We start from the raw sequence: 109,964 nt of genomic DNA on the forward strand, positions 1-109,964 counted from the left end.
TGTAAATTTTTAGAAAATATTTTCCACTGTAATTACTGGGCCAAGTTCATTATAGATAAAGATAATTGTAGCAACAAGAATGTTCAGTAAAGTAAGATCTACAAACACATCACCATCACCAAAACACAATTATATCATGAATTTATCTGTGTCCATTGTTTAATATGCACATAGACCAAGGTGAGCGACACAGGCTCTTGAGAGCCTCTAGTTTAATTTTACAGGTAAAATAAAAGGTAAAAAATATGACTATAATTCAGAAATAAACTATAATTGTTAAAACAACAATTCCCTCTATGTTTACATATACATGTAATTAAAAGTGGGCAAACCAGGATGACACCCATGTCATAAATCAATATAGTGGTCAGTGACCGGAAATTTAATTACACGTGTATTGTCAGATTAACTATTCAATCCATTTAAATCCCGGAGGTCATGTTTTGACATATGTGTATTAGTTCGAGATAAAAAATGAATTTTGAATGCTTTTGTTAACCTTGGGACCGTAAATTTAGTTCGACTCAACCGAAATTTCGACTCATCAGGAGTCGAATTACATACTTTTGTATGGAATAAAGTTCGGGACCACGTGAAAACTTCGACTCATCCGAAATTTCGAGTCAACCGAGTTCGTAACAACGAGAGTTAACTGTATTCGGCTATATAAAATTTTATATGATAAATGAGTAATGGATTCAGTAGAGTTAGAACCCTTTACGCACCAGGCTGGTGGTTGCAGTAGTATGATGAGGCTTGATGAAACAACTATATGTAAAACTCTCAATTCACGGGAACAACATTTTTATCTTAATATGCCACGAGATCTTAAAGAATTTACACCTGAATATAAAGGTAATGACTTTTGAAAAATTTAAATATATCGTCTAATAGTTCTTTATTTTTAATAAAGCAAGAATCTTGTAATTTGATTTACTAGGGTGAGAATAACACCACCTATTATTATATCCGGAAATAACTTTTGCCAAAATTTCCCAAAAATTTAAAATGCCAAAAGTCCATAAAATGCAAAACCACAAAATCTTTGGAAAAAGTTGTAAAAAAATGTATATAAAAAAAAGGAAAAAATAATAAGCTTAAACTCTAAAAAGTTCCAAATTTGTTAAATCCCCTCCCTCACCCCTCATTTTGTAAAAGCTAAGAAAAATAAAAAATCTTTCAAATCACCCCTAAAAAAAATTGTTTTTGTTTTTTGTGTTTTTTTTTTTAGTAATAGAAAGCTTCTAGCCTAACAAAGGTGTTCGAAAACTGTGAATTGGAGATTTTTCATTATACTTTTTCTTTGAATATATTGACCCCTGTGTTAGAACAAGTAAAAGAACGTTTCATAAGAAAGTAATTCGTTCCCTTGATGTTATCAAAAATGGATATAATACCGGTGTTGTGATTTCCAGAGTTCATGATTTTACTTTTCACACGTTTTTGATAAAGCCAGACTTTTCCACACAATCTTATTAAAAAAAGTTCTGTTATTTCATTAAAATTTTAATAGTCCCTTAGAAATATGATTGCAGATCTGTTTGCTGCAATTCATATAAAATAAAGAAAAGGAAAATATGCTTGGAATATTTACTGTTTATGTGCTGAGTAGATTCAAACTGTAAATCCTTTCCTTACAAATATCTATTTACGTTTCGACCCTAAAACTTGTGAATAGGTTGTAGGCATTCCTATGGGCACCAATTGCACCCCTTTAATTACTTATTCATGTGTTGTTATGAATCACAGTGTATGACAAAATCAGTAATTATCCGTAAAAACACTTGATGTTATGTAAGAGCTTTAATATCCCGTATAGCGGGTTTATTTTCGTGTTTTTTTGGAGGATAAATGAACTCGCAAAAATAAATTCCGCACAAATTACTGAAATGGGAACACAATGATTAGATAGCGCACATTTCTGAAGGTAATGATGTACGCTTTAATGACACACGTTTTGAACAAATGTATTATCAGGGCTTCAAATAAAAAAAAACACACTGATGAATTTTGTATTGGCTTCAATAAACAGTGATGTTCTGGATGATAAAATGTTCGTATACAGGGCCATTCATACACTGCTTAACCCTTCTTATTGACAGGTGTTATAGAAGTGAATTTACAGAAGGATAGTAATGGCTACATTTCATGTATTGGTTACCCCATGTATATTTTGGATCACCAGGAATCCCAAGTATCTAGTTTTCGGTCATCTCCAAAATCAAGTAATAAAGACCAGGACATTCCTGTTTTACAGAGTGATGAGAGAAAGGTAGATAGTGACCAAGATAGAAAGTAAGTTTCATTACATTATGTTTAAAAGTAACATTAGGTAGCTATTACTTTTTCTGGACATCAAAGCGATTTAACAATTAGGGTTGTCAATTTTTTATTTCTTAGGATACCTTTCAACTTTTATCTTGTCTTAATTATTTTAAACTGATTTCATGATAAAATTTCATTGAGCAATTACAAAACAAAAATATACTTTTGTTCAGTCTTTTTCTTACTTGCAAGATATTTGACAGTTGGAAGTTTTTTTAGTCATATAAATTATTTGTAGATCTTACTTTGCTGAAGATTTTTGTTGTTTACAGATTACCTCTTTCTTTAATAACATTCAAGATCATAACCATTAAGTGCAAAATGTTCTTAAAAGTAACAGTTTGGTGACAGTGATTCATCTGTTCATTCGAAAATTTCAGGATTGATAGAACTTGCCCTCATGAACATTTTTACAACTACCTCTATCTGCTTTAATCTTATATATTATATTATATATAGATATAAGCCAAAAACTGCATCTTACCCCGGTGATTTATTTTTAACCATGGCGGCCATATTTGCCATATAAACTTGAGTCTAGATACCCCAAGGATCATTCAGCTTGAGTTTGGTTGTGATAAGTTTCGGACAATATGTTTTAAATAGTTTACACCGGACGGGCGACGACGACGGATGCCAAGTGATGACAAAAGATCACATTTCCTAGCTAAAAACGAAAGACAATTACACTAACGGGATGTAAAAGTACCGAGCCACGTCAAAATAAAATATCCTATAGCACGTTTATAAGATGAAAAACAATGTCAGTAACTGAAACCTGTTTTATAACAAATTGTATTATTTGTGAAATTGGTACGGAATATTTATCAACAAGGTCTTGGTAATTTCAAATGAACCTTTTTTTAGAAAAAGAACGATACGTTCTTTGACAAAACCCTAGTTCATCAACTTTCTGCTCAAAACACTGGTCTGTGTAGCAGCTGCAAGCTCTTGAATACTGAATGACTTTGGGAAAGTATAACCTATATGCAGATGAAGTTGATATATTGCTAATTAGGTGGGAAAATTCTAGTTCTGAAGGATATATTAAAAAAGAACAAAATAGTGACTGTACTTAGACATCCCGTTATTGTGTTATTGTGCTATGGTACGTTGTTTTATTCTTGTCTTTCATTTTTGCTAATGTTCTTGGAATTGGTTTGTTTTTGTAGTGATTAAGATTATAACACAATATTGACTGCTGTACGCCTATTTTGTACATTTTTACCCATTTTGGGGTTTTGTTCACAAATCGTTGTCAATATAATGGAATGTGATGCAGCTGTCATACAAATGAGAGGTTTGGTCAGCTATAAACCAGGTTCAATCCACCGTTTTCTATAAAAGCAAATGTCTGTACCATGTAAGGAATATGACAGTTGTTATCCATTTGTTTAAGCTTTTGATTTTTCCATTTGATAAGGGACTTTCCGTTTTGAAATCTTCTTGGAGTTCATTTGTTTTGTGATTTTATTTCTATTAGCGGAACCCAATCCGAAAGGTTTGGATTGTTAATGGAAAGAACACCATAAATATATCTGATGATCTGGCTTCTTTGATGATTTTGTGTAACAATTGTCTGAAGGAACTCTGACCTATATGAAATTAAGAAGAGGTCGACAAGGAAAGGCGCACTGTTTGTGGGATGTTAACAATTTGTTGAATAAGTCTCCCTCTAAATTCAAGAAATATGTTGTCAATAAGAACCTCCATGGAGCCTACTAATCCCTATTCCTCTATGTAGCACGTTTTACATTTTGTTCACAAATAGCAAATAATAAATTCAACATTTGTAACTTTGAGATTCTTTATTCGCGATTTTGGTGATTAATTTAATCTAGCTTTCGCATACTATCTTTTTTTTTTCATTCTGCAATCGTAATATTGGTTGGATATTGTGTTATGTTTTATCGTTTGTGGTTTGAATTCTGTATTTTCGGTACATTTCCCGTATTTCGTATTTGTAAGTAATACTGTATCGATGTTGGACTGGTGTGATGATAATAATAATATGAATAAGTAAATAGAAGATGTTCGTTGTTATTCTACGATTTACATGTTGTAACGACTAGTATTTTATTCAATTGTGCGTTATCTGTACTGAGTCTTCTTGTGATTGTTTGTGCTGTATATAGTGTTGTCTTTTAGTAACAGTTTGTAAAGGTACAACTTACCATTTGTGTAAACTACATCTGGCAAAATATTTCTTAAAACAAATATTAAATTACCTTGGCAATTACATGTCCATTTAAAGTTTCATGGTTCTTTTAACATTGGTCGTTAGATGAAATTGTTTGAACTTTTCCGATATAATACTATTTTGTAATATTTTTTCCCCACTGCTCCATTGTATGACGTTTACTAATCTGTCAATTAAAAGGGAGCGCTTACACTATGACCAATTAGAGAAAACAATTTGTAATTATGTGTAAATCAGCGAGCCAGCAGTATATGCTTCTGATGAAATCAAGTCGAATGACTAGCATTGTTCAGTTAGTGGACCATAGTTAAACAAATATCCTATTATCATAGCTCAAACTGATATTCAAAAATAAATATTAAAGAGTAACTACATGATAAACTATCGTAACTATTTTATTTAAACAAAATATTAATACTTAATACGTTTTGGAATGCTGGTCAGTAGTTACTTGGGTGCACTTGCATGTCTAAGTTTTTAACCAATCAGCAATGGGGTTTCCCAGTCGCTGCCGCATATTTTATGTCGGTTAAAAGCTCATTAGAGCTTACGTTTGTCTATGTTTGTATACCTTGCCGACTCTAAATAAAGCTTATTTATTATTTATCTGCTTCTCGTTTACTAATTGTTTTTCTAGACCATACTAATTAATCAATGAGATTAATAGCTAATTTTGAATTAACCTATCAGCGCTTGATTAGTAGGGCTTTTGTTTTATGCACACAGGCTCAACTTCTGACTATTCCTGAAGCAACGCTTGCTTGCAGCAGCCATTATTATTTTTCTAGGAAAATATTTCCCCCCCCCAACTCCCTTAAGGACAATTACATTTATTTGCTTAAAGATCTATATGCATGTATACGCATAATACATATGTTTATTGATAAGAAGCATCAAATTCACGTATCTGTTTGTATTGGTTAATTTAGTAGAGTAGTATTTTTTCAAAGAACTCACAGGTATTATGTACTTTTTGTTAGGAGTACCACAGTTTTTCAACTTGATTTTGCTTTCTTTGTAAATATGTTTATTGCTATATTGATATGCAAAGAAAATTTTAAACTGTGATTCTTTCTCCCAAACCTGTGTCTGTTTTTATTAGCTATGGTCCGCATCCCCGAATCTTCAGCAGAATTGTTCCTGCTACAGTGATATTTACTTATTAATCCATAACACTATACCACCCAGATCCTCCCTTATGCTGTATATATGTCAGTTGTACCAATAACCAGTATGCTATATCGTTGATTCTGCACGGTAACTCTTCAGCATTCAGTCAGGGCATCAACGATATAGCATACTGGTTATTGGTACAACTGACATATATACAGCATAAGGGAGGATCTGTGTGGTATAGTGTTATGGATTAATAAGTAAATATCACAGTAGCAGGAACAATTCTGCTGAAGATTCGGGGATGCGGACAACAGCTAATTCTAGTTTGTAAACTGATGTGAACGGAAACGACTGATGCCAAATATGATGCGCTATAATATATCTAAGTAAATGAAAACCAAAAACTGAAAACAATATATAATTTAATCAACAAAGTACAACTTTTATCATGTAGAGCCAAAGGTGAATAGAAATGGAGCATTCAGTGACTTCAAATTACCCGTACTAAGGAGGCATGTAGCTAATGCACTAACCTAAACGATGGTTGGGAAGCTTGGCTTTCCTTGGTTGGACTGAAAGTCAGTCCTCAGAGGATTCAACATAATAATCTAAAACCATATATATAAAATATATAAGTTTCTCGCAGAAGGTAATCAAAGGTTTTGAGACGATGCAAATATTCAACTTTAGAATATGAATAAATATCTTTAACCTATGAATTCAAATACAAAAAGCTATGCAATTTAACAAATATGTACTGAATAAGATTCATGTAAATCATTAAATAAAGAAATATGAAATTTATAGTTTTAAACAAGGGTAATAACAATGCCGTAATAATCCTAACTGCCACATTCCTCCCCGCTTAGACAAACAATAAATTTCATAAATAAAGTCTGCACACTGAAATGCCTATCAAATTGATGTATCTGCCGCACTAAAAACGCAAATTCAAAAGTCATGTAATCATTAAATCAAATATATATCAGTCCAATTTAAATAACGAGACAGTTTAATCTGTTAAATGGAGACCACGTCACCAATCTGCTACCCTCCTCCTCCCTTCGAAAACAAATGTATATGGAATAACATTTGATAACTAACTTTGTCAGATTAAATGTCTTTCATACGCATGTAATAATATCCCTTTTAAATAAATGTCACTGTTTAACGCATATACACAAACACACATAGGAATCAAGTTCAAAGGATAACGGACGCGACTTGAGGTCTTCTTGGTAAGTAGGCATCAGAATCAGTGGTACGGCACATATAGGGTAACGGCACAGCTAACGGTTGAAATCCAACATGAAAAGTTATACCAGGCAATGTCCACCAATGTTGATCTCACAGTGGCACATTTGACGTGTACCACCGGGTTCTTTAAGGGCATACGATACAGTTACAGGGAAGGTAATGACGTTGCTAACGTAAAATGTTATTTTCGCGACGTCAAACTATGACATATCTGGAAAAGATGCATTTTTCGACTGATTTTTATCTTTCAAACTGATTTTATTTGAAAACGAGTGCATGGACCCCTATTTTTTAAAACAGCAATTTGTTTCATTTTGCAAGGAGATTATGTGACCCAAATTTTATAAAACTGTAAATAGCGCAATTTTTTTTTAAATTTTGATAAAGATGCAGCAAAAAATGACGTTTTTTCCTCTATTCATGAACATTTGATAAATATAGAATTATTTCGGAATAAAAATTGCATAATTTTTAATGATACTTATAAAATACAGAAATTACCGATTATTTAACAAAAAACAATTTGTGTTTATCTTTTAAAACAAAAAAGTTATGTCTTTCTTTCGAAAAAAAAATACAGACACAAATCTGAATTTTGAGCAAATATACAAAATTTCGACCTCATTTTACTCAAAAAGTAGCACATGAAGGTATATTTTTTATTACATATTTGATTTAATCAGGTAAAAAATAGCCTATATGCAAATTTTCAGCAACTTGTAAATACAGGTTCAAAACTGTATCGTATGCCCTTAACTGCACGCACTCCAACGTTGTTGATAACGGTAGCACAAATGGTGTACCACCGGAGACGGATCCGGTCCATCTATATGCAAGGTTCTCAAAATAAAGTTGGGCGATGCCCAAATTGTGTGCAAGGTACTAAATAATGGATCGGATCCATCTGTATGAGCTAGAAGTGTTCCCAACTTCAAGCTTAACGTTCACTCTATTGGTTTCTGCCATGACAAAAGTCAAGAATACTCCCTAAATACTAAATATTTAGCTAAAGATTACAATCCAGACAAACGAGCAACAACTCATAAAACAAACCAATTCCTACTAATACCAGCTAACAGTCTACACTTCAAACAACACAGAAGATCAGCCATAATTCAAGTCAATAATGAAAATGAAGAATAAAACAAGTTGGGATGTGCAACATCCCTCCCTTTGAAAAAGACAAACCAAACAGTCAAACTGAGACGCATGACACCTATGAGTAAATTGAAATAAACTAATGTATACATCTGTATATATTCACACAACACAATGTAAAAACAAACATTAAACAAAGGTAACACAATCTGAACTACAGTGATCATTCCTCAACATTCCGCATATTTCTGAGAGCTTTACTTGACTATCTGCAGACCTTTCAACTATAGCATGAACTTTGATAGACATATTTGGACACTTGGATCTGACATGACCTGACTGATGACATTTAAAACATCTCTTAAATTTATGTTTCCTTCGTGACCTCAATCGCCTCCTCAGTATACAAATTAAAGTTTCAAAACTCTTATGAACAGTATTACAACAAACTGAACTTTCTGACTCATCAGTAGTCTCAGGATCACCAGAAAAATGAACAGCTTCATATTCAATAGCTAGTGATAAAGCCTCATTTAAACTATGAGGGTGCATAAAAGTGACAAATTTAGCCATCTCAATATTCAAACATGATGAAAATAAGTCAGTAAAATACGAATCCAAATCTGAAAAATTATCAGGATAAGCCTTATGAGCTAGTATCTTAAAACGCTGACCAAACTCAGAAATCGTTTCATTTTTCTTCAAACTGCAAACTCGCAGTTGAATTTTAAAATATGCCACCCTCTCCTTAGGATTAAACCTCTGAATGAGAGCATTTTTCAAGCAGTCATAATCATACAACTGTGACCGTTTTAAGAAACGTAAAATAGTTTGAGCATCGCCTCTCAAGTTCATTACCAACTGACATGCCATCTCAAATTCATTCCACTGATTCCAAAGAGAAACTGTCTCAAAATGAACAAAATAATCTGTAATATCAATGCTGATACCATCAAACAAACAAGGTTTTTCTTCAAACCTAATCATGACTAAATATACATTTACAAAACGAACTATGAAAATAAAATAAAATACCCCAGGCACAACTAATCAAACTGGTCTGAGTAAGGACTGACATATCCAGTAGCACCAATAACTGACTCAAATGTCTGCTCCATTTCTTATAAATTTTGTTCAGTTACAAACCAGAAAAAGTTGCTTTATAACTCCGCACCCCACCCGCACTACCAAATGTAGCAGGAACAATTCTGCTGAAGATTCGGGGATGCGGACCACAGCTAATTCTAGTTTGTAAACTGATGTGAACGGAAACGACTGATGCCAAATGTGATGCGCTATAATATATCTAAGTAAATGAAAACCAAAAACTGAAAACAATATATAATTTAATCAACAAAGTACAACTTTTATCATGTAGAGCCAAAGGTGAATAGAAATGGAGCATTCAGTGACTTCAAATTATCCGTACTAAGGAGGCATGTAGCTAATGCACTAACCTAAACGATGGTTGGGAAGCTTGGCTTTCCTTGGTTGGACTGAAAGTCAGTCCTCAGAGGATTCAACATAATAATCTAAAACCATATATATAAAATATATAAGTTTCTCGCAGAAGGTAATCAAAGGTTTTGAGACGATGCAAATATTCAACTTTAGAATATGAATAAATATCTTTAACCTATGAATTCAAATACAAAAAGCTATGCAATTTAACAAATATGTACTGAATAAGATTCATGTAAATCATTAAATAAAGAAATATGAAATTTATAGTTTTAAACAAGGGAAATAACAATGCCGTAATAATCCTAACTGCCACATTTCATTCTTTGTTTGACCATAACTCTCGTGAGGGTCGGTTTCAGTTTCTGATGGGATGAACACAAATGCATTTTTTTATTTGGTTAGAATGCAGAGTTAACTTTGTGTGACATATTTTAATTTGTGTTAACATCGTCAGAAAAATAAATTTCCTAAGTGAGAACTCACGTTTGTCCACCAGCTGGTCCTCTTTATAATTCATCTATTGGTAAATATAGGCAACAGTAGTTAACCGATGTTCAAATCTAATAAATCGATAACAAGAATAAAACAAAAACACACAAAACTACATATTGGATAGACTTAAAATGTATAGACTGACAGAAAGTAAGAATTTACAACGAACACTTTTGTTCCAGTGCAAGCATGCACAAATTCAGAAAAAGATGAGCTTCCGATAACTCTTACATTTTTAGCGGTCCATTGAATCTTGAGCCATCGAAGTTTGACTGTAGTATATTTTTTTTTATTTCTGTGGTTGTTTATCATGTCTATATGTTAGCAAGTATTTATCTATCATGTAGCAAAAGTGAAGAAGTTTGTACACAGACACATAATCCATGGAGTGGCAAATGCCTGGAACGACTTATCTCTAAGATGAAGAACGAAGAAAACAATAGAACAACATGCAGTATCCTTTTTCTGTACTGTAAACACATTTTATGTGTTTATGCTTCCTTCATAAAAGGTGGTCGATCAATAATAATAGTATGATTATTTTAGATGATCATTTATCTATCTTTAGAATATAACTGATACTTATTTTCCAAAATGTTTCCAAAATCAAAATAATCATAAATCGACACATTGAGGTAAAGTTAAAACTTGTATCTTTTGGTTAATGGTTCATCAATTTGGTGTAACATGTTTAACCTGTGGCTGGTGTGTACTGTGGATTCATCAATATTCGTTGGATACCATTTTTGTTTGTGGATTTCGTGGGTACAGTAGAATCACGAATTTATATGTTCAACAATTTGCAAATTGTCTTAAGGAATGTATGCAGACTTTGCCAAAACAACAAATTTAGATATCTACGAATATGCAAGTTTTCCTAAAAACACGCAAATTGATACAAACGAAAATAAATGACTGCACAGTAAGTCAAATTGATTTCTTCAAAGCTGCTAGTTTAACAGGTTGAAATGATTTCTACAGGATTTAATATAATATATAATATGTCTTGTGGGTTAATACCTATTTATAAGTTGGCCTAAAAGTAACACATATATTTGTTTTGGATTGTTAATAAGATCGTCTCACTCTTCAAACTGCTTTTCAATGTGTAAGCTTGGCAGTTATATGAATGTCTTTTTAAAAAAACGGATACTGGAAGCATATATGTTTCTACGTTTATACTTTTTTAATTCATGCATTTTCCGGGTACAACTGTTAACTTTAAGCGGTTGTTGGAATAAGGAGCAAGCGTGATCATGTTAAAGTTTACATTAAGTTGCCTGTCTGCTTATCCCAGCAAATAATTACCTTGGTATCTAAAATTTCCTACTAAACAAGAATTTGAAAGTTTCGACCTCTATTAGTTTATGGAATTGTACTATTATTTGTCCTGTACAATATTCAGAATTTATATTGTTGGAAAATGTGGTGGCAAAATTTAAAAAGCCATGTGTATTAGACATCAAGATGGGAACTCGACAACATGGTGACCATACAAAAGAGGAAATAAAACAAAGGTACATCCAAAAATGTCGGACATCAACTTCAAGCACAATTGGAATTAGGCTTGGTGGGCTACAGGTACCTTTTAATGTAACATCTTAATACTGAAAACATGTACTTTGACATCTATTTACAATCAAGAATCATGGTTATTGAATTTATTAACTGTGCTCAACATTTTAGCTTATTAAAAACTTATGTCTTTTGTCAATTTGGTCTTTAGCTGTCTTCATATTCATACCTGAAATTAAATCTATTTATGAACGCTGATTGTTATGGGCAAGCTGAATAGATAGCTAATTGGACTTTTCACCTCACTTTAAAGACAATCTTGAAAAAAAAAACACTTTTGTGTTTTTCAATGCTAAAGTAAAACCAAAACAAGAGGCTGTCACAACGACAGCAAACCGGATTTATTAATATTTATTTGTGTCCTAGCAATATCACAAGAACCATTACTGATGAATGGTGAAAGTGAAAATCGTCAATATCAAATTTGACCTCCATTTTGTCATCAGTATCAACATATTAAAATTTGAAAAGTTTAGTTTGAATGGTTCATGAGTAAATGCAACAACGTGAATGGAAACGCCATTTTACAATCTTTCAAGAACCATAACTCCTGAACGGTAAAAGTCAAAATCGTCATTATTGAACTTGACCTCTATTTTGCCATCAGTAACAACATATAAAAATTTCAAAAGCTTTGGTTGAATGGTTCATGAGAAAATGCACGGACACGACTGGAAACACCATTTTTCAATCTTTCAAGAACCATAACTCCTGAACGGTAAAAGTCAAAATCGTCTTTATTGAACTTGACCTCTATTTTGTCATCAGTAACAACATATTACAATTTGGAAAGCTTTGGTAGAACAGTTCATGCGTAAATGCACGGACACTACTGGAAACTCCATTTTTCAATCTTTCAAGAACCATAACTCCTGAACGGTAAAAGTCAAAATCGTCATTATTAAACTTGACCTCCATTTTGTCATCAGTAACAACATATAAAAATTTCAAAAGCTTTGGTTGAATGGGTCATGAGAAAATGCATGGACACGACTGGAAACACCATTTTTCAATCTTTCAAGAACCATAACTCCTGAACGGTAAAAGTCAAAATCGTCTTTATTGAACTTGACCTATATTTTGTCATCAGTAACAACATATTAAAATTTGGGAAGCTTTAGTAGAACAGTTCATGCGTAAATGCACGGACACGACTGGAAACTCCATTTTTCAATCTTTCAAAAACCATTACTCCTGAACGGTAAAAGTCAAAATCGTCATTATTGAACTTGACCTCTATTTTGTCATCAGTAACAACATATTAAAATTTGGGAAGCTTTAGTAGAACAGTTCATGCGTAAATGCACGGACACGACTGGAAACTTCAGTTTTCAATCTTTCAAGAACCATAACTCCTGAACGGTAAAAGTCAAAATCGCCATTATTGAACTTGACCTTCATTTAGTTGTCAGTAACAACATATTAAAATTTTAAAAGCTTTGATTGAACGGTTCATGAGTTAATGCACGGACAACATTTGATTGCCGCCCGGCCGCCCGCCGTACATCCCCAAATCAATAACCGACATTTTTGTCACAAAAATCCGGTTAAAAATTGTTCTTCAATTTAGACCAACTACACTTTGTTCTAAAAATAATATATATCGTTCAAATTGATTAGATTGCTTAACATATTTATAAAGATGTGGTTTTGAAGTGTATTGCTTTTGAAAATTCTACAAATAGATATCTACAGCTGGTATTCCTATCTTCTATACAATGGTATGAAAGAGAAAAATTTATAAGATCATACTTTTATGTTATCATCAAGTTCCCTCTTTTTTACTATCGGATTAAATTCATTTTGGAAAAAAAATGCTCACAATCTTTTAGTTTGACAATAGGCTTAGTGTTTTAATGTATACCTCTATTGTAGGTTTATCAAGCCAACACAGGGAAATATATTTGCCATAACAAGTATTATGGGAGGTCTTTATCATTAGAGGGATTTAAAGAAGCGCTACACCAGTATCTACATAATGGTCATGAACTTCGTACAGATCTTGTAGATCCCATTATTACGCAACTCCAAAAATGTGCTCATTTTCTAAGAAAGAAAGATACATTCCGATTTTATGGAAGTTCCTTACTGTTTATTTATGAAGGTGGTGTATCTGATAAGCAATGTCATATGTCAAACAACTGTCAAATAGATATAAGAATGATTGACTTTGCTCGCAGTACACATATAGGCATACATGAAGACAAAACTATAGTACATAACGGTCCTGATTCAGGATATCTGTTTGGACTTGGGCATCTTATTGACTTGTTTACTGAGATAAAATAGAAATATTATCTTTTACATTATGGAAGTCAACAACTCAATTGGTACATTTGATAACTATTGTGTAATCCTCCTTTCATGGGGATGCAAATTAGCCAGTCACAGAAAAGGGATTCTGGGACAAGTAGGCTTTAAAATCAAATGTATTTTCACAATCTCATTTGCAGAATCATTTGTTCAATCTTTTTAGTAAATCATGAATTGTAATGATTGTTTAAATTATACTCCTATTATGGGAAATAAAGCTTTGGAATGACAGAAATGTAATAGAAATTTGACAAAGTAAAGCAAAATTGAGATTATTTAGACTGGAATAGGCTAGAAATACCATAGAGCACAACCCCAACCCAAACAATTATGCAGCCCAATTTTTCTGTAATAAGCTTTTTTTGGGTAAATATCTGAATAATCTCTTTCACAAATGCATTGCCCAATACTGTGTAATTAAAGATTCTTCTTGAAAAATAAAAAAGAGAGGCAAAAAGTAAAATCACAAAAATACTGAACTCAAAGGAAAATTCTATCGTAAAGTCTCTAATCAAATGGCAAAATCAAATGACAAAACACATCAAACGAATGGTCAACTGTCACATTCCTGACTTGGTACAGGCATTTTCAAATGTAGAAAATGGTGGATTGAACCTGATTTTATAGCGCTAAACTTCTCACTTGTACGACAGTCGCAAAGATACCGGAGGGACATTCAAAATCATAAGATGAAAACAAACTGACCGATTGCCATGGTCAAAAAAGAGATACACAAACAGACAAACATAGTACACAAAACACAACATGGAAAACTAAAGACTAAGAAATACGAACCCAACTAAAAACAGATCTTGCTCCATATGTGGTACATGTGGTGTTGCTCAAGTTAGTACATTATGAGTAATAAGTCTAATTCAGTAGGTCACATTCAGGAAAAGGAGACAGGGTTGTAGTTACTTGTAGTTATGACATTAGGAACATATCCGCTGCTATCTTCTGTGAAACAGATATTCCATAACGGTCAACCAACTTGAGGTGGCGTCAGTAAAACTTACGAAGGGATGATTTCAACTGCACCAATTGGAACCCTTGGTTTTATAGCATTTTAGTGAGCAGCACCCTCTATCAAAGAAATAATGGTTGGTAATCCTAGAATATTGTATAGACTGGAGGAGCTATACTCTGTATGCAGCAGCTGCTGGAATGCTGTTACATAGAAATTGAAGGTTCATAATTGGTAGTGTTAAATCAGCTATTTTGTTGTTTTCAACAACCCTCTTTGTTAATTTCTTGATGCAAATCAAAATATGAGGAAGCCTTAACTGTATCTTTTGTAAATACATAGGCCTGAATAACATATTCTAATATACATGTACATAGAATACCCGGTAAAATAACTCAGACTGATACAGCAGGAATACACATTTTATCATGTATGAATGGCTTTAACATTAAGTAAGACAGAGAACTTTAGTTTTTTCCAATTGAAGAGTATTCTGAAAACTAAATTGGTTAAGGATTGATGAAGCATCACAAAATGGATTAAATATCACACAGTAGACAAACCAAGGGCTAAATTTTCAAATTGCACTCAAGGTGTCAGACCACCAATTCAAGATCCCTTTCTGTTCAACCAAATCTGCAATTTTCACAGCTTACTCAACATTTTACCTCAAGTTTAACTTCATAGAACCCAGGTATATCCTGAATTGTACATGCATCACCTTTCGACATGCCAGTTTTCAACTCGTTTTAAGTCTTCTAAGAAAAAATTGCCATAAGAAAAATAACTTCTACAAAAAAAAACCCTGGTTTTCCAGAAATCTTAAATTAGTATACTATGGAGCCAATATTCCTCAATTTTTAATGCAAACTCATAGACAAGTAAATTTTGGCTCAAAATGGTCTAGATATATTTCTCTTTCACCAAAAATTTAATTTCTGCAAATTTGTTGGTTAGTTTAAGAAAACAATGACACCAAGGGCTCTGTTTTGTGTCAGAGCAGGGCTACTTTTACAAATTGGTGGTCTGACACCTCAAGGAACAGTATTGTTCTTTCATATTTCGTATCATGCCAGGAAATACAGCAGCTTGACATCATATTCCAAAATTTGACATCATTAGATATATGACGTCACACCCTGACATTATATTTGAGACCTATTAAGTAAAAAGATTACACTATATTTTTCCATTATACACAGGGAAGCAGGGTATAGAAAACAAATGTTTGTGAACAATTTATTGCACATTAGTATTCATATAAAATTATTACATTAAAGTTGTCATCTAAATAGAAAATATGAAACAGTAATTTTGACAATTTATAGATTTCAAAGCAAATTTGTCTTCAGTTATTTAAAACTAGAGGCTCTAAAGAGCCTATGTTGCTTACCTTGGTCTATGTGTATATTAAACAAAGGACACAGATGGATTCATGGTTTTTGGTGATGTGATGTGTTTGTAGATCTGACTTTACTGAACATTCTTGCTTCTTACAATTCTCTATCTATATAGACTTGGCCCTTTAGATACAGAAGAAAATATTTTGTAAAAATTTACAAAATTTACCAAATTAATGAAAATTGTTTAAAATTGACTATCAAGGGCAATAACTCCTTAAGGGGTCGACTGACAATTGTGGTCATGTTGACTTATTATTAGATCTTACTTTGCTGAACATTATTGCTGTTTACAGTTTATCTCTATCTTTAACAGTATTCAAGATAATAACCAAAAACCGCAAAATTTCTTTAAATATTATAAATTGGGGGCAGCAACCCAACAACCAGTTGTCCGATTTATCTGAAGAGTTCAGGGCAGATAGATACTAACTTTATAAACAAATTAACCCTTGTTAGATTTGCTCTAAATGCTTTGGTTTCAGAGTTATAAGCCAAAATCTACGTTTTACCCCTATGTTCTATTTTTAGCCATGGTGGCCCTCTTGATTGGTTGGCTGGGTCAATGCACACATTTTTTAAACTAGATACCCTAATAACGATTGTGGCTAAGTTTGGTTAAATTTGACCCAGTAATTTCAGAGGAGAAGATTTTTTAAAAGATTACAAAAAGGAGTAGGTCCAGTAAGGGCTGATTTTGGCCTCAAATTTCAAGTTCATCTGGCAAAAGATTGGACACTTTTTAAACACTTAAGTGTCTATTTCAGCTGATTCAATAAGTTTATGTGAAACATTTTAACTGATTTAGTCATTTAACACACTCTGATTCAAGCTCAAATATGAAAATTTTCAGATGGTTTTTGTCAAAAATGAAAGTGGCCGCATCCGTGTTCATCCTCAACCTTTATATATGTTATGAGTTATTATCAAATACAACTTACATTTCAATATTAAGAATGAACACAAATGCGGCCACTTCATTTAACATGGAAACCGTCTAAAAGTTAACTAAAATGCTAAAATTGTGAAGATTTCAGTAATTTAGCATAACTTAATGATGCTAGTACGCGATATATGTGCATTGTATTGTCAAAAACAGCCCATATGTATGTAGCAAATGCATTCTACTTTCCAATAAATAACTTAAAGTTTAAATTTGAACAATTTTGTAAAACTGCCATATTTTGGGGCAAAAAAGGGTTCTTACCAGACCTAATGGCCAGGTGAGCTAAAAAAAATTAATCTATTAACAAATTAGGTTTTCATATGATTATCTTATTTATGTTGAACATTGACACAAAAAGCTGAAAGATAAGATTTTCATATGAAAAATGTTCTAATGGAAATAGTGAACTTGAGTTATCCCCCTTAATTGATGAAGAGGATTTTTCTTGTCCTGACAATAAAGTATTCGGACATTCACCTGTTCCATATGACTGAATAGAGAGGGTAAAAGGGGGTGGGGTATCTGCACAGAAGAAAGGGAAATAAAATTGCCATTTCATAATGAACAAACAATTAAATATTTTTTTGCACTTGATCTTTTTACGGATTTCACGAAACACGGTTAATAACCAACCTTTTTCACAGCTGCACGTGAAATAAAAATGGCAAAACAGGTTGCATGAAAATAACCCTCTAACACCCTCTGAATACTTTGATACACAAGACCTTGTGAGACCTTATGTGTTAAAATTAACTTTCAGCAATATAAACCTGGTAAAATTTCTTGATAATAACAGGCTATGTGTCAATAATGGAGGTAATATATTGTCATTGAATATCCATGAAAATCTAAAAACTTCTATCTATAGAGTTTTAAATGATTCATTTTTTGGCTATTTATCTATATTGATTGTTTTAAATTGAGTTGCATTAATAATTTAAGTGCAAATGAATAAACATATAATTATATTTGATATCACAAAATCTACATAATAACACATTACATGAAGATACAATTAATTTTGCTTAATATCAATTACATGTAAACATTTTGTTTCTTTCCACGTGAGCTGGAAAGTGTATATCTTCACTTTTGTGTATGCCACAATACATAGTTTGATATGAGTAAATAATCCACATAAGAAAAACATGAAATTAACAGTATAACAGATCACAGACTTGTTTGATTATCACGAACTCAATCCTGTATTCACTCCATATGTAAATTGCTGTTCTCATTGCCTCCCATGTCCTGGTTCTCAAATCCTTGCATAGAGTGATATCTCTGTACAACCATCGGCCAGTCAACAACATCTTCTATTCTCTGGGGACCATGGTGACCAGTTACACGTAAAAACCCATCTGTAATAGCAATATTTAAATTCTGAGACAAGTTTTTATCACACCAAGTTACTTAATTATGACGTTAAAATATTTGTATCATACTTCCATAAAAATAGCAAATAAGTAAAAACTGCTCATTTTATCTTAGAAATGTCTTCCTTTACTTATACATTATGCAAAATAACCATTTCATAGCTCCTGGCTCATAAGTTTTTATTAACAGTGTGATTCAAAGCTTTACATAAAGGCACTTGTCTTTCTTTGAGAACATTACCTAGACGTCCATTTTTAAATAATTTGTATTTTTTGCTGAATCATTTAAAGTGTCCTGACATCTCTCTTAGTCATTCTGTCAGAATATCACCTTTTTTTTATGTCTGGTAAAAATGTGTTTCTGCATTCTATTTCTGTAACTACGATTTGGGGTTCCCAAGTATAACCTTTAGCATGTTATTAATAATTTGTCTTTTACTGTCAAAATGTAACTCAATGGACGGACCTTAAAAAAATGATCACAGTTCAAACTATGTTGGACAGATGTCTTTCAATAAATGATACTATAGACCAAATGCAAGTAATCTACTATTTACATAAATTAAAAAACATATAAACTTAATATATGAAAAGCCATTATTATCTTTTTCAGGATTATTATATTTCAGTTTCACACAGAAACCAGTCTTGTTTGCTATGCCCAAGGCTGTAGTGAACATAAACTCTGTATAATAAAAATCCCATTGCATATTGTTTCTTACCTTCAGGGGCTACCTGTGTGTTCCGTCTGACAACATTTCTCAACCAACCAACAGAATTTTGTGCCAGAAGGTCAACAGATCGTGAATCAGACAAGGCGTCATTGTCATCTTCATCGTTTACATAGTCCTTAGCTTGTGCAGAACACAACTTCCCTGAAAAAACAAATAAAAAAATGAGATAGTGTTACACCAAAAGTATAGTTGATACAAGTATAAAGCTGTAAAATTATAAGAAAAAAATATCTCTTTTTTTGTTTGTAAATGTTTCCTTGATATGTTCTGTAACAGAATCCAACATGTTGTGTGCTGTAATCCTTTGAATACACTAGATTTTTTATTGTTCCCAGCTGAAACTAAAGAATTTTGTTATAGTTTATTGCACCAAATGTTGTTGTGTATCAGATGTATCTTCTGAATGTCTTATGTGCAATTTGCTGTTACAGAATCTAATGCATTATGGGTAATATTTTCTGAAGTTTACAACAAAACGTTGTGATTGGTTATAAAACGTCCTAACCAATGGGAATTCAACCAATAATGTGAGGTTACTTTCATTTTGGTGTACGGAAAATGAAATTACCCATAGTCCTTTAGATTATAAAACAGCTAACTCTGTTGGAGAGGATGACAAATTATCTGGCAGAAAACAGAACAATCTGGTGAATTGAGATTCATATAGTAAACAGCACTCACACTTTCTTGTATGTTTTAAAGATGTAAAATAAAAATAGGTTCACAAACTTCGTTTTCAAAGTATACTTCATTCAAAGCAATGTTCTAGATGATAAAATATCACATAACATTCAAATAAGCGTAAATTCATACCGTTGTAAGCCATAAAAAGTTTCCCTCGATCAAACAGGTGGCAAATTTGTCAATACAACAAAAATGAAGTGGTTGACAAAAGTTGTATGTAACATAGACCATTTACTTTTTTTTTTTTTTTTACCTTAAAATTGGAATTAATAAGGAGTTAAATTGACAATTTCATTCATATTGACTTAATTGTAAACTTTGTGAGGCTAATCTTTTTGGCTGTTTAAAGTTTCAGTCTATCTATTATAGCTTTTAAAATTGAAGGTAAAAACACTTAATTTGGTCAAAAATCATCATAAAAAGGTAATAACTCCTGTAGTTAACTATTTTGGTCTTTTGAAATTATTATTAAATTTTATTTGCAAATCAGTTTTGCAACAGTTATTCTATCTATCTGCTATATTTTTCACTTAAAATGCAAAACATGGGTTAAACTTATAATTCAAGGAAAGATTTTACAGTTTAAAGTTTCTTTTTATTCATTACACTTGTCAAGACTACAATCCCAAAACACACAAAAAATGGGGAAAATGACATAAGGATAGTTTTTACCTTTGTATTTACATGCCATTCGGCAATATGCAAATATCTTTGTAAACAAATTTAATGGAGCTGGTGTTGCTGATGTCTTGTTCATGTTTCTTATTAGTTTGGCTCGTCCAAACTTCCATTCTGTATCTGACTGTTGCTGTATTCTCTGATATGTATCGGACATCATAGCAATTAACAAGTTTATAAGAACAATAAGTGTCACCATCATGTAGGTTCCAAACACAATTTTGGCCAGTGTGATTACCCATGCTGGATTACGATAAACTGTTGGCAATGCATCTGGATCCACTAATCCAAATAATGAGAAAAATAACAGTTCAAATGTATCGATTGGCGTCATGTAAGTTACTGGTTCTCCATTACCTAACCCGTTACCCAGGGATGGATCTGGATCTTTAGGAGCATACACTGGTTGATATATGGCTGACAAATGTAATGTGAATCCTAACATAAATATCAGTAATATGACAAGAAATCGTGTTAAGTCTTTCAGCAAGTCTCTGATAATAATGGCCCACGGTCCAAATAAATGATGAAATGATAAGAAGTCCAGTAACTGTACAAAACTCATTAATAATGCCCAAGCTAAGATTTGATTTCTTATGTATAGTAATATTAGCCTGTCGTCATATGAAAATGCAAAAGCAATTACATGAATGAATATTCCAATTGCACTGACGGCTATGGATATGACCTTAAGCCATCCAAGTCCTCCTCTATCACCGGGATTTGTTAGTTCTGACACTAGCAAACCTGATAACCATGCTAATAGTAACCACTCATACCAGTGTGGTATCAACGAGGCTGATTGATATATTGGCGTTAATGGATACACTACTGTCAGCGAAAACAAAAACATTAAATACAAATGTGATACTAGGTACGCCATGAATTTGATTATAGGAATTTTGTTGTATCTTTGTCTTAAAGGTAATGATACTATTAACCACACTAAAGGTATAAATAGAAATACTAAAAATAACATCACAATTTTCCATGTCGTCCATTTCAAATTACCCATCCAAACATCTGATAAATATTTCTGAACTGAGGGATGGGAAACTACTTCTTTCTGCTCATGTTCAATCAACACATCTAAAAATGAAGTTCCATTATTATCAACTGATTTGAGAATTTGTCCTGCACTGTTAGAACTAGCAGCTATTGCAGTCAACTCAGTAGCCATGTATTCACAGTAGTCCCCAGCAACCAGCAGGTCACGTGACCTCTCCTTTTCTTTACTAGCCAGCAGACGAAAGCTACTTGACATTTTGGCGGCAGTATCTACTGGAGCAGGTGAAAGCAATATGAACTCTTTCAGACATTTGTTCTTTGTCAACTTCCCACAAACCATTAGGTCAAATACAAACTAAAATAGAAATCATTGCTTCATGCATAAATTAAGTATTCAAGAAAAGTCTGTCTGGTAAGAAGATTTCAAGGCAAATATCATGGAAGCTTTATGTTAGCATATCCCCTTTATAAAAGACCACTGGATAGATTGATACAGTAGTTTTATATTTGATTTTAAAAGGCTTAAAACACACAAATTTGTTGGGCATAATGCATCTATGATTCTATGGCTTTCTTTTTCACTCTTTTATTGTTTTTTCCTCATTTCAGATACCTATTGTCTGAAAGGGAAATTATTCCAAATAATTCAAAAAATTCAAATGAATATATGGATAATAAAAACCATTTTTTTTATATATATTCTTTGGTCATCATTTTGTGTGTTTTCTGTCCTGTGTATTTATGAGTTTTGATAACCCACCTTTGTATCATCCATTAGATGTTTAAAAGTGTTGTGATCCTTTCTTTGTTTGTTTTCTGTACCATGTATTTTTGAGTTTCTATAAACCCACCTTCTTATTATTGTGAAGATGTTGAGCGTTGTGATATTTTCCTTGTGTGTTTTCTGTCCCGTGTATTTATGAGTATTAATATAACCCACCTTTTTATCATCCATAAGATGTTAGGTGTTGTGATCTTTTCTTTGTGTGTTTTCTGACCTGTGAATTTATGAGTTTCTGTAACCAACCTTTTTATCATCCATTAGATGTTGAGTGTTGTGATCTTTTCTTTGTGTGTTTTCTGTCCCATGTATTTATGAGTTTCTATAACCAACCTTTTTATCATCCATAAGATGTTAGGTGTTGTGATATTTTCTTTGTGTGTTTTCTGTCCTGTTCATTTATGAGTTTTAATAACCTACCTTTTTATCATCCATAAGATGTTGAGTGTTGTGATCTTTTCTTTGTGTGTTTTCTGTCCTGTGTATTTATGAGTTTCTATAACCCACCTTTTTATCATCCATAAGATGTTAGGTGTTGTGATCTTTTCTTTGTGTGTTATCTGTCCTGTGTATTTATGAGTTTCTATAACCCACCTTTTTATCATCCATAAGATGTTAGGTGTTGTGATCTTTTCTTTGTGTGTTTTCTGTCCCATGTATTTATGAGTTTTAATAACCTACCTTTTTATCATCCATTAGATGTTGAGTGTTGTGATCTTTTCTTTGTGTGTTTTCTGTCCTGTGTATTTTTGAGTTTCTATAACCCACCTTTTTATCATCCATAACATGTTAGGTGTTGTGATCTTTTCTTTGTGTGTTTTCTGTCCTGTGTATTTATGAGTTTTAATAACCTACCTTTTTATCATCCATTAAATGTTGAGTGTTGTGATATTTTCTTTGTGTGTTTTCTGTCCCGTGTATTTATGAGTTTTAATAACCAACCTTTTTATCATCCATTAGATGTTGAGTGTTGTGATCTTTTCTTAACAGATAACTCAACACCTCAGAGTGGTTCATAGCTGCAGCATAACATATTGGAACTTTCCCATCTTTTGTTTCAAACTTTGCTGAAGCTCCACTTTCAACAAGCAGTTTAACGACATTCAAAAATCCAGCTTTGGCAGAGAAATGCAGCGAAGTCCAACCATTCTTATCACAAGCATTTATATCTGCTCCTTGACCAAGAAGCAAAGCTACCATGTCCAGATGTCCATTGGCAGCGGCCAAATGTAAGGCAGTTCTTCCCCTCTTGTCTTTCAGTTGTAACTGGCTAGTGGACTTACTTAGTAACAAACTGACCACTGATGTATGGCCTCCTTGTGCTGCCAAGTGTAATGGAATAGCTCCCTGAAATAAAAGAGTTTGAATCAGATTATTAAGATGATATACAGTGTGCTCTTCCATACCAGTACCCTCTTGTCATTTGTATGCCGAAAGGCAAATAAGGCAAGGAACTCTTCCATACCAGTACCCTCCTATCTTGTCATTTGTATGCCTAAAGGCAAATAGGGCAAGGTGCTCTTCCATTACAGTACCCTCCTATCTTGTCATTTGTATGCCTAAAGGCAAACAGGGCAAGGTGCTCTTCCATACCAGTACCCTACTATCTTCCCATTTGTATGCCTAAAGGCAAATAGGGCAAGGGGCTCTTCCATACCAGTACCCTCCTATTTTGTCATTTGTATGCCTAAAGGCAAATAGGGCAAGGGGCTCTTTCGATAGCAAGGTTATAGATTTTGTTCTTGGTTTGGTAAACTCTGACATCAATGATTCAAAGTCAATAAGTATTTTGGTTATGTCATGCCATTTCCTTTTGTGTGTTAGATGTTTAGAAATACAGGAAAAGAAAAATATTTCAGTAAATCATGTTAACTCACATATGATAACTTAACATTTTCAACCTGGTGATGATTTGTTCCTCAAATAGTCCATATACTCTTATTTATCATAGAATGGAATACAAAAGTTATAATACATTATTTTATTTTGATTTTTTTTTTATTTAAACCAAAGAATGTACATGCTGAAATGTCTTGCCTGCTTTACTGATCATTATTGAAATTTAGGTTGAAAGTCATAAAGATCAAGGTTTTATTACATGTATAACACTAACTCTACATCATCAAATATTTGGGGAAATGATGTCAAGATCAAATGCACCTGATAGACATAAATCATTCTATATACCAAATATAGTTGACCCATAACTTTAAATATATGAAAAACTTACCTTTACCGAGTAAACTCAATGTTGACAAAAAACTATAAACATGAAAGTGAGGTCATGGTCAAATGAATCTTGCTAGACAGAAATGTACACCTTACAATCATTCAATACATCAAATTCCGTGTACCAATTCTTTGTCTGTGGATTCATTTATTTTCATGGGTATCAATTTTTGTGAATTGCTGAAAACTTGCATATTCGTGGATATTTGATTTCATGGTTTTGCCAATTTCTGTATACAAAGCCTATTGAAAATATGCTATTTGTTGAACATTATAATTCATTGTTCACCTGTACCAATGGAACCCACGAAAATTGGTATACAACAAATAATAATGAATCCACAGTATCTTAGAAACTCACCTAACCACAAAAATTTATTAATGATCAATTAATCAAAAAATGAGGTCAAGGTCAAATAAACCCTGTCATACAAACATGCACACCTACCAATCCTATTTCTTGTTAACCTGAGCATTGGTTAAAACATCAGCTTGTACTCCTGGTGAGTTGAGTAACAATCTAACTTTACCTGAGTATTGGTTGAAACATCAGTTTGTACTCCTAGTGAGTTGAGTAACAATCTAACTTTTTACCTAAGCATTGCTTGAAACATCAGTTTGTACTCCTGATGAGTTGAGTAACAATCTAACTTTACCTGAGCATTGATTGAAACATCAGTTTGTACTCCTGGTGAGTTGAGTAACAATCTAACTTTACCTGAGCATTGGTTAGAACATCAGTTTGTACTCCTGGTGAGTTGAGTAACAATCTAACTTTACCTGAGCATTGGTTGAAACATCAGTTTGTACTCCTGGTGAGTTGAGTAACAATCTAACTTTACCTGAGCATTGGTTGAAACATCAGTTTGTACTCCTAGTGAGTTGAGTAACAATCTAACTTTTTACCTAAGCATTGCTTGAAACATCAGTTTGTACTCCTGGTGAGTTGAGTAACAATCTAACTTTACCTGAGCATTGGTTGAAACATCAGTTTGTACTCCTAGTGAGTTGAGTAACAATCTAACTTTACCTGAGCATTGCTTGAAACATCAGTTTGTACTCCTGGTGAGTTGAGTAACAATCTAACTTTACCTGAGCATTGGTTGAAACGTCAGCTTGTACTCCTGGTGAGTTGAGTAACAATCTAACTTTACCTGAGCATTGGTTGAAACATCAGTTTGTACTCCTGGTGAGTTGAGTAACAATCTATCTTTACCTGAGTATTGATTGAAACATCAGTTTGTACTCCTGGTGAGTAACAATCTAACTTTACCTGAGCATTGGTTGAAACATCAGCTTGTACTCCTAGTGAGTTGAGTAACAATCTAACTTTTTACCTAAGCATTGGTTGAAACATCAGTTTGTACTCCTGGTGAGTTGAGTAACAATCTAACTTTACCAAGCATTGGTTAAAACATCAGCTTGTATTCCTTGTGAGTTGAGTAACAATCTAACTTTACCTGAGCATTGATTGAAACATCAGTTTGTACTCCTGGTGAGTTGAGTAACAATCTAACTTTACCTAAGCATTGCTTGAAACATCAGTTTGTACTCCTGGTGAGTTGAGTAACAATCTAACTTTACCTGAGCATTGGTTGAAACATCAGTTTGTACTCCTGGTGAGTTGAGTAACAATCTATCTTTACCTGAGTATTGATTGAAACATCAGTTTGTACTCCTGGTGAGTAACAATCTAACTTTACCTGAGCATTGGTTGAAACATCAGCTTGTACTCCTAGTGAGTTGAGTAACAATCTAACTTTACCTGAGCATTGGTTGAAACATCAGCTTGTACTCCTGGTGAGTTGAGTAACAATCTAACCAATCCTTCATGTCCAGACTGGGCGGCTAAATGCAATGGTGTCAAACCAGACTGAAAAATCAAATGTATGTTTATTATTTTTATATTCAAATATCTCATAAATAACTTCCAAGTTTTGATTACTATTAATACAAATATTTCTCCTATCTTTTAATTATACATTAGTTGCAATGTAATAATGTGAATTTCCATTAATTTTGAAAAGACCCTATTATTTGACTGACTTAATAAAACAATGGGTTCTGTCAATGACATTGCATCAAACTATATTGAGTATGCATACTAAAAGGTATATAGTGCCTTGCATTTTCTTCTATGTTCCATTAAAAACTCCAAAACCAAGAAATAAAAAAAAAATATCAAATGTGTGCCCAACAACACTGGTAATCTAGTCATGCACTTTGTACATTAGTGAATTGATGTGTTGGTTGGACAATTTTCTATATTTGGATTGCTATTGTAAAAGTTATTGTTAAGAATGACATTTTTTTTTTAAATTGCAGCTTTGGAAGCTTCATATAAATTTAATGGCAGACAGAAATATAAACAAAACTAAATGAAAATTGAAATCAAGATGTTTGCGTTACAAGGCAAAAGTTTGTGTTAATGTTACATTGCACAGGTTTGCGTTTCAATAACGCAAAGATAGGAAAAACAATATTTAAAAAACTGTTGACAAAAAAATATATACATTATAAGTTTGGATTGGAACATTATAATTTCCATACACAGAATTATACAAATATATAACACTATAGTCATAAAAGTGATATATTAGTGTTCTACAGCATTTTATCCTTCTATACAGGTTTTTTCATCAATGCGAATTAAAATCTCTTTTTTTTTATCTCTTTTTTGTATCTTCACAATGATACTTGCAGAATTTTTCCTAATGAGATATGAGATAAAGGGTATGTGAGTTAGTAAAAGTATCTGATGCAGGATTAAGTTCAGCAGAAGCATCTTCGCTAGCCAAGAGTTACGATCCACTCCCCTCCTCTCCACCATTGGCAGATTGGGCCATCATTTGTGATAACAATGATGCATCATCTATCGGTAGATTAAAGTCACGCCCATTCCAAATACATTATTCTTGACCAATGGAAGTACTTGAACTCTTCAATTTGGAGGTAAAAACACTGTAGCGTCTAGATTCTACACATTTGGTAAATTAGGTTAAGAAAATATATGTTGACATTCATGCATTTGTGCAAGAAACATACACAGAAAACATTCAAATTGTCACTGAATATAGTCGTATGTTTAGGGATGTAAAGACTTATTGCACAATAAGCATATGGCAATTATTTACAAACACTTTCTAAATTTACATGTGATCATGTTATAGGCGCTTTTTGATAAGGTGCAGCAAGTTTCAACTGCAACCAATGAAAATCATTACCTTGTGTCTCCGAAATTCTATCTAAATCCGCCAAAGGTGGAGAGGAGGGGAATGTATCAAGACTTCAATCAATCAAATTACTGGATTAAGTGGTCTGAGCACAAATTTTGTTCTGTAAAGTTTTATGACAAGAGAGCCCAGGTATATGGTATAAGTCGCAATGTCGCATATGTAACAGATACTCATTATATTAGTTTCGTAGTAAGGCAAGATAATATTCTGCTTTGAACAATGTTTACCTCTTTAAGTGTAACTTTTACATAGAGATTTTTTTTTTTAATATCAAGTAAAGCATTATTCAAATATTATAAGGATATATGTTTACCTAAAACGTGCATATATATGATGCTGTATTTAAGCCTATTAGACATAGAACTACAAACACAAAAAAGCGGTGAACAAATGAAATGCTTAACTATCCACAACATTTTGTAAACATTTACATTAACAAATATGAGAAGCAAATTACTGTCTACCGTGTTATTCTATGTAAGGTAAATAATCAGGTATTATTTATAAGTTTTTAAATGTTGTGAAATTAAAAAAACATGTGACCTACACCTTACCTGTATACTATTTAACCATCTTAAAGCATACTTTTTCTGAAACAGATTACTACGCAGGTAAAAGTACTATTTAACCATCTTAAAGCATACTTTTTCTGAAAAAGATTACTACGCAGGAAAAAGTAGTCAGACAGAATAGAAATGCTAGACTAACTGTATGCTTCTAGAATTACTAAGGTAGTTAAGTCAAGTAGAAAAATGAAGCAATTTCAAAGGCATTGATTTATCAATTTTATTTTCTAATTTACACATATTTGAACATAATCTAGACAAACAACAAAATTAAGGGGACATAAAACAATTTTTACCTGCCCATAGAGCTGCAAATCATATTTTACAAGAAAGTATTACAAGAATATCAAGTCTGAATAAAAATAAACCAATATTCTACTAAATGATACACATGTTAAAAATGATCTACCAATTATTCTGAACTATTTTTAACCAATCCCAACTAAAAATAAACCAACCAGTTTAAACGAATTATCTCCTCTTGCACTAAAACAATTCTAAATCAGAAAGCAAGTTAACAACTTAGTTTACCCTCAAACAAGATATTTTCTAAATGAGCTATTTTACATTATAATATGCAACACTTTAAACTATTACAACAATACAGAAAGATGTATGTGCTAGTTCCTGAGGTATCTGTGTTCTGAAAAATCTATTTCCAGCTGCAAAATGTCTGGATTTCTCATAGGAAATGTATGGAAAAGGAATAATGTAAGAAATCTAAGTGGAACATTATGAACTACAAAATATTTTGCCAAATGCATATTTCAAAACAAACTTTTAAAACAGTGAATAGAAATGTAGGTACTGTTTGGCAAAATATTTTAATCTGTTACTAAAGGAAATTCCTGGATTATGAATTATTGGTGAAAAAGTTGAGAATGTGAACAGCAAACATCATATCAAACCAGTCTACAGAATCAACAACAACACAGTATCAATATTAGTACAGAGAAAGATTAATAGTTACAAAAGTATTTGAAAATTAGCATTAAATAAATCTTACTTTCATACAGTTATAAATTTGCATTTGATATAATTTACTTTCATATATTTTTCTCTTATTTCAAAACTCACAGAAAGTTTTGAAGAAATTTTGACCAAAGCTTCTAATGGTTCTTGACATTAATTTCTTGGAAGTTATACTTTGCAAATAATTTTGATTAAAATTTTCAATATGACAATACATTTACAAACAGAAAGAGGATTGACATAATTTGCAAATACTTTTTCACTAATCATAACACATCTATGATTTCTATATAAATACACACTTTAACTTGGTAACAATATCACAATATCATAATACATTCAAAACAAGGATAATACAAGTACATGATCTAGCATACCTCAGAACCAAAGTCTTTAAATCCTGAATCTCCGCCAACTGGAGGCTCACTTTTAACAGTTGCAGGAACTTTGGTCAACATTTCCCTGACAAAATCTACCTGTCCAAAGTGGGCAGCTACATGTAGTCCTGACAATCCAGTCTGGAAACAAACAATACTTTGTATCAGAACAGCCATCCATTATAGTTAAAAGGTGACAAAATTAAGGTTACTGATAAAGTTAAGAAAAATAAAGTTGGGTAAAACTTTATAAAAACAAGAATATTCATGTTGTAGTGCTATAAAGAATAGCTGAAATTCAAATTCAAAATTGGAAAACAGAGAAAGTTTGTGTTTGACGGATCTGAAAGTTCCTCACACTTTATAACACTGTTGAGCAGCTGGCCAAATCAAACTCTTTCTGTTGATTAGTTTCTGATAAAAATGTAGTAAGAAAATCATTCTTTTTAGGAACACTGATGAGCTAGGTGACTGCAATAAGGGGTTAGCCCTCATTTATAGAATGACGTATAAATTAACAATACAGGTAAAGTTACTTTAGGACAATATAGGTAGAGTAACTTTTGCAACTTTTTGTCTTAAACAAATATTTTCTTTCAATTCCTACATAAACCTTGCAGTAACATTGAATTATCTTTATGTATGATATAAATTTCTACTATAAACAGATTTAAATAAAAAGGTATAATGTTGTTAACCTTTTTACTAGTTATCCTCCATGATACATGTCCTTTCAAAGCTTCCAGTATATTAACGTGACCATACTTAGCTGATAAATGGATTGCTGTCATTCCATCCTTCAAATAAAAAGTCAAATTATCTGTCATCTCAGTCATAATAACCACAAAGTTAGAAATAATCAAATAATAATGACAATTATATTCAATTGTGAGTTTATAAGATACAATATATCATTTCTCCTATTCTAATAAAATATAAACAGCAAATTCATGATCTGTTAAGTGAAAGTATGTCAGCGAAGGTAATACACATCGCTTCTTCATATCATCTCACTATAAAATCTTAACATTGAAAACTGTAAAATCAGTGAAGCCTTACAATGAAGTTAGTTAAGGTGGTATGGGTGTCTTTCGCCATCTTGGATTGTACAAAACAGAGAACCTAAGGTCCAGACTTTCTATTAAGTTAGCAAAATTTGATGTACGAATGCAGATATATAATGTAAATGTTCATTTTAAAGAACCAGCTTATAGGAATATAACTTATAAATATTGATAGTTTTACAAGAGTAGATTATTTTTGGTTGTTTTAAATGTTTTTAAATTGGCATTTAAAGGGGAACTCTAAAACAGTGCATTTTCTGAGGGAATCTACCTGGAATTTTCATATTTAGTATTTTACCTGGAAAAAACGTACGGTGACCCTAACTTTTCTTTTGATACTCTCAAAGCATTGTCTGAAAACTATCTTTTTATAATTTATTATACAATTCTATCATTAAGTTTAGTTTCTAATCACAGAATGGTGTTTTTTCCTGTATAATCTATACTAAATGTGCCATTTTGTCACAACCTGTAGTTTGAGAAAATGCACATTGACCTAATTTTTATTATATTTTTTAACATATATCAATACACCTAATCGCTATTTATTCCATTCCGGATAAGTTCTAAAATTACTCAACTTTTTCATCCAGTTGAAACTATCTGGGACCTTGTTTAAACAATGCACCATGCAAGATACTTTTTAATGAGACCTGTTTAAACTACCGTAAATACTTCCTACAAAATATTTTTTTTACTTCAATTTTAATTTCGGAAAAAGTGGATCATACTCTATCAAAGTTTTTTAATGGTTGCTTTCTAAAGTTTTTCCTCCCTCAGCTCACTACTGATGACCTCTCTTTTTCGGCGGCATGACCCAAACAGGAAGTTGTGTAAATGACTGTTTTTCCCGGATTGGACTAAATAGCGATAAGGTGTATAGATACTATGTTTTGCAAAGTATGAACAAATTTATCATTTTTATTTTAGACTCCCATACCACCTTAAATTGAAATATTGAGAAGTTAATGCCAGAAAAAAAAATCAATGAGACACAGATAGTTGAAACATACTGTTTTGTCCAAAAAGACAAAGGGATTAGACACAAGTTTTTCAACTTTATAGTAATGTCTTCTCTGAAATAGGACACACATGACCCCCACCGTCCCCTTATAAGAAAATACCCATCAGTTCAAAACAATTTTTAATTAGAAAACATAACACTTGAACAATGTAAATAAGTTGCAGTCATGAAGTCACATGTCTGTACAAGAAATAATCTACTCACAGCATTTTCATCAATAGCGGAAGCCCCTGCCTCAAGAAGCACCAGTACAACCTCTTTATGACCTCCAGCAGCTGCTAGGTGCAAGGCTGTAGAATCATTGGTCTGAAAAAATATTTGTATCATTCTAATATAACAAAACTATTGTAATAAAAACAAGAAATTATACACAATATCTTGCAAAGTTCACAAACCCCAAATTGTTTTTAGATGAACAAATAATTGCTTAGTTGGTATATATAACTAATGGCAATTGAAAGAACATATGGTAAAAAGATGATGTCACTGCGAGAAAGATCTGAAAATCCCAAATATGGTGCAACTTATCAGTTTAATATTCAAGATCAAATATCAATTCATTCCACAATACAAAAGCTAAGTACATGAAATGAAACATTCCATGATTACAGCATATCATTCTAGATATTATCAAATAAGAATTGTCGGGCCTTGCTGATCTGAAAATTGATTTCAATGAACATAGTTATCTTAATTTTGCTGTAGTAAAACCTCTTTTTAACTGAACCATATCCAAGATCATTAATACACTTACCCTATTTCTAGCTGTAGTAACAACTCCTTTATTGAATCTCATAAGCTCCTTGACAACAGCAACACTTCCTTTAGAAGCAGCAATGTGGGCACAGGTCATACCATTCTATAAATACAATAAAAAAAATTTGTAAGGGTTCCACGGAACCCGGTGTCTTGCCTACTTTTTCTGTTAATCGCAGACTCAACAAAAATGAGGAAAAACATCAATAAAAATTTCCCTCGCGATACTGTCTTTTGATTGAAAGAAGCTTCCAAGTTTGGTAAAAAAATCCAGGATAGTTTATGAATCTAATAAATGTTTTATAAACTTTAACTGCAGACTGTATGTAATGTTAACTGGAAGAAAAACTAAGTTCATCTATAAGTAAAATACGGAAAAAGTGAATATTTTTTTTTACAAAATTTACTTCTGAATAATATCTTATGATCAGAAATAAGCTTTTGTCTAAGTTTGGTAGAAATCCAGGATAGTTTAAGAACATTATAAAAATTTTAAAAACTTAAACCACAGAGTGAATGTTTTGTTTCTGGCAAAAAAACTAAGTCCATTTATAAGTAAAATACGGAAAAGTGGAAATTTATTTTTACAAAATTTTCTTCTTGATACTATCTTATGATCATAAACAAGCTTCTGTCCAAGTTTGGTACAAATCAAGGATAGTTTATGAAAGTTATTAAAATTTTAAAAACTTTAACCACAGAGTGAATGTAATGTTTCCTCGCAGAAAAACTAAGTCCATTTTTAAGTAAAATACGGAAAAAATGGAATTTTATTTTTACAAAATTTACTTCTGCATACTTTCTTATGATCATAAACAAGCTTCTGTCCAAGTTTGGTAGAAATTCAGTATAGTTTAAGAAAGTTATTAAAATTTCAAAAACTTTAACCACAGAGTGAATATTTGTGGACGCCGCCGCCGACGACGACGGAATATAGGATCGCTTAGTCTCGCTTTTTCGACTAAAGTCGAAGGCTCGACAAAAATGATGATACAGTGGTTTTTTGTGTCATGTAATGTGAAGAAAAAAAATCATCAATCATAAAAAATGATCTGTAAAGCATGATTATGAAAAGTGATAAAAGTTGTGGGTCAATTAGACAGAATATTTATTTAAATAGACAGTTATGTTTATTGCTGTTAACCACAATTTTTTCATGGAAATGAAATGTTGAAGAACACCAATAAACCACTGTGTCATGAACTAAGGGTCAACAGTTGTCAGCCCTTCACCAGTATCCTTTTTTCCTTCAGGCATTCTTAGTTTACCAATCTAGGCATCATGTGGTTAATTGAAATATAAAAGATGTGCCTATTTTGTTTTTAATTCTTAAGCAAAATTACTAATCTATTGACAATTTTAAAAATGATCAACAGCAAACTTGACTAATCGTTTCTAAGAGTAAAAATAGTCATTGTTTATGAACAGTAGTCCATAAATCTACAATGTCAGGTGTTGTGGAAAAAATAAACAAGAATGTGTCCTCAGTACACAGATGCCCCATCTGCACTATCATTTTATATGTGTAATGGATTGTGAAAATTGGGGAAAATCTCTAATTTGGCATCAAAATTAGAAAGATCATATCATAGGGAACATGTATACTGAGTTTAAAATTGATTCGACTTCAACTTCATCAAAAACACATCGACCAAAAACTTTAACCTGAAGCAGGAGGAACGGACGGACAGACGGACGAACAGACGCAGACCAAAAAACATAATGCCCATAAATGGGTCATAAAAATTACTCTGTTTAAGTGATAGTAAAATAAATTATAAAAACTGAAGGGTCCTCACTTCTCATAAGATTGGGAGATAACTTGATGAGATTAAGTTCAATTGGACTTTGATTTATTGTGCAAAGATTAATTGTAGGCTCACAGAATATAAAAGTTCATCAAACATAAAAATACATTTGCATATTGAATGTAATATGACAAAAGGTTAATGTGTTTTTAAATTAAAAGGCACCTTGCATAACATTTGATTTCCATTCTTTATAGGACTGCTATTTTATAGTCCCACATAATAAATAGATCACAAAGACACTTGATAGCAGCTTTTTTAATGGCTGTTAAATATTTGTTTTATGTTATAATCAATACCTATGCATAATCAAACATTGAAAAAAGTATTAAACTTTTATTGCACTCGATCTTGATAAATAGAACATTAATCAAAGTATTCTGGGATAAGTTAATTCTTTTACTTTGTCCATAGCATCTTTTTAAGGAAATGATAAATCATATCATAGGAAAGACATAATTTTATATAAACCAATCATTTTTGTATTATTCTCAGACATGGAGGAGGAGGAAAATACACATATGAAAGGTCCAAGGATGACAACTGGATAGGGTTAAGTGGTCACATGCATTATACAACATTCAATTTGGATGTCAATGGTTTACATAATTATTTTCAGGAAATCCCAAAATTTAAACACTAGATGCAATTATCATCTCTTTTTCTGAATTTTATATAAATTCCCCCAAAGAATTCCTTGCATTTCGAGTATACAAGTTTCTTTTGTGCAACTTAAAATATCTTTTACCAAAAACATGCAGAAAAATTCAATAATTAAAGAAATTAATACAGTACAAGGTAAACTGGAAATATTAAAACATCAATTTGTGTGGTAAATACTTACTTCATCCTAGAATAAAAATAAAATATTTAATATATCAAAAGTCAACTTTACTTAACAATCAAAGAGCAGATTGCTCTGAGGGATACGATTGCCATTGTTTTCATTGACACATGTATACATGTAGCTGGATAATAATATTTTCAAAACTAATTCAACTGCACATGTAAAATGTAAAATATACGTTATCTAAATAAGTTACAAAATAGCCAATCCCGGATAAAAGTATGTGAACAATATACTTAGGCTTATTGTGTTTTAGTTTTTTAACTATCAATTCTAAGTTTACTTTCCTCAGAAGAGAAGGTCAGAGTGAGAGAAGGTTATTTCACTTCATATCTTACATGTATCACCTATTTTCCTACGTTAATTCTAGGAGGAACCCCATTCCTAACTCTTTAAATATTTAATTTCCTTTGGGTCAGTGATCATGACTAATTTCCGTACACATTCCTTGGTTTAAATTGCGATCGGTTTTAATACAATACAATGTTTATCGACAGAACAAGTTTACTTTTTCTCAATGTATTGTTTTGATTCAGAATTCACGGAAGTTACTTCCGGAAGGGAGACAACTGGAAACGATAATATGGAAGACTCAATTTCGCCTGAAGGGGTTACTTTTACGATGTAGACTACATTTATTTTAATTTAAATGATGCATATGATTTAAAATTATGCAACAACAATAACCATCAATAGCAGACATACATAGAAAGGATCCCATGAGTTATTAATTAATTAATTGAGTGGGGAATCCGGAGCAACCATTCAATCTAATACCCCTTGAAGTCAAGACAAGAGTGCACACGCTGAAATGTCTCGCCTTCTATACTAATCATTGATATTATGTTGATAGTCCTAAGTATAAAGCTAAGCTTTATTACAACTGTCACATAAACTTAACATTAACCAAGATAACTAAACAAAGACCAATGAACCTTGAAAATGAGGTCAAGGTCAGATGAACCATGCCAGGAAGACATGTACAGCTAACAATGCTTCTATACAACATATATAGTTGACCCATTACTTATAGTTTAAGAAAAATAGACCAAAACACAAAAACTTAACACTGTGCAATGAACCGTGAAAATGAGGTCACAGTCAAATAAAACCTCCACGAAAGATCATAAAATATTTCCATACACCAAATATCGTTGACCTATGGCATATAGTATTATATAAAAAGACCAAAACTCAAAAACTTAATTTTGACCACTGAACCATGAAAATGAGGTCAAGGTCACATGACATCTGCCCGCTAGACAGGTACACCTTACAATCATTCCATACAACAAATATAGTAGACCTATTGCATATAGTATGAGAAAAACAGACCAAAACGCAAAAATTTAACTATAACCACTGAACCATGAAAATGAGGTCAAGGTCAGATGACACCTGCCAGTTGGACATGTACACCTTACAGTCCTTCCATACACCGAATATACTAGCCCTACTGATTATAGTATCTGAGATATGGACTTGACCACCAAAACTTAACCTTGTTCACTGATCCATGAAATGAGGTCGAGATCAAGTGAAAACTGTCTGACAGACATGAGGACCTTGCAAGGTATGCACATATCAAATATAGTTATCCTATTACTTTTAATAAGAGAGAATTCAACATTACAAAAAATTTGAACTTTTTTTTCAAGTGGTCACTGAAACATGAAAATGAGGTCAAGGGCATTGGACATGTGACTGACAGAAACTTCGTAACATGAAGCATCTATATACAAAGTATGAAGCATCCAGGTCTTCCACTTTCTATAATATAAAGCTTTTAAGAAGTGAGCTAACGCCGCTGCCGCTGTAGCCGCTGCCGCCGGATCACTATCCCTATGTCGAGCTTTCTGCAACAAAAGTTGCAGGCTCGACAATAACTATACACATGCGCATAATTACCTAAACAAACCCTGAGTAAGAACGTACATTAATTAAACGACCTAGATGGTTCTCTATTTCTTTATGGAAGTACATTATCAAATATCAGTTTCATAACAGTAACATATAAGAAAAACTCCACTTCAGTTCTTATATGACAGAAATAGATTTATCGGAATTCAGAGAACTCTCGCATTTTTATCACAACTGGGAATTCCCTCTGACGTGTTTCTAAATTTATAAAAACACTAAATATAAATATTGCCTAATTCTGATTTTCCCTGTTGTTAAAAACACGCATATAAGTCAAGGGAAGTATCAAACATGAAGATTATGAAAAGAACATTATAGGAAAGTTGTTTTAAGTTCAATCCATTTGTTTGTTTTTACCTTTTAAACCAAGACAATTATAAGAATCTGAGATGTTCCTTAATGTTTAGAATAAAACGGTTGACATGAGGGCATCACACCCTGAGCCAATCGTATAAGTCTACAGATTGCTTGAAAGTATCCCAAAAATGAATCTTAATATAAATAGCAAAATGTCATGAAAGCATTTTAGTGACCATAAAAAATAATCAGTTTGATATATAATGTCACAACATATATAAAGTTGGTGATATAAATCATTAGTACACTAATTAAAGTAACTTTCAAAGACTAAATTGATCTTACACGTCTCCATTATGTTTAATTTCGTAACAAAAATTGATTGAACTGCAAAGTTAATCTTACACTTCATTAACATTGACTTTTATTGCTACATGCTTCAATGGTATACTACTGGGATGAGCAAATATTGCTTCCATGTTTAGGAATAGTAGATTACTTTTTCTGTTCAAAATTGTAATAAACATTTTACCAATTTCTCTCTTCAAGGCAATTTGAAAAAAACATTTTTGTTGAAAATCGTAATGAACCTATTTTTCATTTTTATCTACGCATTACATCCAAATTACAAAAAATATTCTAAATATAGAACTTACTGTGTTCGCCATTGTTACTAATTCTGGTCTGTACTTTAGGAACAATTTTACTACATCAGAATGATCATTCTCAGCAGCTAAATGTAGAGGGGTCTGACCATGCTTAAATTAGATATCACAAAATTGGATATATTGAGCACGATCAAGAACAATAAAAATATTTACATGGAAAATGTTGTTCATGTAGACAAACATTGTGGTAAATTATATAGTTTGAACTTGCACGTACTCTATATCTGCTAGTCTAAATCTGTCTGGATATTGACTAAAAGCTATCGTATTATTTACGAAATATGTAGATTTTTCCATTACTTCAAAATTAATTCATTGATGGAAAACTACCTATTTTTATTTTTTAATTACCTCAACAGACATTAACAAAATTAATCAAAAGATAAAATTTTAATCAAATATTAGGCCCAATTAACGCCCTTATCACAAAATATGAATCAAATCTTTTAAAATCAAATAGTTGCAAATAGCATGTATATGTTTCCAACAATATATTGTTGCTAGGTATCTTTCTCCAAAAATGTATATATTTGATCGGTGAATTTCCAAATGATAACTCTTCCCAATAAACATGAAAATAGCTATTTTTTTTTAAAGTAAAATGTGTCAACATTCAAAAGAAGCAGATTATAGGCCATTTATTAATAATGTCATTTGCAACATCTGATTATAGATTATAGATCTTACCACATCCGTAGCATTGGCATCAGCTTTCATATTCAGTAATGTACTACATACTTCCATCTGACCACTCTGGGCTGCCATGTGTAATGGAGTTCTTTTGGCCTACAATCGATGTAGAAAGATATATATTAAAGATTTGCCAAAAAAGCATTGCATTAATATAACCCTTTGATGTATATAGTAGTTGAATGTTGCTCTATTGTAATGATAAAAGCCGAAGCAGGACTCTAGGTGCAGGATTTTCCCACTGTATTGAAGACCCATTGGTGGTCTTGGGATTTTTTCTGCTCTTTAGTGGGGTTGTTGTTTCTTTGACACTTTCCCAATATCCATTCTCAATTTTATTTTATTATCAACAAGTGAAACTGCGAGCTACTGCTCACTGATGATACCCCCGCCGCAAGTGGATAATATTAATAGTGTAAAAATATGCAAGTGTTCGGTAAACAGGAAGTTGTCAAGTGATGAATCTGAAAACGCATCACACGGTATAGCTGACTTATATAAATCCTGAAACCAAATTTCAGAAATCCTTGTATTGTAGTTCCTGAGAAAAATGTGACGAAAATTTTCAACTTGGCTATCATGTGTAAAATCAGACAAGTGTTCGGTAAACAGGAAGTTGTCAAGTGATGAATCTGAAAACGCATCACACGGTATGGCTGACATATATAAATGTTGATACCAAATTACAGAAAGGGTGGATGTGTAGTTCCTGAGAAAAATGTGACGAAAGTTTCATGGGACGGACTGACTGACGGACGGACTGACGGACGGACTGATGGACGGACTGACGGACGGACGGACTGACAGACAGAGGTAAAACAGTATACCCCCCCTTTTTTAAAGCGGGGGTATAATGATAACACACAAATAGTAGTCCAAAGAGTTGTCAACAGCAGCTCATGTGAGTCCAAATTTATGTGGGGTACACACCAATGAAACAGCGTTCCTGAATAGTTAAGATTTAACAAACAAAAAAAGGCATCTGTAAAAGTTTCATGTATTTCTATCAACAGTTAAGAATTACAAAGATATTAGTATCAATATAATACCAATGTGTTACCAGCAGAAAATGCAAAAACCTTAATTTGACAATACCTTTATAATGGTAGCCAAATGTGTCTCAATAGGAGTAATGACTTACCAAGGACAAGGCATCAATAGTTGCCCCATGTGTCTCTATCAAGGAGTAATGACTTACCAAGGACAAGGCATCAATAGTTGCCCCATGTGTCTCTATCAAGGAGTAATGACTTACCAAGGACAAGGCATCAATAGTTGTCCCATGTGTCTCTATCAAGGAGTAATGACTTACCAAGGACAAGGCATCAATAGTTGCCCCATGTGTCTCTATCAAGGAGTAATGACTTACCAAGGACAAGGCATCAATAGTTGCCCCATGTGTCTCTATCAAGGAGTAATGACTTACCAAGGACAAGGCATCAATAGTTGCCCCATGTGTCTCTATCAGTAGTTTAACTAGTTTGTTGTAACCATTCTGAGCAGCCAAATGGAGGGGTGTTACTCCCTGTTTTGACTTGGCATTGACAAAAGCTTTATGCCACAGCAGAACATCAGCCACTTGGTCATGGCCACTTTCCGCTGCTAAATGTAAGGCAGCTTTACCATGATTCTAAAAAACAGTAATATTGTTCTTTTTTAATAGAAATTTTAACAGACATTTGTCAAAGGATAAACAAATTCAGACCTTTAATAAACAACTTTACATGATGATATGTATAGAATATATATGATACATTCATACACATGAAAGTTTAATTAGATCAGGTAATTCATTATTTCATTTTTCTTTACTAATGCTACATGTCTTTGTTGACATTCTAATAGGTGTCTCATTCAACATATCATTTTAATATATAACCAAAAGCCAATTTATACATATATAATCTACCTCATCAAAAACATCAACTCTGGCATGGTGCTGTAGAAGAATCTTTACTATACTGATATGACCCTGCTCACTCGCTACTAACAATGGAGACCAACCATTCTGAAACATAAAGTGTAAACTAATTAATAATCTCAAGTAAACATAAACTTGTTATTCAAAACTTGAAATATTCATGTCAAATTTATTTTTGCTATTTTCTAAGTGATATATAACTTTAGAGTGCTTTTGCACAAAATATGGGATAACATACTTAATAAACAGCCTAAACAGAGACCTTATGATTTTATGATAAACTATATACTTTTTTTTCCAATTCAGGACTTAGAATGATTAATGAACCAAAGAATATTATACTTAACCATATGCCACATGCCCATATTAATGTCAACTTTTCTTGGGTAGTTAAACCTTTTAAGCATCAAATTAAAAGTAACTATTTGATTTATTTTTTAATATATTTTCAAACTTTGTTTTAACCCTTAAACTAAGCCAAACTCACAATGATTCAGCAGGATTCCACATATTAAGGTATAATATTATCTAAGTGTTACATCACTCAACATCAATATTACTTTAATTTTTATTAGGTTATGTTAAGGACTATTGGATAAACAGATTCTAAGCATGTAGAGTTATATCATAAAAGATGTATGAAATTTTTATTTGTTTTACTGTTTTGGCCTGTTTGAAGCCTAAAATATAGAAAGTAACATCTATAATATGTTTACTAACCTTTGACTGTTTATTGACAGCTTTCTGTACGCCTAAAGCACCAATATGTTTGACAATCTCTAGCAGAATGTCACCATTACCAGCCCTGGCACAATAATGTAAGGGAGTTTCAAATGTCTAAAAAGGTCAAGAAATTTAAATAAACAAACATGTAAATCATTGCTTTAATTTCATCAAACCTCTGATATTGACATTATCTTTAATGATAGAATAGTAAACAGTAAATAGTCATATGTTGTCGTTGGTTGATGTGGTTTATAAGTGTATTTTATATAGATTAGACCCTTGGTATTCCTGTTTGAATTCTTTTACACTTGCCATACTGGGGCCCTTTATAGCTTGCTGTTCTGTGTGGGCCAAGGCTCCGTGTTGAAGGCCATACTTTGACCTGTAATAATGTTTACTTTTTACACATTATGATTTGGATGGAGAGCTGTCTCATTGGCACTCATTCAACATTTTCTTTTTGCTAAAATCAGGTTCTCTAAGATTGACATATTTTGAAATCAGTCAATTTTTATATAACTTCTGCTTCTCTTGGCAGAACTATTCCATACTGCTACAATACACCTGCTTCTACAGGAAATAAACATTACCATGACTTACATATTTTGGGAAATAACCAATATATTAATGTAACAGTGCCACTTGTTGGTCTTTATCTGAACAGTAGTTAGATTGTCCAAACTGTTTAATGTAGCAAGGACTTAAATAGCATTTTTTATTAAAAAGAAATGAAGGTATATTGTAGCCAACAACTTTTTCTCAGTTCAGGTAACAACAGCACTCATGTCTCATTTAGTAAGTTTATAATTTTATGACTTCTTTGACTTTGAGTGTAGAAAAAAGGAATAGTTGCTTCAGCTGATGTCTTATATTCATGATTGTGAGGAAAGATAAAGGGACAAAATACAATTTCATTGGGGAATATACCATATTTAAGAAATATAAATACCAGTTTGGTGTGTAAGTTTGTATCTCCGTCATACTCCAGTAATAATTTGATCATATCTGTATCTTCCAAATCCTCATGTGCCAAATTCTTTGTCAACTCTGCTGCATAATGTACTGTAGTTTCTCCTTCCTTGAATAGAAAATCAGTAAGCTTCAATGATTTTGATGCACAATGTCTTGGGGTTTCTGCTTCTTAAACTAAAAAATGGGTAAGCTTTAATAACTTTGCTTCATAATACAGTGAGGTTTCTCCTACCAAAATTGGAAAAAAGGTAGTCTTTAAAAACTTGCTGCAAAGTGTACTAGGGTTTCAAAAACATTGAACATGGGTTAGCTTGGATATCTCTTTTGCATTTTCTTAATATCTGTTTTCAATGGATTTTAATTCAAAGCTGAGGTGAAAAGTTGATGTTATTTATACAGGTAGATGTAAAACACAGGTACAAATATATCTTACCCAGTTCTGTTGATTAACCAGCATGACAGCATCAATTCTTGACCTAGATCTACTAACAATGGTTAAAAGTTCTCTGGCCACATCTAAATGGCAGTGTCGTACAGCAACATGCAATGGTGTCTCTCCTATCTTAAATATATAATGATGTCCATATAAATATTGCACAATGGACTTTCCATTTGATCTAACAGAGTAAAAACAAAGACAGAAAAAATACATACTTAAACCTCTGATTCAAAAAGAATTCTGTAATTAATGCAATACTAATACAGTTTATACATCATGTCATTTTAAACATTGGCTTTAAACTTGTGATTTGTATGATCATACTCTTCTACTCATGCCAAGATAAAACAATTCAAAATATTTGCATATTGCTTACATTATCTTTTATTCGATTTCATATAGAACCTGAGGTTGAACCCCAATCCTTATAATAAGAAATAAATTACACTTTAGGGATATAGGTTTCATCTATCAATAATTATCTCCCCTTACGATGTCAACAAATATATTTTGTCGTCTCTCAACTTTTTGTTTAAAAAATAATGTTTTATCTTATTTCATTAAAGAGTAAGTAAATAAATTTAGTTAGCAGAAAGTGTTGATGAACTTGGTAATTCCTTTGCAATGGACTATATTTGCTATATATTACTTAGTCATAGGGATATGTCCTGTCATCATAACTATATAGAATTATGAGACATCAATTTTGAATATCCATGGTCACCTATAACTTAGTTAAGCTATAACCAGGTGCTCCGCAGGGCGCAGCTTTATACGACCGCAGAGGTCGAACCCTGAACAGTTGGGGCAAGTACGGACAAAACATTCAAGCGTGATACAGCTCTGAATTTGGATTGTGATCAAATTTTTGACATTACATGGGTTTTTTTACACAAAACAAATGTCAAGATTTTACAAATCAATTAAAGATTTCTTCTTATTTAAATCTAAAATTAAATAGTTGACACAGCATAGGTTTCTGACACAGAATGAATGTGGTCTAATGAACTTAAAAGTTTTTTTTTGCCTTTGAGCAATTCACTATGCTGTTGAATATTAATCCTCTCAAAAAAATGTTTGAAGAAATTTTCTTTTTATTTATGAAATCTGAAATGAGAAAAATTTAACCCCCCCCCCCTTTTTTTTCACATCCCCGTTTCCCTTTTTCCAAAACTGATATCAATTCAAATTTCTAATGGAGTTTGCAACAATAACTACTCTTTTAAATACATCATAAAATATTAAAATGTAAAATAAAGTGCTTGTTATCACTGAATGGTAAAGATTGGTTGGTAGTAAAAGTGAATATACATTGTTTATTGTATAAAACACTAAAAAAAACTTCATCAGCAACATTTTATATTGGCAAATTTCCAATGAAGTTATTTACATAAAGTTATTGGCAAATAAAAATAGAAAATGACATCATAGTCATGTCTGGCAAATTTCCAACATACATTATCTAAAACATTTTAGATAAGATAAGGAAAAAAAGCTTCATCAGCAACATTTTATATTGGCAAATTTCCAATGAAGTTATTTACATAAAGTTATTGGCAAATAAAAGTAGAAAATTACATCATAGTCATGTCTGGCAAATTTCCAACATATATTATCAACTACTATTCTATACAAAGAAAGATAACTCCAATTGAAAATTAATTGCTATTGCACAATATTGTGCAATTAGATATTTCTTGCTATTGTGCAATACTGTGCAATTGAAAATTTCTTGCTATTGCACAATACTTGATATGGAATCCTGATTTGGACCAACTTGAAAACTGGGCCCATAATCAAAAATCAAAGTACATATTTAGATAAAGCATATCAAATAAGCCCAAGAATTTAATTTTTGTTAAAATCAAACTTAGTTTAATTTTGGACCCTTTGGACCTTAATGTAGACCAATTTGAAAACTGGACCAAAAATTAAGAATCTACATACACAGTTAGATTTGGCATATCAAAGAACCCATTTATTCAATTTTTGATGAAATCAAACAAAGTTTAATTTTGGACCCCCATTTGGACCAACTTGAAAACTAGGCCAATAATTAAAAATCTAAGTACATTTTTAAATTCAGCATATCAAAGAACCCCAAGGATTCGATTTTTGTTAAAATCAAACTAAGTTTAATTTTGGACCCTTTGGACCTTAATGTAGACCAATTTGAAAACGGGACCAAAAATTAAGAATCTACATACATAGTTAGATTTGGCATATCAAAGAACCCCAATTATTCAATTTTTGATGAAATCACACAAAGTTCAATTTTGGACCCTTTGGGCCCCTTATTCCTAAACTGTTAGGACCAAAACTCCCAAAATCAAACCCAACCTTCCTTTTATGGTCATAAACCTTGTGTTTAAATTTCATAGATTTCTATTTACTTATACTAAAGTTATGGTGCAAAAACCAAAAATAATGCTTATTTGGGCCCCTTTTTGGCCCCTAATTCATAAACTGTTGTGACCTCAACTCCAAAAATCAATCCCAACCTTCCTTTTGTGGTCATAAACCTTGTGCTAAAATTTCATTGATTTCTATTAACTTATACTAAAGTTATTGTTCGAAAACCAAGAATAATGCTTATTTGGGCCCTTTTTTGGCCCTTAATTCCTAAACTGTTGGAACCAAAACCCCCAAAATCAATCCCAACTTTCTTTTGTGGTCATAAACCTTGTGTCAAAATTTCATAGATTTCTATTCACTTAAACTAAAGTTATAGTGCGAAAACCAAGAAAATGCTTATTTGGGCCCTTTTTGGCCCCTAATTCCTAAAATGTTGGGACCAAAACTCCCAGTATCAATACCAACCTTCCTTTTGTGGTCATAAACCTTGTGTTAAAATTTCATAGATTTCCTTTCACTTTTACTAAAGTTAGAGTGCGAAAACTAAAAGTATTCGGACAACAACGACGACGACGACGACGACGACGACGACGACGACGACGACGACGACCCCGACGCCAACGTGATAGCAATATACGACGAAAAATTTTTCAAATTTTGCGGTCGTATAAAAAGGGGGCATAGCAATTTCATTAGAGAGGTCCATCTTGGTACAAGTGAAGGAGATGTGTAATAGTAGTGTGCAGTAAGAAAGTCTTATCAACAGACAAACATTAATAGTTCAGACAACATCTATTAAAAGAAATTCTAGCTGGTACCTAGTGGCTCTAATGTGATTCAATTTTTTTATAAAAATAAGAAAAATTAAATGATAAGACTTTTATGTCAGCCATCTCTTGGGTCTCTCTTTAAGTGAGATTAACGTCTTTGTACCTTTGATTGTTGTGTTGGATCGCCTCCTTCCTCTAAACAAGCTATCACCATCTGTATTTGACCATGTCTAGCTGCTATGTGCATTGCTGTTTCACCATTCTGGAAAATAATTAAAATATTTCCTTTAGTGACACTATTTATATTTTTGCTTTCAATCAGTTAAAATTAATATGCCTTAGTCATGATGCTATACAATATGTTGAAATACTTTAATTAATCTGTTCATGAACTATCTGTTAGACTAGTATGTATTTGTTGTGCCAGGCTTACCTCCCTTGTAGCATTAACATCTGCACCACTTTTTAACAACATTTCAGCACATTTTTCTCCTTCTCTTGTCCTTGCAGCTATGTGTAGTGGTGTCTCTTGTGCCTATAATATATCATTAACATGAAGTAAAGACAAAATTAAAATACTGAGGCAAACCTGTAAGTTATATAACTTGTGTAACTATGTGTACCAAGATAATTATACACAATAGACACAAAAATATCATGTTTTTACAGATACAATTGATCATCTAAAAAATAGAGTAAGCAATCATTGTTGTAAAATCTGCAGAATTATTTCAAGATAAGTATATTTTGATGTAAAAAAAACCATATTCATTCTACTTTTGTACCATTGAGAATAACAAAATCGTTGATGCAATTTCAAGAATAGGGCAAATTGAATAGCATTTGAAACATATTTGAAATATGTACTGAAAGTAAGAAAGATTTTTAACATTTTACCACTGACAGATTTTATCTCAATCTATTCATTTACAAATTTTCATAAATGTTTGAATATAAACTATTCACCTTTCCCCCTTTAAGTTCTACTTGTGCTCCATATCCCAGTAGAGTTTGTACAACTTGTGGTTTACAACATTCTACTGCTAGATGTAATGCTGTAGATCCATCCTAAAAATATAATTTTAGTCTATTGTCAAAATTATCAGAAAAGCAAAATTTAATACACATGTAACATGTGTTATTATAAAGATGGGAAAAGAGAAAATAATAAGCATGTAATAAAATTTGAGATAATGACCTACTGTTGATCTCAACACTGAGGCTACTTCATTTTGAATGTTCTCTTTATCTGAATTAAAGAAAATTTTATTAAACTACAACTTGAGTCTTTAATAGGATAATAAAACTAGAGGTTCTTAAGAGCCTGTGTCGCTCACCTTGGTCTATGTGCATATTAAACAAAAGACACAGATGGATTAATGACAAAATTGGGTTTTGGTGATGGTGATGTGTTTGTAGATCTTACTTTACTGAACATTGTTGCTACTTAGAATTATCTCTATCTATAATGAACTTGGCCCATTACAGAGTTAATAACCAAAAACAGCAAAATTTCCTTAAAATTGTCAATTCAGGGGCAGCAACCCCACAACTGGTTGTTTGAATCGTCTGAAAATTTCAGGGCAGATAGATCTTGACTTGATAAACAATTTTACACTGTGTCAGATTTGCTCTAAATGCTTCGTTTCAGAGTTATAAGCCAAAATCTACATTTTACCCCTATGTTCTATTTTTAGCCATGGCGGCCATCATGGTTGGTTGGCCAGGTCACCAGACACATTTTTCAAACTAGATACCCTAATGATGATTGTGGCCAAGTTTGGTTAAATTTGGCCCAGTAGTTTCAGGAGAAGATTTTTGTAAAAGTTAACAGAGACGGACGACAGACGATGAAGACGGACGCAAAGTGATGAGAAAAGCTCACTTGACCTTTTAGGCCAGGTGAGCTAAAAAGAAACTATTATGATGATTTAGATATTTAAAACCTATAATCGATTGATTCAAAACAAGCAACCACGGAAAACTGCATTGTCAACTATTTACATAATTTATTGAAAAAAGCTTTATCACGTTCTGATTATTTTTTCAATTTCCTGAATCTGTATTATATAATTCCTTTGCTTTGTGTTTTACCTTAGTTTTGGAATCAGGGGCTGCACCTTTTTGTAATAAAGCTCGAACAACATTTGTATGTCCTTTCATGGCTGCAGCATGTAAACATATGGCGCCAGACTGTAAAATAATAACCATGTTGAGTTTAGTTTAAAATTAGTTGTATACAAAACTAAACATATACACTGTTTTCCCACAATCTAAGTTACAAAGAACAGTAACAAAAATTACCCATTTTGCCAAAAAAAAAAACATGTTTTGAAGAACAATGCGCTGTGATACATTTTACATTGAATTTCAGACTTTCCAAAAAATGTGATTAATGGCAAAGTTAAATTAAATTCCAAAGCAAGTTAACCCTTATAATAATTCTGATTAAAATATCATATGGGAGCTGTACAACTAGATCTGGTTCTTGATAAATGTATCAAGCTTTGTTCGATTCCTTTTTCAAATGTAGATTTTGCATATTCAATTTTTCCAACATGTAAATGTGACAAAAAGATCTGAATATGTATAGATTACAAGACATATGTACAGGAACTGCCTTCAGAATATTTATGCTTTGTAACTTTATTTAATTAGACATTTGTAAAGAGAACCCATTCATTAGGAAATATAAGATACTATAATCATTCCTTATAAAGGCATGTGTACAGAAACTCCCTATTCAGTCTGTGTAACTACTCTACCTTATTTGGCATCTGAAGGGGAACTCCCTTTCTAAGAAACGTTAAGGCAGTGTCAGGATGACCATAGGTAGAAGCTATATGCATTAGAGTGCTACCATCTTTAGTCCGAGCAGAAATAGATGCTTTACATTTGTCAACAAGAAGATCCACTATAGTTGTGTGCCCTCTTTCTGCTGCCAAGTGTACTGGTACTCTGTCCATCTGTAATTGAAACCAGATTAATACTTCTTCAATGACAATTTATTTATATTAAGGGACAAAACGAATAATCAAAGAGCTGAAGAGCTCTGAGGGCAAAGACGGCCATTGTTTCAATTTTTAAGGGGTATCTTTTGATAGTCTACATACAAAGAATGAGCAAAAGAACAGCTAGAACATATAGAAAGACTGACAATAATGAAACTAATTGCTGTTTATTGTTATTTCATTTCCTTAGTCAAGAATTCATCATAGAGACAATTTGGACCAATGAGATCTGCACCTTCTAAATCAAAACATTTGATTAAAGTTGGGAGTTAATTATCTAAAATTCAATTGAATTTAACAACTACTACAATATATTTTAGAATTTTGATTATGTACAACTGAACGGCAGGCTAAAACCATTCTCATTTTTTTGTGACAGTATTCTCAAGAATGTGAGGACTGAAAAATCTATTCAGTTTTAATTTTCCATTGATAAAGTTCCCAGTTACAACTCTCATCACAGGGATACATGTACTTATAAAATCAAATATGATTGATATAAGCTGTGTGAAGTTTGTTTCCAGATCCCACATTTTGATATATCTGTAAAATTCATGAATAAATAAATAGCTTTAAACTACAAAAAGCAATATTTAAAAAAAAAATGAAAAAAAAAAATGACCACTACAATAATTATGTTGGTACGCAAAATTATTTTTTAATTGATGACTACTTATCATATATATACTTAATGTGACATTTTTAGTGTTCAGATACATTAGCTTTCATTTTAGTGGGTAATTACTCACCAATTGAGGTGTCCTTAATTGGAGAAAGATTCTAAAAACATAACTTTACAGAAAGAATAAAAACTGCAGATGCTCTCCCCAATCTCAATCGGTGTAAAGTACAAAAAGCAACATTTTAATTTTTTTAATTTATTAAACCATTTCAATAATTATGTTGGTACACAAAATTTTTATGTAGAAGACTACTTATCATATACTAAATGTCACATTTTAAGTGTTCAGAAACATTTACTTTGATTTTAGTGTATAATTACTCAAAAATTGAGGTGCTCCTGAATTGGAGGAAGATTCTAAAAACAGAACTTTACAGAAACAATGAAAACTACCGTTTCTCTCCCCAATCTCATGTATCCCCTTTGACATTGTTTACCGCGAAAGTTGACTTACAAATTATCTGATTATAGCCTCAGATTAAATCATTGCATGTTGGTGTGTGAATCATCTACACTACAGCAAACATCATTAGGTTTACATTTAACAAATACGGATTTTGAATTAGTATACAAATACTGTGAATGATTTTTATAATGAATAAAGGATATCCCTGTGTAGAGTGTGGCATTCCAACAATGACGTCACTAGGTTAGATATATTTAGAATATTTCGTAATACTGATTTTTCCGGACTGTAAAAGAAACGTATATAGTGTAAGTGAAAGCTCAATATACGATAATTTCACGAGAAACAGAAGGGAAATGTGTAAAAAATGTATTTAAAGTCAATCTGTTCTCCTTGTCATCAATTTCAGTATGACATTTTGAGGGGGTTTCCAAACTATCAAAACAAAATGATTGACGTGAGGGAATGATACTCTGGCCAATCCCATTAGGGAATTGACGGCTTGAAGCCGTCTTTCCCCAAAAATAGAAATTTATTACACTTATGAAAAACATTCCAATCTTATTAAAAGACTTTTTTTTTCAGATTTAATTTTTCTGCTAGCTTTCTTTTTAAACATGACATGTCTGTTTCTGTTGAATGACTGATTTTTTTTAAAACAACATCTCTGATTTTTGCACAGTAAAATATTTCACTTTCAATAAGTGACTTCTGTTTTTTTGTCCGAATATCATATATTTTTCAACTACATAATCATCTATGATTTGTTTCTCTAAATAACATGTCTTTTAATACAGTCTTGTCTACATGGTAATGTATGAATGATTCTAGAGAACAATTTTAACAAGTGTTTCAATAAACCTACCCTGTCAGACAGATTTGGATTAGCCTTCATCTGGTACAGATATTTAACCAGCATCTCATCTCCTTCCCATGATGCAATGTGTAGAGCTGTATGGCCATCATACTGAAATATACAGATATACTTAAAATTTCCAATTTAATCTGATACCATACAAGTTTAAGGATTTTTTCCAGCATACTATTTAACTTTTTCTGAGTATGAATCAAATATTCAAAGGGAAAAAAAATTGCATATGAGGCTGTACCATAGGTCAAACAGTGCAGTTTTTAAAGTTGTATTTACAGTAATACAATAATTTATTAAAATATGAAATCTATCTCATTTGATGGGTTGGTGAACAAAAGTAAAAAAAAAAAACATTGTCCATTCCATCAAAACTTAACAAATATAATTCCTTTTTTGCACAGCTCAATGTTTTTAACTTACATTAGTGGCATCAACTAATATTCCATTTTCAAGTAACATTTTGACAAGGTCAAGGTCTCTTCTTCTACATGCTATATGTAACACATTGTCTCCATTATCCTGATGATATACAATATTACAAGTGAGTCAACATGACAAATTTGTTGAAATATGTCTACAATGTTCTCTCTAATGCTAATTTGTAAGTTTCATTATCCCTTCCAAAAATCTACTTGTTAGTTCATAGGTTGTCGTTGGTTCATGCATGTCTTTCAGATTTGTTTTTCGTTAATTGTTTTGTAATAAATTAGGCTTTTAGTTTTCTCAATAGAATTATTTGAATTATTTTTATATCTTTCATGTCATGGCCTTTTATAGAAGACTATAGGGTGAGGGTTTTTCTGATTGTTGTATGGCTGCATGTAACTGCCTGCATCCACTACGTTTGAACTTTGGTGGGTAGTTATTTCATCTGCAAACATACCACATCTCCTTATTTTCATAATGATTAAAAATGAAATCTGGGACCAATATTAAAATAATAAATCTGAACCATAATTACCAACATATTTCAAAAAAAATGAGAGTAAAGTTTCTACCTAATATATCTGGGAATCAATGGTATCTTGTACAGCCCAGTATTTGAGTTGAAGGAGATGTGGTTAGATGTCAATGAGATATCAATATTGACACAAAACAAAAAGATATCTAAATACACATTCTTACAAAAATAATTTACTTTAAGAATATATCTAATGTAAACATGCGATAGTTGTTAATTATTTCTTTGTCATTTGGTCTCTTGTGGATATTTGTCTCATTGGCAATCATACCACATCTCCTTCTTTATATGCACATTTTTGTTTACTACATACAAGAATATTTTAATACAGAGAGTTAAATCATTCCCCTAGGCAACAATAGTCATCTGAATAATTCAGAAAAAAATAGAATCACCGTTTATATGTCTGAATATGATAACTTTTTATTGGCTGGTGAAAGAAAATAAATGAACCTGCTTCTTGTATATTAAATAGTGCTTGCTATAACAAAGCATTTTGATTTAGATATATAAGCTGCACATATTTAATCAACAATTCATTGACATGATTATTTTCCTGTAGACATCTGACTTAAACAATATCAAGGTACCGGTAATAGATTAAAGGAAATCATTATTCTTTTCTATGCTTTCTACAGAGCAAAAATCAAATGCCATTAATTACAGCATACAAACAATGCATCAATGTCGCCAACAACATATAACAATGTGAGAAAGCAGATAAAATATCGACAGAATTAACATATACAGCTCGTCAGTTCTCTTTGTGGGGCGTAATTATAGACAATCTATTTACCAGATTAACAACTTATTAATTTCCACTAGTCTAAATTTATATCAAAATGACTTGGGTAAAGAGAATCAGGAGAACTTCCACCCTCTATTTCAACAATATAATTACATAACAATTAATTAAATAGATCCTCGACTGAGTAAATAAGAATCTCCTTCAGTGTACTTCTCTATACCTTTCTCAATCCATCTATATTTGTACTATCACAAATTTGTGACGTCAAATGTATGACCTTAAACAGCTTCGTGTGACCCAACAAAATTCTAAACAAGGAAAATGTTTGATTTATTAGAAACTAATTAAATTAAATATGTGTTTATAGTTTGCTCTCATTGACAGACACCCTATATATCCACATTTTATGGTAGATAAAAAAAATTCACTTTTCAAGGAGATTATGATTAAATAAAAAGGAATAAAGGAAATAAGTTAAATTGCTTTCCATTCTTTTCTTTTTTCTTATTTATATTTCACAAATCATCTGAACAACTGTTTGATTGTAATTATCTCCCTTGAATTGAATAGACAAACTCTACAAATTCTCTTCCTTGGCCAAATCATAATCTTTGATTCCAGTTTTTTTTTAAAGATTTTAGGAGATAAATCAAGCATATTTCAATAATATGAAATTGAAAAGTTGTCTTAATTCGATGTTTGGATACTAGAGTGTAGTGAAGAAATACTAAGTGTTATTGCCAATATATCAAGGAAAAGGGTTTTTATAGCTTATTATTAACTGTCAAAGCTCCTTGTTTTGAAACAAAAACATGCTTTCTGTCACGTCCACTCTTATAGTTGTACTAAATAATGTACCTTGACACAAAACATGTACCATATTTAGGTTAGAGAATTCGGAAGTTGATGAATCTGTTGATCAATAAACTTGTATGTTTAAAGTTTATTCAAAATACAAAATTTAGAATAATTCAAACCATGGGATTAAATTGAAAAGTAGAAGAAGAAAAAAGTTCTAAACCAACTTAATTAAATATAGATCCAGTGTACACGCTCCCAAATCCTCTTCAGCTTATTTATCAATATTAAACCAATATTACTTTGTCAATTAAAAAAAGGTCCACTGGATATTTTATCACATTTTAATCTTTGATACTTATACCTTTGATAACTATTTATTCAGAAGTTTAGCTGTTTAAGTTGCATGTACTTTAACACAAACAGGATTTTCTAATTTCCAGGATGACATTAGGTATAATTATATTCTATTTTCAATAATTACGTTTACCTGAAGATATTTCTGAATGATTTTGGAACCTTGACCATTTTTTTCCAAAGAAACTCATCTCATAATTCCCATCAATGTCTTAAATTTAATTGAATAATTATTGTAGTTTCTCATTTGTGTCAAAAGATAAAAAATGGAATATAGATTTCTCATTAATCTTGGATCCCTATCTTACTTTTCAGTAATGTATGAAATGACAATGATTTAAGTGACAGTTCTATATCAGATTTTCTACAATTGTTTCCTTATAGGTTAAGCTGATAAGATGGGTGTAACCATTAACATAACCTGACAGCCAGCAAGATCCAAAAGATTGGAAAAATGTCAGATGGTGCAAAACATTACAAGACAACAATTCTGTTCAACTCCTGGGAAAAAGTTCTAATAGTTATCATGAGAGATGTTAGAAATTAAGGCCTGAATATGTCAGTTAATTGTACTGTTAAAACAGTAATTTAAAAGGCATCTTATTTCTATAACACTATTTTGGCCTGCTGGATTTTCTAGAATCTCTGACATTGATTCTTAGATAAACAAGAGTGCAAAGGCTTTTAAATCTCCCCCTGCTTTTGACTGAATTTTATGTTGAAAGTCTTTAAGATCAAGGTATTTCTACAGGTATCAATGACATAAACTAAACATTGTCAATGATCCATGCAACTACTGATACCCAATTTCTCATTCTGCAACCAATAATATGTACACTATAGATGCTAAGCAATGATTAATAATCACTATTTAATGTATGTTTTAACATATATGAAAATCTTTTTACCGGTACAGAACTTTTAATCTTTGGGAAAACTTTGATTCATATGCATGTTCAGGGAACAAAAGATGCAGACAATATTTGAAATTAATGACAAAAACATTTTTATAACTAACTTATAAATTTGAAAATATAAAAAAACCAGCCTCTTATTAATTTCTTACCAAAAACAGACATTTTGACCTCCAGTATATATTTGAAATCATGCAGACTTTGAATTCAGTTGAAACATGTGCACATATCTTTTTTTAACTTTAAACAGAATGACCAAGTCAAATTGAAAAAAGTATTCTATTTCACTTACAAAATTTTAATTTTGTTAAACTCTGTACTGGTTTTAAAACATACATAAAAAATCTCCAGAGAGAAATAGGTGTTTACAAAGAAATTAAATTAATTAGCCAATAGTTTATTTTATAATAAATATAATGAAACCTGTTTATAATCTAACTCTTAAATACCTTAATTTCCTAGGGGAAATAATTTAAAAATTCAATACAGGCAGCTGATGCACTATTCTTATCAGATTTTTTCAGACCAATAGTCTCATTTTGATATTTTTCTCTCTTTTTATGCCAGATAAACCAAATAGGACTAATGTTTTGTCTTCAAATTACAATACATAATTGTATAAGTGACTGAGACTTTACTAGATTACTATTATTACAAGCATGAAGGGTAGGGTAAGCTAAACACTATAGTTATAACAACATCAAAGTATCCCTACCTCTTTCTGGGCTGCTAGTTGCTGATCTGCATATTGTGTCAGTAATTCTTTACAAACAGATATATTTCCTACTTCAGCAGCAAAGAACAGTGGAATAGAACCTCCCTATATCAAAGATATCATAAACAAAATAAGTACAGTTAAAAGTCTAGGAGCTCTAATAATATCGAGAATGGAAACAGGGAATGTGTTAAGGAGACAACAACCTGACTACAAAGCAGAAAACAGCTGAAGGCCACAAATGGGTCTTCGACACAGCAAGAAAATCTGCACTCAGATGCGGGCTTCAGCTTTCCCCTAAACATACAAACCTGCTATGCTCACCTAGTATCATTTCAACTGATAAACTATGATGTATCATGATTCTGAAATGGACATTCATGAAAACTTGACAAGTCATGTTTTTCTCAGACTGTTTATGATGTCTTTACACAGAATCCATTGGATGTATACTGATTTATATTTCAGTCTGTAAAATGTGTTTATATTAATTGTAATTTGCTTTGAACTAGCTTTCAGTAACTGAAAGTCCTCTTAATATTGTTTTTCAAGTCTAAGTCTTTATGTTTATTGTTTTATGTGTTTTTTTTTTAATATCTGATGAGTCAAGCCTTTCTGGCTAATTTTCCAGGTTGTTCTTATGTTGTGCTGTTTCACAACTGCTCAAGACTAGGGGATGGTTAAGGACTCACAAACTTGTTTAACTCCATCATATTCTGTATCAGTCTTTGCTAAGTAAGGTGCATGGAGTTCAGAAGTTGTTGGTTGTTGCAAATAATATTTGTTTTTTTGGTTAAGTCATTGCATATAAACAGGCCATTAGTTTTCTTGTTTGAGTTGTTTTACGTTTTTTCATGTCAGACACTTTTCTGACTTGCTAAACTTTTTTTTTGTTTTTGCTCATTGTTGAAGACTATACATAACAATGACCTCTATAGTTGCTTAAATCTTTTGGTCTACGAATAGTTGATTCATTAGCATTATCTAAACAATAATATTTAATTATAGTAGTTATATACAATAATGAACTATGTTTCCTATTGAAATTTTTGAAACAAGGAATAGTATTCAAATAAGGTCTTACTTTATCAGTGACCAGTCTTGTCTCCTTTCCAGCTGATTTTAGGAGATACTGTACAACTGTTACTGCCCCAGTATTTCTGGCAGAGGCCATATGTAATGGTAGCTGATCTTTTGGCTGAAAAAAAATCAATAGAAATATATAAATAACTATTGAATAATTGTTAAATCTAAAATTTGGTAATGACTGTAAATCTGTCTTCACTGAAAAGTTTATTTTCATAACACTTAGCTTGTTATTATCATAACTGATATATCCTTATTATCTACAAAGTTTCATGAAATCTGTTAAGTGGTTTCAAAGAAGTTGTGATGACAAACTGTTGCAGTTTCAAAGGGGCATAACTATTGGTAAATTATAAAATCATAACTTGCTGTTGATATGCACACTTACATAGTATGTACTTATTATAAATCTACAAAGTTACATGAAACCTGTTAAGTGGTTTCCAAGAAGTTGTGATGACAAACTGTTGCAGTGGTATATTTAGGCAAACATTCAAAGGGCATAACTCTTGGTAAAATATAAAATCATAATTTGCTGTTGATATGCACACCTACATAGTATGTTCTTATTATAAATCTACAAAGTTTCATGAAATGTATTTATGTGCTTTATGTGGAATGAGGTTGAATGATTGTGCAATGATTTAATAGCAGAGAGTTTAAATAAGTTGTGTAACAATTGCTGTTCTTCGGTTTTGCAGTTAGTATATTTTAAGGTAACTGCACATGTTTTGATTAATGGAGGATTGAGTAGTGACTAAACCAGCACATGTTTTATAATCAGAAGTTTAATTTATCAATAACAAAAATATTTATGTATTTGTGTATTCATATTGTTTAAGTATCTTAAACATGTTGATTTTAGTGTTTTAAATAAGGACTTTACATTTTAGTTTGGACTTTGAAACAGGGGAGATACTTTGTATTTTAAAAAAAAATGGGAAGGGTTCTGCAGAACCCAGTGTCTCGTCTACTTTTGCTGTTAATCGCAGGCTCAACAAAAACAAGAGGCTCTCAAGAGCCTGAATCGCTCACCTTAATTCTTTTGGTTAAATCTCTCATCAATGATTATTTTGGCTTTTCAATTTATTTAAATGTTTTTTGGATCGTCCTATTTTCTTCAAAAGCCAAAAAAAATAATCATTTTCTCCTATGTTCTATTTTAGCCATAGGAGCTATGTTTCTTGACATACAAGGAAATAAAATATAAAATTTATACTAGATACTCTGAAACTCATTTAGCCTAAGTTTGGCTGAAATTGATACCGCAGTTTCAAAGGAGAAGATTTTTTAAAGTAAGTCAACATGATGAACAAATTGTGAAAAAAGTCTTTAAAGGGCAATAACTCCTTAAGGGGTCAATTGACAATTTTGGTCAAATTGACTTAATTGAAGATCTTACTTTGCTGAACATTATTACTGTTTATTTCTATCTATAATTATATTCAAGATAATAAACAAAAACAGCAAAATTTCCTTAAAATTATCAATTCAGGGGCAGCAACCCAACAACAGGTTGTCTGATTCATCTGAAAATTTCAGGGCAGATAGATCTTGACCTGATAAACAATATTACCCAACGTCAGATTTGCTCTAAATGCTTTGGTTTTTGAGTTATAAGCCAAAAACTGCATTTGACCCCTATGTTCTATTTTTAGCAATGGCGACCATGTTTGTTGATAGATCATAACTTCGGATACAATTTACAAACTAGATACCCTAAGGAACATTCAATTAAAGTTTGGAAGTATTTGGCCCAGTAGTTTCAGAGGAGAAGATTTTTGTAAAAGATTACTAAGATTTACGAAAAATGGTTAAAAATTGACTATAAAGGGCAATAACTCCTAAAGGGGTCAACTGACCATTTCCGTCATGTTGACTTATTTGTAAATCTTACTTTGCTGAACATTATTCCTGTTTACAGTTTATCTCTATCTATAATAATATTCAAGATAATAACCAAAAACAGCAAAATTTCCTTAAAATTACCAATTCAGGAGCAGCAACCCAACAACAGGTTGTCTGATTCATCTGAAAATTTCAGGGCAGATAGATCTTGACCTGATAAACAATATTACCCAACGTCAGATTTGCTCTAAATGCTTTGGTTTTTGAGTTATAAGCCAAAAACTGCATTTGACCCCTATGTTCTATTTTTAGCAATGGCGACCATGTTTGTTGATAGATCATAACTTCGGATACAATTTACAAACTAGATACCCTAAGGAACATTCAATTAAAGTTTGGAAGTATTTGGCCCAGTAGTTTCAGAGGAGAAGATTTTTGTAAAAGATTACTAAGATTTACGAAAAATGGTTAAAAATTGACTATAAAGGGCAATAACTCCTAAAGGGGTCAACTGACCATTTCCATCATGTTGACTTATTTGTAAATCTTTCTTTGCTGAACATTATTCCTGTTTACAGTTTATCTCTATCTATAATAATATTCAAGATAATAACCAAAAACAGCAAAATTTCCTTAAAATTACCAATTCAGGGGCAGCAACCCAACAACGGGTTGTCTGATTCATCTGAAAATTTCAGGGCAGATAGATCTTGACCTGATAAACAATATTACCCCCATGTCAGATTTGCTCTAAATGCTTTGGTTTTTGAGTTATAAGCCAAAAACTGCATTTGACCCCTATGTTCTATTTTTAGCAATGGCGACCATGTTGGTTGATAGATCAAAACTTCGGATACAATTTATAAATAAGATACCCTAAGGAACATTCAGTTAAAGTTTGAAAGTATTTGGCCCAGTAGTTTCAGAGGAGAAGATTCTTGAAATAGTTTACGACGACAGACGACGGACGACGACGGACGCCAAGTGATGGCATAAACTCACTTGTCCCTTCGGGACAGGTGAGCTAATGAGGGAAAAAATCAATAAAAATATTCCGCTTGATACTATCTTTTGATTGTAAGAACCTTCTGTCCAAGTTTGGTCAAAATCCAGGATAGTTTATGAATCTAATAAATGTTTTAAAAACTTTAACTGCAGACTGGATGAAATGTTACTGGAAGAAAAACTAAGTCCATTTATAAGTAAAATACAGATACACAGGTACAAAATATTAACAAAATTTCCTTCTAGATACTAGTTTTGATCATAAACAACAAGCTTCTGTCCAAGTTTGGAACAAATTGAAAATAGTATAAGAAAGTTATCAAAATTTTTAAAAATGTAACCACAGAGTGAATATAATGTTTTCCCGCAGAAAAACTATGTCCATTTATAAGTAAAATACGGGAAAAAATGGAATTTTATTTTCACAAAATTTACTTCTGGATACTATCTTATGATCATATTAACAAGCTTCTGTCCAAGTTTGGTAGAAATCCAGTATAGTTTAAGAAATTTAAGTTATTAAAATTTTAAAAACTAAAGTCGAAGGCTTGACAAAAAAAGTTTGAGCTGGTTACTTTGCCATTCAGTGCCCAAACATTGTATTCAGTAAGACAAGTGAACATAATTGCATGTCCTTAATTATGGTCACATGGTTTCATTAGCTGGAGCTTTTTAATACACAAATATTTGATGTTTGTTTAAACAAAGTGAATCAAAACATAAATTAAGTTGTGTGGTTTCAGAGGAGTTGGATGACAAAAACCAGACTGATAGATTGAATGACGGCTGGACTGCCAGACAAACTGACAGGTCAAAAACATTATATTGTATGGAACTTTGTTCAGTGAGGTATTACAATATGTTTGATACAGTTATAAAACTCTTAGTCATAATCAATTTTGTTCTATAAATTTGAATTAACTCTTCGTTAATATTAATAATTTTTCAACTTACATAATTCTGCACATAACAATTTAACTGTAATTAGTCAAATCTTTTTTAAATACTAAATTCATAAACTTGTTACAGAATATATGATGATGCAATAGATTTATTTTTATGAAAAAAATATCACTTCTCTCCATAAATATTAATCTATAGATCCAATTAATATTTTAAAACATATATCAATTAATTCTATTTCAAACAGATGATATTGAAATATTCTATTTGTATTCATCAAAAATGTTAAAATGAATTTTAAGTGCTCTGTATCCATGATAATACCTACACAGGAAGTGTTACTAATGCAGATCACACTATGGACCATTTTTATGGCCTAATATTGTCTATTTACAATAAATCTGCTTAGTCACTAGAGCCATACATGTATACACATGGTTTAGTCTTTTATGCTAGATATGATACAATATTGAACAAAACATTTAAAAAAAAAATGTCAGCCAGAATCAACAATTATACTTTATGAAAATAAGAATTTAATGATGATCAAAAAGTAAAAAACATTATGTCAATGTAACTCCATTACTCTGTCTTCCTTGTTTCCAAAATGTCTGACAATATGTTCAATGATCTTGCACTAACAGACTCAATGAAACCTAAAATATGATTGTCTGACTGAACATCCTATATTTATTCAGTGCAGCTCAAGTAATTACTATCATAGATTTTTTAATGCACATGTGAAGTTATGATAATAACTAACTGAATCCCCTAAGGAGATTTTAAATAACTTCTATATAAAAAACAATTTTTGGATTTTTCTGTCTCTAGCATTATTGAATGATGAACTTAATTGAAAAATTTACACATAACCGATTTAAATCTATACAAAATACATAAAAATGATTTTAACTTATAAACAATTCAAAAACCAATATATCATTCCATGCATGTATGGCTTTTAAATTTTTATTTAATCTTGTGTATTAAACAAGAATGTGTCCACGGTAAACTTGCACTATCATTTTCTATATTCAGTTGACCAAGAGAGTGGGGTCAAAACTCTAATTTGATATAAAAATAAGAAAGATCATATCGTAGGGAACATGTGTATACGAAGTTTCAAGATGATTGGACTTCAACTTCATCAAAAACTACCTTGACCAAAAACTTTTACCTGAAATGGGACAGATGAATAGAGAAATGGACGCATGAACGAACAGATGCACAGACCAGAAAACATAATGCCCCTCTACTATCTTAGGTGTAGCATAAAAAGATAGGACATTACAGATCTAATTCCCCCAAGGTAAAATTTAGTTGTCCTGAATAGAATATGATAAATGCACCATTATTTTTTTATAATTATTTTTTTAATTATGTTAATTGAAAATAAAACCTGTTCCCCTATATATCATATATTTTGACTATAAATTAGTAACTAAGGCAAATCATTATTTTTTTATTCTGATAATTATGGGTGTCTTATTTCTTTATTGATAAACAAACTATAATGGTTTACTTTAATAAATTGTGACTTGGATGGAGAAATGTCTCGTTGGCACTCATACCACATCTTCTTATATCTATATTAATATTTTTCACCTAAAAAGCTAGTTTTGTCCTATTTCATTCCATTCTGGAGCTACATGTTTACAACCAAAAAAGGTTACCTACATTATACTCTCCTACTGGTTAACTTTTTTGTAATGATATGAAAAAGATAACGTCTAAGAAATAAAGGAAACATTTCTTGGCAAATTCTTATGTTTCACTTTTAGGTACATTGATACATTCTTTTATGTCATTAACCCCTATTTCAGTGAGAGCTTGCATTTCATATATCCCAGTGAACCTGACATCATGAATACTATACTACTAAAGTCGACTTCAAGTCTGATTCTTTTTCTTGAAATTATGAAGTATTATTGATAAGAGTCTTTGACAAAATTCCCATTGTCAACTGCTCATTTCTCAGTACAGCTTTAACATTTGTATGATTACAAATTATAGACTTCATTTTATAGGAATGAGCTCCTTAGTCACCAACATACATGAATCATTATAAGGCAAATTGTGGGTAAACGATTAAAAAGAAATGTGAAAAGAAGAATTAAGAAATTGAATATTTGTGGAAATTAACCCTTCTTTATAGCTTATAAAATGAACTTTAATTTTCTACAAGTAATGATAATAGCAAAAAAAGAAAATCTATATACAGTGTTGAAACATGCTTACGGAAATAGCAGTGAAAATTAATCTGTTGATTTTGCTTAGCATTAAGTCTTAATGATAATTTACACATTAGCACCTTTGAACAAAACAATCTAATAGGATGTCATTTTAAACTAAAGGTTTTGCCATTTCTATATCACACTCAAAGAATGCACATCACACGAAAAGTTTTCAATAATGTAATTTTGAACAAGATTAGACCTGTAATATATAGAGTTATATAAAACAATATTGATTGTCTTACTTGTCAATTGCATGATTTGAAATTCAAATTATGTGTCACTACCTAACTATTAAGAGTACTGAATTCCTATGGAACATTGAAGTGCACATGTTTTTTTTGCTTTGAGACAATTGCTGTTTCATTGCAATCTAATAAATTTGTAAATCTAAATTCTCCCCAACTCTTTTACAAGTGTTTTTTTTGCTTGTTCCACAATTGCTGTTTTATTGCAATCTAATAAATTATTAAATCTAAATTCTCCCCAACTCTTTTACAAGTGGTTTCTTTTTTGCTTGTTAAAAATGTACCACAATAGCTGTTTCATTGCAATCTAATAAATTTGTAAATTTAAATTTCCCCAACTCTTTGAATAACTTTAAAACATTCCATCCAAGATAACAGAAACAATATCTTTGAATTTATTACATACCATTGTAAAAGCCGTGAAGCAATTTACAGAATTAGAATAAAGTGCTGTTTAGACTGAACAGATTGCGTTGTTACTCTCATATCATAGTTATTAAGTAGTTACTATTGTCATAGAATTCTTAGAACATTTTATTCACATCAAACATGCCAATAGTCATTTTCTAATCAATTGTTTGACAGTGAAAAGAAATAATGACCATTTAATTGATCATGCCATTTCTATTTTGTACCAACAGGAAGCGAGTGAATTACAACAATCTTGAAGAGAAGTCGGAATTACGCCGACAACCGACCTAGGCTAAACTCATTCATATTTCCGCAATAAAGTATTAAACTCTTGAAACTATTTAGTTATGGCATTGGCAAGCATGTTTGAAAGATTTATGTAAACTGATAGGGATACAGTTTTAATTATTTGTAACATATCATGCTGTTACACAGAGTAACTGTGATAGCCGAAGATTGCATGACAAACATAAATGGCAATTATTAAAATCGAAACTTCCTTTTGTTTAAATTGATATATATTTAAATATAGGTTACCAAGTGAACCCGCAAGTCTATTAACTGTATTGTTTAATTAGTTGAAAATATTTATGATCAAATATTATGAATTGTTAACTGAGGAAAGCAAGTGAACCAACAATACATCAACTGTATTGTTTAATTAGTTAAAAACATTTGAAGTCAAGTATTATGAATTTGTTAACCAAGAATGTCATGGAAGCTACAAAACGGTCCTCCACCCTAAAATTAAATGTGCCCTGTGGGAAAGACATTATATATTCTGATAAAATATTTCAGCATCAATTAAAACACAAAAGATAATTGAATACCATGCTTCAATGCATCTATTAGTTCCTACACATTATTAAAATTTATTAATCAACTAAGTACATTATTGCCAAAAATAACATATTTTCTGTAATGGCCCTGTTTTTTTCTGTAATAGCCCTGTTTTTCTGTAATGGCCCTGTTTTTCTGTAATGGCCCTGTTATTTCTGTAATGGCCCTGTTTTTCTGTAATGGCCCTGTATTAATGCCCAGCTTGTCTGTATTAAGCCCAGTTAGGGTTTTTAATAAAGTTAATAAAATTAAGCTGTAAAGAGTATAATACCTTTTTGTATTTTATTTAATTTAGTAACCAGCAACCAACATTAAAGAACCATATAAAGGGATCACTTGTGCATCCTATTTTCAACACATAACTTCTTTCAACTTAATATCTTGGATATTTGGTATATTTAAAGCTTGAAGTGGTGAAGTATAAATATTTTTTTTTCAAACTAAACTGTCATTAAATGAGTAAGAGAGTACACTTTTTTCAGTTGGTTAATAAATGTATTAAGAAATTGTTTTTTTTATAATGGCCCTGTTATATGTCCTTGGTCAATAATAATGGCCTTGGATGTCTGTAATGGCCCGAGGCATTGCCTCTGGCCATTACAGACTTCCTTGACTATTATTACAGACAGGGCCATTATAAAAATACCCATTCATTAATACTATAGTATTGTCTGCCAATATATGTATTGTTTTGTCATGTAAAGATATAAAAGTCTGTGACCTTGTCCATTCATGGTCTTATATTATATATTATTGTATAGCAATATAATATTTCCCACAGAACGTAACCAAAAGTTAGCGTGCAATAAATTCTAATATTGCACTAGTGCAATAAATTTTCAAAATTCATGACGTCATCAACGTTTAAATCTTAGTTTAAACCAATTTTTACTGTCAAATATTATATTGCTATACAATAAAAGGGTTATTGCATGAATATTGGGGAATATTGTCCCTCGTAGAACATATATTGCACTCGCAAGCTCGTGCAATATAGAATTCTACTCGGGACAATATTCCCCAATATTCATGCAATAACCCTATATTATTGAAAAATACAGTATTCTGAATAAGAGAAATTGTAATAAGCATTGATCATGTAAAAGTTCTAGAAATAATCTTTGGATATTCTATGTACATAAGCACTAATTAAGAAATAATTCCTTCATGTCATGCTCTATGCTCATTTTAACGCGAGTAGGCATTATATTTGTCGATATTTTACACTGAGCGTTAGCGAGCAATAAAGCCAAAACAGGGGTATAGATTTTCAAAACTTTACAGGCCTCATAGAACTTGTAGTGCTAACCATTATAATCTACAGTTTTTACCCCTTATTGCTATGGTTAAAGAGATATAATCCAAAACTATAGTTTGACCCCAATGGTCATTTTTTTACATGTCAGCCATATTGGCTGATCAATCTGGATGAAAACAACAAACTTTATAGTTGACATCCCATAGATGAAGCAGACAAGCTTTGGTTTCTATTGAGCAAGTACAGAGAAGACAAATTTTAAAGAAAAGTTTATTGATGACAGACTGGTTGAGGATGAACACGAAGGCGGCCACTTTCATTTTTGACAAAAACTATCTAAAAAGTGACATATTATGGCATATTTGCTCGATTTTCCATATTTAAGCTTGAATATGAAAGTCTGAAATGACTAAATCAGTTCAAATCTTTCACACAATCTAATTAAGTCGACTGAAGTAGACACTTAAGTGTTTAAAAAGTATACAAAATCTTTCATCAGATGAACCTGAAATTTGAGGCCAAAATGGGTTCTTACCGGACCTACTCCTTTAATTGCAAAAAGCTAACATGGGCCTTTGAGCAAGGTGAGCTAAGAAAGATTTTTATATTTAAAAGGGACATAACTCCTTTAAAAATACTTGAATAACGCTGATATTTTAACTAGATTAAGACATGCAATGCTGACATAAACCTGAATTTCATTTAAATCTTGAAAGAATTGCTCACATGAGAGGGCTTACAGGGCTGGACGGAGGGACAGAAAAATGTATAGATGCCTGGCCTTCTATGTCGTCAACAATGGGCTGCACATGGGACAATCAGAGTTTTCCATCTATTTCTTTGTTTGGGACAACACCAAAAACTATGAAAATATCTTACCCCTCCAGGTAAATTACAATCTGCCTTTCTGTTGAGTAATAACTTAACAATGTCATCTTTGGCAAAGGAAGCAGCATAGTGTAAACAGGTTCTCCCATCCTGGAAAACAAATTGAAACATTAGATACTTTCTTAATATTGTCATTTAAAATTTCAAAAATAATAAGAAATTGGAATCAGCTTTTATTGTTCATGCTTACAGAAACCTTTTAACCCTGCTAGAGAGCAATGGAAGAAAATCAAATAAAGAAGGGACATAACTCTTAAACACCCGAGATTACTCCCTACTTTTGGTGGGTTTCCTGTAACTCAGTCTTTTTCTAATGTTATGTTTTGTGTAAAGTTGTTTGTGTGATTGTGTATTAGTCTTTTCTATTTTTGCCATAGCGATATCATTTTGTTTGTGTGTTTGTGTATTGGCCATAGCGATATCATTTTGTTTGTGTGTTTGTGTATTGGCCATAGCGATATCATTTTGTTTGTGTGTTTGTGTATTGGCCATAGCGATATCATTTTGTTTTTGTGTTTGTGTATTGGCCATAGCGATATCATTTTGTTTTTGTGTTTGTGTATTGGCCATAGCGATATCATTTTGTTTTTGTGTTTGTGTATTGGCCATAGCGATATCATTTTGTTTTTGTGTTTGTGTATTGGCCATAGTGATATCATTTTGTTTGTGTGTTTGTGTATTGGTGTTTTCTATTTTTGCCATAGCGATATCATTTTGTTTTTGTGTTTGTGTATTGGCCATAGTGATATCATTTTGTTTGTGTGTTTGTGTATTGGTGTTTTCTATTTTTGCCATAGCGATATCATTTTGTTTTTGTGTTTGTGTATTGGCCATAGTGATATCATTTTGTTTGTGTGTTTGTGTATTGGCCATAGCGATATCATTTGTTTGTGTGTTTGTGTATTGGCCATAGCGATATCATTTTGTTTGTGTGTTTGTGTATTGGGGTTTTCTATTTTTGCCATAGCGATATCATTTTGTTTTCGACCAATGAGTTTGAATGTTCCGTTAGTGTCTTTTGCCTCTGTTTTAGAACAGTGGTGTTCAAATCAGTCAAAACCAATCTACAAATGCCTTACTGTTGTTTTAATTATTTGTGATATTGGGTTGCTATTTCATTGGTATAGAATCTCCATTTATTTATGCACAACATGATGATCAAATTCCAATTTATCAAATATCTGAAAATATTGAAACAATTAAATTATCATTTAAAATCGGATTTTAGTTTGATATTATTAACAGAATGAAGAGGATTTTCTCATCAAATAACAGGCTTGTTTAATTGAAAAAAATGAACAAATACAACACAAATATTGCTTAAATTTCTATAATTTTTATGAGTAATAAAAAGTATGAGAACAATTGCACCTGTCCACTAAGTATGTCAATATTAAATCACGTAAAAGTGAATGAATAGTGAACGTGTTTGTCATATTTTCAGATTTTGTTGACTTAATATGACGGACCTATAAAACATAAATAATATTATATTTTACAGTTGCAATGCTCCACGCTGCTGTTATCACTTCACTGTGTTTTATCACGTTCACAGTCTGCGTGTTATGTAAATAATTCATTAACAACCTGCATATAATCGAGATTTAGCAGTGGGATTGTAATAAGGTTATCAAACTTTAATAATTAATGTCAATGATAATAGTCACTTTGGAATTCAACAAAAGCATTTTAAATTAGCAGAAAACCAGAAATATGACTAGTAATATTATAAATAGAAGTTTAACAAACGACATAAATTCAAGCTTTTAATAAATACTCCTACTGAATTCCTTCTTTCCTTTGTTATTCAGGTACCATTTAGGTGTGCATAATATTTTGACTTGTGAGGGTTTGTTCAATGTTGTGAAATACATTCAATTTCCTACTTGTAAACTTTTTTTATTTCTACAGCAGCTATTGCCATTGGCAACTTGGATTCATATAAGGTAGATCTTCCAGCTGATACAATATTCCAGGACCTGCATTTCCTATCATGATTTACAGGACAGGGGGGTGCTGTCTGCAAGGGAGCTTTTGAACTAAATTTGAGCAATGCCTCTTTTTTTTTAAATTTTTACGAATTACATAATCATGATTTGCTAGATCACTGTGGAGTGACAAAAGAGAGGAGATATCAAAAGGACATTCAAACTCATAAGTCGAAAATAAACTGACAACACCATGGCAAAAAAAGAAAAAGAACATCAGACAAACAACAAAACACAACAAAGATAATGATTGAACAACAAGAAACCCACACAAAACTCTGTTGTCATCTCCCCAGAAGGGTAAGCAGATCTTGCTCCCACACAAAACTCTGTTGTCATCATCCCAGAAGGGTAAGCAGATCTTGCTCCCACACAAAACTCTGTTGTCATCTCCCCAGAAGGGTAACCAGATCTTGCTCCCCCACTAAACTCAGTTGTCATATCAAATTCACCAGAAGGGTAACCAGATCTTGCTCCCACACAAAACTCTGTTGTCATCTCCCCAGAAGGGTAACCAGATCTTGCTCCCCCACTAAACTCAGTTGTCATATCAAATTCACCAGATGGGTAAGCAGATCTTGCTCCCACACAAAACTCAGTTGTCATCTCAAATTGACCAGAAAGGTAAGCAGATCTTGCTCCCACACAAAACTCAGTTGTCATCTCAAATTCACCAGAAGGGTAAGCAGATCTTGCTCCCACACAAAACTCAGTTGTCATCTCAAATTGACCAGAAAGGTAAGCAGATCTTGCTCCCACACAAAACTCAGTTGTCATCTCAAATTCCCCAGAAGGGTAAGCAGATCTTGCCCTCACACAAAACTCAGTTGTCATCTCAAATTACCAGAAGGGTAAGCAGATCTTGCTTCCACAAAATACTCAGTTGTCATCTCAAATTCCCCAGAAAGGTAAGCAGATCTTGCTCCCACACAAAACTCAGTTGTCATCTCAAATTCCCCAGAAAGGTAAGCAGATCTTGCTCCCACACAAAACTTTGTTGTCATCTCAAATTCCCCAGAAGGGTAAGCAGATCTCTCTCCCAAACAAAACTCAGAACTTTGTCATGTCAAATTCCCCAGAAGGGTAAGCAGATCTCTCTCCCACACAAAACTCAGTTGTCATCTCAAATTCCACAGAAAGGGTAAGCAGATCTCCAAATGTGGCTTCCCCCATATTGCTCATGCAAGTAAAAACCAGGTGATTAGTCTAATTTGGTAGGCCATATTCAGGGAAATGAGACACAACTGTAGTTACAACAATTGGAATATATCCATCATCATCTATGAAACAGATATTTCATAACAGTTGAACATATGGGGATGGCCCTTATAAAATATACAAAGGGATAATTTTAACTTCACCATTTGGAACTCTTGGTTTAAAAGCTTCCTTCAAAGCATCTAAGATAACCACAGATATTTCATATTTATAGTAGACACAATCTTATTACTTTCCTCATGCAAACCCTCCCAAGATTTATTGTTAAGGTTAGTAGACACAATCCTATTACTTTCCTCATGCAAACCCTCCCCAGATTTATTGTTAAGGTTAGACGACACAATCCTATTACTTTCCTCATGTAAACCCTCCCCAGATTTATTGTTAAGGTTAGTAGACACAATCCTATTACTTTCCTCATGCAAACCCTCCTCAGATTTATTGTTAAGGTTAGTAGACACAATCCTATTACTTTCCTCATGCAAACCCTCCACAGATTTATTGTTAAGGTTAGTAGACACAATCCTATTACTTTCCTCATGTAAACCCTCCCCAGATTTATTGTCAAGGTTAGTAGACACAATCCTAGTACTTTCCTCATGTAAACCCTCCCCCAGATTTATTGTTAAGGTTAAGTAGACACAATCCTATTACTTTCCTCATGCAAACCCTCCCCATATTTATTGTTAAGGTTAGTAGACACAATCCTAGTACTTTCCTCATGTAAACCCTCCCCCAGATTTATTGTTAAGGTTAGTAGACACAATCCTATTACTTTCCTCATGCAAACCCTCCCCCAGATTTATTGTCAAGGTAAGTAGACACAATCCTAGTACTTTCCTCATGTAAACCCTCCCCCAGATTTATTGTTAAGGTTAGTAGACACAATCCTAGTACTTTCCTCATGTAAACCCTCCCCAGATTTATTGTTAAGGTTAGTAGACACAATCCTAGTACTTTCCTCATGCAAACCCTCCACAGATTTATTGTTAAGGTTAGTAGACACAATCCTATTACTTTCCTCATGCAAACCCTCCCCAGATTTATTGTTAAGGTTAGTAGACACAATCCTATTACTTTCCTCATGCAAACCCTCCCCAGATTTATTGTTAAGGTTAGTAGACACAGTCCTATTACTTTCCTCATGCAAACTCTCCCCAGATTTATTGTTAAGGTTAGTAGACACAATCCTATTACTTTCCTCATGCAAACCCTACCCAGATTTGTTGTTAAGGTTTGTAGACACAATCCTATTACTTTCCTCACCCTCCCCAGATTTATTGTTAAGGTTAGTAGACACAATCCTATTACTTTCCTCATGCAAACCCTCCCCAGATTTATTGTTAAGCTTAGTAGACACAATGTTATTACTTTCCTCATGTAAACCCTCCCCAGATTTATTGTTAAGCTTAGTAGACACAATCCTAGTACTTTCCTCATGTAAACCCTCCCCCAGATTTATTGTTAAGGTTAAGTAGACACAATCCTATTACTTTCCTCATGCAAACCCTCCCCCAGATTTATTGTTAAGGTTAGTAGACACAATCCTAGTACTTTCCTCATGTAAACCCTCCCCCAGATTTATTGTTAAGGTTAGTAGACACAATCCTATTACTTTCCTCATGCAAACCCTCCCCCAGATTTATTGTCAAGGTTAGTAGACACAATCCTAGTACTTTCCTCATGTAAACCCTCCCCCAGATTTATTGTTAAGGTTAGTAGACACAATCCTAGTACTTTCCTCATGCAAACCCTCCACAGATTTATTGTTAAGGTTAGTAGACACAATCCTATTACTTTCCTCATGCACCCTCCCCAGATTTATTGTTAAGCTTAGTAGACACAATCTTATTACTTTCCTCATCTAAACCCTCCCCAGATTTATTGTTAAGCTTAGTAGAAACAATCCTATTACTTTCCTCATGTAAACCCTCCCCAGAATTATTGTTAAAGTTAGAAGACACAATCCTATTACTTTCCTCATGCACCCTCCCCAGATTTATTGTTAAGCTTAGTAGACACAATCCTATTACTTTCCTCATGCAAACCCTCCCCAGATTTATTGTTAAGGTTAGTAGACACAATCCTATTACTTTCCTCATGTAAACCCTCCCCAGATTTATTGTTAAGGTTAGTAGACACAATCCTATTACTTTCCTCATGCAAACCCTCCCCAGATTTATTGTTAAGGTTAGTAGACACAATCCTATTACTTTTCTCATGTAAACCCTCCCCAGATTTCTTGTTAAGGTTAGTAGACACAATCTTATTACTTTCCTCATGCAAACCCTCCCCAGATTTATTGTTAAGCTTAGTAGACACAATCCTATTACTTTCCTCATGCAAACCCTCCCCAGATTTATTGTTAAGGTTAGTAGACACAATCCTATTACTTTCCTCATGTAAACCCTCCCCCAGATTTATTGTTAAGGTTAGTAGACACAATCCTATTACTTTCCTCAAGCAAACCCTCCCCAGATTTATTGTTAAGGTTAGTAGACACAATCCTATTACTTTCCTCATGCAAACCCTCCCCAGATTTATTGTTAAGGTTAGTAGACACAAACTTATTACTTTCCTCATGTAAACCCTCCCCAGATTTATTGTTAAGGTTAAGTAGACACAATCCTATTACTTTCCTCATGCAAACCCTCCCCAGATTTATTGTTAAGGTTAGTAATCACAATCCTATTACTTTCCTCATGTAAATCCTCCCCAGATTTATTGTTAAGGTTAGTAGACACAATCCTATTACTTTCCTCATGCAAACCCTCCCCAGATTTATTGTTAAGGTTAGTAGACACAAACTTATTACTTTCCTCATGTAAACCCTCCCCAGATTTATTGTTAAGGTTAGTAGACACAATCCTATTACTTTCCTCATGCAAACCCTCCCCAGATTTATTGTTAAGGTTAGTAGACACAAACTTATTACTTTCCTCATGTAAACCCTCCCCCAGATTTATTGTTAAGGTTAGTAGACACAATCTTATTACTTTCCTCATGCAAACCCTCCCCAGATTTATTGTTAAGGTTAGTAGACACAATCCTATTACTTTCCTCATGCAAACCCTCCCCAGATTTATTGTTAAGGTTAGTAGACACAATCCTATTACTTTCCTCATGCACCCTCCACAGATTTATTGTTAAGGTTAGTAGACACAATCCTATTACTTTCCTCATGTAAACCCATCCCAGATTTATTGTTAAGGTTAGTAATCACAATCCTATTACTTTCCTCATGTAAACCCTCCCCCAGATTTATTGTTAAGGTTAGTAGACACAATCCTATTACTTTCCTCATGCAAACCCTCCCCAGATTTATTGTTAAGGTTAGTAGACACAAACTTATTACTTTCCTCATGTAAACCCTCCCCAGATTTATTGTTAAGGTTAAGTAGACACAATCCTATTACTTTCCTCATGCAAACCCTCCCCAGATTTATTGTTAAGGTTAGTAGACACAATCCTATTACTTTCCTCATGCAAACCCTCCCCAGATTTATTGTTAAGGTTAGTAGACACAATCCTATTACTATCCTCATGCAAACCCTCCCCAGATTTATTGTTAAGGTTAGTAGACACAATCCTATTACTTTCCTCATGCAAACCTTCCCCAGATTTATTGTTAAGGTTATGACCTACATGATAGGTGCCATGAGTGGAGCAGCAACTTTAACCAGCCATGGATGTCTGCCTTTTGAAAAACCTTTGGTATTTTTTTCCTCTTTGCCGCACAATCCTATTACTTTCCTCATGCAAACCCTCCCCAGATTTATTGTTAAGGTTAGTAGACACAAACTTATTACTTTCCTCATGTAAACCCTCCCCAGATTTATTGTTAAGGTTAAGTAGACACAATCCTATTACTTTCCTCATGCAAACCCTCCCCAGATTTATTGTTAAGGTTAGTAGACACAATCCTATTACTTTCCTCATGCAAACCCTCCCCAGATTTATTGTTAAGGTTAGTAGACACAAACTTATTACTTTCCTCATGTAAACCCTCCCCAGATTTATTGTTAAGGTTAAGTAGACACAATCCTATTACTTTCCTCATGCAAACCCTCCCCAGATTTATTGTTAAGGTTAGTAGACACAATCCTATTACTTTCCTCATGCAAACCCTCCCCAGATTTATTGTTAAGGTTAGTAGACACAATCCTATTACTTTCCTCATGCACCCTCAACAGATTTATTGTTAAGGTTAGTAGACACAATCCTATTACTTTCCTCATGCAAACCCTCCCCAGATTTATTGTTAAGGTTAGTAGACACAAACTTATAACTTTCCTCATGTAAACCCTCCCCAGATTTATTGTTAAGGTTAAGTAGACACAATCCTATTACTTTCCTCATGCAAACCCTCCCCAGATTCATTGTTAAGGTTAGTAGACACAATCCTATTACTTTCCTCATGCAAACCCTCCCCAGATTTATTGTTAAGGTTAGTAGACACAATCCTATTACTATCCTCATGCAAACCCTCCCCAGATTTATTGTTAAGGTTAGTAGACACAATCCTATTACTTTCCTCATGCAAACCTTCCCCAGATTTATTGTTAAGGTTATGACCTACATGATAGGTGCCATGAGTGGAGCAGCAACTTTAACCAGCCATGGATGTCTGCCTTTTGAAAAACCTTTGGTATTTTTTTCCTCTTTGCCGCACAATCCTATTACTTTCCTCATGCAAACCCTCCCCAGATTTATTGTTAAGGTTAGTAGACACAAACTTATTACTTTCCTCATGTAAACCCTCCCCAGATTTATTGTTAAGGTTAAGTAGACACAATCCTATTACTTTCCTCATGCAAACCCTCCCCAGATTTATTGTTAAGGTTAGTAGACACAATCCTATTACTTTCCTCATGCAAACCCTCCCCAGATTTATTGTTAAGGTTAGTAGACACAATCCTATTACTTTCCTCATGCACCCTCCACAGATTTATTGTTAAGGTTAGTAGACACAATCCTATTACTTTCCTCATGTAAACCCTCCCCAGATTTATTGTTAAGGTTAGTAATCACAATCCTATTACTTTCCTCATGTAAACCCTCCACAGATTTATTGTTAAGGTTAGTAGACACAATCCTATTACTTTCCTCATGCAAACCCTCCCCAGATTTATTGTTAAGGTTAGTAGACACAAACTTATTACTTTCCTCATGTAAACCCTCCCCAGATTTATTGTTAAGGTTAAGTAGACACAATCCTATTACTTTCCTCATGCAAACCCTCCCCAGATTCATTGTTAAGGTTAGTAGACACAATCCTATTACTTTCCTCATGCAAACCCTCCCCAGATTTATTGTTAAGGTTAGTAGACACAATCCTATTACTTTCCTCATGCAAACCCTCCCCAGATTTATTGTTAAGGTTAGTAGACACAGTCCTATTACTTTCCTCATGCAAACCCTCCCCAGATTTATTGTTAAGGTTAGTAGACACAATCCTATTACTTTCCTCATGCAAACCCTACCCAGATTTGTTGTTAAGGTTTGTAGACACAATCCTATTACTTTCCTCACCCTCCCCCAGATTTATTGTTAAGGTTAAGTAGACACAATCCTATTACTTTCCTCATGCAAACCCTCCCCCATATTTATTGTTAAGGTTAGTAGACACAATCCTAGTACTTTCCTCATGTAAACCCTCCCCCAGATTTATTGTTAAGGTTAGTAGACACAATCCTATTACTTTCCTCATGCAAACCCTCCCCCAGATTTATTGTCAAGGTTAGTAGACACAATCCTAGTACTTTCCTCATGTAAACCCTCCCCCAGATTTATTGTTAAGGTTAGTAGACACAATCCTAGTACTTTCCTCATGCAAACCCTCCACAGATTTATTGTTAAGGTTAGTAGACACAATCCTATTACTTTCCTCATGCAAACCCTCCCCAGATTTATTGTTAAGGTTAGTAGACACAATCCTATTACTTTCCTCATGCAAACCCTCCCCAGATTTATTGTTAAGGTTAGTAGACACAGTCCTATTACTTTCCTCATGCAAACCCTCCCCAGATTTATTGTTAAGGTTAGTAGACACAATCCTATTACTTTCCTCATGCAAACCCTACCCAAATTTGTTGTTAAGGTTTGTAGACACAATCCTATAACTTTCCTCACCCTCCCCAGATTTATTGTTAAGGTTAGTAGACACAATCCTATTACTTTCCTCATGCAAACCCTCCCCAGATTTATTGTTAAGCTTAGTAGACACAATCTTATTACTTTCCTCATGTAACCCCTCCCCAGATTTATTGTTAAGCTTAGTAGACACAATCCTAGTACTTTCCTCATGTAAACCCTCCCCCAGATTTATTGTTAAGGTTAAGTAGACACAATCCTATTACTTTCCTCATGCAAACCCTCCCCCAGATTTATTGTTAAGGTTAGTAGACACAATCCTAGTACTTTCCTCATGTAAACCCTCCACCAGATTTATTGTTAAGGTTAGTAGACACAATCCTATTACTTTCCTCATGCAAACCCTCCCCCAGATTTATTGTCAAGGTTAGTAGACACAATCCTAGTACTTTCCTCATGTAAACCCTCCCCCAGATTTATTGTTAAGGTTAGTAGACACAATCCTAGTACTTTGCTCATGCAAACCCTCCACAGATTTATTGTTAAGGTTAGTAGACACAATCCTAGTACTTTCCTCATGTAAACCCTCCCCCAGATTTATTGTTAAGGTTAGTAGACACAATCCTAGTACTTTCCTCATGCAAACCCTCCACAGATTTATTGTTAAGGTTAGTAGACACAATCCTATTACTTTCCTCATGCACCCTCCCCAGATTTATTGTTAAGCTTAGTAGACACAATCTTATTACTTTCCTCATCTAAACCCTCCCCAGATTTATTGTTAAGCTTAGTAGAAACAATCCTATTACTTTCCTCATGTAAACCCTCCCCAGAATTATTGTTAAAGTTAGAAGACACAATCCTATTACTTTCCTCATGCACCCTCCCCAGATTTATTGTTAAGCTTAGTAGACACAATCCTATTACTTTCCTCATGCAAACCCTCCCCAGATTTATTGTTAAGGTTAGTAGACACAATCCTATTACTTTCCTCATGTAAACCCTCCCCAGATTTATTGTTAAGGTTAGTAGACACAATCCTATTACTTTCCTCATGTAAACCCTCCCCAGATTTATTGTTAAGGTTAGTAGACACAATCCTATTACTTTCCTCATGCAAACCCTCCCCAGATTTATTGTTAAGGTTAGTAGACACAATCCTATTACTTTTCTCATGTAAACCCTCCCCAGATTTATTGTTAAGGTTAGTAGACACAATCTTATTACTTTCCTCATGCAAACCCTCCCCAGATTTATTGTTAAGCTTAGTAGACACAATCCTATTACTTTCCTCATGCAAACCCTCCCCAGATTTATTGTTAAGGTTAGTAGACACAATCCTATTACTTTCCTCATGTAAACCCTCCCCCAGATTTATTGTTAAGGTTAGTAGACACAATCCTATTACTTTCCTCATGCAAACCCTCCCCAGATTTATTGTTAAGGTTAGTAGACACAATCCTATTACTTTCCTCATGCAAACTCTCCCCAGATTTATTGTTAAGGTTAGTAGACACAAACTTATTACTTTCCTCATGTAAACCCTCCCCAGATTTATTGTTAAGGTTAAGTAGACACAATCCTATTACTTTCCTCATGCAAACCCTCCCCAGATTTATTGTTAAGGTTAGTAATCACAATCCTATTACTTTCCTCATGTAAACCCTCCCCAGATTTATTGTTAAGGTTAGTAGACACAATCCTATTACTTTCCTCATGCAAACCCTCCCCAGATTTATTGTTAAGGTTAGTAGACACAAACTTATTACTTTCCTCATGTAAACCCTCCCCAGATTTATTGTTAAGGTTAGTAGACACAATTCTATTACTTTCCTCATGCAAACCCTCCCCAGATTTATTGTTAAGGTTAGTAGACACAAACTTATTACTTTCCTCATGTAAACCCTCCCCCAGATTTATTGTTAAGGTTAGTAGACACAATCTTATTACTTTCCTCATGCAAACCCTCCCCAGATTTATTGTTAAGGTTAGTAGACACAATCCTATTACTTTCCTCATGCAAACCCTCCCCAGATTTATTGTTAAGGTTAGTAGACACAATCCTATTACTTTCCTCATGCACCCTCCACAGATTTATTGTTAAGGTTAGTAGACACAATCCTATTACTTTCCTCATGTAAACCCATCCCAGATTTATTGTTAAGGTTAGTAATCACAATCCTATTACTTTCCTCATGTAAACCCTCCCCCAGATTTATTGTTAAGGTTAGTAGACACAATCCTTTTACTTACCTCATGCAAACCCTCCCCAGATTTATTGTTAAGGTTAGTAGACACAAACTTATTACTTTCCTCATGTAAACCCTCCCCAGATTTATTGTTAAGGTTAAGTAGACACAATCCTATTACTTTCCTCATGCAAACCCTCCCCAGATTTATTGTTAAGGTTAGTAGACACAATCCTATTACTTTCCTCATGCAAACCCTCCCCAGATTTATTGTTAAGGTTAGTAGACACAATCCTATTACTATCCTCATGCAAACCCTCCCCAGATTTATTGTTAAGGTTAGTAGACACAATCCTATTACTATCCTCATGCAAACCCTCCCCAGATTTATTGTTAAGGTTAGTAGACACAATCCTATTACTTTCCTCATGCAAACCTTCCCCAGATTTATTGTTAAGGTTATGACCTACATGATAGGTGCCATGAGTGGAGCAGCAACTTTAACCAGCCATGGATGTTTGCCTTTTGAAAAACCTTTGGTATTTTTTTCCTCTTTGCCGCACAATCCTATTACTTTCCTCATGCAAACCCTCCCCAGATTTATTGTTAAGGTTAGTAGACACAAACTTATTACTTTCCTCATGTAAACCCTCCCCAGATTTATTGTTAAGGTTAAGTAGACACAATCCTATTACTTTCCTCATGCAAACCCTCCCCAGATTTATTGTTAAGGTTAGTAGACACAATCCTATTACTTTCCTCATGCAAACCCTCCCCAGATTTATTGTTAAGGTTAGTAGACACAATCCTATTACTTTCCTCATGCACCCTCCACAGATTTATTGTTAAGGTTAGTAGACACAATCCTATTACTTTCCTCATGTAAACCCTCCCCAGATTTATTGTTAAGGTTAGTAATCACAATCCTATTACTTTCCTCATGTAAACCCTCCACAGATTTATTGTTAAGGTTAGTAGACACAATCCTATTACTTTCCTCATGCAAACCCTCCCCAGATTTATTGTTAAGGTTAGTAGACACAATCCTATTACTTTCCTCATGCACCCTCCACAGATTTATTGTTAAGGTTAGTAGACACAATCCTATTACTTTCCTCATGCAAACCCTCCCCAGATTTATTGTTAAGGTTAGTAGACACAAACTTATTACTTTCCTCATGTAAACCCTCCCCAGATTTATTGTTAAGGTTAAGTAGACACAATCCTATTACTTTCCTCATGCAAACCCTCCCCAGATTCATTGTTAAGGTTAGTAGACACAATCCTATTACTTTCCTCATGCAAACCCTCCACAGATTTATTGTTAAGGTTAGTAGACACAATCCTATTACTTTCCTCATGCAAACCCTCCCCAGATTTATTGTTAAGGTTAGTAGACACAATCCTATAACTTTCCTCACCCTCCACAGATTTATTGTTAAGGTTAGTAGACACAATCCTATTACTTTCCTCATGCAAACCCTCCCCAGATTTATTGTTAAGGTTAGTAGACACAAACTTATTACTTTCCTCATGTAAACCCTCCCCAGATTTATTGTTAAGGTTAAGTAGACACAATCCTATTACTTTCCTCATGCAAACCCTCCCCAGATTTATTGTTAAGGTTAGTAGACACAATCCTATAACTTTCCTCACCCTCCACAGATTTATTGTTAAGGTTAGTAGACACAATCCTATTACTTTCCTCATGCAAACCCTCCCCAGATTTATTGTTAAGGTTAGTAGACACAAACTTATTACTTTCCTCATGTAAACCCTCCCCAGATTTATTGTTAAGGTTAAGTAGACACAATCCTATTACTTTCCTCATGCAAACCCTCCCCAGATTCATTGTTAAGGTTAGTAGACACAATCCTATTACTTTCCTCATGCAAACCCTCCCCAGATTTATTGTTAAGGTTAGTAGACACAATCCTATTACTTTCCTCATGCAAACCCTCCCCAGATTTATTGTTAAGGTTAGTAGACACAATCCTATTACTTTCCTCATGCAAACCCTCCACAGATTTATTGTTAAGGTTAGTAGACACAATCTTATTACTTTCCTCATGTAAACCTTCCCCAGATTTATTGTTAAGGTTATGACCTACATGATAGGTGCCATTAGTGGAGCAGCAACTTTAACCAGCCATGGATGTCTGCCTTTTGAAAAACCTTTGGTATTTTTTTCCTCTTTGCCGCACAATATGGTTTGAACTATTTTTTTTTACCATGATTGTTGAACAAAGGACAAAAATGGCAGACAATTATTGCATTTCCAGCAAATAATGCTTCAAACTTTTAAGTTTTTATTTTTTACCCAATTGCAAAATCAACAATACATCTTTTAAAAGAAAAGTTTAATCTACAGTAGTCAATGTGAACTAAAATCAAAATATTTTTAGTGTTAATAATTGAAGATTCACAACTGAGCAATAATCTTTACTTTTGCATGTGAACTTTCTGATCAATGCAAACTCATATACGCTAATACTGATCATATTTTCCTAAAAAAAACTTTCCAATATATATTGACATTGATTATTTTTTCCTTTCAGTTGCACATTTGTTATGCTCACTTTTAATGCTTAAGGAATATTAGAAGTGCACAGCTATGCTCAACAAACTTTTGAAGTTAATGATTGAGATAGTTCCCGTCTGATCTGATATATTAGACTGATGTAAAATATTTTAATTTGCTGCCTGTCATCTAATCAATTTCTTCATTAAAATCTTCCAGACTGAATCAAAAGTTACATTTAATTTGATATTATAAAGATTATAAGGGTATTGCACATTTCCAATTAGGATACATGTTTTCATGACTACAAACATCTCTTTAATAATAAACTTGTTGTCACTAATTTAAAACTCCTTCACATGTTTACTGAATAGTAGTTAAAAAGTCCAGTTTCAGTAAGATTAGTTCTAAAATTGATAAAAAAAAAAAGTAAAATCACAAAATACTGAACTCCAAGGAAAATTCAATCGGAAAGTCCCTAATCAAATGGCAAAATCAAATGACAAAACACATCAAACGAACGGACAACAACTGCAATATTCCTGACTTGGTACAGGCATTTTCAAATGTAGAAAATGGTTGATTGAATATAAAAAAGAAGATGTGGTATGATTGCCAATGAGACAACTATCCACAAAAGACCAAAATGACACAGACATTAACAACTATAGGTCTCGGTACGGCCTTCAACAATGAGCAATACCGCATAGTGAGCTTTAAAAGGCCCCGATAAGACAATGTAAAACAATTCAAACAAGTAAACCAATGGCCTTATTTATGTAAAAAAAATGAACCTGGTTTTACAGTGCTAAACTTCTCACTTGTATGACATTCATGGTCATTCAAATAAAATTTGAAAGGATCAACTAGACAAGTTTTTAATTAAGTTTCCCACGAAATCCATGAAAATTGGTATCCAACGAATAATAATGATAAATAAGATACAAGATGCAACCGATGGATATAGCACACACTTTCCTTCAACTTTTTGCCATGTGAACAGTACATTAAAATTAATTATTTTCTTTTGCAGAATATCATTGTTATTCATCTATCATAAGTGCACAACTATATAACATAAGCAAATGCTTTTCCTTCAATTATTTTCACCCAAACCTGTACAAATGTTCTCTAATTTTCTTGCAACAGTTAATGTTTAATTCTGTTGTAATCTTATTTAAAGCATGTTTAAAAAAAAACATTTAGTAGTTGAAACCAAAATTGTAAAGTTGAAAAACTTGTGTTAATCTAAGTAAAGTTATCTTTAGCAACCAGTTTTTCATAAGCAATGTTTATTTAAATATCTCAAACTATCATAATCATTTGGTAACTAATGCAATTAATGTCTCTTCCATGCCCGTCTTGAACATAAAAACTAAATAATAAGTAAACAACACTCCTAATGCTCAGATTGTTTGTCATCGTGCAACACAACTAATAACACCATATAGGAAAAACATAGAACTCCTTTTGTCATAAGACACTGTCAAACATCCAAACATACTATCCACACTCATATGTGTCCACACTTGTTAAATATCTCAAAATATTAGTAAAATTCAAACTGAAGTGGCCAGTTCCAAAGAATTTAGTTCTCACTTGTATTATAAAGCTTTTTTTGTAAAAGCATACTTTTTTATTGAAATTACTTTGTATATATGCCAATAGAAAATGATTATAAAGTGCTCATCAAACTGCATTTTGCATTAAAAAAATAAGAAAAACGATTAGTAGATGCATTTAATTAATCAAACAATCCGACCGAATCTTCATCAAATCAAAAACAATGAGGATGTCATGTGATTTTAAAATATTCTGTCACGGAATAAAGTCATGAATGCCTTGTTTTTATTATCATTGGTTGAAGCATTTCTTAAACATTTGTTTATTTAACGTTGAGGAGAGGGAGTAGAATGGGAATACATACAAATATTTATTGATATTATTTGTAGAAAGCTTTTCAGTAAACACGAGAGATGTAAGGCTTTCATCTAATGTATGATTATACCTGATGCAAGGGCTAGATACTTTTATCTAATATGTCTATACAGCCAAAACTCCAATTTAATTAAATAATGTTCACAAAAGTTAATTTGATGAAATCGCAACTAATGACCGTGTAATTTAATATTGAAACTGAAAAATCATGCCACTTTATCCTATGATTACGTCCCAGCAGATTTACAACTAACTACGTGTTATGATTTATTATAGAATTTCTGTCTTGTAAATAACATAATAATTAATATTATTTATCTCTTCCATACAAAAGCTTTATTAAAACTGAATTTATTGCCTTCAACAACTGATAATACAATTGGCCTTGAAAACTTGACAATTCTAGTTAAAAGATAATTCTGTTGTGAATACAATCCTCATGGTGACGATGTATAGTTATAATATTTTGATTAACATAGTAAATACGCAGTAAGAATTATCTTCCAACAAATGTCAGAAATTTATAGGGAGTATAAAAAAGAAAAGTGTAAATACACAAAACTTTTTTATGTTACGTATATGTCCTTGTAAGAATCATGCAGGTGACTTTTGATTCACCGTTCATCAAATTTCTTCAAATGTCTTTATTATTTGTTTTTGAAGTAGGTATGGTATGAAATTAACTTTCATTTAATTTTTTTCTTTAGATCCTTGTTGCCATGGAAACCATCCAAACACATTTGTCTAAATACGTTCAAAAAGAAGCCTTTGAAAGTTGAAAATAAGGAAAACTTTTGTAAAGTACCAAGGAATTAAAGTGGATCAATGAAAAACAAAACAAATTTACAATTTTGAAAAACAAGACACCAGTTCACCCTATACAAAAATGTAAATTAAATAGATTTATAATATAGTTTGTTTCCATAGCAACCATTTAAAAATTTCATAATTAAAAGAATTAAAAAATTGCCAAGTTTTATTTCTGTATATCTCTCAAGACCTATCGTGTCACTGACAAGTTTTCATTGGACATTTAGGTCAATTTCAACATGTTAAGAAGTGATCTTTCCACTCTATAAAGTGTCCAAATCATATGATCCTGTTCATTTACATTGTACAAACATCAACAAAGTTTTAACAAAAAAATTCTGATGTGCACTGTATTTCAGAATTTAAAAAAAAAAAAACATATTTATTCAGAAAAAATTGAAATGCAAATCTTTAAAACAGAGTTCAATCAATTCCCAAAGAGTTCTAAATGAGAGACTAAAAGATATTTCTTCTTGATCAGTCTTTCATTAGAATGATCTACCTAATTGGAATATTTATCCTGCGAGTTGTGTATAACAATTCTACTTCAGAGTAATTGCTAAGCATTGTAAAACATTTGACATAATGAAATGTGACTAATGTTTTGATCTCCTATATCTATTTTACCGCCATTCTATGGATAAGAAACCTATAGCTATTCACAGTACAAAACAGTATCTAGGAAAAACAACAAATCAACCAGAACAAATAATGAATCAAAATCATCTCAATTAAAGAAATATTTGTAACCATCCTACCAACTAATCAAATAATTTACTTTTTACTAGTGTCTCTGACAATGTCTGCAATGGTTGATTGTATTATCTTTTCAGCTATGATCTCACAAATTTAATTAAACGATGTGAGAGAGAAAAACAACCTGAATATTAAGTTGTAAAACCTAGTGGAAAATTAATCAAAAATGATCAGACCAAAGTTTTTTTATAAGTGACAGGGATAATTCACGTAAAACGTCAATATCTAACAATTTGATACCAATAGAAGCGTAGATACATATCAGATATCTACTAGGACGGAATGACCTTTATACAATGGTCAGCTCATCCTATCTAATTTCTATCACTTTGACACACAGAAACACGGAAATGATGTATCTGGGATTAACTTTCACAGACCAATAATCTTCAACACAGGCTTTATTTTACTTAAATTACTACCATTTCCCCTGATTCATTCTTGTTGTTATGTGACAAACATTTACATGAAAGTGGCATAGCTACCACTGTTAACATAAAAAAAATTCCTGCACAAATAAACAAGCTTCCAAAGAAAAACCAGTGAGAGAAAAAAAAAAGTGAGAAGAACAAATAAACAAGCTGAGAGAAAAACTATTGAAAGAAATTCTTCAGATGTCAACTCAATGGTTACTTAGATGGCGTCTGGACTAAAATACACACAAAATGCTAATACTTATTATTAAGTCCATATGCAACATAAATTGTTTATTTTAGTCTGTTTATAATTTGGATAGAGGATTTAGTATGTTATAAATCAAACGTGAGAATTTGAGCCAAATGCATGAACATCAATTTGACAGCTTATGCCCCTTTAATAATGTTTTTCATTGATTTTTTGTTTTTGAGATTATATAATGATTAATTGTTATAATTTTAAAAATACAAAGATAATGAGGCCAAGAAATGACCACAAAGGCCTTTTTCTGCCAAGTGACCTAAAAATTTATATTGGAAGATTTTTTCAATTTTTTGTTTCAATTTCTGAAGACCTCATTAATTACAACAACAGACAACAGAACAGCAGGATGTGCATTTTAACCACAATCAAAACCAGTTACACACTGCATCTAAAATGTCAAACACTTATCCATTATGAGACACCTACATGGAAACATCTTAACAATACGCAAAAATCCATACATGGTTAAATCTGTCAAAATCAGATATGTTACTCAAAATTTACAATGGTTCTATATCTATTACTAAATGGACAATAACTTCCCTTTAATTAATGAAACGTGAAAAAAACATTAAAAGATAAGGATAATTTATTACCTTGTCAGAAAAATAAGTTGGTCATTACTATAACATAAAATTGATAAACAATCAACAAAAATCTATATTGCGTGCATGACTGGGTTTACAGGAAAGTAGAAAGATGTCATTTTAATGCAATGTATGCTTGAAACAGCATAAAACTGTGATCTGTAATGCCGATATATAAACTGTAAAATATCAGGCCATAGCCAGGAATTTCCAAAGGGGGGTTATTTGGACTCATGAACTCGACTTAAACAGTCACAATTTGAACAAAACGTTGACTTAAAATAATAGTGCTTATTTGTTTTCAAGAGGGGGGGCAGTTCGTCCAAACCCCCCGAACCCCCCCTGGCTACGGGTATGAATATGTCGTACATGATATAAACTGCTTGTCTCATTTTTATCTTTAACAATTTTTTTCCCATTTCTTTAGAAAAGAACAAACAAATCTGTTGTTTTTCTCCAATAACTAATCAAAATTTTCAAAAAACTAAAACATCTTTTTAGAGTTTTAAATTTTTAAAACTAATTACAAAATTATGCCAAGAACACCCAATGGAAAAGGGAAGCGAGAAGTCATGTCTGTTTACACAGACCAAATAACTCTTAGGTTTTTTTTTAGTGAATGGAGAAGAACTTGTAATAAAACTGTAAAATTTTTCCCTAATCATTAAAAAGAATGAGGGGAAAAATAACATTAAATCAGAGATAAATCACTGATATTGACAGACGAAATTTAATGTAAATATTTCACCCAATATATTTTGAAGCAATGTTTGCTTTTCCTGAATATTCCATTTAAAAAACATGTTTACAAAATAAAAACATTTTAAAATCCTGAACCACTATATACAGCTTTTTTTCCATTTTTTTATTATTTCTTTCTGAATTTTGAAAATCTATGATTCAATTTTTAAAGCATTAATCAATAACATGTAAAACGGATTTGTCATTGGCATACTTACTATCATGGACAAAACTCCTTGAAAAAATTCTAGAACATGCAATATTTCATTACTTGATGAAGGTAAAGTTATGGTAAAGCTAGCATAAAAATATCATGCAATGTAAGTAACATTTAGGAATGAGCTGTCAAATTGAGAGCAAACTGAACTAGGACACATATTTGTTTAATGATAAGCTGAAGCCCGCCTACGGGTGCAGGATTTTCTCCCTGTGTTGGAGACCCATTGTAGGCCTCTGGCTGTTTTCTGATTGTTGGTAATGGTTGTTGTCTCTTGGACACAAACCCCATTTCCATTCTCAATTTAATTGGTTTTCTGTGTTTTTTTTCAGCCTCTTTTATATGCCAAATGTTATGCCTGTTTTCCAATCTATCAAGGAACAGAACTCATGAATGACAGAAATGAAAATCATCAATATCATATTCAACCATCATCCTGTTATTAGTATCAGTACATTGTATATCAACCACCATCTTGTTATTAGTATCAGTACATTGTATATCAACCACCTTCTTGTTATTAGTATCAGTACATTGTATATCAAAATTTTAAGTTGAATGGTTCATAATAAATTGCACAGAAACCAGTTGTCAATCTATCAAGAACCATAACTCCTCGATGGCAAAAATGAAAATAATTGATAACGAAAATGGATAAACTTCATTTGCAGACTTTCTCATTAATTAAAAGTAGATTGATTGTTCAAGGTCATAAAGGACATTTCTGATAGATATTGGCTTTTTTGGTGGCAAAAGGCTAAATAGTTTTCATGGAAATGGGATTTGCTGTTGGAAATACCAAATATTATCAAGAACCTATTAATATACTTTAATGACTTGATGTTTAGATTCTTAAAAGACCCTGTGTCTCCCTTACCATGTTATTTGGTGAATTGTTTGAAAGCACTTCTGCATCAAACATTTTGTTTATTACTTTCTAATCTATTTACAGTAAATATGAGATATAGCCATGTAAAATTACCTATCAATTAATTAAATAACATGATGCTATATAATCATATAGAATTGTTCATTTGTGCGTTAAATACAGATAAAATACATTACATTCCGCAGAGAGACAATTTCAAATTCACAAGTCACTTGTTGAATTGAAAAAAATATCTATAAATTATCACTGTCATTATCTTTGATTACGAACCTTGGTAATAGATTTTAATGAAAACATCAGAAAAATTAGGTAGCTAAAGATAAATAATGAATTTCAGGGTCATGCATTAATTTGGGAGATCATTGTGTAAAACTGTGTCCTGGATAGTCTAAATTATATTAAGCTTTATTAAAACTATTGTATATTCATACTTTTTTCATGTTTTTTCTTTCCCAAACGGAAACTCAGATTGATTTCTTATTGAATTAAAACAAGAATAATAATCGTGATTGACATAATCAGCTACAGTAATTATGCAATAAACACTAGTGAAATATCAATTTCAATTTATACACAGGATAAAGACATTGACCTGCATATCACAAACCTGTAACTGTCAAGTCATCAAAAAATAATAAACCAAAATACGAGGGCCAAGGAAAGACAAATTCTCATCTAACATTTGAACTGAATTTTCAATTTAATAATCATAAACTTCAGTTATATTTATTTCATTAACATAATAATTTCTGCTTACATTTCATGCTAATTTGAATAAGTGTTTTATTGCCATATTTTCAGAATATCTCAAGAAGAGGTCCAGATTCATTTTTTATTATGTAATAATTTTCAGAAGGTATTCAGGAGATTTTCAGACAAGAGCAATAAAACATGCCCCAGGGGAGGCAAATTTTAGCCTTTTTTGACTTTTTTTTATAGATCTCTTCATTCTGATCATAATAGCTATTTTAAAGTTTCTCTATATCTAATATAGTTTTCAAGATAATAGTTAATAATGTAACAAGCAGGGTTCCCCTGGGTCAATCATTTTTTTCGCCACCTCTTTCGCGAAAACAATATATTTTTCGCCACTTTATTATTTTTTTCGCCAAGTAACATAAATATATTTTTCATTTAAAATTTACCTTTTTTTCTAACCCCCCTCCCTTAAATAAGATGATTTTGCCTTTTGCCCCATTGCGTCTATGATTATTCTCTCAAACTTATTTTAAAGTCTACATTTTAATGAATAAACACTAAACATTTAGTTTAAAAAAACAGATTTTTTTAACTTAAAAGGGAAAAATATTCATTGTATTTTAAACAACTTTTCTAAATGAGGGGCCACTATATATTTTTTTTTTAATAAAGAAGATATAAGTCCTGAAATATAACAAAATTAATGGACATGTTTTGATCATGTAATACCGAAATCTCAAAAAGTAAATAAACAAGATGGAGGAAAATAAATGGTTTTATATATTTCTTTCGCCAAATTCTTTCGCAAATAACGAATTTTTATCGCCACAATTATTATTTTTTCGCAAATTGCGAAAATGGCGACCGCCAGCAGAAAACCCTGGTAACAAGACAGGAGGGAGTAAATAGTGAGTCTGGCTCAGCTGCAAGAAATTAATTGAGGTAAAATGTATCCTGAAGCATAACAGATCATTCTCTTCACTGAAGCCATGAAAACTGTCATGAAAATTTCCTTGTTCATTGAGTGTTGTATAATTTTAAACTATCTGCAAATAAGAAGTGTTAACATGGAAGGGGTAACAATTGCCTAGATTTAAATTCATTCAAATACTAGTCTTGAAAATTTGAGGCAAGACAATAGTCTTCTTTTGAGTTTGTCCGTCACAGGAAAAAACTTGTCAATTATGTGCACCTTTATGACCTCATTTACCAGATAGGGGGAATCACCTGTATACCTGCACTATAAACATTCACCAAGCATTTTAATGATCGTCATTATGCAGGATAAACTAGAAAAAAATATTGTTCTGTAGGTACCTTATCACAATAACCTTGTGATAGCAGTGCTGAATATCAATCATAAGAATTTAATTTGCCGAATAATTCGTGCAATATAGCATTATTGTTTTTTTTCACCAATCACTCAACAAAGGAACTGAAGTGAGGACGCCCCTAAATGCACGAAAGATGTTCACTAAAACCAAAGTTTTTGACGGATTTGCAACGTCCTCGAAAGTTGTCTATCAAACTGTCACTTTGACAATTCCTACACAAAATTATTTTTGACCATTTAATACTAAGACCATTTGTACATCTTTACTTAATTCGGTGTCAACATATATGCTTGTTTCATCTAAGGGCTATTTCAGAAAAAAATAAATAGGGGGTTTGAAGGTACTTTAATTATTTTTGTATGGGTTGAGTAAAATAGAATTATATGGCTGATGGCCAGAAAAAAGTGCTCTCCAACATGTTCATATAATTTTTTCTGGAATAACCCTAAAATAATTTGAGGTTAGAAAATACTAATAACTTAAACAAACAGTCTGTACAAATTAAAGTCTACGTTTTAAATGTACAATATAAAAGGAAATGAGGTATGACTGCCATTGTGACACTTCACTTCAATAGACCAAAATAACAAGGACTGTTTATTCACAGGATGGGCTACAAGGATTTGAGCAGGACATTAGTCATGATGGACTAAAGATAGGGTCAAGAGGACTATGGCAGATCATTGTAGATAATGAAGATTGAGGCTAGTTTCTTGACTTTACTTTTGCAAATATTCAAAGTATTTTTTATCAGACAGTGGGGAAACATAATTATGGCTTAATTTATCTGGACCTGCAGATTATTTAGATGCAGTTTAATACATTTGAATATCTCTTCGAGGTGGTATGATTGAATACTTTCATATTTATGCCATTTGAATTCTTTCTGGATTCATATTTTTTTCAACAGAATTGCTTTAATGACTGAAAAAATCCAAAAATACATTTCAGCAACTTTCATTCTGGACTAATGATGTTTTGAATTTTTATTTTTATTTCAAGCTATCTTACATGTTAGCAAGGACATTTCTGTAACACTAAAAACAATTTACCTAAGCTCTGTCATTAACACTAAATACAATTTACCATAGCTCTGTCATTAACACTAAATACAATTTACCTTAGCTCTGTCATTAACACTAAATACAATTTACCTTAGCTCTGTCATTAACACTAAATACAATTTACCTTAGCTCTGTCATTAACACTAAATACAATTTACTTTAGCTCTGTCATTAACACTAAATACAATTTACCATAGCTCTGTCATTAACACTAAATACAATTTACCTTAGCTCTGTCATTAACACTAAATACAATTTACCATAGCTCTGTCATTAACACTAAATACAATTTACCTTAGCTCTGTCATTAACACCTGCACCTAGATCTAAAAGTCTTTCAGCAAGCACCAGCTTATTTTCTCTAACCACTATCATTAAAGGTGTCACTCCTGTTTCCTGCAAACACAGAAAAATGTCAATATGTATGGAGACTTTTCACCAAGCAATATTTCTGAAATATTTAATTTTAGTTAAGACTGGGAACTTTTGTTAATTATACAATTTCACTCAGGAATAATATAAGTTTTCTTTCCATAAGCATTGTAAAAATACATGTAGATTTAATATCAATAAATTTTACAATTTTGAGATCAATCTAGTATTTGGACTTGAGGTAAACTTTTGAGATTTATGATACAAGGTTTCTTTTTAGGTTGAAAAATCATGAATTTGAATATTTGCCCGTAAATTACTTTTTGCATAAATTTTACAATTTTTAGGCATTTATGGTGCGTTATGCTAGCACCCTAGATTTGTGTTCTTCCCAACGAATGTTGATTTACCATTAAATCTGCAGAACCTCATCTTTTAACTTGAACATAATTGATTCGAGGCTGATATCAAAATTAAAAACAAATTTGAAATTCTTATTCAAAATCAAAAAAAAGAGAATAGTTTTCCATTATCTTTAAAAGTTAATATTTGAAACAATTGTTCATTTTTTTTCTTCACTACAATGGAACGAGTGTGTATGTGTGAAGCAAAATTATATCCGGTTTAAATATCATCTAGAGGAAAAATTGTTAGAGACTTAAATGCCTGATTTTATATGAAAAGGGTTGAGTTACAAAACCCTAGCAGCACCCCCTATCAATTATGTATTGAGGCCCCCTTAGACATAAACATGTCTCAGCTGGTTCAAATTTAAGACTTTCAAAATCAAAGTTTAGATTTCCTCTTATAAATTGGGATAGTTGGCAGGTCTGAATTGTTATTCTTTCAAGATTCAAAGATACATGCATGTATTTGGACTTTTTCGGGCAACTCTCTGCCTAGTCCAAATAATTATGACGTCTAGCAAGGCTATTTTAATTTTTTCTTGAGATGCCTTCCTTGAAGGCTATTTGAATTTTTTCCTGGGACGCCTTCCTAGAAGGCTATTTTAATCTATTTCTGGGACGCCTTCCTAGAAGGCTATTTTTTTTCAGGAAGGAGTACGTCCTAGTCCAAATAATTATGACGTCTTGAAAGGCTATTATATTTTTTTCTTCGACGCCTTACATCGACGTAAGGCGTCAAAGAAAAAAACTATAATAGCCTTTCAAGACGTCATAATTATTTGGACTAGAAGGCGTCCCAGAAAAAAAATAAAACAGCCTTGCCTGATGTCATAATTGGACTACCCTGTGCCAATGGACCCTACATAAGTGGAATCAATCGTTTTATAGTTTTGTGTTTCTTTTTGTGTGTTTTGTATTACCCCACGACTTTTTTTACCCTAAACAACTATGAAATATTCTTTTTGCTACACTTCTGTATCCATCTTTGATCATGTCGATAGAAAAATACATTGTGGATAATTATCTCCCTTGATAATTTCTGTTGTGCAACTGCTAGGCCTAGAGATATGTCCATTTGAAAGGTGCGCCAAACCCTTAAAACAAGCAGTGTGTGTGTTACATTAGTTATTCATTAATTGGCTGATTACAATAATACGAATCTGTGATCATGATAAACATGGAAATTTTAAAGATTTTCTTATTTCTATTTTCCCGCCATCTGTCATGCGTGTGTTCAGAATGACGACGGAATGGATCGGAAATATTAATCCATAATACATTTATAGCAAATCTTTGTGATGCCACAATCAAGATAGTATACCTGCAAATTGTCAAGCAAATGCTGTTTTAGGGTCATTTTCTTGTTCAAACATTATTGGTTCAAGCTATGACTTCAGGGGCGGATGCAGGAATTTTCGAAAGGGGGGGTGCTAACCCAGGGCAAAGGGGGGTGCAGGGGGGTGCAAAACATATGTCCCGATACAAATGCATTGATCGGCAAAAATAAAGGGGGGGTGCGCACCCCCGGAACCCCCCCCCCCCCCCCTGGATCCGCCACTGGACTTTAAATATTTATAAATCTTGGTCCAAGATATAATATATTAAATAATACTTTTATTCAGAAATAGAATATACATATTTACAATATTTTTTAATGCATCAGTGTTAATATACAAATAACAATAATTATACACAATACATGTATATTATGGGTTTTAAATGTCGAATCAGTTTCAGATTTTTTTCCGATTTAATGTGTTACTATATTGTAACTTTTTTACAGTGTCAAAATAATCATTTGTAACATTTTTTCTACAAACCAATATCCAAGGATTTGTATAACTAGTATAGAAATATATACAAATCTTGCAATATCTGACTTATTGCCTTGTCTATACGTTGATCTTGTTACCGATACAGTAGATATGGAAGGACTCAGTTAAAAAAAGAGACTCTTATTCTATCACTTAAACGACCTTTAAAAAAACATACAAACAAACAAAAAAACAAAAAGTGGTTTGACGCAAATTTACAACAAGCTCGAACTAACTTGCTTAATTATGGAAAAATTTATTCAAGATTTCCATATGATCCAATTATCAAAAATCACTTTTATAAACTGAATCGTGAATACTCCAAACTAAGGAAATATAAATACAAACAATACAAACAATCATTGATTAGTCAGCTGGACTCCTTGCACGAAGAGAATCCAAAACTGTATTGGAACTTAATTAATGAACTACAGGAAAAAAATGAAACTAAAAAAAAATGTGGAGTACAACCATCAACTTTGATATCACATTTCCAAAAGTTGTCACAACTAAAAGGTGAATTTCAAAGTAGATATACAGAGCTATGTGAAAAACTGAAACAGTTAGAAAACTCAAAATGTTTCAACGAGTTGGACTCCTTTATCACTGAGTCTGAAATATCCAAAGCCATTTCACACTTAAAATGCAATAAATCATCAGGCTTGGATAACATTAGTAATAATATGATAAAGAATGGACAGACTTTCCTTTTAAAAAGTTTTCAACAGATGTTTAATACTTGTCTGTCTTCAGGTATATACCCAACATCTTGGGCTGAAGGTTATATTACACCAATTTTTAAAAGCAACGATACAAGTGACCCTAACAATTATAGAGGAATAACAATAACAAGTGCAATTGGAAAGCTTTTTAATAGAATATTAAGTCTAAGACTGGACAAATTTCTTCAGGAACATAATATTATACATGATAGTCAAATTGGATTCACAAGGAAAGCCAGAACTGCAGATCATATGTTTATTTTAAACTGTCTTATTAACAAATACTGTAATTCAAAAGAAGGTAGACTGTTTGCCTGTTTTGTTGATTTTCAGAAGGCTTTTGATACTGTTATACATACAGGGATCAAGATTAAACTACTAGATATTGGGGTTGGGTCTTATTTTTATAACATTATTAAAAGTATGTATGAAATTAGCAAATCATGTGTCAAAATTCAAAATCAAGTAAGTGATTTTTTCCCATTAGATATTGGAGTCAAACAAGGTGACAACCTCAGTCCGAATTTATTCAAGATATTCATAAATGATTTGCCCAGATATTTGTCAGATACTAGAGACCCAGTTAATGTCAATGACAAAGATCTACATTGTTTAATGTATGCTGATGATATTGTTTTATTATCTACATCAGCTGAAGGACTACGAGAAAAGCTGGGAATGCTTGATAAATTTTGCAAAGATTGGTGTCTCAATGTGAATACTAATAAGACAAAGGTGCTGATTTTCAACAAGGCAGGCAGACATGTAAAACAGATATTCACATTTCAGAATATAAATCTGGAATGTGTTTCAAAATACAAATACCTAGGTTTATATTTAAGCTCATCTGGTTCATTCAGTTATGCTCAAAATGAACTATACAAAAAATCCCTGAAAGCTCATTTCAAATTAAGGAAAGATCTTTTATCACTTAATCCTGATGTAAAAACAAGTATTCATGTTTTTGACCACACTGTAAAACCTATTTTATTATATGGTAGCGAAATATGGGGGATGTTTAATTCTCTTTCCTCTAAATGTAAGAAGGAAGATATATCTTTTGAAAAATTATATTCAGGTTTACCCTGTGAGAAACTTCATATAAAATTTTGTAAATTTATACTTGGGGTACACAAGAAAACAACAAATGCTGCAGTGTTATCTGAACTTGGAAGATTTCCAATATATTTTAATATTATAAAAGGAATGTTATTGTACTGGTATAGATTAGAGAATTTAGGTAATAATTTTCCTCTATTAAAAGAGGCATATACACAATCAAAGACACTACATCACATGAATATAACATCATGGTATGGTTCAATAAATGTTGTTTTTAAAATACCTGGTATTGACTATACAAATGCCATAAATGCTCCATTTTGTGAATCCTTATACAAATTTAAGAAATATATACAAACCAAGCTATCAATATTGTTTATTAGCTGTTGGAAAAAACAAATAGATAAATTTTCAGACAGTAAACTGAAAACCTACCTTTTATATAAAACAAATTTTGGTTTTGAAAAATATCTAACATTGATCAAGAATTTTGAACTTAGAAGAAGTTTTACTAAATTACGTGTATCTTCTCATAGATTACAAATAGAATTAGGTAGATATCAGGGTATTCCCCGAATTAACAGAATATGTAATAAATGTTCTTCCAATACTGTCGAAGATGAGGCTCATTTTCTATTTGATTGTAACAAATTTGAGGATGATAGAAATTGTATGTTAGCTAGTATTGCACAATATAATTCTTATTTTAATCATATGAACAGTCAAAGCAAAATTATCTGGTTATTTAGTGTAGAAAATGTTGAGTTACCTAAAATAATATGTAATTTTATATACAAACATCTTCCTTAGTGAAGATTAGTTAAAAGAAATCTATGTGTGTATATACATTTGATTGGACATAGAAAATTATATTCATCTGAATATCACAAACATACTAGCCGATTGAGAGAAAAAAATAATTGTTAAGATATATTATTTATTCAAATGTTCTCTTATATCCTTGAGGCATCGTCCCCTGGTATCAACTGCATTCAAGTTACCTATGATGCTTCCTTGTTTGCTTTTGATACAGGTAGGAAAGAGACATTTACACACATTTTACATGCCTATGGCCCATAAGGTATCGTCCCCTGGTGTCAGCTGCCTTTAGGAAACCATAATGCTTTCCTATTTGCTGCTGACACAGGATGAGTCATGGACATGTTTAATTTCTACTTTCTTTTTGGCTAATTATTATATATTTAATTGATCCAACTTTTTGTGTACTATACATATGTGGATATCTATTTTTCTTTTTTTTTCTTTTTGGGCTGCTTGTTTGTTATCTATATCAACCACACTTGTAATAAAATGCATTAGTATTAAAAAAAAACCAACATACTATAGATTCTTTATCTACGTATTCTTTAAGAACTTAAATAGTTCTCGTTTAACTTTTTTTTTTTTTATCTCATTGTTTGTATTGTATTATGAAAAAATTATTGATGTTGTAATGTTTATGCCCTTTGGGGCCCATAATTGGAAATAAAAAATATCTTATCTTATCTTATATCTTATCTTATTCACTATTGTCAGTCACTATTATCCGCACTTTTTCATTGACGAACTGTTTTTTCGAACTAAATTAGTCTGGACCGTCAGCGATGACTGCACTTGATTAAAAAACAATTACAGCCTCTTATAACTCAGGAAATTGGAGTTCATTGTATCATTGTATAATTTAGAAGATGACAACACAGACAGATCCTCTTATTATAACGAATCAGTCAGTAATATTTCAGATAAGAAAAGAGATAGATGCATAATTTATATTTATTTCGATTTTCGATTAGTTAAAGTTCAACAATCAAACTTGTATGGAAAATTTTACAAATACATATGACATAGCCCTTTAACTGGAACTTCAATTAAGCAGTCTTTTCTCAATCTATTTTTTTAAAATATAGACTCTCGGATGTCTGTACTCCTCATGCATATACGAGCACGCGAGTTCCGATAGATCTGGATCTGAATCAAATTGGTCTTTTCTAAGCCGTCGGAAAGGGTTGATGTACAAAGGAGTATAACTAAACGAAAACAACGTTTATACTTTATTTTCATCATTTTGTGGACTAATAATGCATATTGTCTACTACATTAACTTCGTTCAAAAGCGGGCATTTAAAACTACAAAAATAATAAATGTGATGTACCATAAAAACGATTAGGAAATCATTGTTTCTGTAGGAAATGAAAGCAGCGCTAAACTTAAAACATGAAAAATATGAATAAGTTTATTCCAAGGTACATACTTAACTGGAAACATATTTCAATATATCTTAAACTGTTTAACCATGTCAAATGAAACTCTATAATTTGAATGTAACAAGCTGAATTATTAACTCAAAGTACAAAAGTTTCATTGGAAACAATAAACAAAACCATATGAAGTCATAATAAAGTATCAAAATGTCATGCATAGTGTTTCGCTGTTCTTTTTTAGTGACATATTCAGCATATACACAACTTGTGTGTATAAGAACTATAGTCGATTGGCATTCACGTGACACGATAAAAACATATACTAGTATATAAAATTAAACAGACAATAGTATAAAGACGATTTATAAGGTTCTAACTAAAGGTATAATGCATACGGCCGACCAAACTGAGTTCACGGTTTAAAATTATCATGATCAGTAATGTATTTTATTAGTCCTATAGTTCCGGATTAAGGTTCAAACTAAGAGTTACGTGCATACGCACCCAAATGAGTTGGGTCCATGTAATTGTCTTGCAAGATAATATATATCAGTGATGTTTTGAGCTTACTTTTACAAAATTGAACCAAACTGGTGGCTTAAAGTGAACTATCATTTCAATATACGGCTTGTATCACTGTTTCAAACAAGAATAATTAAATGTTTTTTTTTTTGTGTACTTTATTATTTTTTTTCTAATAAAAATTGAAAATGGAAATGGGGAATGTGTCAAAGAGACAACAACCCAACCAAAGATAAAAAAACAGCAGAAGGCCACTAATGGCTCTTCAATGCAGCCAAAAAAAATCCCGCAACCGGGGGTAAATCTATTCAAATAGTTTCTGTGTAACAAAACTGCCTATATAATTCTCTAAGGATAATATCACTATTGCTCTAGTTATCATTTGTCGAAACTCCGGTACTTTATGATAAGGCTTTTGCTTTTTTGATATCCTACAAACTTTAATTAAAATACCAATTATTGTATTAAATTGAGAAATATTTACCATTATGTAAGACTTTTATCTTTTTACCGGAATAAATGTAACGACGGGTGTGCACAGAGAGCGATCGAAGAATAAGTTATCCGATGTACAGTGTAGCAGTATTCGCATCATCACTGGTTTGCTACTATTCTAAATCAATGGATCAACTTCAAAAATCGGTGTAAATACCATGGAATAAAGGGTATTTCAGAGACGCATGAATTCAAGTGTATGCTGTTTCCATAAATGGAAATTTTATGAAACTGAGTAAAGAGTGAAGATGATTTTATTTTTCAGCAGTTTGGTATTATCAAACTTATCTGCTGCTTTTTGGTTAAACTATCATTCTGAACGATCGAAGCTAACGTTTTGTGGTAGCTATGGCGAGATCTATATATCAAAAGAAATAAAACGTTGAAATGCTATGTAAGGTCAACCTTGACAGGTAGATTTAAGCAGAAAGAAAATATTCAACTGCTTAACAAAAAAAAGGATTTAGTCAGTACAAGAACCTCACAAAGATACGAAACATGTGTACAAACATTTGGACAACCTACACAAAAACTAAAGATTTCTGCAATGAGAACTCGTTTGTGATCTTATGTAAACAGGAGCGATACCAGATGCTACGGAACGGTAAGCAACATCCGTCAGATTGCACATGTCACAAATTTGGTAGTGCTCAAAATCGGAAAAGAAAAAGTTTGATTTCGACCGTTACAGAATGATTTAAGGATGCCTGTATGATCCAATCATTGTGATATACAGATGAAGAACTATGTAACCGAACTAGAACATTACAGAATAAATAAATTTGATGTATTTACTGTCTTCTGATTGGTTAAAAGAATTAGCTTCATTTTCAATGTTATCAATTTTTATTGCGACACGCCCACTCTAACGTTGTGTATTCATACGCAAACATATGTGTACGTTGTTATTCGTATAAATATACATTTTTGATAGAAATTTATTTATAATGAATGGTAATAATTTATATTGAATTTATTGAACCATAAAATTAATTTTTGACTCTTCACATTTAAGATAATACGCTTCGCGGATTATTCAATGTGAATAGTCAAAAAATTAATTTTATGGTTCAATAAATTCAAAATAAATAACAGCCATTCATTAAATAGTAAAACCTTAGCTTTAATTTGCACACGATTTTTTTATTCAGTTTACTTTATTATATTCAAAATATGGTAGCAATTATTCCATTTGTTGTAGTTGATCAGCTCTCATTCGAACAAGATGTGGATTTCATCAGATTTGAGGGAACATAGGCCTATATAAAATTGAGAATGGAAATGGGGAATGTGTCAAAGAGACAACAACCCGCCCAAATAAAAAACAACAGCAGAGGGTCACCAACAGGTCTATATATATATATATATATATATATAATATCTTTAAGTTTTGTAAATGAATTTAGAGTTTTCATAGTCATTGGCAACCGTACCACGTTTTTTTTATTTTCATATTGCAGCATTGTAGAACTTTAAATCCCGGTCAAATGCATGTAATCTAACTTCCTTTGTGACAACATAGTTCAAGTGAAACGATAACATAATCTTGATTTTACAATGACGAAAGAAAGTTTTTAAAAAAATGTCGTTTGAATAGTTATAGCTTCTGAGATAAGAAGAAATCTGATCAAAAAGACCAATATCAACAAAGGAATAGGATTCATACCTAACTGTCAACTGATTTTCAGTGTATACCGGAAAATGCTTGATTCAAAGTTAATACGACTATATTTTTTATAACTTATTCTTTGAAGGAAAAAGAAAGTATGAGGCTACATATCGTGATATACATGCTGCAGTAGAAAATGTATCAATATGGAATAACGAAAGGAACAATATTACCGTGAACAGGAAACTAAAAAAAACCAGACTGAAAAAATCTAAACACAATAAGTCTGATTATCATACAAACAGAACAATTGTAAAATAACTACATGTTCAGAACATGAAAAGAGGAAAGATATCGTATTATCAACTCTACAACTGACCAATAATAGTCTGCTATCGAAGGCAGACAATTTTTTTGTTTCCTTTTTTTCCCCATTAAATTGCTGTTTTGAATACAAAATTTTCACACATAAACGGTTAAATTATCGTAAAAAAGAGAAATGACCAGAAGTTCTATATCTTCACTGTCTACCTTCTGACCAATCAGACTGACCTTTGACCAAAAAGACTGTTCATGAAAAAGCGTGACGAATATATGTGTTGGACATCCTTACAAGGTTGTTGCAGTATAGATATACAATTAGCAATTTTATGTTTATACTTAGTAAAAGAGAAACACGGAATCCTTTTATCTTTATTATACTTGATCACTACCTCGTCAAATATAACGACTGTTTGTTAAGACGGACATGTCGAGCTAGTGATATACATTACATGAAATGGTATTTTCGTTCATTGATAAACCAACACAATAATATTTTGAATGTTATTTAAATTTGTGAATACTAAACCATACTTTTGTCTCATTCGCAACCGATTCATTCGGATGTATGTTTATGTTTGTTGTTCGATAACTTGATCATACAGACATACAGATTTCTGAAATTAAATTTTGTACTATGACCTGTTTCAATGCGTGAACACGGTTTGGATGAACTTGGTTCCATTGATCTAATGTTGCTAATCATAATTATTGTGTCCTCGTTTCATACAGAATAATAGATAACTACAACGTATATTAACATCCCAAGGGTTACTGAAAGAAATATCTCATATGCAGTGATGCTACCAGGTCTCATTTATACGTCATATTTTATTCATCAAAATTGAAATGAAAAAAGGTATTAAAAATGTCATGAAGCAAAGTTTCTTTCGACTTTTTCTATCATTCAAAACAACTTAGTGACCTTAAATTTTATTTCCCTTCGATCCGTAAAAATATCTGCATAATGTATTCATAACATATTAAGAGAAAAAGACAAGACGAACAATAGGAAGTTCTCAAACCCTGTACATATAAAGAGATATTTTTTTGTAGATAACAAATGTTGGGTTATAAATAATAACGGGACTTGAAACCCTTTTTTTTTCGATTTATGAATGAATGCATTTTAAAATTTTGTGAGCTCCTTAATTTTACTGATTTAGATAAACTACCATGTAACAAAACGAACGCATGTTAACGCATTATAAATAAAGATGAGAAACCGAAATATTTCTGCGCTTTATTCATTTGGTCAGTTACGTATCATGTGCATCCGATCTATCTACATATAATAAGAGAAACTAACGGACAAGATGACTTTATTTCTATCTTTATTTTTTGTGTGTATATAATATATTTTGCAATGTTTAATATTGTGTTCTTTGTGTGACATTTGATAGAAAATAAAATATGTTAGATATATAGAACATACTTTATTTTCTATCAAATGTTTGACTCAAAAATATTGATTGGTCTCACCTCGTCCGGTTGACTAAGATCGGGATGTCCTCTTTCGGTTGTCCGTAACAGCTGTTCTGCCATTGCCCATTCCCCCCTCTGACAAAGATGTAGTATCCGCACTGTCGACTGAACTGTGCCACCAGAACTCACTGATAAGTTATCCTCGGAACTTTTTATAGACATGCCACTTCCAATGCCACTAGAATTAGTGGCCGTACTAGTAGTACTATCGCCACACCCAGTATTATCCCCTACATCTGTAGGTTCGCCTTCTTCGTCCTCTGGATTTTTCATACTTTTTTCTCTGTTTTTAATCTAAAGGCTTTTTTTCTGTTTAAGCTTCTTTCCAAGATGTGCTTATAATTATTTACATTTTACCTTTAATAAACTAATCCTAAACTGGTAAAATTATTATCAATGAAATTCACACTACAACATCACGGTGTACCAAAATATGTCCGAAATACGGTGACTGGGTAAAGGAGTCATCGGACAACACAATTCAAGGCGTTAACAAGCTAATTCCATATCTTATACACTTGACATTTATCTCATGCTCAGTTGACATCATTTATTTAATTCCAGGTTTTTTGCTAATTTCGATATGTGACGTTCACGCACCTTTCTGTGGTCAACAGGTCAAAAGTTAAGATGTCTTTGACTGGTATTCCCAATGCATTTGTTGATAGGATAAATTAATTTAGTTATAGATTAACAATCACTCGACAGCTCTTTTATCTTGAATAAACACCGCTGTAATATTTAGTTGATTTTGATGGTTTTTAATTAAAGAAGAAAAGCCGATCGAAAGTTACGAAACATTGGCCAGTCAAAAAGCACAATAAATAACGAAAAAAAAATTGATAACGGCAAGTCTCCCTTTTTAACCAATCAGAAGATAATTATATCATTGATCTGTTATCAATTGCTTTTTATGTCTGTCATAATTTGGTGTATTAACCGGAATGGATTAAGATTAAAGAATATTGAATGTTACTATTTCAGTTCCGTCACAAAATTAAAACAAGTTGAAATAATTGAAGCTGAATATAAATTGTAACACCAATCGTCAATCAGGTCAAATGCGTTTCAATAATTAAACAATTTCGATACAAATTCAAGAGTAGTCGGGCAGAACTCATTTTTTTTGTAGTTTTTATGTGATGCAATTGTGTTTTGAAGCAAAGAGAGAATAAATGACATATATATGCAAATGACGCATACTTGTTAAGTACCGAGGCAGTAATTTAAAGTGTACGTAACAATTGTAATTAAAAAAAGTTATCAAATATTTACAGAAAATAGAAAATAATAGTATGAAAATTAGTTTGTCCATAGTTTGTCCAAACCCCAGAGATAACAGATCAAGCCACATCAAACAGAAGATCAAATGAATAATATCACAAATTAGTTTCTGGTAATTTTTCGACTAACTTTATTCATCGAATTTAATATTTTAAACTAAAAAGCACACTCGTGGTTTGTTGTTTTCATTTCACATAAAATTCCTTTTTAACTGATACATTCGGAGCGTTGGTTTTTAATTATCAGAGTATAGAAAGCGAGGGTTGAATTATCAATTAAGCAGAGAACATGCTTGTTTCATATTTTAAATTATCGTCCAGAGACACGTTTTATTCATATTAAACTCTATCCGTGTTAAACTTAATATAATAATTAAAAACATATACCCCATGTCGTTACTTGGAGGACACATTTCAAGCATAACTTACTTTTTCTCAAATCATAGAAAATCATTGCGTGTGCTTGTATTTTTTAAACATCATGATTTTCTATTTGATACATTATTTGAAAGCAATTGTATCATATAAATACCAAAATGGGAAGGTTATTGACCAGCATTATCTACTAAGGATGATTCTAAGAGTTCTATGTTACAGTCTGTTGTATGCATTGTCTATAAGACAATCACTGTACTCAACGATATAGCTAAGTATTTAATCATCGTATTCATCACAAATAGTTAACGTGTTACATTATTAATAAAATGGCTGGGTTCCTTTCTTTGCCTTTTATTAAGTTTCTTCATAGTCGTTTTTGTTCCGATTATGTTGACAGCATGCCATCGTCATTATTCGATGTACCGACAACGATTTTGAATGGCCAGATATTCCAATTAAACTCGAATACACTACCACAAATCAATACGCCACAAAGTTGAGATTTGATTTTGATAAGTAAACGCCTATTCACTTCTGCATGGATTATTTTTTTAATCGAAAGAATATACAGTTGGTCTTATATCATGATATGTTGACAGTTGTTACTTAAAATGAAAATTCCTTATTTTTAGTCTTGAATGTTATTTTGGTATTATGAAACAAAATGCATATATGGTGTGTTAATAAAACCACCTTGGACTTTATTTCAATTCCAGTTCAAATAGACTATAGTGACTAACAATATAGTCGTCCTACAGATTGATTTTTATTTGCTAAGTAAAACAACAACCTTGTATCTAACAGTATATACTAACACAAATCGTCAATAGCAAAGACATTCCTGTTGCATTTTAATTACAAATGTTATTTCTATTAGTATGTAATGAGCAAAAGAAGTGTTTTTCTTGTCGAATTTTTTACGGCAAAATTTATAAAGCTAATAAGTTTAGAAGTTGAACTTTATATTATTTTACGAAATATTTTTGGAAGTACAGTCATTGGTTTTATAATTTTGCTTTTGGGGCCAGGTGAGTCTAAAGTGGTTATGTATAAGTCTCATCAATTTATTCCTACATAATTCACTCATTTTCCTGAGATTAAAGCAGGCATTCTCGTACTCTCAACGTTGAAGTCTGTTGCATTCATTCAATTATCAATACGGCTAAAGATGACAATTCTAAAGGAGGACTGTTCCGTGTGGCCTTTTAAAAAATTGAAATTATGCAAAATCAAATTACTTTTGCGGAAACACAACTGAAAATGTTCTCCCTTTAAACCGAAAAATCTGTGAAAATTTTTAATATTCACGGAGACTTGTCAACGACCGAAAGGGAGTATGAATCCATTCCTAACAATAACAAAATGTCAATATTTCATACGTGTGAGTGTGAAATTCATCGTTCATAAAAGCATTATGGTCAATTATAAATAAGTTGGAGCATGTGATCTATATTTGCTGGTTCCGATAAGCTCTCTGAAAATGATCTTAGTCTAAAATCTATGTAGTTTTCACGTGGGACGTCATGTGTTAAATTCTATCCGGCTGTAATGGTCCCCTGCTTTAAATCAAACATAATTAATCTAAAGTTATAATTCCATACACACAAATAGTAAAAATAAAGCCCTTATCACTCCCTGTTCTTTTACATTCTAGTCGAGTTTACTTTTACGAAACCCAACATCAAACTGTCAAATGCATGCAATAGTTTTTTAATAAAAAAATGATTTTACAATAAAATTGAATGGCGAAAATTTATTTAACTCTCAGCCTATTAATAAACTATTATTATGTATGCGTCTAATAACAATAACTTCATGTAGGTGAAAATGATGCTGTTATAGTCTGAACCCAAGTTATAAATTGGCCATGTCTATTTTCAGTGTTGGTATCAGTCTGATCTAATAATTTGGGCAATATTATGCATGCGGCAAAAAAAAAAAAAAAAAAAAAAAAACATGCTGTAAAGATCAGAAATGTTTAGAGCTATGCAAGTAAGCATATTTTTCTGATAAATCCAATGTGAAAAAAGTAAACCCTTGTAATCAGTTCTTATAATTCAAATTTTTGCCATGCTTAATTTGACCTTATCATGTTTTTACTGATTTGATTTTTTCAAACTTTTTTTTAAGTTTCAGTCCCCATCAGACCCATGTTACTTATGTTCAAAGGTTATTAAAGGAATCAAACGTAGGGAACCGTTAGTATCAAAATTTGAAAAAGGCAAAAAAAGGAGATAACACATCAGCAAAAAAAAAATCGTAGATGAAAAACAAATAACACCATGACTTAAAGAAAGACTAGCGGCTCTAAAGAGTGTCGCTCACCTTGGTCCATATGTGCATACTAGTATTCAACAAAGGATTCTCTTCTAAAATAAAGACGAGAATAGCATTTATAACAAAAAATTCTTTTTAAGTACACTTACTCACTCCAATAAGTAAGCTGGATCTCGGCTGACTACTACACTTTGTTCATAGAGTTGTTTGAGTGAAGCGAATACAGGCGGATTTCATTTTATCCAATAAGGAGTCGTCTGACGATTTCCTCCAAATAGTCTTCATTGTAGAACTTATATTGTGACGACATATTTGATAAAACTATAACAAACTAGGTCGAAAACTATTATTTCACTATAAGTGGAATCACAAATCTTTGATGATATATGAATCAAATTAACTTCACAAACAGGTCAACATTTATTATTTAAATAACTTTGGACATAATAGAAACATCTGTTTTTAAAAAAAACTCAACAATTGGACATACTTTCGGTCAATTCGATATTTGGCTATGGTAGCTAAGAAAGTTACGTTGCCATAGCACCAGCATGTACTGCTATATAAGCTTGAACAAGAACCTCTCCTTTAATAATAGGTAAGTTCAGGACTTGTCAAACTTTTAAAAGTTAAAATAAAACTTTTGATAATAGATATATACTTGATAAATTTAAGTTATTTTTGGAAAGTATTTGCTGTTCTAATATTTAGAAATTAATTGAAAACATGTATCTAATTTCATTGTTGTTCTTCAATTTGTTTTATCGTTCAGATTGTATTTTGACTTGTATTGCTTATTCTTTTTCTTTATTAATAGAAAAATGAGAACCTCTTCTAAATAGGTGTCATTCGATTAGAGACTTAAACCATCATAGGCATTGTCCACGGCTAGTCTTCTCGAACATTTAAAGATCTAGAGCTAGATCTCACAGTCTGCGGGAAACGCACAATAAGCAGACCATGATGTTACATTGCGCAGATATCAATTCCATCATCCTTTATCTTACTTATAGTTTTTAAGATATAAGGCAAAAATGCAAAAAAATGGTAAAGATCATCATAAACAAGAGTACACACACTGAAATGTCTGGCCTTTTTTACTTATCAAATTATCATGGTTATTAATATATGTTGATAGTTCTAAATATAAAGCTTTACGACAACTATCACATAAACCTAACATTATCCAAGAAAATGAGCTCAGTGTTGTATAAACTAAACGAGAAGTACATGTACACCTTACAATCATTCAATACACTAACTATAGTTGACCTACATCATAAGGTTTCCAAGTAACAAACAACTAAACATTGACCAATGAACCATGAAAATGAGGTCAAAGTCAGATGAACCATGCCAGGCAGACATATACAGCCTACAATTCTTCCATACAACAAATATAATTGACCTATTGCTTATAGTTTAAAAAAAACAGTCCAAAACACAAAAACTTAACACTGAGCAATGAACCTTGAAAATGAGGTCAAGGTCAAATTAAATCTGCGAGACTGACATGTACATTATAAAATATTTCCAAACATCAAATATACTTTACCTATTGTATATAGTTTTGGAAAAAAAGATCAAAACTCAACTTAACTTTTACCACTGGACCATGAAAATGAGGTCTTGGTCAGATGACACCTGCCAGTTGGACATGTACACCTTACAGTCCTTCCATACATCGAATATACTAGACCTTATAGTTTCTGAAATATGGACTGGACCAATAAAACTTTACCTTGTTCATTGGTCCATGAAATGAGGTCGAGGTCAAGTGAAAACTGTCTAACGGCCATAAGGACCTTGTAAGGTACCCACATACCAAATAAAGTTACGTATCCTATTACTCATAATAAGAGAGAAATTACCATTACAAAAATTCTTAACTTTTTTTCAAGTAGTCAATAAACCATAAAAATGAGGTCAATGATAATGAACATATGACAGACGGAAACTTCGTAATATAAGGCATATATATATTCAAAGTTTGAAGAATCCAGGTCTTGTACCTTCTAAAATATAAAGCTTTCAAGAAGTTAGCTAATGCTGCTGTCGTGGCCAGATCACTATCCATATGTAGAACTTTCTGCGACAAAAGTCACAGGATCACAGGCACTTGTTTCTGTCAATGTGGGGTTTACTATCCATACCAGTACAAAAAAACACGTGCTTTTCTTATTCAATTGTCCACATACGTCAAAACTGTCAGACAACTTCTAATAGGAGTAATTGCCCTTTTGTTTTACCATTTTTATCATATTTGCCTAATACCCTGAAGACTTTGCTAGATAAAAGAAACTTTAAATTGCAAAAATGATCAGTAAGACAAATAAGATATACAACTATGCCCCCTCAGCTCAGTTTCTGTCAATGTGGGGTTTACTATCCATACCAGTACAAAAAAAAACACGTGTTTTTTTGTACTGGTATGGATAGTAAACCCCACATTGACAGAAACAAGTGCCTGTGCACAGGATCGACCAAAATTACAATAGCTATATCATGGAGTTGAATTGTGATTTCGAGCTGAGGGGGCATAGTTGTATATCTTATTTGTCTTACTGATCATTTTTGCAATTTAAAGTTTCTTTTATCTAGCAAAGTTTTCAGGGTATTAGGCAAATATGATAAAAATGGTAAAACAAAAGGGCAATTACTCCTATTAGAAGTTGTCTGACAGTTTTGACGTATATGGACAATTGAATGAGCTTAACATTCTGAACATTTTTGCTTGTCATCAGATTTTCTCTTTTTATAATGGATATCAAAATAATAGATAAAACTAGCCTATGTTCTATATTGAGCCTTGTTGGCCGGCAGGCGTTTCATAGAAGATTTTTGTAAAATGACAACATACCACAACGACTATGATGGACAATTGAAGTCAATTAATGAGAAAAGTTCACTGTGACCTTATGGCCAGGTGAGCTAAAAAGTTCCCAAAGAACTAAACAGAAAACCTAAAATTAATCAATAAGAACCCCAATAAACTGTGACAAAGGTGTGCTTGAATGAAAAGCATGAAATTCTGGCTAAACCCGTGTTGCTCGACTGGATTATTGATAAACTAAAATTGATACAATGTAATGATAATATTTGTGATAGTTATAAGCCAGGGGCGGATCCAGCCATTTTAAACCAGATGCTCCGCAGGGCGCAGCTTTATACGACCGCAGAGGTCGAACCCTGAACAGTAAGGGCAAGTATGAACACAACATTCAAGCTTAATACAGCTCTGAATTTGGATTGTGATTAAATAGTTGACACAGCAAAAGTTTCTGACAAAGAATGAATGTGGTCTAATGAACTTAAAAAACAAATTTGCTTTTGAGCAATACACTATGCTGTTGAATATAAATCCCCTCAAAAAAAAATATTTGAAGAAAAATTCTTTTTAATTTCTGAAATCTGAAAAAAGAAAAATTTGCCCTTCATCAGTCCCCATTTTTTCACCTCCCCCATCCCTTATTCTAAAAATAATCTCTAATTAAAATTTCTAAATAAGTTGGCAACTATAACTACTCATTTAAATACATCATAAAGTATTAAAATATAAAATAACTTACAGTCATAGTTAAAATTAATATTAATTTAACAGTAACTTCTAAAAATAACCATCCCTTTGTAGTATGGAAACTTTTGGTATAATTTCAGAGAGATTTATACACTTAAACACAAGTTATTGACTAAAAACTACAGTGCCTAAATGTTCAGGGATATCAACCCAAAACTGACACCAAGCCTTCCCTTCATTAAATGGAACCTTGTGGTTATATGAATTGTGTTAAAATTTTATTGATTTCCAAAGGCGGATTTAGGGGGGCCCCCCCTTTTTGAGGAAAAAATTTGGTTGCTTATATAAGGAATCACTGAAGCGTGACGAGATCGGGCCCCCTCTTAGGCAGCCAGTGGGCCCCCACTTATGAAAATTTCTGGATCTGCCACTGATTTCTATTTACTTATACTAAAGTTATTATCCGGAAACAATCCGTCTTCGGACGACGACATGATACCAATATACGAATGTAATATATAGTCGTATATAAAGGGGGTCCCAACCCAGGGTAAAAAGGGGGGTGGGGTGTCCCAACTATATGCTCCCATTCAAATGCATTGAAGTCCAAAAAAAAGGGGTTCCAACCACCGGACCCGCCACTGCAAGTAAACACCTATCATCTACATCTTTTGGTCTCTGGTTGATAGTTGTCTCATTAGCAATCATACCACATCTTGTTATATAATAAGAGCAACAAATGGGAAACAATTTCTTTTAAGAGCAATAACTCTTGAGGTCCAACTGTAGTTTTTAGATGATAAAACCTGTAAATTTTCTCATTGGCAGTATCTATGTATGCCTGAAAATAAAGCTTATAGATATATTGTAGATTTTCTTATTTGTACCTATTGTTTCCTTTTAATAGCAGACTTGTGCAATGAATCTCAGTTTATGGCCAAACTCAGTAATGATCCATCTAAATTCAATTAAATTAATAAATTTAACTACAATTACTGTTACCTTATTGACCTTTTTTAATTAATCAGCTGTTCCCTATTTGTCTGTAAGGACGTATTTAATTTAAATGAATGAAATCTATGAATAACTGGTAAATTATCAAGTCAGTGATTTGATTACTATAAATTTCTTAAAACCTTAACTAAACTCATAAATACAAAGATTTGGTTTGGAAGTTTGACTGTAATAATTATAAGATGAATATTTTATTAAAAAATAAGATTTACTTATGAGTTGTATTTGGCTTCAAACTAGCTTTCAGCAACATCTAATACTCTTAAATCAGTTTCTGAGTACTTTGTGCATTTCTTTTTTTATACTACTGCAAAATAAAAGAAGATCTTTTCAATTGATTTTGACTGTTTGTTCTTATGTTGTGATGTTAAAGTATTGGCCATATCCAAAGATCAGGGTGAGTACTGTAGCAGCTTGCAAACATGTTTAACCCAGCCACATTATATGTGTGCCTGTCTGATAATCAGTAGTGGACTTTGGTTACTGTTTCCATATTTGTTTTTCATGTATTGTTTTATTATAAATCA

At 32.2% G+C, this 109,964-nt stretch overlaps 2 protein-coding genes across 6 annotated transcripts; one reads left to right on the forward strand and one right to left on the reverse strand.

Annotated features, from left to right (window-relative positions):
- Positions 1–225: 225 nt before the first annotated feature.
- Positions 226–19,601, forward strand: LOC143052462 (inositol hexakisphosphate kinase 1-like). 3 transcript variants are annotated; one of them, XM_076225519.1, is made up of 5 exons: positions 226–855; positions 2,103–2,295; positions 10,300–10,406; positions 11,358–11,533; positions 19,255–19,601. In XM_076225519.1, the coding sequence occupies exons 1-5, from the start codon at positions 693–695 to the stop codon at positions 19,276–19,278; spliced, it is 663 nt and encodes a 220-aa protein (XP_076081634.1). In that variant the 5' UTR covers positions 226–692; the 3' UTR covers positions 19,279–19,601. The 3 variants fall into 3 exon arrangements, with proteins under 3 accessions (XP_076081634.1, XP_076081628.1, XP_076081638.1); XM_076225513.1 differs by lacking the exon at positions 19,255–19,601 and adding an exon at positions 13,403–14,117; XM_076225523.1 differs by lacking the exon at positions 19,255–19,601 and adding an exon at positions 13,403–13,486 and having other exon boundaries at positions 11,358–11,469.
- On the reverse strand, positions 16,030–101,700 carry LOC143052446 (uncharacterized). 3 transcript variants are annotated; one of them, XM_076225485.1, is made up of 29 exons: positions 100,966–101,700; positions 90,252–90,353; positions 66,224–66,322; positions 56,596–56,709; positions 55,512–55,616; positions 51,439–51,537; positions 51,013–51,114; positions 48,814–49,014; positions 48,143–48,241; positions 47,015–47,116; positions 46,482–46,583; positions 46,212–46,310; positions 42,918–43,046; positions 42,462–42,590; positions 41,507–41,623; positions 40,775–40,873; positions 40,292–40,495; positions 38,863–38,961; positions 38,164–38,265; positions 32,634–32,738; positions 32,084–32,185; positions 30,490–30,588; positions 29,792–29,932; positions 28,431–28,466; positions 26,406–26,513; positions 23,354–23,758; positions 20,617–21,985; positions 19,249–19,401; positions 16,030–18,511 (listed from the first exon to the last, which is right to left on the reverse strand). In XM_076225485.1, the coding sequence occupies exons 1-29, from the start codon at positions 101,239–101,241 to the stop codon at positions 18,360–18,362; spliced, it is 5,049 nt and encodes a 1,682-aa protein (XP_076081600.1). In that variant the 5' UTR covers positions 101,242–101,700; the 3' UTR covers positions 16,030–18,359. The 3 variants fall into 3 exon arrangements, with proteins under 3 accessions (XP_076081600.1, XP_076081617.1, XP_076081609.1); XM_076225502.1 differs by lacking the exon at positions 100,966–101,700 and adding an exon at positions 91,674–91,789; XM_076225494.1 differs by lacking the exon at positions 28,431–28,466 and having other exon boundaries at positions 100,966–101,697.
- Positions 101,701–109,964: the final 8,264 nt, after the last annotated feature.

The sequence above is a fragment of the Mytilus galloprovincialis genome, chromosome 1 (genome assembly GCF_965363235.1).
Source record: "Mytilus galloprovincialis chromosome 1, xbMytGall1.hap1.1, whole genome shotgun sequence".
NCBI classification, from domain to species: Eukaryota; Metazoa; Mollusca; class Bivalvia; order Mytilida; family Mytilidae; genus Mytilus; species Mytilus galloprovincialis.

Bases quoted from the DNA above. Each gene is read 5' to 3' on its own strand.
- LOC143052462 (XM_076225513.1), top strand. From the start codon at position 693: ATGGATTCAGTAGAGTTAGAACCCTTTACGCACCAGGCTGGTGGTTGC. The intron at 856-2,102 runs GTAATGACTTTT...TCTTATTGACAG, and splicing joins ATTTACACCTGAATATAAAG to GTGTTATAGAAGTGAATTTA. The intron at 11,534-13,402 runs GTACCTTTTAAT...CCTCTATTGTAG, and splicing joins TTAGGCTTGGTGGGCTACAG to GTTTATCAAGCCAACACAGG.
- LOC143052446 (XM_076225485.1), bottom strand. From the start codon at position 101,241: ATGAAAAATCCAGAGGACGAAGAAGGCGAACCTACAGATGTAGGGGAT. The intron at 46,584-47,014 runs GTGAATAGTTTA...GATATATTATAG, and splicing joins TAGAACTTAAAGGGGGAAAG to GCACAAGAGACACCACTACA. The intron at 18,512-19,248 runs GTAAGAAACAAT...TTGCTATTACAG, and splicing joins CACACAGGTAGCCCCTGAAG to ATGGGTTTTTACGTGTAACT.